The following is a 144,179-nucleotide window of genomic DNA, read 5'->3' on the forward strand; positions in this document are numbered from 1 at the left end:
TTATCAACAACAAACCTCCAGAACAAAGACAACAACTGAATTCCCTTCCACGATGGTCGTTTAAACCAAGACCACCACAAAGGAAACTTGACCCTTTGCCTGTGCCTTATAGCCATATATTTTCGTACTTACAGGAAGAAGGGCTGTTAACTTTAAGGTATTTAAGGCCAACCACTTTCCTTTTTCCTCCTGGGTATGATGCTAATGCCCATTGAGAATTTCACATGGGTGTACCTGGACATACCATATAAAAATTTTATGCTTTTCAGAATCGTGTGCAAGATCTGGTTGAGGCTAAAGCTGTTACTTTCTGTCTAAGAGGTCTAAATGTCAAGACTAACCCTATGCCTACTCACGGAGGAACATAAGTCAGTGTCATAGAGGAAGTCTATAAATAAGAATTAGTCAAGAAGGTGGAAGAAATTCAAACCCCTATTGCTACGATAGGGGCTTAATTGTCGAAGAATAGTTTGATCCTAATAAACCTTGTTGAAGGGTTGAAGGGTTGCATCCAGCAGTTGTTGGATCAAGGTGTAATTCAATGAAGCGTTGTAATGAAGATAAGAAAGGAAATGAGGTGGTTGTAATTGACATTACTTATGATGTAGTTAATGTGAAAATTCCCATCACCCCTTTGGTGATAGAGTTTCCAGCACCTTTTGCCTAAAAAGATGAAAAAGTTGTGCCGTGGATATATCAACCCAGAGCTTTTAAGCAGGGGTAGGAGGACCAACCTTTGGTTATTAATGAGCCAAATGTAATTTCCATTGTAGGTAAAGGTGGAATGACACGCAGTGGCTGAGTGTTTGCACCAAGAATTGTTGATATGTCTGCTAAAGCCAAGGGGAATGAAGTTGTCGGCCATGTTCAATTCCTACTCCAAACACTGAATCTCAAGAAGTGGACTTATCTCCAAAAGTCGCCATTACTCAAGAGGAAGCTGAAGAATTCCTAAGGATAATCAAGAAGAGTGACTACAAGGTAGTAAATTAACTAAATCAAACTCCTTCGAAGATATCCATGATGTCTCTGTTACTCTACTCTGAGGCACATATGGATTCACTAATGAGGGTTTTGAGTGCTGCTCACATTATAAAAGATATCACAGTCGAACAGTTTGATGACATGATAGTTTGTGTAACCACTAGTAATTTCCTTGGATTCAATGATGATGAGGTGTCTTCCGAAGGGAAAAGCCATAACAAATCTCAACATATCTCCCTAGGATGTGTAGATACCATGTTATTAAGAGTTTTAGTGGATATGAGTTCTTCCTTGAACGTTATCCCCAAAAATACTTTGGTAAAGTTGCCTTTGGAAGGACTAGATATGAAGCCTAACAATCTGATATTGAATGCTTTTGATGGCTCAAGACGAGCAGTGCTAGGGGAGGTTGACTTGCCAATCAAAATTAGCCCAACCATCTTCACTATCACATTCCAAGTCATGGATATACATCTGAGGTATAACTGCTTATTTGGAAGACCTTGGATCCATGTTGCATGCGCAGTAACCTCTACCCTGCATCAAAAATTGAAGTTCATTATGAAAGACAAGATGATCGTAAGTGGAGGTGAATAGGACATCATGGTCAGCCACCTGACATCTTTCAGGCATATTAATGTGGAGGGTGAAATTGCTGAAACACCTTTCCAATCCTTGGAAATGGTGAATGTGTTGACAGTCCAACAAATACCTGAACCATCAAAACCTGAGTTGTCAATGGTCTCCTGGCAAGGAGCTAAAGCTGTTATAGAGACTGGGAACACACAAGGTTGAGGCGAGTTGATAGAAGTACGTGAGAAGTGGGAGAAGTTTGGGATAGGATATGAACCATCTTCCGTTAGAGAAAGTGGTCAACCTGACAAGAAGAAAATTCCTCCTGTTGAAGAGACATTTACCAGTGTCAGTCATATCTTTGGTATTCAGATTACAATGATAAGTTATGAAGCCTACAATGAAGTGGTGTCCATCTGGATACGTCAGGCAGCGCCCGACGAGAAGTTGAAGAATTGGAAGACTGTGGAGACCTCTAGAGAGCTTTTGGGTCGTTCATATTCAAATTTTGTAGAAAGGAATGCGTTCGCACCCTGAGTCAGAAGCCCCCTACTTAAATATCACTAAAACAAACAACGATCTGACTTCTTCAACATTGTCTTAGGGTAACTCTTCTAGTGTAGACCAATTCCCAAAAGTGGATTAGCTTCATAGACCGCTAGATCCATCCAATGGTCTTATGAGACATTTAGAAACGTCTACATCCAAAAAATGATCCAAGGACTTACGATCAATATAATGGTCACATCTTAACATCTTATTAAATCAAGGCCGACTAAGCACCCAAGGAGTGTAGATCACGCAGACAACTCGACACACCAACGTCGAGTCTAAAAGACATATGATAACAAATAGGGTTATAATAATTTATAGTTGTGAGAGGGATATGTTATAGAAGTACACGTGCTAAGAGCTAACAAAATCCTGGAGACCATTAGATTGTACTTCTCATATTTTCTAACACTTGTTCTGTTAGACAACTATATGAAATAGAAGATTATAAGGTCATTGTAAATCTTAGGACCTCACTGTAAAAGACAAACAATAAATTATCCCCAGATACACATCATTCTAAGCTAAAAACTTCACACTTATGATCGATTTAAGTGTCATAGTATTTTCAAGTGCGTCCTTCATCGCCATTGTCAATTATCACTCGAACAAGAAAAAAGTCTTAATAGAGTTCTCTTTTTTATCTTCTTTCACTTCTAGCATGTGAATAAGAAAGATCTTGCCCATATCAATATACGATTCCAAAGTTGTAATCTCATTATTTCCGTCAAATCTTAAATGGGGCTGATGGTGAGATTCTGATAGACAATTCAAAAGGCTATAATCCCATGATTCTCGTCTACCTGTAGATATAATTAACCAACGCTAAGAGGAATAAGTCGATGAAGACTAAATAACATACCAATGATAATGAGCCCATTTGTTTTAACTTTAAAAGATGATTTTTTTTGTATTCTTAAAAATGGATTTTATAAAATCGTTTTTCCAAATATTACAAATTTTTATATATTCATTTTTCTAAATTGAAAGACTAATTTTGACATTGTATAACATAAATATGCATTATTGAAAATTAAAATATAGTCGAAATCGTAATTTTTTTAAAAGTTGTATCTAAAAAATAATTTTTATGAAAAACTATTTGAAATACCTTTAAAATTAAGCAATTTTTTGAAATCTTGATATTTAATTTTTTAAAATAAAATAATAAAATATCTAAAATAATATTTTAAGAATAACTATTCAAACTAAAATTTTATTTATAATTTTATAATTTTTTTTATATTTTTTATATAAAATTATGTTGCATTATAAAAAAAATCATTTTAAAAATAAATCAAAAGAAATGGGCTCTATGACATATACTTCTTTCTTCTCTCCCAACAACATTAAACGAGACTAATTTATTTTCTTATCGAATGTGCAATGCAAGAGTTTATTTCTACCTATATATAAAAGATTGAAAAAGCTATAATAAAAATATATTTTTTTCAAATCGTAATTGCATGCTGAATTCAAATGATCCCCACAAAGGAAGAGCTCCCTTGGAATCATTAAAAGGACGTACTAAGGTTAGACAAGTTTCGTTCTTCCTTTAAATATTATTATCTTCTATTTGGTACTAATTCAAGCTTGCATGGCATGTTTAACTACCTCACTATTGCACTTGAGTTGACAAACTAAAAAAGAGTACGTATCACACACACACACACACTTGTTCTTGACCAAATCAAAACCAAATTATCGTTACAAATCCACACTCAATATTATGGAAAGTAACCTACAAAAAAGCAGTAATCAACACCGTCTAAGATAATACGGGTGGTGGAAAAAAAATACTAATTAATGTGATTAGTATATCACACAAGTTGGTGGGAGTGTATGACCAATACCGATGAGAAACGCGTGAAAGTGGTTTATAAGTTGAAAGTGGGTCCAACATTAGGCCCACATAAGTTACCCACTTGGTTCAATGACTCCATGTGTTACAAAAGTGAAGACTTGGCCTTTGCATTGCTTTATCTGAAAATCAACTTAGCATAGTGATTAATTAGTGCTGATTCCACCATTGCGGAGTTGACTAAACCATTTGTTTCAGATTGTGGCTGGGATAGTAACAGATGGAAATCATGATCTGATGTTAATCCGCTCTTACATTAACTCATCACCTTTGCATATAATAATTAATTCAATTATATAATATGCTAGATTAAAATCATAATTAAGGGAACAATTTTTTTAGAGGTCTGAAGTTTTTTTATTTGGCAAACTCATTTGCATGTTGTGGATTTTTATTGATACTATTAATTATTGGAGTCTTCCATTTAACTTGCTCTATTTATTTCATTCCACCCCGTAAATTTGCAACACGTAACAAAAATAAATCCAATGAATATAATTAAAAGAATAAGATTAGAAAGTATTTTTTTTTAATTTAAATGTTGCATCCGGTTAATACAAGGTGTAATCGATTATAACAAGATAAAAGTAACTTTTGAATTGAAAGGGGGAAATTTTGTGGGTGTAATTGGTTACCATTAAAATGAGAATTAATTTTGTGTCAGATGTAATCGATTACAGATTTTGTGTAAAAGACTACCGATTCAGATTTTCTATTTTCTCAATTATGTAAATGTGTGAATTGCATCTCAATCACTTTTGTAATACTTGTATAAATACTTTGGAGAAATCCTCATCTTTGTTAACGTGAATGGAAATATTTTCATCCTCAATTATCTCTATCTCAATTTCCTCTCTCCATCTCCATAATCTGGATGCGAAAAATAAAAGTTGTTTTGAAATAATATGAAAGCAGTCAAGTTTTGTATATAATCCCTTATTTCTCCTATGTTGATGTCTAATGCATTACATGAATGATAAAGTCATTATATTTCCCCTGCAAATTAACATAACCTTATATTCAATTTCTTGGTGTATAGCTCACTAATTACTACTCGGGATCTTCTATCCATATTCAACCAGCGTAAGTGAAATTAGGCAATACAATAGAACGTTAATTCAAATACCACTACTCGGGGTCTCCCACCCCCATTCAACCAACGTAAGTACAACAATTTCTCTAGTTCTAACACATACACTAATGGTCAATATTCCTTATATGCCCAAGATCAGACTAAAAAAGTATCTCACATAAAAAACATTAAGCAAAAGAAGCATTTGAATAGAATTATAACTCCAATTATTCATGCAATGAAAAATTAAACATATGTCCCAACAAGTTCAAAATAAGTTCATAAAAGAAAAACTAACTTAGAGATGTTTAGCTACTTATAACGATACAATCAAATACCAAGCAATAAGATGTTGGTTGCATTTGAACATTCTTGAAGAGTTGACCTTCAATGACTTCCAATGCTCTCAAAATTTCCCTCTTGGGGCTCCTTACCGTCACTTTCAGTCAAAAATCGCAGAAACCTTAAAAAGATGCCAAAAACTCCCATTTATAGTTGTCAAATCAATCCAGAACACGACAGAATAGGCCCAGAAAAGAACGTATCGCACACGTGATAGCTTTCATCGCGCGCGCGATGCTGTCGAAACTTTTTTATCACGCATGCGATGTTGCGTGATGCTGCTCCTAATTATTTCAGTAGCTATACATTTTTTTGCTCATTTTCCATCAAATTTTCACTAAATCCTTATTTCTCCATACTTGATCATTTTTGCATCTTTCTTTGGCCTTTATTCTTAATTTTTGCTCCTCTTTGACTTACTTTTCTCCATTTCTTCAACCAAAAACATACAATGACAGAGTGTCATCAATCCACAAACACCTAATGTGCAACATGAATTATGTCTTCAATGAAAGAATCTCTGCAAACCTACCCATCCTTGATGCGGAGAATTACGATAAATAGTTCAAACAAATAAAAGTGTTGTTTGGCTACCAAGATGTTCTTGAAGTGATCAAGAACGGGGTGAATCCTCTTTTCGAAGGTGCAACAAATGCACATCGAACAACGTGTATGGAAGAGAAGAAGAAATATTTCAAGGTGTTGTTTTTGATCCCTCAATGTGTGGATTATGACAACCTTGAGAAAGTTGGTGATTACAAATCGACAAAGCAAGCGTGAGAAATCTTAGAGAAGACATATGCAGGGGATGACAAAGCGAAGGTGGCGAGGTTACAAACTCATAAACGTCAACTTGAATTGATTCAAATGGATGAGAAGGAGAAAATCAACGATTACACAACGAGAATCACTTGGTTGATGAATCAATTGAAGACATGTGGAGAAACAGTCATGGGGCAGTATATTGTCGCGAAAATCTTGTGTTCTTTAACACCAAGATTTGACAACGTGGTTGTAGCGATTAAGGAATCAAAGTATATTGCAAATATATCTTGAGGCTCGTGAGAAAGGGATGGAGGAGAGAAATAATGATAAGGAAAATGCGGAGATCGCTTTGCTAGCTTGCTTCAATAAGAAGGACAAGAGATCGAAAGGAAAATGGCTCATGAAGAGTAAAGGGAATTTTAAGAATTTTGGTGGAAGAGAATCTCAAAGTTTCAAGAATTAGACTTGTCAAAGGGGTGAAAGAAGTTGCAACAAAAATGGTGGTCAAGGTAAATTTATAGGTGAAAAGAAGAGGTTTCACAAAAGCAAATAACAGTGCTTTAAGTTTCAAAGATTCAATTATTTTGCGAGAGAGTGCAATGCGAATAAGAAGGAACCTCAAGAAGATGAAACCAAGGTTTCAAGAAAAGAGTTTGATGAAGAGAATAAACTATTGGTCATGATCATAGAAGGAGAATGCAGCAACAACAACAACATATCTAGGAATGTTGCAGAAACAAGTTGTAACGGTTACATGAAAGTGTTAACTAGTTACATGCAGAAGAAAATTTCCTGCTGACTGTGAGAGAGGGAGTCTAGTGCAGCGAGGAATGCTATTTGGACTCAGGATGCTCTACTCATATTATGGGGAGGAAAGATTGATTTGTTAAAATCAATCGTACCATGAAGAACAAAGTAAAGTCCACAGATGACACCACTCTAGTGGCCGATGGGATTGGTGATGTTTAGATCATGATAAGGGATGGTGGAAATTCATTGATCAAATATGTATTGTACATTCCAGGAATCAAATGTAACCTTCTAAGTGTTGATCAATTGCTTGAGAATGGTTACAATATTCACATGAAAAATAAAGGGATGTTCATTATAGATGCAAACAGGATTTTGGTCCTTAAAGCTCCTATGGATGCCAATAGAACCTTCAAGGTTATGAAGCATAGATGTCTTTCTATAGTGTTAAGTCGAGAAGAGTGGATATGGCACTATCGTCTTGTGTATCTCAATTTCTAAGATCTTAAAGACTTGCAAAAGAACGGAATGGTAACAGGGTTTCCATTAATCAACATACCGACTGAACTTTGTGAATAATGTGTACAAGCAAAGCAATATAAGGGTAAATTCAGCAAGGATGTAGGTTGTAGAACAAAGAATCACCTTGAGATTGTGTATTCGTATGTGTGTGGATCGATGCAAGTAGATTCCATTGGTGGCAATATATATTTTGTCACATTCATCGACGATCATAATAGAAAGCTATGGACATACCTAATCAAGATAAAAGACATGGTATTTAAAATGTTTAAGAAGTTCAAGTCCATGGTTGAGAGGCAAAACGGTCACAAACTCAAAGTGCTCAAAACAGATGGTAGAGACGAATATGTCTCAAAAAACGTTGATAGGTTTTGTGATAAAGAATTGATTGTACATGAGATTGTACCACCTCATACACCGCAATAAAACGATGTTTCCGAAAGGAAGAATAGACAAAATATGAATTTGAATTTTCAAAGCTATATCGGCAAAATCTGAATTTTCAAAGTTGTAACTGGTTACAACTTTTATGTAACTGGTTATAGGTTGATGCATCTCTATGATTTCGTCAACAACGATGTCTCGGCTGATTACAAACCTCTTGTTTGTTACATCAAGCAACGTGTAACCACTGCTAGACTGATACCCTATAAGTATCATCAACTCTCCCTTATCATCTAGCTTCTTTATAAGTTGCCTTGAAACATGTCGATATGCTACAGAACCAAAAACTCTTAAATGATTCAGATTCAGTTTGAATCCCGACCGTGCTTCCTCCGGTGTTACCTTCTAAAGCTTCTTTGTTGGACACATATTCAACAATAGGCATATATGGATACTGCTTCTCCCCATAACTCTTTGGGAAATTTCTTCCCCTTTAACATGCTTCTCACCATATTCATGATCGATCGATTCTTCCTTTTGGAAACATCGTTTTGCTACGGTGTATGAGGTGGTACAACCTCATGTACAATCCCTTCTTGATCACAAAACCTCTCAAAGTATTTTGAGACATGTTCGCCTCCATCATTTGTTTTGAGCACTTTGATCTTATGACCGCTTTGCCTCTCAACCATGGACTTGAACTTCTTAAACACTTCAAATACCTCATCATTTATCTTTATTAGGTATATACATAGCTTTCTACTATGATCATCGATGAATGTGACAAAGTATTTATTGCCACCAATGGTATTTACTTGCATCGGCCCACACACATCCGAATACACCACCTCAAGGTGATTCTTGGTTCTACAACTTGCATCCTTGTTGCATTTACCCATATGTTGTTTCGCTTGCACGCATACTTCATAAATTTCAATCGGTATGTTGATCAATGGCAATCATGTTACCATTATATTTTTTTGCAAGTCTTTGAGATCTCGAAAATTGAAATGCCCAAGACAATAGTTCCGTATCCAGTCTTTTAGACTTGTCGTTGTAGCAAGACTTTTGTGCTCCATAACCTTCATCTCAACCTTGAAGGTTCTATTGGCAGTCATAGGAGCTTTAAGGACCAAAGCCTCGTTTGCATCTATAATGCGCAACCCCTTATTTTCCATGTGAATCTTGTAACCCTTCCCAAGCAATTGGCTAATACTTGAAGGTTACATTTGATTCTTGGAATTTACAATACATCTTTGATCAAGGAATATACATCATCCATTCTCATGATAAAAACATCACCAATCCCATCGGCCGCTAGAGGGGTGTCATTCGTGAACTTCAATTTGTTCTTCATGGCACGATTAATTTTAACAAACCAATCCCTTATCCCCGTCATATGAATAGAGCAACCCGGGTCCAAATACCATTCTTTGATGCATTGGACTCCTTCTCTCATAGTCACCATGAAATTTTCTTATGCATGTAACCGGTTAACACTTTCATATAACCGTTTACAACCTATTTTTGTAGCATTCCCAAAATCGATGATGTTGTTGTCCAACAACTTGTTGCTGTTGCATTCGTCTTCTATAATCATGACCAAAAGTGTATGCTCCTCATCAAACTCTTGTCTTGCAACCTTATCTTAATCTCCTTGAGGTTCCTTCTTCTTCGCATTGCACTCTCTTTCAAAATGACCGAACCTTCGACACCTAAAGAACTTCTCTTTGCTTTTGTCAAACCTCTTATTTTCACCTCTAAAGTTGCCTTGACCACCATTTTTTTGCAGCTACTCTCACCCCTTTGACAAGTTGAATTCCTGGAACTTCGGGACCCTCTTCTACCAAAATTATGAAAGCTCCCTTTACTCTTCATGGGTCATTTTCCTATCGATCTCTTATCCTTCTCATTGAAGCGAGCTTGAAAAGCAATCTCCACATTTACCTTATCATTATTTATCTCATGCATCCTTTGCTCATGAGCCTCAAGAGAGTTATACAACTCCTTTTTACTCATCATCGCAAGATCCTTCGATTCCTCAATCGCTAAACCACGTTGTCAAATCTTGGTGTTAAAGAACACAAGATTTTTGCGACAACATACTGATTTGTGATTGTTTCTCCACATGCCTTCACTCGATTCACTAATCGAGTGATTCTTGATATGAAATCTTTGATTGTCTCCTTTTCTTCCATTTGAATCAATTCAAGTTGATGCTTGTGAGTTTGTAGTCTCACCACCTTCACCTTCTCAGCCCCTGCGTATGCCTTCTCCAAGGTTCCCACACTTGTTTTGACGATTTGCAATCACCAACTTTCTCAAACTTGTCACCATCCACACATTGATGGATAAAAAATAACACCTTGAAGTCTTTCTTCTTCTCTTCCTTATGTGTTGCTTGTTGTGCATCTGTTGCACCTTGGACAAAGGGATTCACCCCGTTCCTGATCACTTAAGGAACATTTTAGTAGCCAAACAACAATTTCATTTGTTTGCACCATTTGTTGTAATTCTTCATATCAAGGATGGGTAGGTTTGCACAGATTCTTTCATTGGAGATAGAATTCATGTTGCACACTAGGTGTTTGAGGATCAGAGTCAGACTCTTGATGCGAAATGTTGGAACTTGGAACCACAAGATTGGTAAATAATGGAGAAACTAGAGTATGGAGAGGGAGGGAGGAATTGAGAGTGAGATGATTGAGGGTGAGAAGTAAATATGCATTTTTCTATGATGAAGATGCCTCCAAGGCATTTATACAAATAATACAAAATGATTGGGACACAAGTGACACAATTACATGACTGAAAAAACCAAAATCTCAGGTATGTAACCAATTACACTAAACTTGTAACCAGTTACATTAATCAGTTTCAACCAGGATGCAGGTTCAGTTTCTTCAGCTCTGAAGTGATATTTGTCTTGCTGTAACCGGTTACACCCCTGTGTTAACCAGTTACAAAATTTGAGTTATAAAAAATACTTTTAACAAATACAAAATTTGTTGTGTTTCATATGTGTATTTATGACTCAATAAAAATCTTGTACTAAATCGAACTAACCGAATTAATTCAAATTGTTTTTGTTTGGTTTGATTTTATTTTTAAAAGTCAATTGAACCTTAGATTTTTTCTCTTGCAGTTCAGATGATTTTTAACGTCAAAACCATCCACACCGCAACGGGAACAACCTAACCCTTAAGTCATATTCTTTCTTGTTAGTAGGTTTATTTAACGCTTTCTTTTAAGTGGTTGATTATTGTACGGATGTTGATATGATATACACTTTTTGTATTGTACGTACTCTTTATACTTTGTTAATTTAGGTTTTTTTTAACAATTTAATTTGAATACCTTAATTTGCAATCTTTTCTTAATAAATCATTTTTAATAATAATAATAATAATAATAATAATAATAAAATAATAATAATAATAATTTTTCAAATCAATTTTATAAATAGCTCAAGTCACAATTATAAAAAAATAATGGCTTAAATATTCTATTGATCCCTATAAGTTATCGAATTTTTGAATTTGATCCGTAAAAAGTGACTGGACTAACGGTACACACGTGGAAATATTGAGTTGGTTAATATCGCTGATGTGGCAAACATTTTTTTCTTCATTTTTTTAATACCAATATTTCCACATCAGCTTTTTTTAATTATTATTTTTTGATTTGATGTTAAATCCTAAAATGTAAAGTTTAACAAATGGTGCCAAGAGAAAAATATTTTTCACTAGGCCAACCATTTTATTTTGTAAAAATATTGCAACAAAAATATATATTCTATAACAGATTCAATATTATTAAATTACTTAATATTTCAATTATTAATGACTAATTAATTTGTTTTAATACTTAATATTCCATTAAGTGCTTGAGTATTAGTATTTCATATTATTTAATAAACTAATTTTTATTTCATATTAATACTTATGGTTGAAATAATTGTTTAATTAACTAATTTTTGTTTCATATTAATACTTATGGTTGTTATAATTATTTAATTAACTAATTTTTATTTCAAACTATTTAGTAATTATTTGATATTTTATTTTTATTGATATATGAAATAATATTAATATTATTTAATAGTTTATTAAATATTTCAATTATTATACATTAAATAATTATGTTTTATTATTCAAACTATTTAATATTTCAACTATTAATATTCTAGCTATTAAGATATCAACTATTTAGTTTATTAAATATTTATTCTATTAAAAAATTAATTTATTAAATATTAAATATTAAATACATTAAATATTTAGTAAATTAATTATTAATATACTAAATATGTAATAGACTAAATATTTAATAGGCTAAATATTTAATATTTAATAAAATAATTATTAATAGATTAGTATTTTATAGACTAAATATTTAATATTTAATAAAGTAATTTTTATATAATACATAGTTAGTAAAAAATAGTTGAAATATTAATAGCTAAAAATTAATAGTTTAAATATTAAATAGTTGATATAATATGACATAATTATTTAGTATATAATAGTTGAAATATTTAATAAACTATTTAATAATATTAATATTTTTTCATAATATCAACAAAAATAAATAAAAATTTAATATCAAATATTTATTAAATAGTACGAAATAAAAATTAGTTAATTAAATCATTATTTCAACCATAATTATTCATATGAAATTAAAATTTATTTATTAAATAATATGAAATATTAGTACCGAAGCACTTAATGAAATATTAAGTAATTTATAGTTGAAATAGATTAATTAATCATTAATAGTTGAAATATTAAATAGTTTATTAAATAGTGAATCACTTATGAAATATATATTATTATAGCAATAATACTATCAAATTGATTGGTTGGCTTTGTGGAAAAGTAGTTGTTTGTAATTGCAAAGGTCATGAGTTTAATCCCTCATGAAATTAGGTTAAGAATTTTTGCCTTTTTTAAGATTTAAGCCCCATACAAAACAATGCTTACCTGTAATTATTGTAGATTAAAATAAATGGTAAATAAATAGAAAATTGTCACATCAGCAATGTTGACCACATCACCTTTTTTTAATGGAAGTTTAACGTCAGAGACTAATTCAAACACAAAAAGTGAGATATAGAGACTCGGACAAAAAAATGCAGGGACCAAATTCAAAAATTCACTAACTTATAGGGACCAAAAGACTATTTAAGTCAAAAATAATTATGCAATAATTAAAATACAAATAACTTTTAAAATTTCACATAAAATATAAATCAAATTTATTAAAAACTTTCAATTTTTTTTATAAGCAAGAAGAATATATTGAAGAGAGCACAAGGGATACTCAATCCAATACAAAAAGAAATCTTCATTTGTTCTTCTTGCGAAGTAAATGTAAAAGTTGAAAAAGTTATCCAAAACAAAAGAAGAATTCGGGAACCCCGCCAATCCTTACTAAATCCACACCTGTTTCCATAACCAAACAACAACTGGGCAAAAAATAAATAGGTGATTCTCACTTTTTTCATGAGTGAAATAGAGAGAGCAAACCGTTTCATGAGGCACATTGACAACTCCATAAATATTTTAGCTCAAAGCGAACTGACAATCTATCGAGGAGCAACCTCCAAGCGAAAAATTGGACATTAATGTGAGTGCAACTTTTCGTTAGATGTATTATGCAAGATGTCAAAACTAGGATACTTTAGCGTTAACATATATTGGACGGTATCCTCTGATTCTCAATGTGCATCTTAGCATTAGAAAGCATAAAATATTTGGAAAAAAGTTGGAAAAAGTTTCATACATAAAAAATGCATCAAAAACAAGTTTTATGGGAAAAATAACCTATGTGTCGACACATACATGTTTCAGGTCGACACATAGAAAGCACTTTTTTCTATGTGTCGACACATCCATTTTTCAGGTTGGCACATTACTGCATTTTTAAAGCATATATCTTCTGTTAGATGTGTCGCCTTTACAGATTGACACATGACCTATACAGGTCGACGCATGACCTATACAAGTCGGCACATGCTTCGAACAGATCGACTCATGACTTATACAGGTCAGCTCATACAACATATTTTTTTCTTCCAAAAATTCATAACTTTTCTAAATCTTTTTGCATCCCTTTTGCCTCCAAACATGCATGCATATAAATACTTCATACATGCATCATTTCTAGTAAGGTTCTAGAGTAAACCTACATGAAACCAGGATTTCAAAGTGTTCTCATCATCTTCAATCTCATTATATGCATACACACAAACAAACTACACATAATCATTCTTTGTTTTGGCGCCATCTAGAATTAGGGTTGATAACGTCCAATTTAGGATGATTGAATTATAAATTGGATTGAGATCTTTGATGGTTTCAAATAAGAAAACCAAGGTGGAGTTTTACTTCAAGATCAAATTAGGATTTGAAGGTTTTGGACAAGATTTTGCAATTTGGATTCGATCGAGTCAAGGCTTTGAAGAACGAAAGGTTCTTGCAAAGGAGTAGCGTGAGACAGTTTATCATATTGGTAAATCTTGGGTTACAACAAATCACGTTTTAGATTCAATCGAGTGAAAGCTTTAGAGAATAAGGGGTTCTTGCAAAGAAGTAGCGTGAGACGGTGAATCAAATTGATATTGTTCAGTTACTTGATCAAGCTTTGATCAAAGGAAGAGAAGGTATCAGAATCAACATCAAACTTAGGGTTTGTAGGGTTGGATTGCTACATATCTCTTGTATACGTACTTTTGCAAAGTAAGGTTAATTTCATTGTCTCAATTCGAGTTTGAATTAAGGGCAGGCGTACCCATAACGAGATCAATTGGGAAACTGCCTAAACAAATCCTTGTGTACTCTCTCTCCATCTCTATCTCTTTTATTTTCCATTTGAAAATTGTTGAATTCATCGATTGTGCGATCAATACGTTTGGATAATATTTTTGATTATCTTTTGAAAGAGGCTTTGTTGATTTGATCATAATCCTTTAGACTGTGATTGGATTTTAAGATCAATAAAACCATATAAATTTCCAAACAAATTCAATTGGACACAAGGTGTTTGATAATTTGTCACGATAGATTTTTTGTGTGATTGATAATTGGAAATAGACTATCCTTGTAGCTTAGCATTCAATTGGTAGTGATTAAAATCTTTGATCAATTTGTCTTCATTATCATACGTTGATAGAATTAACGCATATCCGAGCTTTTCGATAGAGGTTTGGTTAGACAATTTGATTTGGGTTACTTTCGCTTGCCATAAACTTTTCAAAACAACTTTTTGTCAAAGTTTTTTAACTAGTGGTCTATTCACCCCCCCCCCCCTCTAGATCTAAGCCTATCATCTAACAATTAGAAGGAACCTTCATTTTTCAATTAACTCTTAAAGCAAGAGCAAGAGTGTTAGAAATGGAAGACAGTGAGAAGAAATAATGATGCAATCTTGAATAAGCTGATTTCACATAATCCCTTGGGATCGCAATGCTAAGTGAAGGAATTGAACAATCGAGAGAAGGAGCTACCTCTGATAAAATGCGAGAGAGATATGAATAATAGACTTAGCTATCAAAGATAAAGAACCAAAATAAATATTGAGATTCCACGACCAAGCTTCTTCAAGCCAATCTCCCAAAGAGCTCATTTTTTGTCTTGAAGCAGCCATTGAACCTTCATCAAATAAGTGAGAATAAACATGTTGTAAAGGAGCTGACCCGAGCCAATAATTTCTCCAAAAGTCTATTTTTGAACCCGATCCAATCTTGCAAGAAATATTATTGTTCAAACAACCTTTAACCTCACATATGTCGTCCATTTCATTCTTGAGATCCCTCCACCAAATTGAAGCTTTCTGATTACTTGATAACTAATGAGGATCCAACGTTTGACTTTTGACATGTCTGTATCGAAATGATAGAAAAGAAATCCAAAGAGAGTTTTAATCATTTGAAATCCTTCAAGCCTATTTGCTTAGAAGAACTTTGTTAAATAACTCATAGTGAATGATTCCCAAACCTCCTTGATCTTTGGATTGACGAACTGAAGACCAAGACACCCAGTTGATTCTACGCTTATTCCCTCCCCCCTTTCCAAAGAAAAGCTCTTTGGGTCTTGATAATCTCATTGATAAAGGTCTTTGGAGCTTTATAAAAAGAGAATTAGAAAAGCGTAAGAAAATTTAAATTCGAATTCAAGAGAATAACTTTACCATCATGAGAAACAAATTTTCCGTTCCAATTGTTGATCATTTTCCTAAGATTGGAAAGAGTACGTTCCCAAGTTGCTTTTCTCCGGGGGTTGGCTCCGACGGGAGTACCTAATAAAGTAAAAGGAAGATGAGTGATGGTGCAAGAAAGAAAGGCGTAACAACTTCAATGAAATTTGAGTTCAAGTTAATGCCAACGATTCTGCTTTTGTTGAAGTTTACGCTCAAACCCGAGGCTAACTCAAAACCACGGAGAATGGTTTTGATAGACCACAAATTTTCCCAGTTATCTTCTCCCAAAATGATTGTATCGTAATAAAACTAGAGGATATCAATCTGCAAATCATCAGAGAGCTTTAGAGGATGAAATTTGTTTTAAGAAATTGCGAGTTTCATCAACCCTGTAAGGCCTTCCGAAGCAATGATGAATAAGAATGGCGATAAAGAATCCCCTTGTCAGAGACCCCGCTCAGCAGCGAAATTAATCGTTGGACTCCCGTTGACAAGAATGGAGAAGGAGTTGGAATAGACACAAGATCGTATCCAAATCAACAACTTAGAACCAAAATTCATCTTCTTAAGGGCAAACATGAGATAGCTCTAGGAAATCGAATCAAAAGCTTTTTCAAAATCGACTTTGAAGAGGATAAGCTTTTTATTGTGCCTACTAACATAATCGACCAACTCATTAACCATGAGGACACCCTCCAACATATTAAGATTTTAGATAAAAACAGATTGATTTGGCGAGATAATTTCTTCGATAACACCTTCCAGTCTTGAAGTTAGAATCTTTAAGATTATTCTATAGACGCTCCTAATCAAACAAATAGTTCGATAAGTTGAAAAATCTTAATATATATTGATATTTTTTAATTGTTTTTCTTCTAAAAATGTTGTGATTATAATAAAAGTAAAAATACATAACATTCTAACATTGACGAAATTATTAAATATCTAACATATATACATAACCGTTTTTTATTGAACCGTGTTGTAAAACAAATTTATATCGTTAGATATATCCATTAAACTCTTATAATAGTAATAATTTCTTTTTTTGGGAATTTCCCAATAAATTTATTTTTTGAAAAGGGAATTAATATAAGTGAAAAGTAAGACCACAATTATTTGGATTTAAAATATGAGGATTAATTTCATGTACATGGTAAATCAAAATCATACGTTTTTTTATATATTTTTTAATGTCTAAAAATAATATTTTCAAAGGATTGCATTTTAAATTGAATAAATCCAAAGACAAAAACTTTATGATGTTTTTATTTATAAAAAAATTGAATTTAAAGGCTATATAAATCAAAATTTCTCTTTAATAAGCTTTTGAATTAAATTTTATTTTAGAAATATCCAGTAAATTAAAAAGATGAAGTTCAAAGAACTTGTCTTAAGTGGGATCTCTATCAATGTCAAATTGAAAAATATATCTTTAATAGAGATAAATATTCAAGACGATTTCATGCATTTTGGTTCAAAATGTTGCTTTCATGGCTAGAGTATTCTCGACTAACGATGTTGTTTATTGTTTACTTTGTTATTTGTTCAATAAAAAATCAAGTGGACATTTCGGAGCCGATTCTTTAAAAGAAAAGAACTTAAGATATGAAAAATGTCAATGCCTTAAAGAATTGAGATTTTCTTAATCATATTGGAGAGAATCCTTGTTTCATTTCAAGAGCTTTATTAATTGCATTTGTTGAATTGCTTTTCAAGTTTGTTTTTTTAGAGACCATGACGAATCATTTGGATAAAAAAAATAGAGGTAACATCATAAAATAATGAACTTACAAAAGTAGCACTAAAAATTTCTCCACATAATTCAAAGTATACCTCTCATTCAATTCAAAAGTAAATTTTACATATCATATTTAGTAAAGTCAAAAGTTATATCTAAGAAGATATTAGGGATCCTGATTTTTTCATAATTGTTGATGAATCGCATGATGAATCTTTGAGGGAACAAATGAATATTATCTTTATATTTATAGATTAAAATGGTTGTATTCAAAAATATTTTTTTGAGCTTGTGCATGTTAACGATATTATATCTATCACTCTTAAAAATGTAATTTGGGATGTTTTTTTCCCAACATGGTCTTAATGACACATATATTTGTGGGAATGGGTATGATGGTGCTAGTAACAAGAGAGGGGAGTGAAATGAATTGCATACATTATTCTCAAAAATTATCTGTATGGTTATTACATACATTGTTTTGCATATAGAATAAAACTTGTTTTGGATGCTACTTCAAGAGAAGTCTTCTTTGTTCATGATTTCTTTTCACACTTGACTCTTATTGTTAATGTTGTATATACCTCTTGTAGCCGTCATGATAGATTTCAAAATGACACATTAGAGGAGATTTCACATTGTCTAGAGATTGGTGAGTTTTATAGTGGTAAATGATAAAATCAGATTGACACTTTGAAACGAGCCGAAGATACATGTTAAAGCTCATTTTTATATTGTTTGTAGTATGATATATTTGCATAACCCATCTTGTGTGGTTCTCAAAGATATTAGAAAAAATTGGAGAAGTTATGCTACATGTAAGGGTGCTGATACTCCTTATAAGTTTATGAAATCATTTGAGTTCACGTTAATTTTACATATGATGATAAAACTTATGTGAAGATATACTTAGAGTGTATTTTGGATTAAGCATCTTAATGAGGTAAAATAAATTTTTGAGAGAATTTAAAATGATTTCACCAAAATCCATTATTTGGATAAAAAATCTAGAGAATTATTAAAATGATGTAAATTTATGAAGTATTTTATTCAAATTAAATTTAAGAAATTTCAAACGACACCAAAAAATAAAGAATTTGAAATTGCTCATTCACTCTATATAATGCAAATGTTAAATTATTTATTATTTATTTTTAAAATTCTGCAACATAGTCCTCATATTTTATCAAAATTTCAAATTCATCCCTAAATTTTTTTTAAAAATTTGTAAATAAGTGATTTTTTCTTTAAAATAACCAACTTTTTCAAAAAAAATACGAAAATAACCATAAAAAAAATACCAAAATAATCAACTTTGGAGAGGAGGCGCCAATGTGTGTGGCACCTGCATGGCCCTCGAAGAGGAGGCGTCAATGCATCTAGCGCCTGAGTGTGTTTCTTGTGAAAAGAAAAATAATTTTACAACCAATAAGAATCAAACAGACAACCTTCTCATCAGGAGTCAAACATATTACCATTATACTACAAACACTTCACGTTAATTTGTTTCGAACAAACAACCTTCTCATCAGGAGTCAAACATATTACCATTACACTACAAACACTTCACGTTAATTTGTTTTATCATATATTTAATATACCGTGTATAATTACAGTAGATTAATAAATTGCCAAAACTTAATTGAAATTTTTTTCACTTAATTTTAAAATAATGTATAATTATATTAGATTAATTTGTTTCATCTCTATATATTTGTCTTAATTATTTTCACTTAGAACTTTTATACCTATTTTAAAATTTTAAATTAACTAAATATATATTAAATTTAATTTTATCATTGTTTTAAAATATATAAGTTAAGAATATTGTTTAATATTTGCATTTTAATTTCTTAAGAGTACAATCGCAATTTTATATTATTTAAAATATTTATATTTATTTAAAATTCATTATAATAAAATTAAATAAAATATATATTTTTTATTTTATAAAAATAATTGTTTAATAAAAAAGAGTATTGTATAAAAGAATATTTTAATTTTATAAAAATAAACATTAAATAAAATAATGGATGAAACATAATTATGAAAATATTAAATAAAATAATGGATGAAATATAGTGTAAAAACATAGTGTAAATAAAATTAACATTAATAAAAATAATGGATGAAACATAATTATTTTCATAATTATTTAAATAGTGTAAAATAAACATTAAATAAAATAATGGATGAAAGATAATTATGAAAATATTAAATAAAATAATGGATGAAACATAATTATGAAAATATTAAATAAAATAATGGATGAAACATAATTAATTAAAATATTTAGCTAAATATTAAATAAAATAATATGTTTCATCCATTATTTTATTTAATATTATAACATAATTATATTAAATATTTTACCTAATTATGTTTCATCCATTATTTTATTTAATATTTTCATAATTATGTTTCATCCATTATTTTATTTAATGTTTATTTTATACTATTTAAATAATTATGAAAATAATTATGTTTCATCCATTATTTTATTTAACGTTTAATTTTATTTTACACTATGTTTTTACACTATGTTTCATCCATTATTTTATTTAATATTTTCATAATTATGTTTCATCCATTATTTTATTTAATATTTATTTTTCCAAAATTAAAATATTCTTTTATACAATACTCTTTTTTATTAAACAATTATTTTTATAAAATAAAAAATATATATTTTATTTAATTTTATTATAATGAATTTTAAATAAACATAAATATTTTAACTATCTACGTTCATATTTGATATGTCGAATGAATATTATCTATATTTTATATTTAATGTTATAATATAAAATTGCGATTGTACTCTTAAGAAATTAAAATGCAAATATTAAATAATATTCTTAACTTATATATTTTAAAACAATAATAAAATAAAATTAAATATATATTTAGTTAGTTTAAAATTTTAAAATAGGTATAAAAATTCTAAGTGAAAATAATTAAGACAAATATATAGAGATGAAACAAATTAATCTAATGTGATTATACATTATTTTAAAACTAAGTGAAAAAAATTTCAACTAAATTTTAGTAATTTATTAATCTACTATAATTATACACGGTATATTAAATATATGATGAAACAAAGTAATATGAAGCGTTTGTGGTGTAATGGTAATGTGTTTAACTCTTGATGAGAAGGTTGTTTGTTCAATTGTTGTTGGCTACAAAATTAAATTTTCTTTTCACAAACAACACACACTCAGGCGCCTCCTCTTGGAATTTAGTTTTTTTTTTGAAAAAATTGGTTATTTTAAAAAAAAATTCTAAATAAGTCTCTAATAATTTTTAAACTTTAAAAATTAGTTTCTTCAAATTTTTAAATTCCTAATAATTTTTAAATTTTACAAACTAGTTCCTTTAAATTTTTAAATTTTGCAAATTGGTCACTATTTTCATATTTAAAGTTTGGTCTAAATTTTTTAAAATTTATGAAAATGACCCCAAAAATTTAACAATGTATCATTTTAATACTAAAAAAAAACTTAAAAATAAATGAATTTCAATTGAATTATTTAAATTGCTTAAAATTTTAAATTTCCGTCATCACTACAAATATTAATTTTAAAAAGTTGAGAGATGATGGATGTGATAGTTTATTGAAAGATATAATATTATATTGTGAAAAAAAAATATTTATTCCTCTGATTGTAATGGAGTTTATATAGAGTGTAAATGGATCAAATTATTGTGGGCCAAAACTTCATAATGAATCTCTTTTGTGTTATAATTAATTAACAATGGTTGGAATTGAATCATAAGTTATGTGAGCAAATAATAGAGCTTTTTAAGTCTAAACAACAATTTGGTTCCTAAATATATTTACAAAGCATTTAATATGAATTTTATATATATATATATTATATATATATATATATATAATTATATATAATATATATATATATATATATATATTGTTCCGGACTGGGCCATGACCCTAGGCACGGCACGGCCCAATGCTCGCCAAGCCCACGTCCAAACGGCCATGTCCACACGACCACGAGGACACGTCGGGTGGACGACAGTCCGCCCGACGAACGTCTCCCCGGCCCCTTAAACACGTGTCGGACAGCGAGCGGGTCCTCCTCATACGATCTCCATCCACTCACCGTCAACCCACGTCGCGGGCACCTCAGTTGTGTCGGGCAGAGCCCTAACGGCATCCCACTCACCACGTCACCCAACTCCCCTATATTGTCGCCTTAGGGATAGGGGCAGTTGGACCAGGGGGCAGACTTTGGTCTAGGTCTTAACGCTTCTTACGCGTCCCCTGGCAGCTCCTCCTTGGGCCTAGCTAATCCAGCCCATTAGGAGCCTTGGCCCAGCGCTGGGGGCTCACTATAAATACCCCTTTCATGGCAAAGGGGCAGGTATTCTAACTCACACTCTGATAACCTCATTCTGTACCTTTTCTGACTTAAGCATTGGAGCACCTTGCAGGTACACCCCCCTCTCATTTCATTATCCGGCCCATTCACCAAGACCTTGGAAGGCCCTCCTGATCAGGTGAGATCAGTGGCGCCGTCTGTGGGAACTAGCTATCCCCATCTTCGTCAAACGAGGATCAAAAGCTCATTTATTTCTGTCCTTCCAACATGGCCGGAGAACAACATAGCGATCACAGCCCTCCCCTCGTCAACTACAACATGGACGACGGCCCGCCATCCCATGAAGCGGACGTTCGGGACGGTCATCCATCCACCCCGTCTCCAGAGCCCCAAAACAACGGAGATGCCTCTCACGCCCACAATTTAGGGGCAGAGACATTTCATCCCATTCCCGTTCCCGTTGAAGGAGACGCCGTAATGATTGCCATGGTGAATGCCCTCAATCAGGCCGGTTCTATGCTCCACCAGCAGCACGAACGAATCGTGGCCCTCGAAGCCGAACGACAAGAGGCCCGGCCCCAGCCGGTGAGTAGGATACAACAACGTTCGGAGCCAACGAAGAAGCGAGAACGTCGCTCTCCCGAACCCCACGCCAGCAGGGCACGCGCCCGTCGTGACGGTGGTCGAGCGAGAACATCACCAAGGCGCGGGCACAGCCCCGACAACAACGAACTGTCTCCCTTAAGGAGCGACGAGGAAGATTTGCATTGCCCCCTATCTCGGGCAATAATGGAAGCCCCGTTCCCCAAAGGCATGGAGAAACCGCCAAACCTAGCTGTGTACGACGGGACGACAGATCCCGACGATCACGTCGACAACGTCAACGCGATGCTCGACTACCGCAATGATATAACCGGGCACCTCAAATGCCGACTGTTCTCAACGACCCTCAGGAAAGGGGCCATGGCCTGGTACAAAAGCTTGGCCCCTGAGTCCATTACGTCATGGAGAGTCATGAGGTCCATGTTCACCCGGCACTTTACAGCTTCCCGTCGTCACCCCAAGACTGAGGCGACCCTTGAAGCCATAGTGCAGAAGAAGAATGAAACACTGCGCTCATACATCGAGCGATTCAACCAGGAAGCTGTCGAGGTAGATACCACCGAGCACATGAAGAAGTATCTCCTCGAGATAGGTCTCTTGCCCGGCAGTGAACTTAGCAGGGCCGTAGGGATCGAGCCTCCCCGCACCTTAAACGAGCTCCTGCATAAAGCCCAAGCCTACATCAGATACGAGGAAAAGCAGGTGGCACACAATGCCCGCAGCGGACGTAACGCCGGGGAGACCGAGCACTCAAAACGCGAGGACACGAGCATTTCCCGTCGCAACGGGGACAAACGAAGAGAAGAAAGACCTCGCGAGCTCCGGGAAGGAAGAGGCCCCGCGGGCAGATATAGCGAGTACACCTTACTGACGGCTCCTCGAGAGCGCATCCTCGCAGAATGTATCAACTCTGAATTTAAGCAGGGCAGGGTCAGGTTCCCAAAACCGTCTGCACCAAAACCCCACACCGACAAATCAAAGTACTGCCGGTTCCACAGAAGTCACGGGCACGTGACCGAAGACTGCGTCCACCTGAAGGATGCGATAGAAATTTTAATCCAAGAGGGGCACCTGAAGCAGCATACGAGGAAGAACGAAGCTCCCAGACACGACGAGCCAGAGAAGAAGAGACCCCGGGAAAACACACCACCCGACAACTCCCCCTATCAAGTGGCCCTCTGCGTGTCACGACCGGAAGATTTCTTCCTCCCCGAACCATTGCCCGAGGGCAAGATCACTGCACTCAGCCCCTGGGAAGACTTCCCTACCACACTGGTGATATCAGGAGGAGGAACTAACGGGGAATCCGCGGCCCTCTCCGTCAAACGTAAGTTCGACGAACTCCTACTGACTGCCCCCGAGCAGAAAGCGACATTGACAAAATACCGGGGAAAATCCAACACAATATCCTTCTTCCTGGAGGAACTCCCGGGCGGATCCCCGAACTCGGCCATCCCACTATTGATAAGAGCAAAGATGGCCCGATTCGACGTACGACGCATCCTGGTCGACGAAGGCAGCTCAGTGGATATCATGTACGTCCACCTCTTCAAGACTCTGAAGCTAGACAAGACCAACTTAGCCCCCTACGTCGGATCAGATCTCCAAGGATTCAACGGAGCAACAACCAGACCGTGGGGATATGTTGAGCTCCTCGTCACCTTCGGCGAACAAGAAACGGCCAGGGAAGTCAAAATCCAATTCCTGGTCGTAGACTGTCCGTCTCTCTACAATTGCATCTTTGGACGCCCGACACTGGCCGAACTCACTGCGGTCCCATCCACCGTCCACCTGAAGATGAAATACTACACCAAATTGGGACGTGTGGTCACCATCCATGGTGACATCGAAGCAGCCCGGCGATGCTACGACGCCGCAGTAAAAGGACAGGCCGTAGTCAGCACGAAGAGCAACTGCAATAACAAAAAACTCAAGACCGAGGATCCCGCCCGAGGAGTCAACGCCATCGACCTCGACTGTCGCATCGGGCTGGACGAGACCAAAGAGGGGAGGTTCCCCAAGGAACGCTCTCTCGAACACCCGGTCCGACCAATCCCCGACGGGGAGTTCGAACTCATTCCTCTTGGGGACGATCCGGAAAGGACGGTGAAGATAGGTAAGGGACTACCCGAGGAGACAAGAGAAGAGCTAGTAGCATGCCTCAAAGAGAACTCCGACCTCTTCGCGTGGAATGCCGCAGAAATGCCCGGGCTGGACCCCGAGATCGCGTGTCATAAGCTAGCTGTAGACCGGGCAGCCAAGCCCATAGCACAACGTAGACGCAAGCAATCGCCCGAAAAGGCAGAGGCTGCCGAGCGAGCTGTAAAAGACCTCTTAGAGGCAAATTTTATTTCTGAAGCCCAGTACACAACCTGGCTCTCTAATGTAGTCCTCGTTAAGAAAAATAATGGAAAATGGCGTATGTGTGTTGATTATACTGATCTTAATAGGGCTTGCCCGAAAGATGCTTTCCCCCTCCCTAATATAGACTCGCTCGTTGACAACTCTGCAGGTTTTAAACTCTTGTCCTTCATGGACGCATATAGTGGATACAACCAGATCCCTATGTCGCCCGCAGACAAGAAACACACAGCGTTCATGACCCCAACGGGCAATTACTATTACAACGTGATGCCGTTCGGGCTCAAGAACGCTGGCGCTACATACCAACGCATGATGAACAAAGTCTTCAAGGACGAAATAGGGGACATGCTCGAAGTATACATGGACGACATGATCGTCAAATCACACGAAGAGATAACCCATGCTCGACACCTTACGAAGGTATTCGAGCAGGCGAGACAGTGTAAAATGAGGTTCAACCCCGAGAAATGCACGTTCGGAGTCCGGGCAGGCAAGTTCCTCGGTTTCTATCTCACCGAAAGAGGGATCGAGGCCAACCCCGACAAATGCCGGGCATTCTCGGAGTTTCCGACCCCGAAAACCAAAAAATCGATCCAGTCGCTCAATGGAGTGCTCGCCTCACTCTCCCGTTTCATCGCCAAGTCCGCCCAGCACGCATTGCCATTCTTCAGACTCCTTCGCAAAGAGGCTACCTTCGACTGGACCGATGAATGCGAGCAAGCGCTACTCCATCTAAAGAAAGTTCTGTCCCAACCCCCGGTCTTATCACGGCCATCAGAAAAGGAAACCCTATACTTATACCTATCCGTGGCGACCGAGGCCGTCAGCGCCGTTCTAATAAGAGAAACCGACGAAGGACAAAAGCCCATCTATTTTACGAGTAAAGCACTCCAAGGTCCCGAGCTCCGATATCAGCAAATCGAAAAGGTCGCCCTGGCCCTCATCAACACAGCGAGGAGACTACGATATTATTTCCTCGCACACACGATAAAGGTGAGGACCGACCAGCCAATCAAACAGCTGCTCGGGCGCCCGGATATGGCCGGGAGGATGCTCAAGTGGTCACTAGAACTCTCCGAATTCGACATACAATACGAAAGTAGGAAAGCCTTGAAAGCTCAGGCGCTGGCCGACTTCGTCGCGGAGATGACCCACTGCCCGACTCCAGCAGAAAGCGCCCACAAATGGACGATCTTCGTCGATGGCGCCTCTAGCACATCAGGCAGCGGGGCCGGGATCATCCTCGAAAATGAAGAAGGGATCCTGATAGAGGTATCGTTAGCGCTAGCGTTCCCAACATCAAACAACCAAGCCGAATACGAAGCCTTCCTCGCAGGCCTGAGGTTAGCCGAGGACCTGGGAGCAAAAGAGGTAAAAATATCCACCGACTCCCAGCTCGTGGCCTCACAAGTGCGGGGAGAATACCAAACCAAGAACGACAACCTCCTCGGGTACTTGTCCCTCGTCAAAGAAAAACTTGATAGATTTGAAAAATGGGAAGTTCAACACATACCCCGCGAACACAACACACGGGCAGACGTTCTCTCGAAACTAGCCAGCACGAGGAAAAAGGGTGGGAATAAATCAGTAATCCAAGAAATCCTCCCGCGGCCCAGCATCGACAAACTACCGCCTCCACTCGAGGTCAACGCTATTGGAGATGCCCACTGTTGGATGACGCCCATCTACAATTACCTCACACGAGACGAACTCCCGGCTGACCCGAAAGAGGCGACCACTGTCAAACGACGCGCATGCTCGTACGTACTCCTCGAAGGCAAACTCTACCGGAGAGGATTCTCCATCCCACTACTCAAATGCGTCGAGGAAGAGAAAGTCCCCGACATACTTGGAGAAATACACGGGGAATTAACGCTCAACACCTCGGCGGGCGATCGCTCGCACGAAAAGCCCTTCGAGCAGGCTACTACTGGCCGACCATGCAAAACGATTCGAAAGAGCACGTCAAAAGATGTGACAAATGCCAACGACATGCCGACATGCATCTCGCGCCCCCGAACGACCTCAAATCATTGTCTTCCCCATGGCCCTTCGCGTGGTGGGGCATGGACATCCTCGGACCCTTCGTCACCGGATCATATCAGAATAAATACCTCATCGTCGGGGTGGATTACTTCACCAAATGGATCGAGGCGGAGGCACTGGCTAAAATAACCGCGCAGAACATTCTCCGGTTCTTCAAACGCAACATCCTCGCTCGGTTCGGTATACCCCTGGCACTTGTCACAGACAACGGGACACAATTCACGGACGGAGGATTCCAGGACTTCGTCGCCAGCCTGGGCACCACACAGCATTTCACGTCTGTCGAGCATCCGCAGACGAACGGGCAAGCAGAGGCGGCCAACAGGGTAATCTTACGTGGCCTAAAACGCAGACTCGGTGAGGCAAAGAGGGCATGGGTCGAGGAGCTACATAGCGTGCTATGGGCCTACCGCACGACACCACATTCTACCACCGGGGAAACCCCGTTCCGACTAACTTACGGCACCGAAGCAGTCATCCCGGTGGAGATACGGGCGCCAACGAGGAGGACGGAGGAGCCCCTAGACGAGGAAATGAACGATGAAACCCTTAGAGCCGAGCTCGACCTAGTCGAGGAGATACGCTCCGAAGCAGCTCTCAGGGAAACGACCCTCAAACAAAAAATAGCACTACGCCATGACGCGAAAGTCATAAAAGAGAGTTCCAGGTCGGCACCCTGGTCCTCAGAAGAAACCAGAAAAACCCGAGAGAGGGCAAACTGGCGGCCAACTGGGAAGGTCCTTACCGCGTCCGCGACAAAACGAGCAACGGGGCCTATTACCTAGAAAACCTACAAGGAGAACAACTCGCTCGACCATGGAACGCAGAAAAACTTAGACAGTATTACAGCTAAATACACCACGGGGAGACGTGGAAGGTACGACCACGCTCTTCGTCCCCAAAACCCCAGGGAGGAACCACGAGACCCGGGAACGATCCGGGGTCACATAACACACACAACCCTCCCCGACGGTTGAGATCTTGACCAAGACTCAACGTCGAAGTACCAGGACTGGCAGGGCACCCAGCTCGCGATGGGAGGGCCCAAGCCTCGGGACCAGGGTTCGAACAACGGACCTGGGTTTCGATACCCACGGGCACAAAGCCCGACACTTCGTCGGTTCCCTAACCCGAGGAGATTAACAAAGTCGAGCAGAGCACGAATTCATACAAACAACTATCAAGCACAAACGAGCACAATGAATATTCATATATTAGAGCGGCCGAAGCCAAGTACACCCGAAGGCCATATTACAAACGCCCGAAGGCCAAAATACATGAGGCACGCAGGCCATGATAACTGAAATCAAAAAAAAAAAAAAAACAGATAAACTAAGACTCCGCTCGGAGCACCTCTTCATCCTCTTCTTCTTCTTCTTCTTCTCCCCCCAGCTCCTCCTCCACTTCAAACGGGCAGACAATCTCACCATCCCGGACGCAGTAGTTATAGGTCGACCCTGCTGTCACCAACCCAGGGTTCAGAAGCCCGAGCTGCTCGACAGCATTGTCGAAACCCTCTTTGAAGCAGACCACGAGATCTTGGTTGAGAGTCCGAATATGCCCTAGCAGCTCACCGCGCGAACCAAGGGCGCGTTCCTCCTCGGTCTCATCAGCCAGAGGACGGACCTTTCCCTCGAGGGACTCAACCTGAGCCCGTAGGCCAGCGTTGTCCTCGGTCAGCTTCTGATGGTCGACCACCTGCTCTTCCAAGCTCGCCACAGCAGCCTTCAACTGGTCCCTCTCCTTTTCCACCTCCTCCAGCTTCTGGCTCAGCCCTTCCTGCAGCTGATGCTCTTCTTTGTAGTCCGACAGATCTTTGGATAGTCTTTCCTTCTCTGCCCGAACCTGCAAAAGGGCATCCTCCAGCGAGGCGGTGGAGACCGAAGCGTCGGTCATAACCATGGCCGTCTCCATCACCCGGATGACAGCAGCAATATCCCTGGCCAGATCTTTTCTCCGGGCAGCAGCGTCCTGGTCCAGAATCGCCTTGGCCTCAGGCGCAGGCACAACAATCGACTCCTCGGCCTTGAAGAACGACCGCTCCACATAGCAGGGAGGTAGAAGATAGCTGCCCGGTCCATGCGGACTTCCTGGAGACGACCTGGTGAGAGGCCCAGCCGGACGCTTCCGTTTATGGAGGGGAGAAGCCGCTGGCGACGGGCTGCTGTCAGGAATGTTGATCGGGTTAGATCGAGGAGGAGAGGAAGGAATCACGCTCGCCGCCTGCGAGGGACCGACCCCGGCATCGCCAGCAGTCCCCGAGACACGGGCCACAGGTTTCTTCTTCTTCTTGGGCACCCGATCAGGAGCGCCGACCTGATTCGCTAGCTTCAGCACCCGATCACGAGCATTGGGCATGGCACCTGCAAATAAATTACACACAAACATTAGCGACCGAAACGGGCAAAAACAGAAATAAAAGGCTAAACAAAGTCTGCCTACTCAATAACGCCAGAGCTTCCTCCTCGGTATCACACTCGAGCAGAGCCTTCGTGTTGACATAACGCGTCTCGGTGATTAGCTCCCCGGCCTCATCCAGGTAGGGCACGCCCTGTCGATTCGCCCAGAACCCCAAGCTGAAGCTCTGCACGTAATCGACCAGCTTCTTGTACGCGAGCCTATCCTCCTCGCCGAGCATCGCGTACTTGACCCGGTAATGCGCCGTGGAGAGATCGAAATGATCACGCTGCCACCTCAGCGGTATCTTCGACATCAGCGTCTCCTCCCCGTTGGGTTCCCGTTGATAGTAGTATAGAGAGTGAAGGGCAGCCCGGGTAATCGGCATCACCACGTACCACCGGCTTTTGAAATGGCGAACAGAATCCTCGTACGTCTTGAACAGACGCACGGGCTGCTTGAAAGAAACCCAACTGTGGCGACCACGGGAACCGGACCTCTGGAGATGGAAAACGTGGAAGAAGAGAGCCCGGGTGCAACCAATGCCGAGGAACTGGCAAACTAACTCGAATGCCCGCATAAATGCGAGAGCATTAGGATGTAGTTGGGACGGCGCCAGCCGGAGCCACTTGAAGACCGACATCTGGAAGGAGTTGAAGGGCAGTCTAATCCCCGCCTCGCGAAAAGCAAATTCATACATGGTGAACTGCTTCCCCGGGAAATGATGACAAATGCGGTCTTCTTCCTTGGGGGCGCAGCAATACCAGTTTGGTGGATCCTCCAGGCTTATGGTCTCGACCATAGCGTGAGCAGTGATGGCCTCGTCACAGAAGTCTGATTCCTCCTCCAAGGGCTCGTCCGCAACCCAGGAGAAGTCGACCTGCCCGGAAGAGGAGGCGTGTTCGGTACCATCTCGGACACTCCCATCCCCGACAGGGAGACGAGCGATTGTCGCGTCGTCGGTGGAGGACCCAGAATCTTCCTTCCTCGGTCGTAAGCGCCCGGTAGCACCTGAAACGCAGACAGAAAGAGTGAATTCGACGTCGTATCAAATCCACCCTTCCACCGCAGGTCAAGTGAAAGGGCGTAGCGGCGACGGACACTAACCGTGCTCAACTCGGTGGCCCGCGCATTCTATGGAGACCGGGCATAAACTTCATACAACCTATGCAAGTGTTGCCCGGCATATGAAGTTTATGCCCGGTACAGTAGGATCCCAACCCTATTTTCTACCATCTAATATACACCTACAGTCCACTACACTGTCCCTAAGTTAAACCTAACCACATTTCTACGAAAATAGCATGCGTTTGACAGAAAACAACAAGGAAAAAGAATGGGTCACAGTGGAAATCATACCTGACATAGTTAAGTTGAAAAGGTACGGTGGTGTCCGAGCAGAAGACGGTGGTTCAGATAGGAGGACGGGCGGAGACGGCGGTCCAGACGGTTGAGAGAGCAAACGAGAGAGAATGTGGAGAACTCCGATGAACGCGTGAGCAAAAAGAAAAAGTGGAAATGAAGTTACTCAACCCCCTTTTATAGGGCTTGGCACGTGGACCAACACGCTAGGTCATCATTGCCTAGCCTGCCTACGCCGTCTTTGCACGCGAAACGAAGCGACCCCACTAATTCTGAGACACGTCTGTCAAAGATGAGAAGCTGAAACGACCCGAGCACCTATCCGTCTCCTCGACTCACCAAGACGCCACTCCCCGCGTCATACCCACGTTTACTACAAGGAAGGCGCAGATCAACCGATCACCTCCATCCCCGACATTCCCGAAGAAAGGGTCGGTCATGAATAGGTCTGGTACGACCTCGCCTGTCTAACGATCAAGCTTCCCCATCGTCTCGGGGAACCCTTAGTTGAAACATAAGTCATCCCTCTGGCTCAGAGACTCGACTTGGGGGGCTCCTGTTCCGGACTGAGCCATGACCCTAGGCACGGCACGGCCCAATGCTCGCCAAGCCCACGTCCAAACGGCCATGTCCACACGACCACGAGGACACGTCGGGTGGACGACAGTCCGCCCGACGAACGTCTCCCCGGCCCCTTAAAACACGTGTCGGACAGCGAGCGGGTCCTCCTCATACGATCTCCATCCACTCACCGTCAACCCACGTCGCGGGCACCTCAGTTGTGTCGGGCAGAGCCCTAACGGCATCCCACTCACCACGTCACCCAACTCCCCTATATTGTCGCCTTAGGGATAGGGGCAGTTGGACCAGGGGGCAGACTTTGGTCTAGGTCTTAACGCTTCTTACGCGTCCCCTGGCAGCTCCTCCTTGGGCCTAGCTAATCCAGCCCATTAGGAGCCTTGGCCCAGCGCTGGGGGCTCACTATAAATACCCCTTCATGGCAAAGGGGCAGGTATTCTAACTCACACTCTGATAACCTCATTCTGTACCTTTTCTGACTTAAGCATTGGAGCACCTTGCAGGTACACCCCCCTCTCATTTCATTATCCGGCCCATTCACCAAGACCTTGGAAGGCCCTCCTGATCAGGTGAGATCATATATATATATATATATATCTAGATATATAGATATATATATATATAATATATATATATATATATATATATATATATATATATATATATATATATATAGATATATATATATATATATATATATATATATATATATATATATATATATATATATAGATATATATATATATATATATATATATACTCTTGTAATAATTATATCATATGGATTTATGCGAGTATGAAAAATTAGTTTGAGATATGTGGTACATGTTTTGTATTGTACGTACTCTTTATATTTGGTTAATTTGAGCAATTTTTGACTATTTAATTTAAATACTTTTTTTTAATAATTTTTTTAATTATATAAAAACATGAAAATAAATACTTTATTTGTACTCGTTTCTTAAAAACATTTTAAAATATAAATACTAATATATATAATAATATTTTTCAATCTATTCTAGAAACTGTTCTAGTTACTATTATAAAAAAATAACTTTATAGTGATAAAAAAGTTAATGCAAAATACAAATGATTTTTAAAATTTTGTATAAAATATAAATCAAATTTGTTTTCATATTAGTAAAAAAACATCTTGTTCAACTATAATTGAATTCATAAAGTTGTAAAATTTTAATTCTGAATATAGATTGATATTTTTTATTGTTTGTTTTTCTTTTTAAAAAGTAAGTTTATATGTTATTGAATAATTGAAATTATAATAAAAGTAAAAATACTTAATATCTACCATTGATGATAGTATAAAACATTTTTTATTGGCAATTTAAATAAATTAAATAATTCCAAAATTTAGTTTCTTAAAATGATAATATTACTAAGTATAAAAAGAAAAAGAGACATTCTTGACAATGTATATAATTTTAGATTAAAATAATGCATTTGATAGTTTTTTCTTAAAAAATTATTATGAAATTAATATGATTTAAATATGTTCTTAAATAAAAAACTTTGACATACCCTTCAAATTATATATATATATATATATATATATATATTATATATATATATATATATATCTATATATATATATATATATATAGATATAATATATATATATTATATATATATATATATATATATATATATATATATATATCTATATATATATATATATCTATATATATATATATTATATAATATATATATATATATATATATATATATATATATTTCACTTATTATAAATCATATAAATGTATTTTACAAAGTATAACTGTTTTTAATGAACCACATTGTAAGATTAATTAATTTATACCGTTAGATATCTCCTTTAAACTATTATGATAGTAATGATTTCATTTTCTGTGAATTTTCCCAATAAATAATTTTTTGAAAAAGGAATTAATAATAATGACGTCCATTAACAAACTTCCCTAACCAATTGTATTAATACAAAAAGAAAAAGAAGAAAAGATTGAGTCAACCAAAATAACGTGGACTCATACTTTTACACCTATATATATCCTAACCTCCAATTTTTCAAATTTCACAAAGAGAAGACTTAGCCACGAAACCAACCCATCTCAAAACAGAAATGGTGAAAGTTACTTCGCCGGAGTCTCCCAAGCGCCAATCAAACGGCGGCTTCTTCGTCACCATATCGTCGATTCTGACTCTGCTCACAAGGCAAGCAGGCCGTTTAAGAGCAAAGGCGAAAGCATCTCCGATTAAAGACGAGGAGTGGAAAATCGATCTTAAGACGCCGAAATCGCCGATGACGCGACCGAAGGAACTGCTGAGCAGCATAAGCAACAAAGCTATGTTGCAGTTCGGGATGAAGAAGAAACAGGGAGAAGGAAGGGATGAGGAAGTAGATGGTTGGGGAAACGGCGGCGTTTGGCAGAAGGAGATATTGATGGGAGGAAAGTGTGAGCCGTTAGATTTCTCCGGCGTTATTTACTACGATATTAACGGTAAACAGACGCGCGAAGTTCCGCTCAGGTCTCCACGCGCTAGTCCTTTGCCTGGTTATCTCACTCGCCGTTGAATTCAATTTTCTTTTGTATCGCATGCATCACGAAATTATAAATCTCATTAATTTGCAAACTAGGTTTTGTTAGGGATGTGAATTTTCAGATAGGTAGTTATGCACGTGATCTGCGATCCATCGCACGTGTCCCTTATTTTTAGAACTTCTTTGTATTTTTTTGCTATTATTTAATTTTTAGTTATTAGATTTGAAAATTTAGATTTAATAGCGTGTTTGTTTGTTGTTGGTTGATGAAAAATTAAGTAGGTAACTTGTGCAATTGTGACGATCTTTTCTAGTGAAAATAATCCACGTCTTGTATTTTAATGCGGAAGATTGAGTGTAAATGTGTCCTTTATTGAGCTATATCTCATTTGCTTTTTGTTTTACTCAATTGTATAACATACGTTAAACAAAATTTTGTTGTAATTTCATTAATTTTTACGTAGTAGTTTAAACATAAATAATCGTAGTTGTGATCCCACAATTTCGAAAGATTGTGATTTTGAGAGTGCAAAGAAATTTAGACTTATTAGCACATGTTACATCAATCATTTTTTCATTTGAGATTTTTTTATGATAAAGGTTGGTTTAATTTTTTTAAATGTTAAATTAGATGCTCTAATAGTCTTTACTTAATTAAAATAATGTATAATTAGTTTTAGAGTTTATTAAATTAAAGATTCATCTGACATTATTTGGTATGACTCCGTAGAAATTGTTTGGTCCCGACGGATTTTCAACGGATTTTTACCAAAACTCTTGGAATAAGATAGATAATAAGGTTTGTAATTTTTTTTTCGAGATTGTGGAAGAATTCGCACATCATTAAAGAAGTGAATCTCACAAAAATTTGTCTTAACTTGAATGTCAAGAATCTCCGATTTGTAATGCAGTTCCATCCCATAGTCTTTGCAACACGATTTACAAGATTTGGATTCATTTCCGAGCGTAGTACTCAAGCAGTGGCGAAGCTAAAAATATTAATATGTGGAGGTAAATAAATTTTAATTAAATTATTGTATGATTAATTTATTTATAATGTTATTAAAAATATATATTTTTATGATGTGATCAAATTTTTATTTAATACTTTATATCTTATATTATTAGATATTTGATTTTTCATAAAATTATTATTGAAAAGACAAAAAAGAATATACATCGATAATTTAAAATAAAAATATACTGTCAATCAACAACTTATATTCCGCCAAATTACAAATATATTTTAAAATTACATCGATGAAATGATATATTAATGAATTTTTATTGAAGGATAATGTAAAACTATTTTATACTTTTAATGCACCATCTTTAATCTCTCTATTAAAAAATTATTTATATTGCTCATAATATTTATACACAAAATAAAAATTAATTTTAAAAATAAATACATCATTATTTTTTAAAAATTGTTGATTTATAATATTAAAAAATAAATATATCAATAAATACAAAATATTTGTACCAATATTTTTTTAAGAAAACATTAATTTAGTAGGAAAAATATTTTAAATTATACTTAAAATAAATATTAAATTATTATTACATAAATAGTATAAAAATGTTAGTATAATTAACTTTAAAAAAAATAAGTGGGGGCAGCAGCCCCCATTACACTATATGTGTCTCTATCCATGTACTCAAGACAATATCATAGTGGCTCAAGAAAGGGAGCTTTGGGGTGAAATTTGACTTATCTAAGGTGTACGACATGCTCAACTGGAAATTTGTGGATAAAACGTTAAAGGAAATTGGGCTTCCTAACAACATATCGAGGGTCATCATGTCAGCTATAACTTCGGTCAACATGGTCGTTTATGGAAGGTAAAAAAGGTAGGTATTTTGTTGTGCATAAAGCTCTGCGTCAAGGAGATCATATCTCCTTTATTCTCTTTGTGCTCTGTATGGAGAAACTCACTCACATGATTCAAGATGAAGTGGATCTAGGAAACTAGGATTGTATCAAGATAAGGAGGAATTACCCTAAGATTTCTCATATATTGTTTGTTGATGATTTATTAATATTTGGTAAAGCTATAATTAGGCTAATGTAAAAAATTCATGAGGTGTTGGACAAGTTTTGCTGGATATTTGGGCAAATGATCAACTATGATAAGTCCATCCTCTTGTTGGGGATTCCGTGAGAGTCATGAGCACTAATGGGACCCATGCTCCAGGACTACTAGAGAGGGAGACACCACATCTCAATCCAAAATCTTAAGGTGTTAGATAAATGGGTCATCTCTTTTAAATCCAAAATTCCACCAATTCATAGGTAAAGTAAAACTTTAATCACTCACACTTGCATCCAACATTCTCCCCCACAAGTGTGAGTCCCTCACATCCTATAACATGATACAACACTGAATCCAGCTTCCGCTTTCCCACAAAGCTGAACCACTTCTCTAATACCAGTTGTTTGGAAAAACAAATAAACAACACAAGAATATAACGTGGAAACTCCAAAATCGGATAAAAAATTACAATCGTTGTTAATAGACAACTAGAGAATAACATCAATTATTTCAGGCCCTCCAGTACACCCACATCCTCCAAAATAAATATTTAATTGCATCTCACAGCACTCTAATACAAGATATAAGAGAACAAAGAAAGTCAAATAGAAGCTTAAAGTGCTTTTGACTAGAGCATCTTGGAATGAAGAACTTGAATCCTATATATAACTTTGAACTCTATATTCTTTTACAAAACTAAACGATATGGGACTTCAAATAACTTGCGTCCTATATATAGCCTTGGACTCTTTCTTCTTTCATAAAACTAAGCAATGTGAGACTTATTTAACATGTATATTTTCAACCAACCCCAACAATCTTCACATTGATTAAAAATAATACATAAGATTTCATTGTCTTCATCGACAATCATACTCCACCATAAAGAGTATCAATATGTATAGTTTCAACCAACCTTAACAATCTCCACCTTGATTGAAAATAATACATCAACTTTCATTGTCTTTGTCAGCAATCATACTCCACCATAAAAAGTATAGTCACTTGAAGCTACAACCTCCAAATTTTTTTATATTGTCTTCACTGATAATCATAGTTTTTAAAAACTATCATACTCTCTCATAAAGAATATATTTACTTAAAGATAAACCACTACAAGAATTTCACATTGACATCACTGACAATCATATATTTTATCATGAAGAATAAATTTCACTTGAAGCTAAACCACTCCAAGAATTTCACATTATCTTCACCGACAATCATAGTTTTAAAAAACTATCATGCTCGACCTTAAGAAGAGTGTACTTCATTTGAAGCTAAAACACTTTAATAATTTTCACATGTCGAAAACCAGGTTGAAACGTTATGGTGCAACTTCCTTGTTGATAGGAAGATCTTCAACCACTTCGCCCATAAGATCCATCATGTACACTTTGACTTGTACTCGCCCAGATATTACGTATGCTTTGAATATATGCAGCAGATATCAATCAAACCCCGGAGAAGCACATTGGTGTGTAGCCAAAAACATTCTAAAGTACTTGAGAATGACTAAAAATGATGTCTTGGTGTATAGAGGTAATGATGAGCTAATCGTAAAGGGCTACATTGATGTGAGTTTTCACACATATAAAGATGATTTTGAATCCCAGTCTGGATACGTCTTCATTATGAATGGAAGAGCTGTTAGTTGGAAGAGCTCGGAGCAAGGAACAATAGCATATTCTACAACGGAAGTAGAATACATTGCTTCTAGTGAAACAACTAAAGAGGTGGTCTTGATTAGACAGTTAATAGTTGAGTTAGGTGTTGTTCCTAGCACTTCTAGAGAAATTGACATTTATTGTGACAATAATGACACTATTGCTCAAGCTAAGGAACATAACTCTAGATCCATATCCAGACGCGTCCAATGAAAGTACCACATGACCAGACATTATATTGATAGAAAAGACACAAGGATGTGCAAGGTGCACACTGACGTCAACATTGTAGATCCTTTGGCCAAGCTTATGCCTAGGCCCAAACATGATAGTCACACTCGGGAAAAGGGCTAAAACACATTGAAGAGTCGTTTTGAAACAATTTTTTGATAAAATTTGTTTATTGTTATTACAAACATTTATGCTTGATTTACATATATGAGTATCATATTATTATTTAATCACTGCTTGGGATTAGATAAAGTATCCAAATAATTTAATAATTATCAAATGGGCTCATCAAAACTGTTTTGATAAATGAAACCCCATTAAGTGAACTGATATTATAAAATTATTAGTTGTCTGTGGTCTGAGTCATTAACTTGGATACAAATTACTTAATTCAATACCATATTGTGATATTGATTGATAACACCAAGTTTCATGTGTTATAGGGAAATATAAATATCTAATTGGTTACATGGATATGTATGGTGATACATATCAGATAAACCTATCATAGAATTATTCGGGTTCTTTATGTAGATTTCTATGATTATTCATGATTAGTGAGTTCCTTAGACATGAGTATGATATAAATATCATTTGACTGTTGGTATGTCTTTGACGCTACCAAACGCTTATCGTAATAGACATTTATTAAAGTAGTGATTGTGATTTCCAAAAGTTGAGTGTGAGATATAGTCTTATAAGATTGAATATGTCCTATTATTTCATGTACACCATGGTATATTTGGAAAAGAATGGTGTCTCAGCCACTTAAAGAGTAAGAATTGTGAAAAACGCATGACCATGCTTAGATGAATTATTAGAAATCATTTGTACTGATAATTCAATCTTAAGATTTCAAGAAACATATTTGAAGATAAAGGTGAGTTTCATCATATAATCAAATAAGACACCAAACGACAATGAAATTTTAACATTGCACACTTGTTTCAAGAACAACGGGGAGATTGGAGGAATTGTGTCATGCAAATCTAATGTGCAATAACTAATTATAAAATGGGACACTTGATGAAGATTTACAATCTCATCTCATTATTTTAGGTACTCATAGTGCTTTGTTAGAAGTCAACTATGATTTATGAACTTTATCTTGTGAAATTCATTGCTATTATAATTGGATCCTAGGAGGTTACACCCTAGAAGTTTATGGATAGAATTGATTGGTAGAATTATTAATAATAAGGAGTTATTATTAATTAAAAGATAATTTTATTTGAAAATTTATTAACATTATTGAATTATAAATAGGAGTTAGTTTTCTTTTGAAAAAATGAATCCCATTCCATTTACTCAGAAATCAAATGTTACTCGTGTATTTAGCAATAAAGTGTTACTATAATCCAAATGTTACTATAATATTTAATTATAAAATTAAATATAATTTTAACTAGTGCATTATAGATAGGATTGAATTTCCTTTTAGAAATTACAACAAAATCTTATTCCAATTATTCTCCTAAAGCCTTTTTATCTTCAACCTAACATTTGATATAGAATGACCCAAATCTTTGCTCTGGTGCATTAATTAGAGGAGTTTCAGGTGAGGCTCGTAATCTCTTCAAGAAGAAGGCTTTGAACAGTAATCATTTTGTTTTTATTTTTAGCTCGGATCTTTTGGACTCACCTTGTTCTATTCCTCAACATCCAATCAATGGATATCATATCATTTTTATATGTAATTAATTTAAATTAGTTTAAAAAATCGGAACAAGTTGGTCTTCCAAAAGAAATACTCATTTTGCCATTAGATCTATCTAACGCGCACGCTAATATCATACACTTACTACACATTATCTTTTTCTCAACTCCAATAGATAACCGTTCCACCCTCAGCTCCGCCGCGAACGGCATTGTTCCCAACGCCGCTGTACAAAAGACACGCTATTGCTTCGAATAAATACCTTGCCTCAAATCTCTCTGCGTGTTTCCTCTCTTGCTGTCCACCTCAGTTCTCTCCGCCGCCGCCGCCGCCAAACCCCTTCCCCGACGACCTACTTTCATATAGTACCTCCTGCTACAGGTCCTTCTCAAATTCATGATAAGGGTAAATTGGTTAATTATCACACTATTTCAGAGCTTTTATATTAAACCATGAATTATGCATAAGCTTAAAAAAAATTGTTGATGATTTTTTGATGCAGAAACTCTTCTGCAGAACTTGTAAACATGATTATATGAGAAAGAGTTCTAAAAGTGCAAGTACCTACCAAGCACTAGAGTCATTAAGCAGAAAGAATGGATTAATGGAAAAGCCAACAGAGTATGTTCTTTGTAATTCACTTAGTTCTTGTGCAAAAACCATGAATTGGCATTTTGGCGTACAAATCCACGCATATACGATTCAATCAGGATATGAAGATAATCTGTTCCTTAGTACTGCGCTTGTTGATTTCTATGCAAAATGTTTTTGCATTGTGGATGCAAGGAAGATATTTAGAGCCATGAAAGTGCATGATCAAGTATCATGGACTTCACTTATTGTTGGATTTTCAGCAAATAAATTAGGAAAAGAGGCGTTCTTCTTATTCAAAGAGATGTTAGGAACTCGTATTATGCCTAATTGTTTTACCTTGACTAGTGTCGTTAATGCGTGCGTGGGGGAAAATGGAGTCGTTGATTGTTGTCCAAGTCTTCATGTTCATGTTGTCAAACGAGGATTTGATACTAGCAATTTTGTGATTAGTTCATTAGTTGATTGTTATGCGAGTTGTGGACGGATTGATGATGCTGTGTTGTTATTTAATGAAACTAGTGAGAAGGATACTGTTATATACAATACAATGATCTCTGGATACTGTCGGAATCTGTACAGCGAAGATGCACTGAAACTATTTGTGGAAATGCGGGGGAAAAATATGAGTCCTACTGATCATACTGTATCTTCGATTTTAAGTGCTTGCAGCCGTCTCGCAGTGCTTGTAGAAGGAAAACAAGTGCACTCTCTGGTTATTAAAATGGGTTTTGAGAATGTGTTTGTGGACAGTACTCTGATTAATATGTATTCAAAGGGTGGCGACATTGATGAGGCTCGACGTGTGTTGGATCAGACTTCTTGGAAGAACACTGTGTTGTTGACATCCATGATCATGGGTTATGCTCAATGTGGAAGAGGTTTAGAGGCTTTGGGATTTTTTGATTATTTATTAACCGAGCAGAAGTTAATTCCTGATCATGTCTGCTTTAGTGCTGTCTTATCAGCTTGTAGTCATGCAGGATTTATTGACAAAGGGGAGGAATATTTCAACAAAATGAGAACAGATTATGGGTTGTCTCCTGATATAGATCAATATACTTGCTTGATTGATCTTTATGCTAGAAATGGAGATTTAAGGAAGGCAAGGGATTTAATCGAAGAAATGCCTTATGATCCTAGTTGTATAGTATGGAGTTCCATTTTGAGTGCCTGTAAGATTTATGGAGATGTTGAGCTTGGAAGAGAGGCTGCTAATCAGCTCATTAAGATGGAACCGTGTAATGCAGCTCCATATTTAACTCTAGCACATATCTATGCAAGAAAAGGTTTATGGAACGAAGTCTCTGAAGTTAGAAGCCTTATGCAACAAAGGGTTAAGGGAAAGTATGCATGGAGTTGGGTATAGGTAGAGAGAGATGTTAGAATATTATAAAATATCTTAGGATCAGATTTTATGTTACTCACTTCCCGTGGAATGCATGTTCCAATTTATGATGAAAAAAGCTATTACTTTCATGCCACTAATCAGTGCATGACTGTTGATAATTAGTTGATTACAAACAATGGTTGAATTTCACTTCCTGGGCACCATAGAGATTGCCTAAAGCACACTCTTTGTGGATCTGTGTTATTTTACAGATCTCAGGGATTTGTTATGTCTACTGTTTGACTTGGAGATAATGTTTTCGAGGTGATTGGAAAGCTAGTAACAAAGCCTGTGAATGCTGTCGTGGTCAAAAAGTCCCAGCCTCAAGGAAAAGCGAACCAGATTGAGTATGATCATCTAAATTGGTTACTCGTTAGGTGGCTTGTTTTGGCTTCTCTCCCTCCTTCAACTCTAGAAGAGAAGTGGCTTGTGAATTCGTACAAGTTTTTAAATCCGTCTATACAAATTTGGCCTAGTGATAAGTACGGATCTGTACTTGATGAGGTTTTCAGAAGTATGAGGGAAGATGTAAGAGCGTTGTTAGAACAGGTTTCGTGTAAATTCTTTGTCACACTTGATTTCTGGACTTCCTTTGAACAGATTTTCTTTATGTGTATTAGGAATTAATTACTTGATATTTCCTTCTTATTTGCTAGCCTTAGGATTTAATTACCTATTATTTCTTTCCTTTTTCTAGCCTTATTCTCCTCCCTATTTAGGCCCTCCTAATATAGCTGTTGGAGAATATTCTATCATAATTCTCTATTGTAATCAGCTATAAGTTCATGTAATCATTCACCTTTTGATCAATAAGAAATATACAATTATTTCTCTAATATGGTATCAGTGATATCATAACAAATTAACACCCTTTTTTTTTCCCAATGGCCGATGAAGAAAATTCTTCATCTTCCTCGGATGAAAACAATGATTCAACTACTCATCACATCAAAGATTCCTCCCAATCACACTCATCACCTTATTACATTCATCCGGGTGAAAATCCAGGATTGGTTTTGGTCTCTCCACAATTAAACAACAACAACTACCATACTTGGAGTCGTGGAATGAAGCGAGCCCTCCTTGCCAAGAACAAACTACAATTCATCAATGGAAAGTTACCTCCTTTACCAGAACTTGATCCTCTTTTTGATGTCTGGGAACGGTGTAATGGTCTTGTTATCTCGTGGATAACTCGATCTCTCACACCTTCGATTGCTCAAAGTGTCGCTTACGTCGAAAACGCTAAGGTTCTTTGGGAAGAATTGAAAGAACGATTCACCAAAGGAAATCACTTCCGTTTCTCTGATCTTTTGCAAGAAATTCACTCCACAAAACAAGGTGAACGATCAATTTCAGAAATTTTCAATTTTATGAAAACTTCTTGGGAAGATCTTGAAGATCTTCGTCCCCTTCCTTCTTGTACCTGTCACACACCTTGCAATTGTGCCGCTTTCAAAATCATCAAACAACAACGTGATTCTGAATTGGTTATTTGTTTCTTAAAAGGATTAAGTGACAATTATAACACAGTTCGTTCTCAAATTCTTCTCATGGATCCACTGCCTTCCATTAACAAAGTTTTTTCTTTGGTTCTTCAACAAGAATCAAGTCCTGCAAATATTGCTATTCCAAGTTCAAAAATTCTTTACAATGCCTCTGATAATGGTAACCGCTTTCAAAGTCGCGGTTACAACAACGGAGGACGTGGTCGAGGTCGAAGTTCGTCTGGCGTTCGTGGTCCACCCAAACAATGCACCTTTTGCACACGTCTCGGCCATACCATTGACACTTGCTACTTCAAACACGGATTTCCACCTGGGTACCAGCCAAAAACTCAATCGACCGTCAATAACACTACTTCCTCTAATGACAGTTCCTTTCCAACTTCTTCCAATGTTGCTGCAAATGATTCATCCATTCCACAATTGAGTGCTGAGACAATTCAACAACTTCTCTCATTATTACCAAATTCTTCCAAATCTACTGCAACATCTGCTCACAATGTCAATACTGCACACACCGCTCCACTCCATTCCTCGATGAGTCATCAAAATACATCCATTGAGCCAGGTACAATTGATCCTGCAAAAGATTATTGGATTCTTGATAGTGGGGCAACTGATCATGTTACCCATTCCAAGAAATACTTTACTTCTTTTCGCAGAATCAATCCTATTAATGTTTCTTTACCCGATGGGTCGATTGTTGTAGCAAATTTTTCTGGCACAATTGAATTCTCTCCTTCTTTTAAATTATATAATGTTCTTTATTTACCTACATTCAAATTGAATATTGTCTCTGTTCATCTTCTTATTTTCAATTCTAATTGCAAATTAACCTTTCATGATTCTATTTGCAATATTCAGGAAGCTACAAGTTTGAAGATGATTGGTCTTGCTAGACTTCACAATGGACTTTACTATATTAAAGATCCTTTGCCCCAAGCTTCATCTGTTTTTCATGATATTACTATTAAAAGTATTATTTCATCTTTTGATACTTGGCATTTTCGTTTGGGACATCCCTCAAATAAGGTCCTTGAACAAGTGTGTACTGTTTTTCCTTATATCAAATATGATAATAAAAGAATTTGTGACTCGTGTCACTATGCTAAACAATGCAAATTACTTTTCCTTTAAGCTCTTCTGTTAGTTTACACGCCTTTGATTTATTACATGTTGATATTTGGGGACCACTCTCTATTCCATCTTTACATGGCCATAAGTATTTCTTAACTATCGTTGATGATCATACTAGGCATACTTGGATTTTTTTAATGACTGCTAAGTCTGAAACAAGAAGTCTATTGCAAAATTTTGTTATTTTTGTCAAAACTCAGTTTAACAAATCTGTCAAATCTATTAGGTCGGACAATGGATCGGAATTTCTCTATCAAGAATTTTATGATAAATTTGGCATCTTACACCAAACCTCTTGTGTTGCTACTCCTCAACAAAATTCTATTGTTGAAAGGAAGCATGGTCACATACTTAATGTCACTAGGAACCTTCTTTTTCACGCCAAACTTCCCAAATGTTTTTGGTCTTATGCTGTTCTTCATGCCGTTTATCTGATCAATAGATTGCCTAGTCCTATTCTGCAAAATAAGTCTCCCTTTGAATTACTTTATAATAAACCTCCTACTTTTCTTGACCTCAAAGTTTTCGGTTCATTATGCTATGTTTCTACCTTAGAACAACATCGCACCAAACTTGATCCACGAGCTAAAAAATGTATCTTCCTAGGTTTCAAAGTTGGCATCAAAGGTTATGTTGTTTTTGACCTCTCTACTAGAGAAATATTCGTTTCTCGCAATGCTGTTTTTATGAATCTACTTTTCCCTATGCTGAAATTACTGATTCTTCTCTTAGTATTGACTTTGTAGATCAAGATTATTCCATTTTTCTATTTGATGATCCTGATGACTCTACAAAGTATAACAGATCGCAACCTCATATCCAACCAACATCAATACAACCTATCTCCACTCCATCAACTCCATCCCCAAACTTGCCATGTGATTCTTCATCCTCCATTGTTCCTCCACCCAATCCACATCCATCTTTTGACACCACCAACCTAAGAAGATCAACTAGAACCACCAAAGCCCCTGGCTACCTCAGAGACTTTCATTGTAATGCTAAACTTCCACCTTCCTCATCTACCACTAACTCACTATATCCTTTGCATTCTGTATTATCTTATCACAAATTATCACCATCTCATCTTCATTACACACTTTCAATTACCAATGCTATTGAACCACAAACCTATAAACAAGCTATCAAATCCCAACAATGGATTGATGCCATGAACAATGAACTTCAAGCACTCGCAACTAACAATACTTGGTCCCTCACCACCTTACCCAAAGACAAGGTTGCTATTGGTTGCAGATGGGTGTACCGTATTAAACACAAAGCTGATGGCACTCTAGAACGCTACAAAGCCCGTCTTGTAGCCAAAGGCTACACTCAACAAGAAGGGGTAGATTTTCTTGATACTTTTTCCCCTGTTGCTAAACTAACTACTATTCGTCTTTTACTTTCTATTGCAGCAAGTGAAAAATGGATCATTCAACAATTGGATGTGGACAACGCATTCCTTCATGGTGATTTACATGAAGAAGTGTACATGGAGTTGCCATCCGGCATCATTCCTACCTCTCCTAATCAAGTGTGTCGTCTCAACAAATCCCTTTACGGTCTTCGTCAAGCTAGTAGGCAATGGTTCAGCAAACTGTCTTCCGCTCTCATTAGTCTCGGCTATCATCATTCAGAATATGATCACTCATTATTCATCAAGTCATCTCTCAACACTTTCACTGCTCTCCTAGTATACGTAGACGACATTGTCCTCACCGGAAATGCATCAACAGAAATAAATCACGTTAAAAGCTTTCTTCATTCTACTTTCCGCATCAAAGATTTAGGTAATCTCAAATATTTTCTTGGCCTTGAAGTTTCTCGCACCAACAAAGGAATTCACTTAAGCCAACGCAAATATGCATTAGATATTCTTGCTGATACAGGGATGCTTGCAGCCAAACCTTTTACCACTCCAATGATGAAAGACACAAAACCTCTCTACGATACTACTTCTCCTCCTCATGATCCAACTGCCTTCCGACGTCTCATTGGTCGTCTTCTCTACTTGACTAATACTCGCCCCGACATCAGTTTTGCCGTTCAACATTTAAGTCAATTTATGCAAAATCCAACCGCAAATCACTACGAAGCTGCTCTTAGAATTGTTCGTTACATTAAAAATGCCCCTGGACATGGTTTATATTTTTCTTCTGATTCACCGATTCATCTCAAGGCCTTCAGTGACTCAGATTGGGCAACTTGCCCTATGTCTCGCAGATCCACCACCGGTTTCTGCATTTTCATGGGTTCTTCACTAATTTCTTGGCGATCAAAGAAGCAAACAACGGTATCTCGTTCCTCATCTGAAGCTGAATACAGAGCTCTAGCTTCTACCACTTGTGAACTTCAATGGCTTACATACTTACTTCAAGACCTACACATCCCATTCACAAAACCGGCTCTTTTATATTGTGACAGCAACTCTGCTCGACATATTGCTATGAATCCAACCTTATTGCTATGATTGTCACGTTGTCCGTCAACAACTACAAGCCAACCTTTTTCATTTACTTCCAATTACTTCTAACAATCAACTGGCAGACTTGTTCACCAAACCGCTGGAACCGCAACCTTTTTCTGCTATTTTTGCTAAGCTGGGACTGTTAAACATACATTCTCCAGCTTAAAAGGGGGCTATTAGGAATTAATTACTTGATATTTCCTTCTTATTTGCTAGCCTTAGGATTTAATTACCTATTATTTCTTTCCTTTTTCTAGCCTTATTCTCCTCCCTATTTAGGCCCTCCTAATATAGCTGTTGGAGAATATTCTATCATAATTCTCTATTGTAATCAGCTATAAGTTCATGTAATCATTCACCTTTTGATCAATAAGAAATATACAATTATTTCTCTAATAATGTGTAACATGTCAGTGGATTGACGAAAACTGGTGTTTCCAGAAGTTGCTTCTTGACATCTGTCGCATACCCTATCCATGTGGTGGTGCAGAAATCTATCACTGCGTTGTGAAGGTTCTTAAATTTTATAATATTGAAAGCAGAGTCCTTTCGTGTACTCATGATAATAGCTCAAGTGCCATGCATGCCTGCCATACTTTGAAAGAGGACTTGGATGGTCAGAAAATTGGACCGTTCTGTTATATTCCATGCACTGCTCGAACTTTGAACTTGATAATAGATGATGGATTGAGATCTGGAAAACAAGTAATTTCGAAGATCAGGGAATTTGTAATAGAGTTGAATGCCTCACCAGTAATCTCTAAGGATTTTATTCAAATATCTACTGCTTATCAAGAAGGTACATGGAAATTTCCTCTTGATGTTTCAGCAAGGTGGAGTGGAAACTACCAAATGCTTGATCTTGTTCACAAGGTATCATTACACATGTACTCAAATTCAAAATTAGAAGCAATGGATAGTGTAAACTAATGTATATTTTTTTATGATGCAGGCTGGTAAATCCGTGGATGTGATTATTCGTAAACATGAAGATACACTAGGCAGTAGGATACTCCTGAGCTCTTCTGACAAAAGCGTCGTTAACATCATGCATCAATATCTCGAGCCATTCTACAAAACCACAAACGACATCTGCACGAGCAAGGTGCTAACGGTTGGGCTTGTCCTTTTCTTCATGGATCACATCTCAGAAACAATTGCTACCTGCAGAGAATCACGCCCAAGCCCAGAATGGCTAAAAAGTGCTGCAGAAGAAATGGCTAAAAAGGCTAGAAGTTATATTAGTCAAGTTTCCAACATATTTACATATATGACAGCTATTCTAGATCCTCGAATAAAGGGAGAGTTGATCCCTGATAGTTTAAACTCGCAAAGTTTTCTGGACGAAGCCAGAACGCATTTTATCAGGAATTATTCTGTTAACCATTTCTCCTCCATGAGTTCTGGTTACAATGCTCAAGAAATTGAAGATGGAGGAATTGTTTCCTTTGCCGAGGAAATAGCTCGCAAAAAACGTAGGACAAACCTGAGTTCTGCAACTGATGAGCTTACGCAGTACTTATCAGAAGCTCCAGCTCCTATAGTAACAGATGTTCTAGAGTGGTGGAAGATAAACAGTACACGCTACCCTCGACTTTCTCTGATGGCTAGAGATTTTTTGGCAGTGCAGGCAACGTCAATAGTGCCTGAAGAACTTTTCTGTGGCAAGGGTGATGAAATTGACAAGTAGCGATTCTGTATGCAGCATGATAGCACACAAGCTATTCTTTGTATCAAGTCATGGATTCAGGTTGGTGTCAAGTTTAAGTTTAATTCGACTGAGATAGATTATGAGAGGTTGATGGAACTAGCAGCTGCTTCTGCAACAGATAATAGCCCTTCAAGCTCTGAGAAGAAGCCAAAATAGTGATAGAAGAGGGTGACAGTACTTAATTAACATGCAACGTTACTGTCACTTTTAGGTATATCTTGACTTTGGCTCATTTTCACTTCATTAACTTAGATAAGTTAAATGGTTTTATTTTTGTTGTTTAAAAATACATTAATGTATTACATTGATAGTTTAATGTAATGTATCATGCTGTACAGAAGCCAAAGCCAAAGCCAGCGGGGCTTCTCAATTAGTTGTAAAGGACTTGCAGGAGGAATTTGTTAAAGATTACGTATTTCCTTGCCTGCGTGCTGGTGCCATTTATGAAAGGAAGTATTTGCTTGGGACCTCAATGACCCGTCCTGTAATTGCAAAGGTACTTTTGCTTGAAGTTTGATATTTCATTTCAATTGGTAAAACCTTTTCGCTTGTAAATATCAAATATCCTGCACCAACACTTCATATTAAAGGCACATGTCTGGTGTCCGACATGTATCAGTGTTGGACTTGCATTCTTTAAATAATTGTATGTGTCGTGTGTGTGTGTGTGTGTGTGTGTGCGCGTATGTGTCATTGCTTATTGATTAATGCGTGCTGACTGGTAGGCCATGGTGGATGTTGCCAAAGAAGTTGGAGCTGATGCTGTTGCCCATGGGTGTACAGGGAAAGGAAATGATCAGGCATGTCTCACCATTATAAGTACATTACTATGTCATGCAGATTATATTAATCTCACATTTTTTAAATCAACTTTTAGGTTCGATTTGAGCTCACTTTCTTTGCGCTGAACCCGAAGCTAAACATTGTGGCTCCATGGAGGGAGTGGGATATTACAGGGAGAGAAGATGCCATTGAGTATGCTAAAAAGCACAATGTTCCTGTTCCACTGACAAAGAAATCCATATATAGCAGGGATAGGAACCTATGGCATCTTAGCCACGAGGTATGCATTGTGTGAACCATATTTATAAGTATTTCAAGAAAGCCTATCATTTTTTTCCCAGTCTCTAGAGAGCATATGAATCATTAAAGGGAATGCACTGCATCATTTCTATGCTGCATTGTCAGAACTTGCTTATCTTTAGTTTGACCTAGGATTATGCATTATGAAGTGTAGCTCCCAAAAATATACTTTGGGAGTAACATGTTACTGTTTCTCTAACGTATGCTATCTGTGACTTGAAGGGTGATATTTTGGAAGACACGGCTAATGAGCCCCAAAAGGATATGTACATGATATCTGTAGACCCAGAGGATGCTCCAGATCAACCTGAGTAAGCTTTCTTGTAGTTTTACTAATTCACTCTATAAACAGCTTCAAGTTTCTGTTATGCCTTCTAGAAAGGCTGCACCCTGGAATTATTTTTTCGAAGTTGAACCTTACATTTTTCAAATCATGCACTATGTCTTGCAGGTATTTGGAAATTGGTATAGAGTCGGGACTTCCTGTTTCACTCAATGGGAAGACGCTTTCACCAGCAACTTTACTCACTGAGCTCAATGAGATAGGTGGAAGGCATGGAATTGGCTGTATTGACATGGTTGAGAATCGGCTTGTAGGCATGAAGAGCCGCGGAGTTTATGAAACTCCTGGTGGAACTATCCTTTTCGCTGCCGCACGGGAGTTGGAGTTTTTGACACTTGACCGAGAAACAATACAGGTCAAAGATTCATTAGCCCTTAAGTATGCAGAGTTGGTGTATGCTGGAAGATGGTTTGATCCACTCCGTGAGTCCATGGACGCCTTTATGCAGAAGATTACAGAGACCACAACAGGCTCTGTGACTTTGAAATTGTACAAAGGGTCTGTTACTGTAACAGGTAGGAAGAGTCCCTTCAGCCTTTATAGGCAAGATATCTCATCATTCGAGGACAGCGATGTATATGATCAAGCTGATGCTGCTGGTTTTATCCGACTTTACGGCCTTCCAATGAGAGTCAGAGCAATGCTTGAGCAGGGCATTTAATTTAAGTATTGATCTCATTCCAAAGCATGTATTTGATTGCAATAAGACGACATGCTTTGTTTCGCTAGAAGACATGATTGTCTTTTCTCTGTTATTTCCGATTTGGTTGTTTAGGAACTGGATTGTAATGATAGAGTAGTTTCAGTTGTTTGTGGACCGATCACGGAATGTTGGAATGTTATCAGTTAATTAAATGTTGTAACATTCAATAAATATTGTTGAGCTTTATATAATGTTCTAAGTCTCACAACTCGGCGAGATTTACAATTCTACAAGAGGTAATCCTATATCGTCAAAGACAAACAAATTCAATCGAAGGCGGTATTTTGTCCTTCAGTCGCAAAGCATGCTTTCTGTTTTCTTCACAATTCCAAGTTTTGAATTGCTCCTCGCCCAGTAGCCGCACTTTTGGTTTAGTTGGTAACCTTGTATCAATAGTTATTTTCATGAGTTCAACTGCATTCTCAAGAATGTGCATAACTAATTCAACTTGACATGCTGCACCACAAAATCCAACCAATTCCAACTCCTTAATACTGTATTGACATTCCTTTGGAAATTTGTGTTCTGTTCTAAAAGTAGGTTCTGTATTTAGCATCTGCAACATGTATAAAAATCAGTTTCAAATTCACAACTGTCCTAGCTTTTGCGCATAAATAATGCTTGATGCAAGCACAAAATATGATGCTAGAAGTTTTCAGAGAATGCTTGAATGCTTGACAGAAAAAAGCTAGAAGCACAAGGATATATATATTCACCTTGATTGTGAACCTACATAGTGAAGGTGATGCTTTCAATAAAATAACACAAGCACCAAGTATTATGCTATCATCACCACAAGCCACCAACTCCAAATCCTTGAGATTATTCAACATGGGAAGTTGACTTAACCAATAAATCTGAATATTCGAAAGTAAAAAAGTCATCTCGGACACGACACTGACACATCGACACCGTATCGTGTCGATACAAGCACACGCTTTTTACAGAGGTGTCTGAATATCACTAAGCAAACAAGCATGAGAAAAGAAGGGTATGCAGGAAATTTACCACTTCAGGTGAGTTTTGTGTAATATCCAATTTAAGCACTTTTATTTGCAACATAAAGCTTTCTCTAACAAACTCCACAAAGGATCCTCCAAAAGATGCTTCCATAAGGCTTGAAACACTCTTGAATTCTGTCTCCAAATTAGGCCCATAGTATTTGAATGACACTAATTTCTCAGTAAATATTTCAACTTTTGTCAATTCCAAACATCTTACCAGCTCTAAACATTTCAACTTCAATGATGAACCTGAACCTGAAACCTTCATAGTTTTCGGAACTTCTGAATCAATCAAACTCAATGTTTCAAGTAATGGGCAATCAGACAGTAAATACTCCAGCGTCTCTTCGGTCACAGTAACCGATTTCATACGCAAAACACACAATGAATCAAATCTTTCCACGTTAAATACTTGCAACGGAAGAACATAATCGATTGCACGACCGAAATACAGTTCGAGCTTTCGAACCTTTTTACGAACATCAAACATTGATAACGAAAACAATAATTTCATTTCCAGGTAAGGTGCCCTAAATCTCAAAATCTTAGTCTTTTATTGCTGAATCTTCAAAAACCCTAAATCCCCTTTGATTTTGCTGGCATAAATATTTCACAGGCTTTGTTACTAGCTTTCCAATCACCTCGAAAACATTATCTCCAAGTCAAACAGTAGACTTAACAAATCCCTGAGATCTGTAAAATAACACAGATCCACAAAGAGTGTGCTTTAGGCAATCTCTATGGTGCCCAGGAAGTGAAATTCAACCATTGTTTGTAATCAACTAATTATCAACAGTCATGCACTGATTAGTGGCATGAAAGTAATAGCTTTTTTCATCATAAATTGGAACATGCATTCCACGGGAAGTGAGTAACATAAAATCTGATCCTAAGATATTTTATAATATTCTAACATCTCTCTCTACCTATACCCAACTCCATGCATACTTTCCCTTAACCCTTTGTTGCATAAGGCTTCTAACTTCAGAGACTTCGTTCCATAAACCTTTTCTTGCATAGATATGTGCTAGAGTTAAATATGGAGCTGCATTACACGGTTCCATCTTAATGAGCTGATTAGCAGCCTCTCTTCCAAGCTCAACATCTCCATAAATCTTACAGGCACTCAAAATGGAACTCCATACTATACAACTAGGATCATAAGGCATTTCTTCGATTAAATCCCTTGCCTTCCTTAAATCTCCATTTCTAGCATAAAGATCAATCAAGCAAGTATATTGATCTATATCAGGAGACAACCCATAATCTGTTCTCATTTTGTTGAAATATTCCTCCCCCTTTGTCAATAAATCCTGCATGACTACAAGCTGATAAGACAGCACTAAAGCAGACATGATCAGGAATTAACTTCTGCTCGGTTAATAAATAATCAAAAATCCCAAAGCCTCTAAACCTCTTCCACATTGAGCATAACCCATGATCATGGATGTCAACAACACAGTGTTCTTCCAAGAAGTCTGATCCAACACACGTCGAGCCTCATCAATGTCGCCACCCTTTGAATAGATATTAATCAGAGTACTGTCCACAAACACATTCTCAAAACCCATTTTAATAACCAGAGAGTGCACTTGTTTTCCTTCTACAAGCACTGCGAGACGGCTGCAAGCACTTAAAATCGAAGATACAGTATGATCAGTAGGACTCATATTTTTCCCCCGCATTTCCACAAATAGTTTCAGTGCATCTTCGTTGTACAGATTCCGACAGTATCCAGAGATCATTGTATTGTATATAACAGTATCCTTCTCACTAGTTTCATTAAATAACAACACAGCATCATCAATCCGTCCACAACTCGCATAACAATCAACTAATGAACTAATCACAAAATTGCTAGTATCAAATCCTCGTTTGACAACATGAACATGAAGACTTGGACAACAATCAACGACTCCATTTTCCCCCACGCACGCATTAACGACACTAGTCAAGGTAAAACAATTAGGCATAATACGAGTTCCTAACATCTCTTTGAATAAGAAGAACGCCTATTTTCCTAATTTATTTGCTGAAAATCCAACAATAAGTGAAGTCCATGATACTTGATCATGCACTTTCATGGCTCTAAATATCTTCCTTGCATCCACAATGCAAAAACATTTTGCATAGAAATCAACAAGCGCAGTACTAAGGAACAGATTATCTTCATATCCTGATTGAATCGTATATGCGTGGATTTGTACGCCAAAATGCCAATTCATGGTTTTTGCACAAGAACTAAGTGAATTACAAAGAACATACTCTGTTGGCTTTTCCATTAATCCATTCTTTCTGCTTAATGACTCTAGTGCTTGGTAGGTACTTGCACTTTTAGAACTCTTTCTCATATAATCATGTTTACAAGTTCTGCAGAAGAGTTTCTGCATCAAAAAATCATCAACAATTTTTTTTAAGCTTATGCATAATTCATGGTTTAATATAAAAGCTCTGAAATAGTGTGATAATTAACCAATTTACCCTTATCATGAATTTGAGAAGGACCTGTAGCAGGAGGTACTATATGAAAGTAGGTCGTCGGGGAAGGGGTTTGGCGGCGGCGGCGGCGGCGGAGAGAACTGAGGTGGACAGCAAGAGAGGAAACACGCAAAGAGATTTGAGGCAAGATATTTATTCGAAGCAATAGCGTGTCTTTTGTACAGCGGCGGTGGGAACAATGCCGTTCCCGGCGGAGCTGAGAGTGGAACTGTTATCTATTGGAGTTGAGAAAAAGATAATGTGTAGTAAGTGTATGATATTAGCGTGCGCGTTAGATAGATCTAATGGCAAAATGAGTATTTCATTAGTTTAAAAAATCGGAACAAGTTGCAAATTGAAGGTTCCAAATTTATTAAAACTGATATTTGATCAAGTATAATCTACAATTTAAAAAATCGGAACAAGTTGCAAATAATAAGCTTCATCTAATTGTTCAATTATCAAGAGAACGAAGAAAACCTATTTTATTCTTTCTTTACTCAATTTTTTTAATAAACATGACTAACACTAAATAAATCATTGAAAATCATTTGACTTAAATAATAAAATACATTATCATGGTGTTAATGATTCTGGTCAAATGTAAGTCGATAGTTGACTTCAACGTATCCTGTGTAGTTGACACAGACCTTGAATCAATATCGAAGAACAAGTGTGTCGGACTCATTCAACATGCTGAAATTATCCTTTTTATTGATTTTTTTGTTGTTGTTGTCAAACTATGCTTTTAGTTTGAGCAATGAAGGAAGGAGTCAAATATGCAAAGATTTCATGTCTCCCTCACCTAGTCATGTACGATAAAGACAAAGCCATAAACATTAAGAAATTATTTTATTTGTCTACATCAGTGCCTAATCTAGAACCTTTTCTTTTACGCAACCTAATTCTGAACTTTCAAACTAGTTTATAATATCATATAATTTGATTGGCATTAGATTATAGTCTCATATAGAGAGAGGGAGAATCTGTTCTTATGAATTTCGTTGTTATTATCATTCCTTAATAAGAAATTGCTTCTCTTACACACAAACCATTTATGTATCTTGAAGTAATTAGACTCGTGTACATTGTGGTAAGGTGATTTAATAAAGATGATTACAGTCTCAACTCTCACCATTGATTTTTTACCACTAGTTATTAATATTTGTCATTCAAATAATATTAACTAGATTCATGTGGAAGTTTGTTATGAGTCATGAAGTTCTCATATGCAAGAAGAACCGAAGCAGAAAACGAAGAGAATGGAGAAGAGATAACAAACCTGATTAATGAAAGAATGAAATTTATTAATTTCTTAGTTAGTTACATGTAATTTCATTCCACACATTAATGGTGTTTTTGAGAAAAAATGCTTTGAGAAATGTAATATTCAACTGAGTTCATAATCCAAGAACAGATTGCCATATTCCATAGATTCCATGCCTTGAAATTTTGATCAAACTCGGTAGGAATATCGATAGATCCATCAATAAAATAAAATAAAAATTTACTTCCAAGAGATCTCCTTATAGATTGAGCCAAAGCATGGTAGTTAGAATGGCTAAGATTTGGTTTGAATGCACATAAAAAGATCCATCATATGTATGAACATAATACACCTTTCCAAGATTCTGTGAAGGATCTACAACCGAATGAGGATTAACTTTATTCAGAGTACCATAAACTATGATGAACAATCCTCAAAAGAGCTTTGATACCATCATGAATTTCTTCATCTACAAGAAGAACTGAAGCAAAAAATGAAGATAATGGATAACAAACTTGACCAATGAAAGAACAATTTTTTTAATTTCTTAGTTATTTACAATATATATATATATATATATATATATATATATATATATATATATATATATATAATTATATATATTATATATATATATATATTTCAACTACCTGATTAACTATAACAACCATTATGATAATCTTTACTAACATACAATAGCAAGTCTAGCTAATCACACAAAATGACTAGAGCTGACTTGTTGAGTAAGTTGCAGGTCATGACAGTTAGATTGATTTAGCTGGGCAGATTACTTGTAATGCAAGGTACAAGTTTAACAAAGAGATTGTGAGGTGTTTCCCTCTTTAATTATTAGCCTTTGTTTGGTAACCCGGTGGGCTAGTGTTGCCGCAATTTTAGAGTATTTTTTACTGTGATTTTGAGAAACTGATAGGTAGCTTTTGTGAAACATGATTTTCAAATTTCCCAAACACACACTCTGAGGTCATGTTGATCATATCGACTCTAGATGATATTTAAATTTTTTGAGGTGTTTCTCTCTTCGGTTCTTTGAGGTTATGCAAAACAGATTGATTTTGGATGATGTTGAGATTTTTGGATTAATTATCGTTGAGATTTTTGGATTAATTATCGTTGATATTTTGTCTTGAAGGCCTCTAATGAGCTTGTCGAGGTACAATCCGTGGTGATTAGCACAGAGGGTAATAATATTTTGAGCTTAAAAGATATTAATTTCTCTTTTATAAAGAGGTGTTGGTCCCTATTAAAGGCAAAGATTGGGATAATGTTCGATCAATTCTTCACCCATGCTGAATTGCCTCAGAGCTTCTTTCCGCATATCATAACCCTTGTCCTGAAAATGGAGTCTAGTTCAACTTATGGTGTTTAGGTTTATCTCATTTCTTGGGAAGTGGCAGAGAGAAGGTCATGGTTAGTAAACTAGATGTGGTCATGGATAAAATTATATGTGCCTTTATCAAAGGGATGCATTTGGTAGATAAGACACTTGTTTATATGCCTTTATCAAAGGGATGCATTTGGTGTATATATATATAAAAGAAAAGGAAAATAGTATAAAAAATGCTTATATATATAAAAGACACTTGTTTCATTACTTTTCTGTCTAAACACTTCAACTCATTTGACCTCGTGATCGGGGGGGGGGGGGGGGGGGGGGGGGGGGGGGGGGCTTATGTACATCCCGAAATTCCCAAGACCGAGTTGTTGAGGTCGAGTAGGAAGGAACAATCATGCCGAGTTGCATAAATATGAACAAGTCGGATCCCAATCAAGGGGAGTGTTGGTACACTACTACGGAAAAGGAATATAATGATGGTTGTGAAACACATATAATTATGGTTATATATCTGTTGTTAGGTAAGGTGTGATTGTATGTGTACTGATTTCCACAACGGGCGTGTGACCGTTTATATAAGTTAAGTAGCGCCTACTTATAACAACGGTTGAATTAAATAATTATTGTGACAACTTTTTTTTTATAATCTGAATATTTCTGAATCGTATCAGACCAGGAACAACAATACATCAATTTGTGAGTGAATAACCTTAGAAATGATATTATATTATTGTCTTAGTGTCTTGTCTTTTGGTGTCTTGACTCTAAACACCTATAATTCCAAATAAAAATAGTCGTGAGTGAATAACCTTAAAAATTATAACTTACAATAAATTATGAATGAAGAATATAAAATAATTACTTATTATTTTTCAAATATTCCCTCTTGATGTTCTTCATATGAAGTAAACACTTATGTTACGTAAGAACAAGAATCTACACACAAAAGATAAAAAAAAGAGATATGAGAGAATCTGAGTAAAAATATAAGTAAAATATTCACAAAATCTCAATGGTTGGAGAAAAACGTAAGCAATTATCCACAATATCGAAGATAGTCAAAGTTAGATTCTAAAAGACAAAGCTTCCCAATATGCATAGTCTTCAAGGAAGATTGCATGTTGTCCAAGATTTATTCTTATAAAAATAGATGTTTGCATAACCATCTAGATCACATTACTCTTCAGTTAAAATGGGTAAATTAAAGTAGTATAAGGCTCAAAAGAGGGATTATGAGAAGGAGATTAGGAAGCTTATGAAGAAAAAGGCAAAGGAAGAGAAGCAAAAGTCCGAGGAAGCTTCTGAGGTTCATAAGACCCTCAAAAGTGGGAATAATAGAGATAACAATAATAAAGCCTAAGAGGAAGGAGGATCCAATTGAAGAAGAATAAAATCATCTAATATTTTTAGGATCCAAAATGTAATGCCTTCTTAATGAATAAAAGAATTTCCTTCTCTTAGTGTTTATTGTCATTTACTTCCTTTAACAACATCAAACCTAATGTATATTCATAATTACAACTAGAATCAACAATCCAATAATGAGTTTGTAACTACACAAAGTTATAGTCACAAAATCTAAATAAAACATGAACAAGGCAACATGAACAATACACATCACAATGTCATTATGTTAAAAAAAGAAATCAAGAAATGAATGTACCCCTAGCGAAGAACATAAACTTTCAGAAAGCAATACCATTACCACAGCGAGAGAGAGAGAGAGAGAGAGAGAGAGAGAGAGAACAAACACATAATGGTAACATACCATAAGTCTAAGAGGATAAAGATTTTGTTTCCAAAAATAAATGAAGATTTTGATATCGATGTCATCTCATTTGCTAGGACGCACCCTTGTGTGTTATGAACGAAATAAATTTCCTATTATATTTATTAAGTGAAAAGAATTTCACAACAGTTGTAAGAAACAACCGTAGTGAAATATGAAACATATAACCACAGTTAAATGAAACTATCATAGTTGTTATACTTTCAATTTTTAAATAACAAAAAAATTTAAGGGTCACGCGCTTATTTTTATTGAAAAAATGAAGAAAAAAAATATATTGATGTTGGGAATCGAAACTTGTCACCCAAATTCTATGACCACAGTTGGATTTATGAACCGTGATTAAATGCTTCTTAATAAAATAAAATAAAAATAGTGCGCGTAAAAAATGTGATATTACTACGGTGAATAAATGGTCATGGTAATATATTTTCACCGTATGTATGTTTTGAGATAAATAAGTTTTTTTTGTTGATGTTGTATTTTTGTTGAGAGATTGTTTTTTTTAGTTGTTGTATAATGTTAGTTGTTGTTTAGATTGAGATAATGTTAATGTTATTGTCATTTATTGTTGTTTTTGAGTTGTTGATGTTGTTGTTTGTTGTTGTCTAGTTGATATCCTTAGCAAAGTTTTGAATATGCAAAGAAGACATTATAGTGACAAAAAATATAATTGAGTTTATTATATCTAATGTTGATGATTTGTTTCACTAATCCCTCTTTGAATATATAATCTATTAAATTGTTTTGGAAATAGTAATATGAACAATTATATTGTATTTGAAAAACATCTTACGTTAATCGATATTTTTCGGACATTTTGCAACTCATCGTTCATCTCACTTTATTTGATCGTTAAAATCTCTGAAATGCTTCTATTTTTCGTTTAACTTTATTCTAAACTTGTTGAATGCAAGTATGGGAAAAAATTGAACAAAAACTAGAAGCATTGTAGAGATTTTAATAATTAAAGAACGTGAGATGAATGATGAGTTGCAAGATGCCCGAAAAAAACATTAATTAGTGTAATTTTTTCTTCAAATATAATTGTTCATATAATTATTTTGTATTCGAAAAGTTATATGTTCAACTAGGGATAAATGATACAAGAAATCAACATTAGATATAATAAACTCAAGCTAGTTTTACCCGTCGGTTATATTTCAAAGCCGAGGAGATAGGTTTTTTCTCCATTTAAAAATTACTTATAGGATCTCATTGGGATCCAACTCATGAGCATTTCAAAACTGAGGGGTAAAGTGACAATTTTTTATGTCGCCCTTTATTACCTCGTCTGGATAACTGAGGTGCAATTCACTTCGTGTATGAGGTAAGATGTGCTTTTTGTTGTAGTGGATGCTTATGAAAAGTAAGAATAGGGATACATGCACTATTACTTCGCATCAACCAAATGGATTATAGTCTCATAGTTCAACCAAATGGATTAGTCCCATAAAAGACATGAACCTCAAAGTGGGTTAGAGTCTCATACTAGGAAAAAGTTCAAAATGGGCTTGAGTCTCATATGGAGCGACGATTGTTGAAGTGGATCCGAGTCCCATAGAGAATCTGAAATTCACAAGAAAGTCAAGGCATGATACAAGGATATGTGACTCGTGTCGATAATCCTAGATGTAGGGTTGGCCAGGGAAAGATGCCTTGATACGGTTTCATATTAGTGATTTATTTTAGTTGGTGAACTCAAGTGTACTTGTTTCTATACAATGCGATAATTCGTTATATACTTGAGTATTTCTCTATTGTGTAAGAGTACACATGTTAATGTTGAGAAGCATGAGTTAAGGAATCGATCAGACACTCTGTAGAGTCGAGTGGATCCATAAGATAGAGGAATTCACTGAGATTATCATCTCATCCCACTATTATTGTTGTTTTTCAGGTAGTTCTTTGCGGGTTAAAGACAAGGACAAGCTTGTGTGATGGTGTTTCAAAGACTTTTATTATCATGATCTTCCGCTGTGGATTATATGCAAATATGAATATTATATATATTATATATATATATTATATATATATATATATATATATATATATTATATATATATATATATATATATATATATATTAATTTTTGATTAGACACTATTGTATATCATATATCATTGTTATGTTTTTCTTTTAGACATGTATATATAGTGATGTTGTTAGACACTTATGTTATATAACTATGTGGGGTGTTATTATTCGGGGTGTTACAACTGCTAACTCGATATGTGGTTACTAACTAGAAATTAATTAGTTAGTATAATCATCCTATATAAAGAATGTTCCATTGGATGTCCCTTTTTCCTTGGTTCTCCGGGACCTCTTTATAATGGCCGCCCTTGTCAAATATGAACAATTATGATTAATAGGCTTTATAGTCAAATAGTTATGATTAATAGACTTTATAGTCAAACATTTAACCATTTGCGACAGATTCGATAAGTATATGTAACAATGAAAATTTCATGACTATGACTATTTGACTGACCTAAAATATACACAGGCACCGTTTTATCGATGGGCAAGACCGGCCTTTTCCGGATTAAGTAGAGTAGGGGAGCTTACTAACCTCAATTCTAGTATTAAGGCAACAACGGAAGCCACGATTGGAGTAGAAGCGGATACCTTAACCTCTAAAAATATGGAACTCAAGACAAACTCTAATCATTCACTAATTTGCCAATACACTGAACACCCCAATATTCAGATTATTTGTCAAAACAATAAACACCCCCAAATTCAGAACAAAACACATATCTTGTTAATACTTTCCTGCTACCAACGCCTATTGAAGCACAACATGTTATATAGTTTGCACAAATAAATCAAATTACATCCAATTCTTTCGGCACTAGTAGTTTATTTACTAAAAGTAGATTTTCTTTTGGATTCTATTTTCCTTGCAAATAAAGTGGTACTTAAAAACGAGCACTCTTTTAATCAATTTGCATATTCATTATTCCACATTTACAACAACAGAATGCGGAAGATTTTCGTGATTATTCTTCTCATACCCATATATCAAAATAGAATAAATATGAGAATAGCTTAATTCTACTACCATTGCTTAGACACACATAGTTTGGGGCCATATAATAACATTCAACAAAAAAACTCGGCTCAATGACATAACCGAACCGAACCGGTCCGGTTGATTCAAGCGCCGGGTGCTGCATCCTTGACCTTACTCTGCAAATACCCGCCGTATTCTTTCGCACAATCTTTAACATGTGAAGCCGTATCATAAATCTGGTGTCTAGCGTAATCAACCCGGTCCGAACCGGGCGGGTGAAGACCTCTAAAGTAACGGTACAACCAAGAGGAAGCAAGATGACGGCAAATCCTGTTGGAATAAATTTAAATGTGTATGGGGAGTTCAAAAGTTTATTCTCTTGGGTAATCAAACTATCCTAGGGACCTGATAGTATTCATTACTGCATTTTAATTGCTTGTCCTTTCTTGTCTGGCCTTATCTCTATATAAGGACCAGACCTCTTTGTAAAACATTAAGACATTTGAATATAAGTGAAGATTGTAGAGAAAAGTCTGTTCCTCCTCCCTCCGTCCAAAACCATATATCTTGTGTCTTCAAATTGGTATCAGAGCTCATGGCGAGCCTGACCAGTCAAATGCCGTTGCCACGGCTGACGAAGTCCAATTATGAGAATTGGAACATCCAGATGAAAGCGTTGCTGGGCTCATTGGATACGTGGGAAGTCACCAATGATGGCTTTGAAGATCCAGGTAACACAACAGGTCTCAATGCCGCCCAGACGAAGGCGTTGAAAGAGACGCGGTCGAAAGACAAAGCAGCATTATACATGCTGTTCAGAGCAGTGGATGAATCAGCATTCGAAAAGATTGTTGGTTCAACCACGTCGAAGGGGGCCTGGGACACTTTAGAGAAAGCGTACAGAGGAGCAGACAGAGTGAAGCAAGTTAGATTGCAAACTCTTCGAGGGGAGATGGAGAGGATGAAGATGAAGGAGACAGAGTCCGTAGCGGACTATATTACGCGCGTGCAGACAGTGGCGAATCAGATGAGTCGAAATGGAGAGGCAATGACAGAGGGCCGAATTGTCGAAAAGATTCTAAGATCTTTAACGGACAAGTTCGAAAACATTGTGTGCGCTATAGAGGAAGCAAAGGACCTTTCGACAATCACTGTCGAAGAGGTTGCTGGGTCGCTCGAAGCACATGAGCAGCGAAAAATGAAAAAGAAAGAAGAGGCAATTGAAGAGGCAGATTCGAGCAGAGATGAAAAGGCACTCTTCTCTCAAAACTGGAGAGGGAGAGGACGTGGTCATGGAGGACGTGATGGCGGTCGAAGCTACCAAAACTATAGTTTCGATAGAGGACAATCTAGCCAACAAAACTGGCATGGTAGAGGTCGAAATCAAAGAGGTGGAAGAATAAATTACAACAGTATCGAATGCTATAAGTGCAACAAACAGGGGCATTACGCGAAGGATTGCAATTCCTACAGTTGCCACAACTGTGGAAAGATGGGACATCTTGCAAGAGACTGTCGATCGAGGAGGAGAGTTGAAGAAACGTCTAACTTTGCCCTAGAATCAGAATCGAACTCGGGACCTCTCGCACCCAAATCGAATGAAGGATTCTTGTTAATGGCGCAGAAGGAAGAAGATGCAGAGAGTGACACAATGTGGTACCTCGACTCAGGTGCAAGCAATCACATGTGTGGTCACAAACACCTGTTCAAAGAATTAAAGACTGTCGAAGATGGACACGTCTCATTTGGAGATGCCTCGAAGGTGAAGGTCGAAGGAAAAGGAACTATATGTTTCTTACAGAAAAAAGGTGTAGTAGGATCAATCGAAGGAGTCTACTATGTACCAAATCTCAAAGCAAATATCTTGAGTTTGGGACAACTAACAGAGAAGGGGTATTCGATACTCATGGAGGATCGAAACCTGCAGCTGAAGGACAAGACAGGACGTCTAGTTGCCTTAGTCGAAATGGGGAAGAATCGAATGTATAAGCTGAACCTGAAGAGCATTCGAGAGAAATGCTTGCATGTTAATGTCGAAGACCAAGCATCCCTATGGCACTTGCGTTTTGGACACTTACATCAGGCTGGACTAAGAAGACTGTCGAAGAAGAATATGGTGCATGGACTACCAGACGTGGAGTTCGATGAAAAATTCTGTGAAGACTATGTTTTTGGCAAGCAAACCAGAACATCCTTTCAAAAGAAGGCAGAATATCAGGCAAAGCAAATTCTGGAACTAATCCACACTGACATATGTGGACCAATCACTCCAGAATCATTCAGTGGCAAGAAATACTTCATTTCTTTCATCGATGACTATTCGAGAAAGACTTGGGTGTATTTTCTGAAGGAGAAGTCTGAAGCATTCGAGACATTTAGAAAGTTTAAAGTGATGGTTGAAAATGCAACTGACAGACGCATCAAAGCGCTTCGATCAGACAGAGGAGGAGAATATACTTCGACAGCATTCATGAAGTACTGTGAGGAACAAGGCATAAGAAGATTTCTGACCACAGCATACTCACCTCAACAAAATGGAGTAGCTGAGAGGAAGAATCGAACAGTGCTTGATATGGTTCGATCAATGCTGAAGAGCAAGAACATGTCGAAGGAATTTTGGGCAGAAGCTGTACAATGTGCAGTTTATGTCCAGAATAGATGTCCTCACTCGAAGCTTGGAGACATAACACCTCAAGAAGCCTGGAGTGGACAGAAGCCAACTGTGTCTCACTTTAGAATTTTTGGAAGCGTGGCTTATGCACATGTGCCTGATCAAAGGAGAACGAAGCTGGAGGATAAGAGTCAGAAGTATATACTTATTGGGTATGATGAGAAATCGAAAGGCTATAGGCTTTTCGACCCAATAAACAAAAAGGTGATTGTAAGCAGGGACGTTCGAGTAAATGAAGCAAGCAGATGGGACTGGAGCAGTTCGATTGAAGCTCTCGTCGAAGAAGAAGAAGCAGCACCAGTTGTTGTGCCAACAGACACTTCGATAGAACCTGAAGATTCCGATGATGAAAATGAGCCTTCACAACCCAGATTAAGAAGTCTGCAAGATTTGTATGAAAACACAGAAGAGGTACACCTTGTATGCTTGCTGGCAGATACTGAAGATGTGAGTTTCGAAGAAGCTATGAGAAATCGAAACTGGAAGAATGCAATGGATGAAGAAATCAAAGCCATCGAAAAGAACAATACTTGGGAACTAGCAGAGTTACCAAAAGGAAGTCAAACTATTGGCGTGAAGTGGGTATTTAAGAAGAAGATGAATGCTGAAGGCGAGATCGAAAGATACAAAGCAAGGCTGGTAGCGAAAGGCTATAAGCAGAAAGCAGGAATTGATTATGATGAAGTGTTTGCGCCTGTTGCCAGAATGGAAACTATTCGATTACTCATTTCACATGCAGCTCAATACAAATGGCCAATACATCAGATGGATGTCAAGTCAGCGTTCCTGAATGGTGTGCTCGAAGAAGAAGTGTACGTCGAACAGCCACCAGGATATATGAAGATCGAAAGCGAAGGCAAAGTGCTGAGATTGAAGAAAGCACTCTATGGGCTGAAGCAAGCGCCAAGAGCGTGGAATACTCGAATAGACACGTACTTCAAAGAAAATGGCTTTCAGCAATGTCCTTATGAACATGCTGTATATGTAAAGAAGGCTGGAGAAAGATTGCTGCTTGTTGCCCTCTACGTCGATGACCTGATTTTTCTGGGCAACAACAAACAGTTAATTGAAGAATTCAAAAGAGAAATGACACAGGAATTCGAAATGACAGACTTAGGTCTGATGAAATATTTTCTTGGACTGGAGGTTCGACAAGAAGAAGATGGCATTTTTGTCTCTCAAGAAAAGTATGCCAAAGATATTCTGAAGAGGTTCAACATGGATAGCTGCAATCCAATCTCGACACCAATGGAACCTGGAGCAAAGCTTTCGAAATTTGATGGGGGAGAACGCGTCGAAGCGAACAAATTTCGAAGCTTGGTTGGAAGCCTCCGATACCTTACTTGCACAAGGCCTGACCTCTCACTAAGTGTGGGAATTGTGAGTCGATTCATGGAGGAACCAGTCTATGCTCACTGGAAAGCTTTAAAGAGAATTCTTCGATACGTCCAAGGAACTGTGTCACTTGGAATGTTTTATTCGAAGGCAGAAGAGTACAAGCTGACTGGATACTCAGATAGTGATTGGTGCGGAGATGTTGATGATCGAAAGAGCACCTCAGGCTATGTTTTCTTCATGGGAAACACTGCTTTCACATGGCTTTCGAGGAAGCAGCCAATTGTGACTCTCTCGACGTGTGAAGCTGAATACGTTGCAGCATCTTGGTGCGTGTGTCATGCAATTTGGCTGAGGAGATTGCTAAACAAAATAGAATCGAAGCAGGAAGACGCAACATTGATAAGAGTTGATAACAAATCTGCTATCGAACTAGCGAAGAATCCAGTAAATCACGAAAGGAGCAAGCACATTGACGTCCGCTTCCACTTCATTCGAGAACACGTGAAGGAAGGAAGTGTCGAACTAAAACATGTTGCAAGCAAGGACCAAGCAGCAGACATTTTGACCAAACCACTATCGAAGGAGCTGTTCGATAGAGGCAAGAAGATGTTGGGCATGATTGATCGGAAGAGCATTTAAATTTATGGGGGAGTTTTGTTGGAATAAATTTAAATGTGTATGGGGAGTTCAAAAGTTTATTCTCTTGGGTAATCAAACTATCCTAGGGACCTGATAGTATTCATTACTGCATTTTAATTGCTTGTCCTTTCTTGTCTGGCCTTATCTCTATATAAGGACCAGACCTCTTTGTAAAACATTAAGACATTTGAATATAAGTGAAGATTGTAGAGAAAAGTCTGTTCCTCCTCCCTCCGTCCAAAACCATATATCTTGTGTCTTCAAATCCACACATCGACAAGAATCCAGCGGTGAGGAGGAAGAAAAGAGTACCGGCCGGGACCCATATCGGGCTTGAAACGATGATCAAGGGAGAGAAGAAGATGAGAGAAAGAACGGTACCAGATACGGTTAAACTGGTGAGAAGGAGGAAAATGGAGCCGGTAACGAGAAGGGTTAAGATGCCAACGAGCTGGGTTGAGTTTGGTGCGTGAAGGTTGTTTTGAAGCTTTCTTGATGACGATGTGGTGGTGGGTCTGTATGGTTGGGGTGGGGTTTGGTTGAGATCAGCCATTGAGAATGTGATTTGTTAGAGAGAGAGAGAGAGGGGGGAATGAAAATAAAGGGGGGGTGTGGTGGTAGAGTGTATGTGAAATTAACAAAGGGACAAGTGTGGGGTTGTTTTGGTGACATGCAGGTGATATACGTGGATGGAATGGAGGTGGGGAATGGGGTTTTGCTTTTGGATGGGTTCCATCACTTCGGGTGGATCCTGCCATGAGATTGTTGACTTTTTCTGTCTTTCATTTGCAATTCATTATGGAACAGTGAAAAATATGCATTCTTTTTATTATTCATATAAATAAAAACCTATAATGTGTAATTAAAAGGAAAGATAAAATGCTACTACTACGGATAATGTTCACAAACATACTATAATGTGTAATTAAAAGGAAAGATAAAATGGTACTACTACCGATAATGTTCACAAACATATTTGTACTCATATGTATATATTGCCTTTGATATGTTCGATTTTATAAGTCTTGTATTTCTGAGATTGTGTACTAATATGATTATATTGTCTTCTATTATTCCATTTGTTATAGGTGATCTTCAAGATACATACATAGAGATTGGAAAGGGTTGGAAAAGGAAAGAACAAAATTGTCAAGAAATTGATGAAGGAGAAATTTGGCCGATCTCGTGGTTAGTACAAGGACATGATGGGGTACGAGTCTGACTTCAGTGACTTATCCATAGCCACAATTAGTAGTTACAATATGTATACAAAGACTTCATTGGTTGAAGTGCGCGCAAGAGAGAGCAATGAATAGACGCCATAGTTGTTATATAGGTTACCATCATATGAAAGAGCAATTGTATTGATTGGCTTATAGGAAATAAATGGTACCCATCGCTAGCTAGGGAGCTATAAAAGAGGGGGAGGAGATAAGGATGAAATGGTGAACGATTTTAGACACAAAGATTTAAAGTAAGGCTTGATTGATTATACGTTCAACTAAGTTACAAAGGAGCATTTTTTATCAGTACACTTGGCACCCTAGTAAAACTGACATTGATCACACTGTCTAAAATACATAACAAGAGTTTTATAATCCAATGGTGAGAAATATCACTAGTAACAACAATGATCGACGATAAAATGAAGCTTTGTAGGGAGATGTGCAAGATTTACAGCAAAGGCAACACTAACACATTTTAGAGGAGGAAGAGGAACAATTTCTTGATCTTCAACCGCTATCTGTTAATATCTAAGAGATGTCTATCCCTGAAGGGTTCAAACCACACCCAGTGACTTCCTTTGATGGAAAAAGAGATCCCTAACAACATGTCACAATCCTCAATATCCAAATGGCCATTATTGGGGTAGCATATTCAATAAAATGCAAATTATTGGTGTGTACACTCAAAGAGGACTCTCTGAGGTGGTACATGAACTTAATGAGATTCTATATAACCTTTTACTAGGATCTCACCAGGAAGTTGATTAATCAGTATTTCATTGAGCAGACATAAAAGAGTCTCGACCACTAGCTTATTTAATGTTCATCAGGGAAATGTTGAATCTCTGAGAGAATATTTGTCCAAGTTTAACAAAGAAACTATTAAGGTGATCCACCCTAATCAAGAAATGTTCGTCGAATCTTTCCAAAATGGTGTTAAGATGGGACAATTCAATGAGTCACTCACATAGAAGCCGACAGACTCAATATAGGAGATAATGGCAAGGGCATAATGTTATGTGAAAGGAGATGAGTGTAATGGTGAGACAAGAGTGAGAGATGCAAAATAATAGAATATCGGGAAACCCAAATCATCTTATTCTAAGAGTAATTCAGTCATTCATCCCGATCGAGCGAGATACGAATGCATTCAAATTACCACAGAGGCCAGTGGATAACTTCATGCCTTTAAACACTCAGAGAGGTTAAATACTACAAGAAGTATATCATACTAGATCCATTCCTCCCCTTCTATGCCAAGAAAAGAGGTGATAGGGAGTGACCTAGATAGATGATGTAAATATCTTAAGGTGAATGAGCATCATATAAATGATTATTAGCAATTGAAGAAAGTGATTGAACTTTTAATATAAGAAGATCGCCTAAGGAGATATGCGCAAGGAGTTGCACGAAACATAGATGAGAAACCACCATAGTTTAAAAGAACTCATTTGAGAATCCCTTATGCAAGAAGAAATAGAGACCCAAAAGATACTTAGAAAGTGTGTCACATACTTAATACTATTTTTGGAGATTGTGCAATGGGAAAAGTCATCCTCCTCTCGAAGGAGGTATGCCCAGGTCATGCACATTGGCAAGCCGTTATTAGAGTTAAATGTAGCATCTTGGTCTGAGATTTCCTTTTCACGGTGAGATATGATGGGAATATTACATCAAAAAGATGACCCATTTCCATTAGCATGCAAATATTCTGGTGGGATATCAATGTTGGAGTGAGCCCTAATAGCTAATCAATACTGGCTACATTTTCTTTTGTATGATATATATTATTTGTTAATATGTAATTACTAGGCAGCGTATTTATTGTGTTATTTTTACATGACATGATAAAGTCCTTAGAATAATAAGTTTGTCTAATGGTACATTAAGTGTTACTTAATCGTGAGACCTCATTAAACATAAGGATGTTATTATTAAAGTATATGTAGTTAAGCTTTATTGTCAAATAAGACAACAATGATGAATATAGACTATTATGCGAGTAGACTGGTGACCCTTTCTCACGATCATGAATAAGATATATAAAGTCTTCACATAGGTATAAATATTATAAGCAATATTTATACTAGAGTGACCCACCATGAGAATACTACATAGTGATGTATGTTGTAAGTTATTCACAAAATGATAGTGATGTATGTTGTAACACCCCAAATTTGATTAATTAATTGAATTGAATTATTTAGAATTTTATTTGATTATTTTATGTTTTAATTAAAATAAAATTATGTGGTTATGAGGGTGTAATGATATTAGTAGAGTCTGGTGAGAAATAGGGGATTGATAGATTGAATAAAAAATAATTAGAAGTAGTCATTTTATTTAATTTATTAAATTAAATAGAGAATGAGATTTTGATGAAAAAATAAGAAAATGAAAATAGTAAAAATAAGGGAGAATAATAGTAGTAATTTTTATTAAAATAAAATTAGAGATGAGAAAGGCATGTTTGTAAATAAGAGGATAAGTGAGGGTAGTGTTGGAAGTTTCTAATTAAGAAGATTAGGTTACTAATAAAAAGGTTAGTAAGAGGGTTTTGGGCTGATTTCTAAGTAAAACAGTTTTTGGTGAAAGAGGAAGAGGAAAGGGTTGGGGCAAAGAGAGAACAGCCATTGAAGGAGCTTTAATGAGTTTTGCTGGAAAAATCCAAGGTAAAGGGGGGGGGAGGATTTACTCCTAATAGGGTATATATTGTATGTTTGGGTAGAGGGACACCCTTAATCCCATTAGATTTTCTTTACTTTATTCCTTTGGATGAATGTTGGATGAATTGGTGTTGAGTTCTGTAATTATGTGGTATATGTGATGTGATATGTGAAATTCGTGCACTTTATACCATGAAAGTTAGATGTTCTTATTGATGAAATTGCTATGAAGGTGTGTTCATATGTTGTTGTAAAATTGAAGAATAAACCATTTCAAAATCATGATTAAATGAGTGGAATTGCATGTTAATTGATGAATAATTGATGTTTGGATGTTAGGTGTTATTCCTCATGTTGTTGTTCAATTTGGGGTGAGGGATTGTGAAATATGAGTTATGTTATGAAATCCATTACAGAAAATGCAGTTTCTGTTTTGGTTCAGGGTGACGGGTGTCACCCTGAAGATGCCTTGGTCGTCATCGATTTGGAGACGCTGACGGGCGTCATCTACTTGATGGGTAGACTGTCATGGTCCCCAAGTGTGTTTGGTGAGGACGGTTGTCTCATGTGTGATGTGTGATACGATGTGGAAGGTGACCGGCATCACCTTGGTGATGGGTAACCCGTCACGTAGCCAGAATGAGCGTTATTTTCTCAGTTGTGCAAAATTATTTTGTCGTTTTGATTTTTGGTGTTGTGTTGTGTTTCAGACTATTGTTTGGCCACTGTTTGGAGATAAATGGTGTTGTTATTATGTTGTTATGATTTAATCCATTTGTTTTGTGTGACGATTATGTTATGGTTATTATGGTGATTGCATGGTGAACATGTTTTGTGATATTACATGTTATGGTGAATCATGTATCATGGTGTACGAACTCCGGTCCAGTTTTGGTATGCTCTAGTCCTATGATGGGGATTCAGGAGAGAGTAGCTGGTTCTAGATGGAAATCGGTGAAGTTTTACCTATGTTGATGCTAGCGATCTGGTGTGCTCTGGTCCTATGATGGAGATTCAGGAGCAAGATGGACTAGTGTTATCCATAATGGTACCGCATGCATTGTTGAGTCTTGGTATCGAGTACATTTGCATTATTTATCTGCATATGTCTTGAATGATTATGTTGTTATCAATGAATGAGAATAAAAATGAAGTATGTGATTGATTTGTGCCGGATAATTGTTGTTGTATGTTTAGGCTACCTTGCATACTTTTGCACCGTTAATTATTATGAGTGCATTCCCACCCTTTGTTGTTTGTGTGATTATGTGCTCCTTCTTGGGATACAGTCGAGTAGGTAACTGAGTAGCTGCTTATAGGCTAAAGGATGACATAGAGATTGTTCTTCCTTTTCCTATTTTATGCGTTTATTTTAGTATCCCGTTGCTATGATTTGTAACACTGGGCGGGTGAACAATTTGTTTGATTTCGTTACTATTTGTGATATTGTTGATGTTGAAGGCATTTTGCCATGATCATGTTTTATGTTATGAGACTTATTATTTGTTGAATTGTTTCTATTAATTGATTTCGTTGTGATGAGTCTATGTTAAGGCAAACATGTGATGACGGGTGTTTAAATTGATGCATGTTTCTGATAACCCATGTTACGGAACAGGTTTTTGTTGTGTTTGAGTGACACTCTTGTTGTGTAATTATTTTATTTTCGCATTATTTTGCGATTCAGGATTTAGGGTGTTACATAGTGGTTTCAGAGCAGGTTGGTCCATCCATCCAGATTTTTGACATGTTAATTGTCTCTAGTATGCGAGTTGTGTATGTATATTGTCGATGCATTGTTTCTTCTATTGTCTGTTTGATGGTGTGTAGAATGGCTGGAAGAAACGATTGTGTTATTGCTGAAGCTTTGGAGTTATTGGCTCAAGCACTATAGGGTCAGCAGAATCAGGCAAGTGATGAGTTCTGTGGATTGGGGAAATTTCAGAGGAATAATCCGCCAACGTTCAAGGGTAGGTATGATCCGGAGGGTGCTCAAGTATGGCTCGGAGAAATCGAGAATACTTTCATAGTGGTGTCCAGTATTGAGGATCAGAAAGTATTGTTTGGGACTTATATGTTGTCTGAGGAAGCTGAAGACTGGTGGGACAATGCGCGCCAGAGACTAGAGGTTGTTGGTACTGAGGTCACTTGGGATGTGTTTAGAGCGTGATTCCTTGAGAGGTACTTACTTGAAGATGTGTGTAGCAAGAAAGAGATTGAATTCCTTGAGTTGAAGAAAGGAAACATGATTGTTGCTGAATATGCTGCCAAGTTTGAGGAACTTGTGAGGTTTTGTCCATACTACAATGGTGCAGCTGTGGAGTCAGATGAGAGAGTCGTATCCGACTTTGTTTCCTTCAGGTGATTTTTGAGGGCAAAATTCTCTAAGTGGGGGAGAGTTGTAACACCCCAAAATTTGATTAATCTATTTAATCATATTATTTATATTTTTATTTAATTATTTAGTATGTGGTGCACTTTTAATTAAATATATTATGAGTTGTATGTGTATGTGGGGCATATGGTGGAGTCTAGTGAGAATATTGGTGGATTGACAGAATGATTAAAATAATTAGAAATAATAGTTGTTTTTAATTAATTAAAATAAATAGAAATAGAAGTTTTTGGTGGAAAATAGAAATTAATAAGAAATGAGGGAAGTGGTTATAGTTGTAAGAGGAGTTGGACCAGAGTATAATTAGTAAAAGGTTAAATTAGGTTCTTAGAGATAAAAAGTGATTAGTTGATCTTTTGAGGAGAGAGTACGTAAAGTTAGAGTTTTTGAAGAAAAATAGGCTAGGGCTTGAAGAGGGAATAACTCAAACCATCGGCCTTAACCAAATTCAGAATTTGCAGCTAGGAATTTAAGGTAAGGAGGAAACTACTTCGTATATTGATGTAATTGATGAAGGGTAGTGAAAACTCCTTATTCCTCCTCTAGGTTTTCTCTTATTTTGTCATTGTTGATTATGTGTGAACTATTGATTATGAAGACATGTATATTCTATTATGATTGATGTTGTCGTGTGAAATTTATGTATTGATTTCATGTTAATTTCTTGTGAAACTATATGATTAAATTCTGAAATTTTGTGTTCTTATAAATTGAGTTGAAATTGTTTAAGGTGATGATGATTTTGAATCAAATCAACATAATATATGTTAATGTGTGCCTAATTGAGTGTTTTAATATTGTATTAATATGTACGGTTGAATTTCAGCATTTGGGATTAATTAGGGTCAAAATTTGAGTTTTGATAAGGCTCCAATGGTGGAAATCGTGTTTTTAGTGTTGTTGGTCTGAGCGATCTCGCCCAACGAGGACGAACTTCGCCTAGCGAGAGATGTCTGGCCCAACAAGATATTCAGAGTTAGGGTTTCTAGGTTCTGTGGTGTGCGTCCATTGAGGGAAGAGCTTGCCTAGCGAGTGCTCGCCCAGCGAGCTATAGGTCCCCTAGCGAGGGTGACAATGCAAAATTGAATCGTTTTGAGTTAATTTGTGCGACGATGTGTTGTTTTGGCGATTAATGGATGTTGTCCTGTACTATTTGGGATTATGTGAAGTGTTATAATTAATTGCATAATTATGAGTGGTAAATTACAATTATGTGTTGTTAACGTAATTGTATGTGTTATTTGGTGATGCGTAGTTCAGAGTGAGAACTATTGTTGATGCGTTTAAATGCATGATTGTTTACAATCAGATGTGGGGTTGTAATCATTGTTGTGTTGTTGTTGCATTGATTGCATTGTCATGCATCTTTGTGTTATGTCATTGAAAGAGACAGAAACGCTAGTTCAGAAGAGGGACTAGTGGCTTGTTCCAAGTTCAGAAGAGGGCTCATGGATTCAGAAGGGGGGGGGGGGGGTGGTCTGGTTCCTAAGAGAACAAAATGCTGAGTTGGTACTATATGCATAGTGTCACGTTGTGTCGTGAGTTGCATTGCATATATGTGTGTATTATTGTGGAATGGTGAGAGATTGTGATGATGTTAATTGGGTATTGAATGTATAATGTGTTGTGTGTTTATCTATCCTTGCATTCTTTACACTGTTTTATATCGAAGTTTATTTCTCACCCATTTTGCACAATGCTGTCCACCATGGATATTTTGCATATAATCAGAAGTAGAGTTGTTGTTGTGTGTGGAAGGTGGTTTGTTGGAGCTATTCTTCATTTACTTATCGTTTTATCGCAAAATAGTGGTTTTAGTGCTTTGATCTTATAACATCGGGAACGAGGCATTTTTACTATGTTTTGAGTCAATACTGAATTATGTGGTTTGAAGTCTAATACTTTATTTGTGAAGTTAATTTTGAAGTTGTTATGATATGATTTTCCGCTGCTTATTGTCAAATATAATGATGAGTTTTTGATGGTTGTCATAGCGACACCTTAAATTGTCGATTAAATCTTTATATATAAATTTTAGGATTTATGGTGTTATATGTGGGCCTCACTGAGATGCAGTTATCTTATTCATGTTGTTGTATATTTTCAGATAAGCCTTAGGAGAAGATCGAAGTTCGATGTCTGATGGATTTTGTTCCTGTTGTGTTTTTCTTATTAGTTGTATTAGACATTCATGTATTAGTTTTTATGTACTAGATTATGTATTTGAATTAATATATTCTCAAATGTCATTTAGATGGTGGATATTCTAGATACCAAATTTTAACGTTTTATTTAATACGAATTTAAATAAGTATTACGTAGGATATTATAAGTGGTGTATGGGACTGAACTATCAATCAACATTTGTTACACAATATTTCATTTAATTCTCTATTGTTTTAGATTTATTTTGGAAACCGCATTATTTTCATAATTGATAAAATAGCGAACTAAGCTTGTTTCAAGTAATTTGTGGTTGAAATATTTCAACAAACATATGTGATTGTATGACAGTGTATATCTTTTTAAACTCGGTAAGTAAATGTTCGTATTGTTGTGCAGACACAGAGGGAGAGTTCCATCATCAAGGTGCATATTTGATATTTCTCTGGGTTAGTAATTTCCAGAATTCAGAACTGTACAGCATGATACATTACATTAAACTATCAATGTAATACATTAATGTGTTTTTAAACAACAAAAATAAAACCATTTAACTTATCTAAGTTAATGAAGTGAAAATGAGCCAAAGTCAAGATATACCTAAAAGTGACAGTAACGTTGCATGTTAATTAAGTACTGTCACCCTCTTCTATCACTATTTTGGCTTCTTCTCAGAGCTTGAAGGGCTATTATCTGTTGCAGAAGCAGCTGCTAGTTCCATCAACCTCTCGTAATCTATCTCAGTCGAATTAAACTTAAACTTGACACCAACCTGAATCCATGACTTGATACAAAGAATAGCTTGTGTGCTATCATGCTGCATACAGAATCGCTGCTTGTCAATTTCATCACCCTTGCCACAGAAAAGTTCTTCAGGCACTATTGACGTTGCCTGCACTGCCAAAAAATCTCTAGCCATCAGAGAAAGTCGAGGGTAGCGTGTACTGTTTATCTTCCACCACTCTAGAACATCTGTTACTATAGGAGCTGGAGCTTCTGATAAGTACTGCGTAAGCTCATCAGCTGCAGAACTCAGGTTTGTCCTACGTTTTTTGCGAGCTATTTCCTCGGCAAAGGAAACAATTCCTCCATCTTCAATTCTTGAGCATTGTAACCAGAACTCATGGAGGAGAAATGGTTAACAGAATAATTCCTGATAAAATGCGTTCTGGCTTCGTCCAGAAAACTTTGCGAGTTTAAACTATCAGGGATCAACTCTCCCTTTATTCGAGGATCTAGAATAGCTGTCATATATGTAAATATGTTGGAAACTTGACTAATATAACTTCTAGCCTTTTTAGCCATTTCTTCTGCAGCACTTTTTAGCCATTCTGGGCTCGGGCGTGATTCTCTGCAGGTAGCAATTGTTTCTGAGATGTGATCCATGAAGAAAAGGACAAGCCCAACCGTTAGCACCTTGCTCGTGCAGATGTCGTTTGTGGTTTTGTAGAATGGCTCGAGATATTGATGCATGATGTTAACGACGCTTTTGTCAGAAGAGCTCAGGAGTATCCTACTGCCTAGTGTATCTTCATGTTTACGAATAATCACATCCACGGATTTACCAGCCTGCATCATAAAAAAATATACATTAGTTTCCACTATCCATTGCTTCTAATTTTGAATTTGAGTACATGTGTAATGATACCTTGTGAACAAGATCAAGCATTTGGTAGTTTCCACTCCACCTTGCTGAAACATCAAGACGAAATTTCCATGTACCTTCTTGATAAGCAGTAGATATTTGAATAAAATCCTTAGAGATTACTGGTGAGGCATTCAACTCTATTACAAATTCCCTGATCTTCGAAATTACTTGTTTTCCAGATCTCAATCCATCATCTATTATCAAGTTCAAAGTTCGAGCGGCGCATGGAATATAACAGAACGGTCCAATTTTCTGACCATCCAAGTCCTCTTTCAAAGTATGGCAGGCATGCATGGCACTTGAGCTATTATCGTGAGTACACGAAAGGACTCTGCTTTCAATATTATAAAATTTAAGAACCTTCACAACGCAGTGATAGATTTCTGCACCACCACATGGATAGGGTATGCGACAGATGTCAAGAAGCAACTTCTGGAAACACCAGTTTTCGTCAATCCACTGACATGTTACACTCATAAAGAAAATCTGTTCAAAGGAAGTCCAGAAATCAAGTGTGACGGAGAATTTACACGAAACCTGTTCTAACAACGCTCTTACATCTTCCCTCATACTTCTGAAAACCTCATCAAGTACAGATCCGTACTTATCACTAGGCCAAATTTGTATAGACGGATTTAAAAACTTGTACGAATTCACAAGCCACTTCTCTTCTAGAGTTGAAGGAGGGAGAGAAGCCAAAACAAGCCACCTAACGAGTAACCAATTTAGATGATCATACTCAATCTGGTTCGCTTTTCCTTGAGGCTGGGACTTTTTGACCACGACAGCGAGCCGACTCGCTGAATTGCTGACAGCTTCCCCAGTCTTATCATAGCCTGGGTGGCGATTAGCAAGATGCCTACCCAAATTGCCTACATAACAAGCAAGCACAATTTAAATAGCAGCTATAGTGTAAGAACAAATCGCTACGGTGCGCGCTAAGAAAAATAGTGCACCTGTGGCGGTTGCGATGGAATAGGTCTGTCCGCAAAACTTGCATTTTCTAGTTTTTCCATCAGCAGCAGTTTCGAAGAACTTTAAATAAACAGAAGTCATTGTTTTCTTTCTTGGCTTGAGTGGAGTAACAGGAATTGGCTTTTCTGAAGAAGCAAGGCCAATATTTACAGGATCCATATTTGAAACGAGTACCAAATTCATCATGGAGTTATTATTGTCTTCTAATCAAAGAAAAATACATGAGTCATGAAAATGAATGCTTCACACAAACTAAGATGAAAATTAACCAGCTAAATTAAGCTGTACTCACCTTTGTAATTTCTAAACTTGCACTTTACTTTACTTGATTATCACACCCCATTTCTTGATTATCACACCCGTTTATTTTCTCTCAACTTCACTAGTATTCTTGTAAAAAAACTTCACTAGTATTTATCTACTGGCCATGTATCGAAGCATGAATCAAATAATTAAATATCTATAACTTGTGTCTTACTACATTGGTAAAAAATTTATTGGTTTTTTAATATACAATTTTTAAATATGATTTGGTTGGAAAATTAAACCAGCTTATATCATTTAGTTAAAGGAAATAACTTGTCATTTCACAGATTTAAAAGACTAGTAGTCTGACTTGCTCTAATCTCTTTGGAGAGACAGTGACACACAACACATGACTTTTTTTTTATAGAGATGTGTTAGTGGTTAGTTTTACTGAAATGATCATCTTGCATAAATTGATTCCCCACCAACTTACACCAAGGTAACTTCACTATCTCAAAAACATGGGTGTGTGATGTGAGACTTGGACTTCAAATTTCAAATGTACATGCATTTTAAGAGCATAAAAGCTAGACTAATATGCATAGCAGCATATGAAAGAATTGCTACAATCCTATTCAGTTCAATTACATTGAAATAAATAAGATACCATTTGTTCATAAAAACGTTTAGCAAAGTAGCAAACTATTGGGGCAAAGAAGCATTACGTATTCATATAGCAATAACTTTTAAGAGTAGCTTCTAAGACTTTGGAGAAGAATGAAAGGTTGGTCCCCTAGCAGAAGTCCTTTTGTTAAACTGAAATACTTGCCCTGTCACAAGTTTGCCACCATACAAAAGCAAGAAGGTTGAGCTGTATATTCCTTGTATTGCACAGAGCAAGAGCAAGATCACTCAGATCAAGAGTTTGCAATATGGCAAATGTCACTAACAGTTCCAAATTTGAGATTAAAAATACAGAATATAGTTACAAAATAAAAAATTCTCCCCTGCCAACTGAATCCCACGTTCCCGTTCCCGTTCCCAGTTGAAGCATACACTTTAATAATAGCCAACAGCTCTCAGGTCATTTTGTTGTGCCTGTTGCTCGGAATCATCACCCGGACTTAAAAACACAACACGACCTGGGGAAGACAAGAAGTTGTATCTCATTAAGTTAAAGACTTCTTATTCTCAACAATCTTTTATCATATGTCAAATACTATTTTAAACATAAGCTACAAAAAATCTTCAACCTTAAATAATCCATACATGAAAGTACTGCATATATTATGCAAAGGAAAAGTGCTAGTATCACTTTTCCCCAACTCTTTTAAGTAGAATTCATGTCAATCCTACCATTTTAACTAGCACTCGTTTTCAGTGTGGTGAGGACTACATGAATTTTACTCAATCAAAGAGAGTGTGTTAGAGTGACTATCTCTAGCACTTCTATCTTCTTATGCCGACATTTTCTGTTGAATTTCAAATGCAACTTCCAAAAGAAATCCATGTTTCAACTGGGAAAAAAAGAGAGCAAAAATAGAGAATGGCTACAAATTTTAACTCCATTCACTAAATGAGCCAAGTTTGAGCTTTCTCAATGGCATGGGAACCAAACGGACATACACACTCTTCAATAGCTTATCTTCATTGACTCAACCTTTAATTTGCAACTAAATACATGAAAAGAACAAAACTTATCTTATTATAAACCTGAAAACTTTTTGAAACATGTGGGTCTTAAGGTAAGCAAAGACTAATTGGCCCAAGGACAGAAGGAAAGGTAATGAAAAAGAGATATCTCAAATTACTCAAAGAACTTATTATTATTGCTTGATTGCCAAAATGCTTGGCGACGAGCCCTATTTATATTATTTTTGTACGGCTTACAAAAAGATAAAGTTCTAGAGTAAAGACATTAAATGCAAAAGAAAAATCTAGTAAATAAGAACACTCTAGTTCATATGGCTAGAAATATTTAGAAATCTTAAAGTCTTCTAATTCTTATATCTTTAAAGTTCTACAATATTCTCTATCATCCTTTATCATTCTCGGTCACTAAGAGTCTGTTTGAATTAGCTTATTTGAGTTTATATAAAAGCACAAGTGCTTGTTTGATTACCAGTTAGTAGTGAGAGCTTAAAGAAACAACTTATATGACATGTTCATAAACTATTTTCAACTCATATACATAAACCTTTTGGGATAACTTGTGAGAACAGCATACACATAGGAAAACAATGTGACTTAATTATGTAATAACACACAATTGGGCTGTGTAAGAAATAACACCACCGTAACAGATTATAAATGAAATTGTAATGAACAGCACTAAGAAACCCTAAGAAGCAGTTGAAAACATCTTTTGATAATATCATCAGGAATTGAAAAGTTAGTTAATTTACCATGTCGACGAACAGCAACTTCTCTAATTCGGCGAACAAGTCCGGTAATGGGATCAGAGAAAACCTTAGTCTCAAGGTTTCCCTCAATATACAAAGTTGAACCAGGAAGAACGTTTTTCATGAGAAGATTCCCCAATCTCTCAGGATAAACTGTAACCCTATGCCACTGAACCGCGCAACGATTAGCATACTCCCTGGGGTTTTCATGATCCAGTGGTCTTCGATTGTTGCGAATACCACCGGTTCCGATTGACAGTACCGCTCTTGAGTTTCTTCTGCAAGGGTTTTTGTCCTGCTTTGCCTACCAATATTCTAACATCTCTCTCTACTTATACCCAACTCCATGCATACTTTCCCTTAACCCTTTGTTGCATAAGGCTTCTAACTTCAGATACTTTGTTCCATAAACCTTTTCTTGCATAGATATGTGCTAGAGTTAAATATGGAGCTGCATTACATGGTTCCATCTTAATGAGTTGATTAGCAGCCTCTCTTCCAAGCTCAACATCTCCATAAATCTTACAGGCACTCAAAATGGAACTCCATATTATACAACTAGGATCATAAGGCATTTCTTCCATTAAATCCCTCGCCTTCCTTAAATCTCCATTTCTAGCATAAAGATCAATCAAGCAAGTATATTGATCTATATCAGGAGACAACCCATAATCTGTTCTCATTTTGTTGAAATATTCCTTCCCTTTATCAATAAATCCTGCATGACTACAAGCTGATAAGACAACACTAAAGCAGACATGATCAGGAATTAACTTCTGCTCGGTTAATAAATAATCAAAAAATCCCAAAGCCTCTAAACCTCTTCCACATTGAGCATAACCCATGATCATGGATGTCAATAACACAGTGTTCTTCCAAGAAGTCTGATCCAACACACGTCGAGCCTCATCAATGTCGCCACCCTTTGAATACATATCAATCAGAGTACTGTCCACAAACACATTCTCAAAACCCATTTTAATAACCAGAGAGTGCACTTGTTTTCCTTCTACAAGCACTGCGAGACGGCTGCAAGCACTTAAAATCGAAGATACAGTATGATCAGTAGGACTCATATTTTTCCCCCGCATTTCCATAAATAGTTTCAGTGCATCTTCGCTGTACAGATTCCAACAGTATCCAGAGATCATTGTATTGTATATAACAGTATCCTTCTCACTAGTTTCATTAAATAACAACACAGCATCGTCAATCCGTCCACAACTCGCATAACAATTAACTAATGAACTAATCACAAAATTGCTAGTATCAAATCCTCGTTTGACAACATGAACATGAAGACTTGGACAACAATCAACGACTCCATTTTCCCCCACGCACGCATTAACGACACTAGTCAAGGTAAAACAATTAGGCATAATACGAGTTCCTAACATCTCTTTGAACAAGAAGAATGCCTCTTTTCCTAATTTATTTGCTGAAAATCCAACAATAAGTGAAGTCCATGATACTTGATCATGCACTTTCATGGCTCTAAATATCTTCCTTGCATCCACAATGCAAAAACATTTTGAATAGAAATCAACAAGCGCAGTACTAAGGAACAGATTATCTTCAAATCCTGATCGAATCGTATATGCGTGGATTTGTACGCCAAAATGCCAATTCATGGTTTTTGCACAAGAACTAAGTGAATTACAAAGAACATACTCGGTTGGCTTTTCCATTAATCCATTCTTTCTGCTTAGTTCATTCCCCAAACTCTCAGGATAAAATGTAACCATATGCCACTGAACCGCGCATCGATTAGCATACTCCCTAGGGTTTTCATGATCCAGTGGTCTTCGATTGTTGCGAATACCACCGCTCTTGAGTTTCTTCTGCAAGGGTTTTTGCCCTGCTTTGCCTACCAATATCGCCTACACTTCACATAACAGACAAATTCAGATAAATCAAAATGAAATCATGAATAATTAGTTAATTAATCGGTGGAGAAATTGGACTACTCTGTAAATGCCGGGATCGAGGCCATTTTCAAGGGGTCGATCGTAGAAGGTTTTTTCGGTGTGTTCGGGTGAGGGATAAGGAGTGGCTGAGTCGGCATCGTCGGAATGGAAGAGGGAGTTGGTGGTGGTGCAGAAGCGAAGTGGAATGTGGTGGTGGTGATGATGCAGAGTGGGTGTGGAAAGTAAAGAGCGAAAGAGCGTGGTTGTCTTTGAGATTGAGAATTTTCCGAATCCCATTCCAATGGAGTTGTGCATTCTTGTCACTGTTCTACTCTTAAACCCTACAAACCTTTTCCGCTTGAAAAAACCAAACCCGTATCTTAGGACGACAACAATGATTTTTACACTATAATATCAATCAATAACTATATTCTGTCATATTAAACTAATTTCTTGTCACAATTTTAAGTTAATGATATTACATAATAGATGGATAGATTCAAATTGGATGATTGTATAAAATTATTTTTTTAATTTTTATCAACCTCTAATTTAAACTTTAAAGTTCTAAACAATCTCTAATTTTACAAACTTCTTACCTAATCACTACCCTTGAAATTTCTATCTAAGACTCTTCTAGATATGATACCCCTCTCACTTCCCTTCAATCACACAACAACGATAACAACTGAAAACAATACCTAATCACTACCCTTGAAATTTCTATCTAAGACTCTTCTAGATATGATACCCCTCTCACTTCCCTTCAATCACACAACAACGATAACAACTGAAAACAATCAAATAACAGAAGGCGCACTTCCAATGAAACAGAATATACTCTTTCTTAAAAGCTCATGAGTGATTCACAATTACAACTAAATAAACTCAGTCCAATTCAAGTATCAAGGAGATACTAGAATGACTCACAAATAACAAAAACAACTAAAACCTTAATTTTCCAATGCCCAAGTGTAGCTCTTTCTTCTATCAATTAGGCTTAGTAACGTCCTCTTTAAATAGCCTTTGATAAGCATGGGCTTAGGCATAAAAATCAGCAGATCCAAAACAAATCAAATCAAATTAAATATGATCAAATCAAATATGATGTCTCCTTAAATGTTTTGACATCTGTTCTGTATAATATTTGATCAAATCAAATTAGATGTCTCCTTAAATATTTTGATATTTACTCTGCAGAATTAAATCTGATGTCTCCTTAAATGTTTTGACATCCATTCTGCAGAATCAAATCCGATGTCTCCTTAAATGTTTTGACATCCATTCTCCAGAATCAAATCTGATGTCTCCTTAAATGTTTCGACATCCAGTCTGCACAATCTTCTGCATAATTAAATCAAATATGATTTAATGTTTCCTTAAAATGTCTCAACACCCCTTTTTATGAAACAAGTGCACCGCTAAAAACGAAACAAGAGTTCCCAAAATAACCATTCTTGGACAGTCATATATGATAGCTGAATATTCAGAGAATCTTCAGATATCTCATAATAAAACAAGTCTTCCAAGAAGTAAAACAAAACCTGCAAAGATATTTGATCAACATGTCACGACATCTTGCTCAACGTCTTGTTGTGATACATATTTTAACAAAATTGTTGGCAATCATAAAAGCACAGACCTAACAATCTCCCATTTTGGAAAAATTTGGCTAAAACAATTTTTGAAGCATATAGCTGGATAAAAGATAAAACATAAGCAATAATCACAAGCACAAAAACAAAACAACCAAACACTTGGTATAACACCAAGACATATCAGAGGCACACGTAACATAAATAAGTAGTAGAAACCCAGTCTCACAAAAAAGACATAGAGAGAAATAAACTCTCACACTCCAAGCCTCCTTTAGAAATAAAATGTCAATACATTTTGTTTGATATTACAACAAGTATACAACAACCTGAGCACAAACAGAATTCTCTGAAACAAAATGTCAGACATTCTGTCTGACATCATAGCAAGTACGCAGCAACCTAAGCACAAACAAAATTCTATGAAACAAAATGTCAAGACATTTTATTTGACATGACAACCTAGGTACAAACAAATCAAACTCCCCCTGAATGTCATGATCAGCAACACATAAATAACTCCCCCTGTCACACAGGAAACGTATTATCCCTCAAAGAAACAACCTTCACATAAAGAATAAAATAAATCAATAGCACAACTAACACAACTCTACACTGTCTACTCCCTTTTTTAGCCAGAATATGACAAATCAAGCAGACATTCATCAATGGCAATAAAACGATAGAGCAAAGCAGTAGCAGAACATGTGAACTAGATGTACAGGCCATGGTACACATAGGTGCAATATTCAGGGAAAATACCCATAAAAACATACAAAATCAAATAGAAAAACAAATAACTCAGATGTCAGCAGAAGCATTTGATTCAATCCTTGTTGGCTCAATGTTTGACTCAATGTCTTCCATATTTTCTGAAGCATCAGTTTGCTGAGATGATGTTCCAACATCTTCATCGACATCAATTCCTTTTACAATAATTGAATCATCAACCACAACATTAATGGATTCCATCATGCCCTTGGTTCTATAGTTAAATACCATGTAAGCTCTACTATATGTAGAGTAACCAAGAGATGTCCCTTTGAGATTCAGATGTCCAAGTTTCTGGTGCCACAACTTGACTTCATCTTCCTTGGACATTAGGCATGTGGAAGAAAAAGTAGTTTCATGTGAAACAACCTTAGGTTTCCACTCCTTTCTAGTTTTAATCTACATGATTAGCCCTAGGATATGTTGGATGTTTTAGATAACCATACAGTTTACAACATAAAGGCTTTATATGTCCATATTTACCACATTAATGATATTTCCAAGGAAAAAACTTGACTTTAGTTTGAGTTTCCTGATGTTTGGCAAGATGTTGTATCATTTGGTCGAACATCATGGGCTCATACTTCCTTTCTGGAGGAATAAATTTTGCCACATGGGTTTTTCCTTGTTTATTTTGATATTGGTAATTAAAACTTATACCTTTTAAGTTTCCATCCCCTTTTCCAACTTGAAGAATTTCATCTAGCATATCATACCCATTGTTCAACATTCTTATGGATTTGGTCATGTTTTTAAGTTTAGAAGACAATAGAGTTACCTCATTTTCAAGATCAGTGACAGTATATAAAAGTTTCTCCTTATCAGCCTATAGTTGAGTTATGATTCTCTTTTGCTCTTCTCCTGTCTTACACACCTCTTCTCTTCTGACACAAATCTCTTTGTAGGAAGTGGCCAAATCTTCATAAGAGGCTTTCTCATCATAAGAATCTTCATCATATTCATATCTACCAGTGAAAGTTATAAGATGCTTAGCAGTTTCATCATCAGTTTCACCTTCATAATCATCAGACAAGCTCTTCTTTTGTTTCTTGAGATACGTAGGACATTATGATCTAATGTGGCCAAAACCCTCACATTCATGACATTGAATACTTTTTCCTTGATTGGTATTTTCTTCTATTATTGCTTATCTCTGAGAATTATTTTTCTTACTGATGTCGAATGACATGTTCTTGACACCAAGTCTTGACTTCTTATCCATTTCCTTTAACACCTTGTTGAATTGCCTTCCAAGAAGCACAATGGAATTAGAAATTCCTTCATTAGTCTCCAAGTTACACTGATCCTCTTCATCCTCATTATTGGAGATAAAAGTTATGCTCTTGCTCTTCTTTTCAGATTTATCACTGATAGCCAATTCAAAAGTTTGAAGTGACCCAATATGCTTATACACTCTCATGTTGCAAATGTCTTGAGCTTCTTCAATAGTTGTGACCTTCATGTTAAATTTCTTAGGTAAGGACCTGAGAATTTTTCTAACCAACTTTTCTTTTAACATCTTCTCCCCTAAGACACTAGATGAATTTTCTATTTCAAGAACATTCATGTGAAAATCATGAATAATCTCATCATATTCCATATTTAGATTCTCAAATATGGCAGTGAGAAGTTGAAGTCTAGACATTTTCACTTTATATGTGCCTTCATGGGTGGTTCTGAGAATTTCCCATGCATCTTTAGCCACGGTATATGTGTTTATTAACCTGAATATGTTTTTGTCAACTCCATTGAATAGAACATTCAAAGCTTTAAAATTTCTAAGAGCATGTTCATCTTCTTCCTTAGACTAGTTCTCTTCAGGTTTCAAGTAAGTAGCAACCTTCCTATCTTTGTCCTTCATAACAAGATGTTCCCAACCCTTAATGACAATGTTCCAAGCTTTGCTATCCATAGATTTTAGGAATGCCGCCATATGTGCCTTCCAATAGTCATAGTTGGTGCCATCTAAGATGGGTGGTATGATAACAAATACTCATTCCATGGTACCAGAAAGTATCTCCCTGGAGCTCACCCAAAATATAATAAGGTGCCTGCTCTGATGCCAATTGAAAATTTTGGTAAACAGATATCATATGTCGTATGTGATGTCACAACACTAATATCAGGACTTCACACAATAATAATAGTAAGCAGATAACAGATGTCGTATACGATGTCACGACACTAGGTTCAGGACATGTCACATCATAAACAATTAGAGTGTGAAAAGCAGGAAACAAGTAACACAAGTCAATTGTTAACCCAAATCAGTACAACGTCACTTACATCTGGGGGCATCCAAGCCAGGAAGGAAATCTAATATGATAGTATTAGTTTGAAGTTCTAAACAACCTTTGTTTTTACAAACTTATCACCTAATCACTACCTTTGGAATTTCTATCTAAGACTCTCCTAGATATGAAAACCCTCTCACTTCCCTTCAATCACACAACAATGATAACAACTGAAAACAATCAAATAACAGAAGACACACTTCCAATGAAACAGAATATACTATTTCTTAAAAGCTCATGAGTGATTCACAATTACAACTCAATAAACTCAGTCCAATTCAAGTGTCAAGGAGATACTATAATGACTCACAAATAACAAAAACGACTAAAACCTTAATTTTCCAATGCTCAAGTGTAGCTCTCTCTTCTGTCAATTAGGTTTAGTAACGTCCTCCTTAAATAGCCTTTGGTAAGCATGGGCTTAGGCATAAAAATCAACATATCCAAATCAAATCAAATCAAATTTGATGTCTCCTTAAATATTTTGACATCTGTTCTACATGATATTTGATCAAATCAAATTTGATGTCTCCTTAAATGTTTTGACATTTATTCCACAAAATTAAATCTGATGTCTCCTTAAATATTTTGACATCCATTATGCATAATCAATCTGATGTCTCCTAAAATGTTTTGACAACCAGTCTGCACAATCTTTTGCAGAATTAAATCAAATATGATCAAATGTTTCCTTAAAATGTCTCAATATCCCTTTTTATGAAACAAGTGCATAACTGGAAACGAAATAAGAGTTCCTAAAATAAACCTGCTTGGACAGTCAGATATGATAGTTGAATATTCAGAGAATCTTCAGATATCTCATAATAAAATAATTCTTCCAAGAAGTAAAACAAAACCTGCAAAGATGTTTGATCAACATGTCACAACATCTTGCTTAACACCTTGTTGTGATACATGTGTTTAACAAAATTGTTGACAATCATCAAAGCACAGACCTAACAAGATATGTTGAAGAAGGCATTTCGATGTCATGGGCCCTTAGGAACGTATGAATATGTGATAATGCCTTTTAGTATGAAGAATGTTGATGCAACATACCAGAGAGTAATGAACATTGTGTTCCGTGATTTCATTGAAACCTTTATGTAGATTTACATCGATGATATAGTTGTGAAATCCTCGTTGAAAAATGGTCATTTAGACCATCTTCGACAGTCCTTTAAGAGGATGAGGAAATATGGACTGAAAATGAATTCATTAAAATGTGGTTCACAAAAATGGCATAGAAATAAATCAAAACAAGACAAAGACGATATTCAATACAAGTTCACCGTCGAATAAGAAGTAACTTCAATATTTGTTGTGCAAGATCAATTTTCTAAAGAGGTTTGCCACAATTGCATTTGAAGAAAGATGAGGGATTCAAATGGAAACCATCACATCAACAAGCTTTTGATTAAATTAAAAGTTGCTTTAAGAGGGAGTATGTTAGCTCCAATAGAGAAATAGATATATGAAACTGTACATTTATGCATCTGAATTGACAATAGGGAGTATGTTAGCTCAATAGGACGATAATTGCGTCGAAAATAGCCCTTTATTACCTTAGTCGAGTTTTAAATGATGCAGAAACTAGGTATACTCCAATAGAGAAATTACGTATATGTTTGTATTTCTCGTGTACTGAATCGAAGTATTATATAAAGCCTAATCATGCTTTTGTCTACTCCCGTTTTGATGTTACTAAACATATGTTGCAAAAACCTATTTGACATAGTCAAATTGGCAAATGGATTTTAGCTTTGATTGAATATTCTTTAACATATGCACCTTTAAAGGTTGTAAAAGGCCAAGTTGTTGCTTATTGTTTTGTTGATCATGCAATAGTCGAAGTGACACAAGATTTTATCGGTCTAAAATCTTGGAAATTATACTTTGACGGTTCCAAACACAAGAATGGAACTGGTATTGAAATTCTGATCATATCTCCTACAGAAATTCCAACAAAGTTTAAAATTAAAATTAAAGAATTTTGCTCTAATAATGAGGCTGAGTATGAAGCCTTAATTGCGGACCTTGAGATTCTTTTAGACATGAGAGCAAAATGAGTCGAAATTAAAGGTTATTCAGAGTTAGTTGTGAAACAATTAACAAAAGAGAAAAATGTATTAAAGATAATCTACTGATGTACTTTGTCAAGGCCAATTTGTAATACCCTAAAACCCCAAAAATATTTTTATAAAAGATAAATTAACGATTATTTCTCCAAACTAGGTGTTACACATGCTCACAAACATACTCTTTCAAAATAAAACGTATAACGTGCAGCGAAACTCAACTTCAAACATACTTTAAAATTGTCTCGGTGAAGTAAAATGTTTGATTAAATAAATAATCCAAAACAACGACATCATAACAATAACGAAAACATCTCAAACCTAGTGTTACATATCATAACATCGACAAAAACTAAATAACACGGAAAACATCAATGTAAATGAAGAGACCTCAATGTCATCCTCCAAATCAACAGTAGTTACTCCTCTAACTGATTATTTATACTCGAGGAGAATACATAGCACCACAAACAAAGAAACGGGGGTGAGAATAACTTTACAGATATTAGCGGTGTATTAAACAACAAGGATAGTTTTCACATAACAAGTAATATCAAATATCATTCTCACATAATTATATACAACATAACCACAGTCACGATGCAAATGTATAATGCAATGTAATCCTCCTCCAAAAATACATGTGGTACCAAAAGTTTGAATGTTTGAGTTATTTTACGAAATTATCTACATCTCCAATTCCTCTATAAAAAAAATATTCTCTCTGAATAATGAGACTGTCACTAGCTCTCTCTGAGAACTTCACCTCGTTATTGGCTCTCTCTAAACATTGGACCTCGTTAGTGGCACCCTTTAAGCACTTGACCTCTTCATTGGATCTCTCTGAGCACTGGACCTCGTCACTAGCTCTCTCTAAGAACTTGACCTCTTTGGACTGAAGTTCTACCTCTCTCTGATATACATGAATGCATGAATATAAATTTGATAATCATAATTCATAATCAATCAACATAGAACATCTCGTATCTCACAAAAATGTTATCTTTGAAAAAAGAACTCCTCTATGGACAGAGTTCTCTCTGAAGGAGTCAGAGCTTATAGGTTGTGATGTCTAGAGCCAGGTCACAAGAGGTGTATCACAAGTCGAGATGTAGTTTTCAATGAAGTAGAGACAACTTTCAAGAAAATTGACGATGTTGGTTGAAATGCAAAGATCTTTGAATATGAGATGGAATAGGAAGAGATTCCCGTTGAGGTGGAGCATATTGATGTTGAATTGCATAACCCATATGAAGTCGAAGAAGATGCATTAGTTATTGATGAAGACGAGGAGACTGAAAATGACTACCTGTTGACAAGAGATGGGTCTAGAATAGTCATCAAGCTACCTCAGAGACTTGGTTATGCATACCTCATAGCTTTTTCCTTAATTTCCGCAAGTGAGGTCCTTGATGAAGAACCTAGAGATTAAAAGGAAGTTGTTAGGAGTCAAAACAATACTAAATGGCTAAAATATATGAATGATTAGATTAAATATCTTCATGATGATAACACTTGGGAGCTGATCGAGAAATCTGAAGGGACCAAGTTAGTCAGTTGTAAGTGGATCTTCAAGGTTAAGAAAGGAATCAAATGAGTGATGTTGAAGCGATTTAAGGTAAGGTTAGTTGCTAGGGGGTTCACTTGGAAAGAAGGTGTCGACTTCAATGATGTGTTCTCACCTATTGTAAAGCGTAAATCCATTAGAATATTGTTATCCATGGTAGAAAAGTTCAACATAAAACTTGAACAAATGGATGTGAAGGCAACCTTCATGTATGGTGATCTAGATAAAACAATATTGATGAGACAACCAGAAGGGTGTGCAGAAAAGGGAAAGGAAGATTATGTGTGCAAGATGAATATGTCGTTATGAGGCCTGAAACAATATCCTCGATAATGGAATAAGAGATTCAACAAGTTCATGGCACACACATGTTTCATTAGGAGCCAGTTCGACCATTGTGTTTACATTAGATTTCGACCTGAAAATTCATTTGTTATTTTGTTGCTTTATGTGGATGACATCCTCATTGCAAGCAACAATGTTGGAGATGTTATGAAGGTGAAGGTTGAACTCAATAAGGAGTTCGACATAAAGGATATGGGACCTTCCTTTAGGATTTTTGACATTGACATCCGGAGAGATAGAAAACGGTCGAGATTATGCTTATATTAAGAGACATACCTACTGAAGATTCTCTACAAGTTTGGTATGTCGAATTCAAATACTGTTGTAACACCGGCTAGTCCTCAATTCAAGGTGAGTACGAATTAAAGTCTTAGTACTAAAGTTGAAATAAGCTATATGAATAGCATTCCATATGCTAGTATAGTAGGTTCTGTGATGTATGTTATGGTCTGTACGAGGCTAGATATAGTGTACCGAGTGAGCCTTGTAAGCAGGTATATGGTCAATCCTAGAAAGACGCACTGACAAACATTGAAGTGGATTATAAGATACATAAATGGGTCTCTGAGGAGATTCCTGATTTATGGTGGAGCCCGTGATGGTGATAGCAAAGTCGAAATCAAAGTATTTGTCGACTCTGATTATGCAGGTTGTATCGATTCCAGAAAATATATTTTTGTATATGTGTTCACTATGTTTGACACAACAATCAGTTGGAAAGAAATATTCAGAAGGTTGTTGCCTTATCAACCATTGAAGCGGAGTATATTGTCCTCACTAAAGCTATGAAAGAAACATTATGGCTTGAAGGTTTTGTTAAGGAGGTAAACTTCAAGGTCGAGCCATCACTGTCAAATGTGATAGTCAAATTGAAATACACATGTCGAAGAATTCAACCTATCATGAGTGAATCAAGCACTTCAATGTGAGACTGCATTTCGTCAAAGAGATAATTGATAATGGAGAAGTCCATGTGATGAAGGTTTCGAATGATGATAATGTTGGTGATATGATCATCAAGATATTGTCAAGTTGCAAGTTTTCCCACTATATGCAGCTGATAGGACTGCATGATGACATCTAGTTAATTTTTGTGGTTCAAAGTTTGTTACAAGGTGGAAATTTATAGCTTATGGGTGATAAGATAGTGTTGTAGAAAACTTTGTCGAAGTTGAAGAGTTTTGTCGAAGTCGAAGAGCTATATAGCTGTCGAAATATGTTAGCTTAGTATATAAGTTAGCATGTCGAATTGAGTCAGTTTGTTGGGTCAGTGGTTTAGTATGTTAGTTGAAAATTAAGGTTTAGTTTTCTTACAAATAACATACTAGTTCTCACTTCTCCATCAATCTCTATGATAATCCTAATTAGAGTGAGAAAGTTGTGTGATTGAGATTCAATTACAAAACATTGTTCTTTAATGTGTAATTGGATCAATAATCTAGTTTCTTAACCACTTTGAATTGTTTTTCTCCTTTCTTCTCTTTTTTCCTTTACTTTGTAATTTTCTGGTTAATCAAAAAACCGATCATACTCTATTTTATGTACATCGTTATCACAGTAGATTCAATTCAATGGAAATGATTTGTTTAATTATAATTTACATTTAAAAAATCTTTAAAACAAAATTAATTTTTTAAAGCAATATAAACTTGGTTTGGTTGATACCTCTTCGAAGAAAATGTAACACAAACTCAAAATCTAAAGTTAACATTGGCTAAAAAAGACACAACTGAAATGACAACGGATTTCAACGTAGTTTCATTAGCGTTAGGGACTAATACAATGTCCTAGGAATCATAATTAACTGTTTGCTCCATTTTCAAATTTGAAACTACTAATGAGGTGTTAAATGCAAGCAAATTAGATGAATTTATTAGCCAAAAGAAAAAAATACACAACTGCGAACATGCTTAATATATAGATATAGGTATTGAAAAAGAGTAAAAATGCAACCACCGTTCATCTAGTTTCCATCAGCAAACTTCATCTCCTTTCCCGTTCAGTAACCACCGTTAGCACCGTCGTTAACCCCTTTACACCGCACTCCTCTCTTCTCCTTCGCAGATCTATTTTTCTTCAATTGAGGTACTCTTTTCTATCCATCTCTCTTTAGTAGTATTTAGTTGTCCCAAAATCGACATTGTCGCTACGCGAAAAATACAGAGTCGCCATCAGTTTTTATTTATTCCTAAGGAAAGGGAAAATATCGAGAAAACCCCAAAGTATGGTCGTCGCAACCACGAACAGGTTCGGAAGTCGGTTATGCAAGGGGAAGGTATTAGCACCCCTCACATCCATGGTTCTCCATGGGAACCATCTAGGATATTTACGCTTACGTGTGTATTGTTTATCGAATGTTTGCTTGCCAAAGGTTTGCGGAGTGGAGGTAGATTTTAAATTAGTGTGCTCGCCAAGGAATGGATCCTCGTGTCTACGTATGCCCACTTGTTGAAATGAGAAATCAGAGCGTTCGTAGTTCATGGTTTTGAAATTGTTTGTGTTTGTTTTGTTGATTTTATTACCTTGAAGAAGAGTTTTTGAGTGTGTCGCCCTAAGGCTCAAACAAAAGGTTTGAATGCGTTGAGTTGTTTTTATGTTTTGAAGAAAGTGTTATTGATTTTGGATTGCACTAAAGACTATGGATAAAGGTGAATACCTCAAACTACCAAGCCAAACGTCTCATCCCTTCTTTATCGCTTAAGGCTCGTGACGTACGATCCTAATCGCCATTTATTATGTTTTTTGATTTGATTTGGAAAAGACCGCTTGACGTTGGATCAAGGGTTTGTTTATTGAGTTTGATCTGAAAAAGAGACCTCTTGACGTTGGATGAAGGGTTTGATTATTGGTTGCGAAATGGTGAGCGTTCCTAATGCCTAAGGAGTAGCTAACAAGCAATAAAAGAAAGCGAGTAAATGCGTACATGAGAAAGAGGAGGGGGTACATGTAAAGTACAAGGGAGTCCGGAAATAAAAGGTCTCATTGTCAGGTAGCCCAAGAGAAAGCCATGTGTGTGCAATTGTGTTCTAAATGGGAAAGCAAGTAAAAGATTACAATTGATATTATAAATTCTTCTTGATTCTTGCACGCTTCTTCCATGTTAGATCACATTTGTCCAAGGTCTCTTTTGCAAAGGGTCCTAATGAGTCTCTAAGTCCATTGTCCAAAGTTCTCTCCATGCTTGGGAAATTATTATCCTTTTTCCTTTTTTAAAAATCTTAACCATTTTTATATTCATTTTAGAATGAGATGAATGATGTACAATATGATAACAAAACAAAATAAAATTGCATAAGGTAAATGACAAAAAAATAAATGTTAGAAGCGGGATTAAAAATGCGGAAATTAAAGGTTAGATGTTAGATGCGGAATTGTAAAGAATTAGAAATTAGAATGCGAAATTTAAATGTTAGGGATAATTGTTAGAAGGTTAATCAAAGTTAATCAACATAAGAGAATTAAATCCAACTATCAAATTCTAAAATGTTAACAAAATAAAATCTCCACAAGTATCAACCAATGAAAATCCAACAACTCACACAAGTTCCAATTATTAAAATAAATCCTAAACAATTACAAAGCAATTCTAAACATTACCAAATAAACTTCCACACAATTAATCAACTCATTCTAAAACAAATTTAAATCACTTTAAAATTCTAATTAATTAATCTAAACTATCCTAAGATTAATCTAATGACTCTAAAATTGTTTTAAGCTTATCTAATTGGTATATTAAACTAATCCTAACTCACCTAATTAATCCTAAGATTACTTAAGCCTAAGCCTAATCCAAGAAGCAAACTTGGAACGGACAGAGATTGTGTGGGCCAAGCAGCAGGGAGTGTGGATAGTGAAGTGCCTTGGGCCTTAGGTCCTATCAACTCCAATGCCTAAACGTATCTACTGGAAACAGGAAAAAGTGCTTATTCACATAAGCGAAAAAGCACTTCCCAGCGACAGTCATCGCTTCTCCACTGCTAGCACACCAGGTCTCATACGGAGACTCTACGTGACGCTCCCAAACAAAAACGCAACTGTGACAAAACAACGCCCTCAAGTTATGGTTTCTACCTCTACAATTCGATACATCACTGTGGCAAGCGAATCAGAGCATGAGCATATGGATTAAGAGAGCTACCTGTCGAAGATGACGACGGAGACGGCGACGATGATGACGAAGATCACAAGTATACTTCCGATCCACTTCTGAGCGCCTCTCTTCTTTTTCTCTTAATGCCGAGATGTTCCTTCCGTATCCAAAGCGAGTGAGTGATCGAGACTGTCGAACTGTGAAGCTTCCGGTGGTGGTTTTAGCTCTGCCGTGTAGAGCTTCGAGTGATGAAGCTCTCACAACAATGGAAGATGAGCGTGTACTAAAGGTGGGAATTGAGTGCAAAATGCTTTTTGAATGAGGGAAAAAAATCTGAACCCCAATGATTGGCAATGATTGCCTCTTATATAGCCTGATCCAAGAGGGCAATTTGGAGAATTGGATCTGAAGTTAAATCTGATTCGTCCAGCTGGCATCTAAGTGAAGGTGAGTCTTAAGTCATGAATTAAGTCACGTGGGTTTTGACACAACTTTAACTATCTAATCCATCTTCTCCCAATTCCTCGATCCACCGTGGATACCTGTATTGAACTAGTTTGTATTCAATAACTGGATTATTGCTTGGATAATCACTGGTTTGAATTTTGCAGGACATGGTTGCTGAGTTGGTGCTGCTCACTCCATCCACCGTGAACTACCTCAATGCATTACAAAGCTTGTGATTTCCATAACTTCGAGTGAGCTAGTTACGGGGCTATGCTTTAGTGAGTTTCTGATAAACCAACTGTGTAATCATTTCCTCAGGGCCTGCACTGGTTGCATTGCTGACTTGGTATTCATGCTACTGGTTTAAGAACCATGATGGTGGTGGAAGGGTTAGGTCTGCAACAGGTATAAATTTCTGTCATTTTGCAACTGACTGCAGCCTTATGTTCATAATCAATGCATATCATATGTTGACTGATAGTATGGATTCATGATCTGATTGGCCCACTGCATTGCAGTATGGATTCATGCCCTTTTGTTTCGCGACATTCCAAGGCACATTTAGTATGGTTTTGCAGGAATACTAGATTGGGTTTGTGAGAAAGATGTGTCGTTAAACATTGTGGAAGTGCCTTCATTGGCTTTCCATCTTTGCAGAGCTTGAGGGAGGCTCATGTGAAGGTCAATACCATAACCATCTTCTTCTTCATGACTGGTAGGCTTCCATTGCTCAACTAGAGGAACTAGGACATTCACTGCATGCCCCATATCTGGCCTCTGGTATGGTTCGTGAGCAGTGCAATGGCCTGCTAGCTCAGCCACTTTATATATGCTCTTTATGGTTTCTTCGTCGGGGTTCAATGTTTGATCGATTGCTTTAGGGATGTTCTCCTTGTTGACTTGTACTCGGCGGAACCATGAAACAAATGAGATCGTTCATCAGGCATAGTATCATCCAATGCCCTTCTACCAGTAATCAATTCCATCAGAACTACTCCAAATGCATAAACATCTACTTTGGTTGTCACTCTTCCAGTGGCTGCATATTCATGTGCCAAATATCCAAATGTTCCTGCTAGCCTCGTCTCAACGGAATATTTCCCATCAGGTGCATTTTTAACCAAACCAAAATCTGCAACCTTTGCTCTCATGTCATCACCCAATAGTATGTTGGAGGGTTTTAAGTCCCTGTGAATGAAGCTTTGCTGAGCTAAGCTGTGCAAGTATTCAACTCCCCGCGCTACATCCAAAGCTATTGCTACCCTTTGTTTCCAAGTCAAAGGAGCACATCCGTTTTCACCCCAATCAAATAGATGTTGTGTTAATGTTCCTTGAGGCATATACTCATACACTAAAAGCCTTTCATTTCCATTAATACAGAATCCTAAAAGAGCAACCAAATGCATATGCCTAACTTTAGTTAGAACTCAATCTCTTCTTGGAACTCATTCAATTGATTCAAGGATTATGATGGTGTGTGAAGGGTCGAGTAGTGATTGAAGCAAACGGCATAGTAGGTCTGCAGCAGGTAACAATTCATGTCATTCTACAACTAACTGCAGTCTGGTCTTGCACAATATGTTAGTTCCATTTCTCGACTAGCCTTGCCAACTGTCATGAATGGTGTAGCCATTGGAATCACATTGGTTTCCTTTTGAAGGTGGGTATTCTATGATAAAAATGCATATTCATTCACGGTCTGATTTGTTAGAATGAATTGCAACAAAGTGTTGCAAACTTCTGCAATATTTCATGACAGGCTGGATATGATGAGTGACCCCTGCTAATTTGTTGTAACTCTACGCATTAATTCCTTTATATCATGACCATGGTTCTGTTATGATTTTGACTTGTGGTTCAATGTTTTTGCTAGGTATGAGGTCAAGTACAGGTCTTGATCAAGACAATATACCACGCACGACTTATCGAAGCAACCAATCCTTCCTGTAACGGATGACGACACCTCACTGCGGCTTATATGCATATTGCATAAGGTGTTGCAATATTTTGCAACATTTCATGATAGGATGAAAGTGACTCTGCAGGTGAGATTCAACCGTTGATTGGTTGCAAATGATCAAATGCAGGTTGAGTTTACTGGTTACAGTTGCAGAATGCCGATGGTTTTACATTGATGCAGGAAACTTGATTTTTAATCAACTGATTTTGGTTACAGGGATGTTTCTTGTAGCATGGCATTAATGTGGACTTGTGCAATGGTGTTGCAGCATTTATGCCCATCCTACAGGTCTATTTTTGGAAATGGCTTGGCATAATTATTGTCGCTGTTATGATTGAGATTAATCATGAGGGCACAAAGGACAAAATAATAGAATTAGAGGCAAATCACACTAATGGACAGGTGGCAATTGATCCACCTTTGGTGCAAATAAGGAGAAGCGTACGAGAGAGAAAGGAAAACAGAAAATATTCTGATTGAGTGGGCATAAAAGGGAACAACAAAGAGAGTAGTGGGTGTGGAAAATTTGGTAATCAAATCTCTCTCTCCCTTGTAATTCTGTTGGTGGAGTAGTACTCACCATTATCTTTTCCTTCTGTCCTTTCCTATAATTCCTTCAAATGGCATGTTAGCCATATTTGCTGAATATAGCAGAGAGATTTTTTCTAAGTTGTAACCTCTTTAATACAATTTAGTGAAACCATATTCTGCTTCTCTATTATTCTGTTACGTTAAATTTTCTGACCATACCATTTGGTGCTTTCATCGACCACCTCTCTGATGGCAGAAAACACTCGTATGAAGACCATGGAAACAGCGATCGCAACACTCACTGCCACGCTCCAAGCCATTCGCGAAGAAGCAGCTCGTGATCGCAGTGACGATCGAGCACGAATGGAACGCATCGAAGCACAGTTGAGTTCGCTGCAACAGGGTAATGCCTCGCCAGGTGGAAGGAACTCGTCGGGATTTTCGACGTTGACGTCGTCGTCGAACCCACCGTTTCAGGTCAGAAATGTCAAATTAGATTTTCCCCGTTTTGATGGCTCCGATGTTTTGAACTGGATCTTTAGATCGGAACAATTTTTCGAGTATTATGCAACACCAGATCCTCAACGTCTCACTATTGTTGCGATTCACATGGAGAAGGATGTTGTGCCTTGGTTCCAGATGATGGCACGAAACAATCCTTTCCAATCTTGGGCTGCTTTCACTAGGGCTTTAGAACTGGAATTCGGACCATCCCCATATGAATCTCCTAGCCAAGCCCTGTTCAAATTAACCCAATCCACCTCTGTTGCTGCTTATTACACCTCCTTTACTGCTTTAGCTAACCGTGTCCAGGGCCTCAGTCCAACTGCCATTTTGGATTGTTTCCTTAGTGGACTCAAACCAGACATCAAAAGAGATGTTATAGCTCAAACACCTCATTCCATTTCCAAAGCCCTTGCCCTAGCCAAATTATTTGAGGAAAAATACACTACACAGACAAAAAACACTTACCCTAACCAACACACCAAACCTTACCCTTCATCCAACTCCAAAAACTCGACCCTACCCCCTTTGCTTCCAACACCACCGGCCAAACCACCATTTAACCCACCAAAAAACCCCCAATGTCAAACAAATCACGCCTACAGAAATCCTCCTCCGCCGGGAGAAAGGTTTATGTTACTATTGTGATGCCAAATTCACCATGTCCCACAAATGTCCCAATAAACACCTTTACTTACTACAAGTAGACGACGATGATCGTAATGACCACATTTCTGACCATATCGACCAACCTCTTACCATTGACGAGCTAAGTTCATCCATGGAACATCATCTCTCATTCAATGCTCTACATGGATCTATTGGGGCAGGTACCATGCGATTCAAAGGGAATATTCAGGGTGTTAAGATTCAAATTTTATTGGATAGTGGAAGTTCTGACAATTTCCTGCAACCAAGGATTGCTCACTGTCTAAAACTTCCAATTCATTCTGCAGGTAAATTTCCAGTCCTTGTGGGTAATGGTAGTAAATTGAATTCAGAGGGATATATTCCAGACTTACCAATTTCTATCCAAGGCCATGTGTTACATGTTCCGGTATACTTACTATCTTTTACCGGTGCCGATTTGGTTTTGGGTGCACCGTGGTTGAAAACACTAGGTCCACACATCGCTGATTATGATGCATTATCTATTAGATTTTATTTGCAGAATGCCTTCATCACACTCCATGGTGATAAGTCACCCTTTGTAAGTCAAGCTCAGTTTCATCACATTCGCCGTCTTCATAACACTCACTCCATCGATACTTCATTCATGTTGCAGTTTAATACTGTTGCTCATCACGAAGCAACTACCATATCCTTGCCCTCTGATATGTCATCAGACTTGCAGAGTTTACTTGCATCTTTTATGGATGTGTTTGGAGAACCTAAGGGCTTGCCACCACCCCGCGAACAAGACCACACTATACCCCTTTTGGAGGGCAGTAACCCAGTTAAGGTACGTCCGTATCGATACTCGCACTGTCAAAAGGAACAAATAGAGAAAATGGTTAAGGACATGTTGGACCAGGGTATTATTCAACCCAGCTCGAGCCCCTTTTCTTCACCTGTTTTACTCGTAAAAAAAAAGACGGTACATGGCGTTTTTGCACCGATTACCGTGCTTTGAATGCTATCACGGTTAAAGACAGCTTTCCCATCCCTACTGTGGATGAATTGCTAGATGAATTGTTTGGTGCCACTTACTTCTCTAAGTTGGATCTACGTTCTGGATACCATCAGATTTTAGTCAAATCCGAGGATCGATTTAAAACAGCTTTCCGTACTCATCAAGGATTGTATGAATGGTTAGTTATGCCGTTCGGTTTGTCTAATGCGCCGGCATCATTTCAGAGCTTAATGAATCAAGTTTTCAAAGAGCAACTCAGAAAATCCGTATTGGTGTTCTTCGATGACATACTCATTTACAGTCCCTCTTGGGCAACCCACCTTGAACACTTGGAAGTGGTCCTCACCTTGCTGAGACATCATACCTTATTCGCTAAACTGTCTAAATGTTGTTTTGGGTTGACAAAGGTAAATTACTTGGGTCACACAATATCTAGTCAAGGCGTCGAAATGGATATTTCCAAGATCAAAGCGGTTTTAGATTGGCCTGTTCCCAAAAGTATTAAACAATTACGTGGTTTTCTAGGGTTATCCGGTTACTACCGTCGCTTTATTAAAGGATATGCCTCTATTGCAGCACCATTGACATCATTATTGAAAAAGGATGCTTTTCAATGGAATAACCAAGCAACCATTGCTTTCAAGCAGCTCAAGACAGCAATGACAGTAGCTCCAGTACTTGCTCTTCCAAATTTTCATCAACAATTTATTCTTGAAACCGATGCTTCGGGTTCTGGTATTGGTGCAGTGCTAAGCCAAGATAAACACCCAATTGTGTACTTCTCTAAAAAGTTGTCCACACGGATGCAGAAACAGTCCGCTTATGTGCGCGAACTCTATGCTATCACCGAAGCTATGGCGAAGTTTCGTCATTATCTTATCGTCACAAGTTCACAATCAAGACAGATCAAAAAAGTTTGAAGGCTTTGACGGATCAAACCATCCAAACATCGGAACAACAACATTGGTTGCACAAATTTCTCGGGTATGATTTTACTATTGAATATAAACCGGGCTGTGAAAACCTTGTTGCCGATGCCCTGTCTCGCTCATTCTTCATGGCTTTCTCTACCCCACACGCTGTTGTGCTAACTGTAATTCATGATGCTATCAATCACGATCCCCATTTGGCTAACATACGAAATCAGTGTCTCTCAGGGCATTGTCTGGATGCTAATTACCAAGTACGTCACAACATGCTGTTTTGGAATTCTAGGTTGGTCATTCCTGCGGATAGACAGATTATTGAATTGTTACTCCAAGAGTTTCATGCTTCCCCTCTTGGTGGACATGCTGGTATCAGCCGTACCAAGGCCAGATTAGCCTCTCAATTTTATTGGCCAACCATGAACCGTGACATCAAGGATTTTGTATCTCAGTGCTTGGTTTGTCAGCAAGCTAAAGCATCCACTACACGTCCAGCAGGCCTGCTACACCCTCTTCCTATTCCAGCTCAAATTTGGGAGGATATTTCTATGGATTTCATAACAGGTTTGCCTAATTCAAATGCATACTCGGCTATTCTTGTTGTTGTTGATCGTCTGTCCAAGTATAGTCATTTTACTGCTCTGAAAAGTGATTACACGGCTGCCAAAGTTGCTGAGATTTTTATCAATACAATGGTTAAACTCCATGGGTTCCCTAAATCAATTGTATCGGATAGGGACAAAGTTTTTACTAGTCAATTTTGGCAACAACTCTTCAAGTTAAGTGGTACTACTCTTGCCATGAGTACAGCATATCATCCCCAAAGAGACGGACAATCTGAAGTTGTCAACAAATGCCTGGAAATGTACTTACGTTGCTTTACGAGTCAAAACCCTAAGGCTTGGTCTAAATTGCTTCCATGGGCCGAATTATGGTACAATACAGCTTTTCACACCAGCATCGGTATGTGTCCGTTCAGAGCAGTATACGGCAGAGATCCTCCTATGCTAATTAAGTATGACAGCAGCCCGTTAGATCCCCCTTCACTCCAAACGTTACTACAAGAACGTGATAAGGTCTTGGCTTTACTCAAAGAAAATTTGTCCAAAGCTCAGCAAACAATGAAGAAGTTTGCAGACTCCAAGAGAAGGGTCTTGGAATTCCAAGTGGGTGACCACGTATTGGTTAAGCTCCAACCTTACCGTCAATATTCCATTGCCTTACAACGGAATCAAAAACTGGGGTTACGCTATTTTGGTCCTTTCCAAATCATTGCCAAGATTGGTCCTGTTGCCTATAAGTTACTACTGCCCCCTACCGCAAAGATTCACCCGGTTTTCCACGTGTCGGCTTTGAAACCTTGCAAGGGTGAGCACAATGTCCATTATCTGCCTCTACCCTTGACTACGAATGAGTTGGGTCCTATTTTGATGCCTCAGACTATCATTCAGTCTCGTGTGATTCTGCAGCAACAACAACAAATCCCACAGGTGCTGGTACAGTGGGAGGGTCTGCCTAGGTCAGCTGCAACATGGGAAAATTGGTCTGAATTTCAGGACAATTATCCAAATCTTAACCTTGAGGACAAGGTTAGTTTTAATGGAGGGAGTAATGTTATGATTGAGATTAATCATGAGGGCACAAAGGACAAAATAATAGAATTAGAGGCAAATCACACTAATGGACAGGTGGCAATTGATCCACCTTTGGTGCAAATAAGGAGAAGCGTACGAGAGAGAAAGGAAAACAGAAAATATTCTGATTGAGTGGGCATAAAAGGGAACAACAAAGAGAGTAGTGGGTGTGGAAAATTTGGTAATCAAATCTCTCTCTCCCTTGTAATTCTGTTGGTGGAGTAGTACTCACCATTATCTTTTCCTTCTGTCCTTTCCTATAATTCCTTCAAATGGCATGTTAGCCATATTTGCTGAATATAGCAGAGAGATTTTTTCTAAGTTGTAACCTCTTTAATACAATTTAGTGAAACCATATTCTGCTTCTCTATTATTCTGTTACGTTAAATTTTCTGACCATACCAGTCGCCTTGTACTGAGATAGACGCACCGGGAGGACCGATAATGCATCCATTTTCCAATGTCCATACATCCTGCTGCACCAAACAGGTCTAGATGGCTTTCTTACTCGCTCCATATCCTGAGGACCACTCTTGGAATTATTGATTTTCCGGCTGCGAGGAGGTATGTTAAGGTATGACGACAATTGTGCTGAATGAGACTTGATCGATTTTCGTTAGCATTTTGTAACTCCCTCCATTACCAAATGTAACTGAGTGGAACACGATTAACAATGGTAGACCCTGTTAATATTGGCTAATGTTTATTTTCACCTCCCACCAATCTAAACAGGATTCAAGTAACTCTTTATTATTCTCATACTTCAAGTTTAGTCCATTAGGCACACTCTGCAACTTGCCAACAGCCACCCTATCAATATTCTTGGATTCTGTAGTGATTATGACTTGGCTTGCTCATGCTTTGTATTTTGCAGGTTTTGGAGGTGAAATGACTAGCCAAGAACACATGAAGTGGGTTGGACAAAACACACAAACAAATGGCCAAATTGGATTTTTGAAGCATCATGGACAAATGGCAAACTTCAGGATCAAGATTGAATTTTAGATTAGAAATAGGATCGGGACCTATGGATTTTAGGAGTTTGGGGATTGGGTTGACTTTGGTCAACTTTGACCGAAAAGTAAACTGTTGACCAAAGTCAACATGTGGTCAAACTTCCATATTTTTTTTTGTAATTTTCTCAATGCTTGGACATTTGTGATGAATATGTAATGGCAATTGAAGTTACATGAATGAAATGAACGATTTACATATAGAAGTGATCCTTGTATGACCTTGGGTGAACTGAATTTGAAATGAATGAATTTGATGACCATGATTATGACAATACCTTGACTTGAAATGCATGATGAATTTGAAATGAATGAATCATTAACATGTACCAAGGGACATAACCATATCTTGAATGACCAATGACAAACGTGAAGCAAAGATCTTGACCAGGACCAAAAGGCACAATGAACTAGGACTTATGGGTCGAGCACTAATGGAAATGACAAAGGCACGGAGTGGACTTGAGTAACATTGACCAAATGAAGCCAAGCAAAGTATGAACCATGGTTTGAAGATACTCGATGAAATAGCACAACATGCACTTAGGACCAAACCAAGGGATGCAATCACATGATGCATATGTGGGGAGTGAGAAGTCTAATGGAATCAGGAGTAATATGATCCACATGCCTGAACTACGCACAAGAGGTTGGGTGAAACCTTGGTCAAGTAAGGATCCTCAAAATAGGGTTTTACTTCCTTGAGGAGCCATAGTTAACACCAGGTCCAAGCACAATACCCAAGCATCAAGGGACATCTCCATATTAAGGTTTGATTGGGGCCACCCCAAGTTTGCTGAGAAATCCTAGTTTCCACTAGGTGTAAGCATAAAGCTCTGAATTCAAGTCACTGCTTTCTTGTGTTGAACCTTGCTAATGCAGATGAAATGCATGCTCATGATGATATGCAAATGTTTAAGTTAGTGACCTAGATGAACATTGTGAAGGTGTAGGGTGACTTTTGGGGTATGACAGTTGCCCCTATTTAATCTTCTCGAACCTGAATGTACGGATAGCAACGACGTCCAAACAATCGAGGTGGGAAGGGATTAAATACTATAATATCGGAAAATTTGCCCACGCGGAACAAATGGAAAGCTATGCGAAGATAGGTCACAATGAGGGTCTTCTTCACTGGGATATGTGAGATGAACAAGCTAGTCTTTGTGCAGGGCAGCTGCTGGGAATCAGAATGTTATGTGGTAGATGGGTATATCGGTGGTTGGGTATGCATGACATACGCCATATGCTAATGCAATATGATCGATTATTTAAGTCTTTCTCTAAGTTTTTTCTTTTTCTCTTATTCTTTCCTTTCTTACCTCCCTTATCATGTTTTGGCACATAACAGGTGATTGAGGTATTCCCGCAGGATTTCGTGACGGTAAAAGAATCAGGTGTTTGCAAAAGGCAAGTACCGGTGGATAAAAGAATTGAAATAATATCTCTTGCAAAAGGCAAAGAGTCATCTTGCTAAAGGCAAACATTTCAACTAAGAAGTGTCATTTTCTCGCGACAGATAGCAACGGCTCCATAGCAAGAGAAAATGAATCTCCCCAAATACAGTCAAGATAACAAGGATAGACAGATTTCTCTCACAAAAGGTGATGAGAACTTCTTAACAAAAGGTTAAGAAGTAAATGGGAATGATACGATCTTGCTGGGGAAATGGTTTTCGCACACAATAGGTAGCAACAACTCCTTTGCACAAGAAAGAGGTCTTCCAAACAAAAGTTTAAGAAGAAAGGTGATTAAATTTCTCACACAAAAGGTAGTGAGAACTCCTTAACAAAAGGTTAAGAAGAAAATGGGGTATGAGATTCTCGTACAAAAGGTAACGGGAACTCCTAGACACAAGGTCTGCTGGGGATTCTCACACAAAAGGTAGTGAGAACTTCTTAACAAAAGGTTAAGAAGGCGCATGAAGATGGACGTGATCCCTCACACAAAAGGTAATGAGAGCTTCTTAACAAAAGGTTAAAAAGAAAGGTGAAAGGATTTCTCATACAAAAGGTAATGAGAACTCCTTAACAAAAGGTTAAGAAGAAAATGGGGTATGAGATTCTCGTACAAAAGGTAACGGGAACTCCTAGACACAAGGTCTGTTGGGGATTCTCACACAAAAGGTAGTGAGAACTTCTTAACAAAAGGTTAAGAAGGCGCATGAAGATGGACATGATTCCTCACACAAAAGGTAATGAGAGCTTCTTAACAAAAGGTTAAGAAGAAAGGTAAAAGGATTTCTTATACAAAAGGTAATGAGAAACTTCTTAACAGAGGGTTAAGAAGAAAATTGGAAGGGATTTCTCATACAAAAGGTAGTGAGAAACTTCTTAACAGAGGGTTAAGAAGAAAAATGGAAGGTATTTCTCATACAAAAGGTAATGAGAAACTTCTTAACAAAAGGTTAAGAAGAAAATTGGAAGGGATTTCTCATACAAAAGGTAATGAGAAACTTCTTAACAAAAGGTTAAGAAGAAATCGAAAAGGAAAATCTTCCCATACAAGAGATAGTACCGACTTCTTTGTAGGGGGATATTTCCAGGCCAAAAGCAGGGATCACTTACAAAAGGTAAGCAAGTTCAAGAATAACATTGCTCGAGCGAAAGACTGAGGAGACTTACAAAAGGTAAGCAGCTGGGGATAATAATCTTTATGCAAAAGGCACAAAGGAGACTCCCGAAAGGTAAGCTAGAAGCGGAAGACCTCCCATGCAAAAGGCATGGAATACTTATGAAAGGTAAGTAAAGGACGAAAGGTCACAAATATTTGCACGAGGCAAAACAAAGAGTGGGACAAGACCTGCTAGGTAAAACCTAGACTAAAGGGGATCTGCCAAACAAATCTGGGCTTTGGCATACTCTGACATGTGGGGAACTTTGCAAATAGGTATGAAAATCTCATGTTGTCCCTCAGGCACAACGACGGGGATGAAGTTCTCAAACAATGGCTACCCAAACCCCGAGACTCACCAAACCTACATCAAGTGTTTAAACAAACAGGATGCAAAGATCTGACAAAGGTACCCTACTCGTGCGAAAGGCATCGAGGGGGAGACGTGATTTCATGCACAAAGCAACGAAATAAACTCACGAAAGGTAAGTTGTCTCAATAATCTTCTCCAAGCAAAAGGCAAGGAGGACTGGCACGCGGACGAAAAAGACTTACAAAAGGTAAGTGATTGATGAAAGACACCAAAGGGTACTTGCAAAAGGCAACAAGAAGAAGAAATATCTTGGGAAAACCTATGGGGAATACCAATCCAAGGATCCTTGATGATGTTCTCGTTGGGGAGGAAGAACGTATCAACAACTGATTTTTTCTTTTCCTTTTTTATGCTTTCGAGAAAGACTTTTATGCAGTTATGCATGCTTATTTTATATGGCGTAATGCTCCATCCTGATGGAATATGCTACGTCCTTTTGGGGATGCAATGTTATGTAACGCATGATTATTTATGCAATGCTGATGTGTGGTCAGGCCTTTGGTTAGACAGTATGGCAGGAAATGTCTGGAGATTGAGAACATTGGGGTACCAGTAACCACTGGGTTTATCAATTAAGATCAGTGTTCTTTGCTGAAGGATTAGGGGATGTGTTTAGCGTGACTCCCCGACATTCATCTCGAACTTAGCAGTCTCTTATGCACCGTGGATCTTGCTCTGAACAACCTCAAAAGTACATACATGATCTTCCTTCTCTAGTTAGCCATGCCCCAGTCTGTTGGGAATTTTCATGTATTGCCCCACTCACTAATTATGAAGCCGCTTTGTCATGATAGCCATCTCGATCGGACCTGCCTCAGTACCTTGGAACTGTATACCTCTGATCAACTATCTCTGAGAGATTGATTTCTTGGATTCCTGAGGTATCTTTCCCCAATGTAGGTCTTGGAATAAGCTTCTACCTCTGCTCAGCGGAGTCTTAGGTGCTTGGTCTTCTGACGCGATCAACTGGAGTGATTTACCCCCTTGACTATCTGATCTTTGGAGAGATTCGCCGAATCTCGACCTAACTGTTTCAGACTGACTGAATCTTGCTGAAATTTCTTGGCATAACTGTCTCAGGTTGATTGAAATATGAAACATCTTGTCCTTCTGCTCAATGGAGCTCTTGGACATTCTGCTCCTTGATGTAATCACATGAGGTAGCTGGTTGCTGCTCAACGGAGTCTCAGGCTCTCAGCACTCATTGTGTTCGATCAAAAAATTGGCGCTGCTCAACGGAGACTTAGGCGTTTTATCTCTCTGAGTACGATCAAATCAAGGCGACCTATTTCTGCTCGACGGAGTTCTCAAGTGTTCTTCTTATGATTCAATCAGTTGAAGTAATTGGCCTCTGCTTAACAAAGTCTTTGGGCATCATTCTCTTCTGGGGTCATCAAGATTTCCAATGCACGTTCATTATGGGAAGTCTCTTGACATCAAATGCTCACTCATGAGTAATGCAGGTTCATTTTTAGAAATGTTAACAACAATGTCATGTTTATGCTAGTTTTGAAATCCAAGCATGCTCACTGAAATTATGACATATATGAATGCATCAATGATTGAGAATGTCATATCAATATCAACACATATGAGTAAATTGATGAGGAGTCAGTTTTAACCCGATTGTTCTGACTATAGTACGCCTTCGAAATAAACCTTTGCTTCAATTAGGTCTTTTGAGGGTTGTAACGTGGTCTGGTTCACGGTTTAAGAAAGAAAGGATATAAGGCTCGAACCTATCCTAACCCACCCACTCTTCGTGATGTTCTCCAGTCCTACGTTCAGCTAGTTTGATACAAGCGTTCTTCTTCCGAAGGGATTTGAAGTGAAAAGGTTAATGGACCCACGAGGTTTTTAGTGTGACAATCATCTTTCTCTTGTTTGGCTTGTAGCCACACGATTTTGCTCTTGCTGAGGATTTTCTTTTGATTCTTCTTATGCAGATTTGTTTTTTTTCGATTTCCCTACTTTGGTTGGATTGGTTCAGATTTACAATCCACAGGGATGCCCTAATTTTTGCCTAAGTCACTCGTTTTCGAGTTTTCGAGTTTTCGACTTAGCGGGCTTTCTTTCTTTTGATTTTTGATTTTTTGTTTTCTTTCCTTGTTTCTTTTTATCGAGACAAATCGTGTGGCGTCTGGCCGTTTGATTGGAAGGGTTGTGACCGCCTCGTGCCTCTGTGGGTGAGGGATAACTATTTCGAATTTGGTGTTTTCCGACCCCTTGTGAGGGATAAGATATGGTTGGTCCTCAGATGGGACACTCCTCTTTTGAAGTTTGAACGTTTGGTCAAACTGACTGACGACTACCCTGCCCCGGTTTGAGATTTAGGGTTTTATATTTAAGAAAGAAACTCCTACTTCTTGGCTCGAAGGGGTTAACTAGGGATTATCTTCCTTATGTCTGCGGTGTTTGGAATTTGAAGCAATGCCTTACATCATCAGCAAGGTTTTATTCGAAAGCGTACAAGCAGCGAATTCGTTTCGTGTTTTTAATTTCATCATCTTCCTCCCAAAACCAAAATTTGACAAGATAAAGTATGAGTGGACACGAATGGATTTATCCAAAAACATGCATATTCATTTCAATGTCATTATTATTCAAAACAAACAAGTTTATTACAAATGAAAGTTACAAATGACAATCAAGAAAATCACACATGAACATGTTTTAACCAAACTAATGACTACGGGCACAATTGGCCTTATTCAGATCCTCATACTTGAATTATTAGGCTGGCAGCAGATATCATGACCATCTTCAAGGAGACCCTTCTCAGACTTTTCTCATAGGCGTAGACTCTTCAAATCTCCCCAAGCTTCCATTTGCACTGATCATGGCATTGCAGATGTGCCCTCTTGTGGAGGCATGGGAATGCTTACTATGTTCAGGCCTTGCGGTGTGAACATAATAGCCCTTGAATCAATTAAGTCTTGTACCTTGTGTTTGAAGGCTCTGCAGTTCTCAACGGAATGCCCCTGTGCCCCAGCATGGAAATCACATCGGGCGTTGACGTCAAAGCCGGGTGGATATGGAGGAATCACTTGGAGCAGTTCCTTTGGCACTATCAATCCATCTTTGATCAAATACGGTAGTACTTGACTGTACGACATTGGAAGTAGATCAATATGCCTTACTGGCTTTCTTGGTCTTTGTCGAGTGGGTTGTCGCAACTGATTTGGGTACTGGTTCGGCACAGGGTTCCTTTGCCTTGGTCGGGGAATGGGGAATGGCCGCTGATATGGAGCCCTTGGAGGCATAGGATGTGGATGAAATCCACGAGGCTGATCCTGAGATGGAAGGGGGTCAGGCACGCTTATTGGAGTGACCACTTCTGGTTTAACAGTTGGCACATGATTGCCTTCCTTCCTCATCATCGACTGCAGGATCTCCATGATCAGACTCATCTGAGTCTTCAGCTGGTTGATTTCAACCTTCATTGCCTCTTGATTTCTTCGTAACTCTTCCATGGTGATCTGCGACATGCTTCTAGTTCAAGACAGATATCAGGCAATCAGCTTTGTGGGAAGTAATTTGTCTGTCAAAAGGCCAAGTGATAGTGAGATTGGTCTCATGAAATGTAGGATGTTTATGTGAACGATGCATGAGTATTGTATCTTCTTGTATTATTTATGATGCATGAATGCATGAATGCATGGATGTACGGTTCATAAGCATGGCTTCACAACTTGCACAACTATGTAGGATCATAGGTTCGAGATATGGATGGAGGATAACATTCTGATTGTTTTTCATAATGGGGGATCTCACCGGTCGTAGTCTAAGGTTAGATAGGGACCCCAAAATCATCGATTCATTTTTGGCAGTTTGTCGCTTACGGCAAAAGCTTGCCGGTCGTCAACTCCCTCAAATGAGCCTCTTCTGGGTGAGATCTTCGTACCGACCCATACGAGAAAAGCTTCTCGGGGGGCCGAACTACGCGACCATCGACATCGGGTTCTAGACAAGGGTCTCAAAGTCATGGACTTCCTTGACTGTTTGGCGCTTACGGAAAAAGCTTGCCGATCGTCAACTCCATCAAGAAAATCTCTTTTGAGTGAGATCTTCGTACCGACCCACACGAGAAAAGCTTCTCGGGGACCCGTACTACACGACCATCAACCTTAATAGGCCATAAGTTTAATGTTCTACAAAGGTCCTTAGAGTCATGGATCCTAATGAAGACATTGATCGCTTACGCCAAAAGCTTGACGGTCATCAACATCTCCAAGAGAATCTACTCTAAGCGAGGTTCTCGTATCGAACCTTACGAGAAAAGCTTCTCGGTGGCCCATACTACTCAACCTCTCCTATCTTAAGTTTACACTCTAGACTCGGGTAGAGAGTCTTTCCCACAAGGTTGCTTGCAATCAAAGTGACATCCCTTTGATATTATAGAACCATGGAACCATACGTTAGATCATAAAACTTAATGCGAAAGGCAATAAATAAAACAAGCAATCAAAAGGATAAGCATACACACATGCGAGGAAGCAACCTAGATTAGGCTTGACTTGCTTAGGGAGGTATCCCCATCAGAGTCGCCAGCTGTCTGTAGCGGGGTATTCGTTACCATTAGAGATATTGACTAAATCCAAGGTAAACCATACAAGTCGAGTCGCCACCGCACTTCTATTTATCCAAAGGAATGGTTAGAAAGCGAACAAAAACCTAAAAGTTTTATCGAATCAAAAACTAGTAAAAATGTCAGAGATCTAGGTAAGGGGGTTGGTTATGCAATGGGAAGGTTTTAAGCACCCCAAAACATCCTAGGTACTCCTAGGGAGCCCTTTTCATAAGTGTTGTTCTAGTCTAAAGGGTGTAGGTATATCTAAAGTACTATTTACTAAAAGGAAGGTTAAAAGAAAATGACTCGCAAGGATGTCGCATCCACTGCCTACGTATCTCATCTGAGTATGAGAATCAGAGTCTTCGTAGCTTGGCTAACTACGGGAACAAGGGTCTCGATTGCAATTAGGGCAAGGGAAAGGGACGGTCTCGATCGCAACGAGGGCGAGAGAAAAGAATCGCAGCAAGGGCGAAAGCAAGCAAGGATTAGTTGTTAGTCGTCAGCCAAACTCGGTAAGACATCGTGTCTCGTGCCTACGTATCTCATCTGAACATGAGAATCAAAGTTGTCGTAGTTCGGCTAATTAGGGGTTAAAGATTGCCATCTGATCGTGGACTTACAAAAGAGGACACCAGATGTGTCAAAGGAGGGTGGGCAGTGTGTTCAACATCCTAACAGTAGGTGTCGCAGCTCGCTGAATCGAGTCTTAGGCAGTTACCTCTTTGCAATAGAACGGACTGACATGCCACAATATCGAAGACGCACGGAAGGTCTAAAAGTGGGGAAGCTCTGCTCTAGAGTTGTCATGCAATATGGACCTATGTGTTAGGATTTATAAAGGGGAACATCTACCTAATGTTAGCATACAAAGAATAAGGGAATTCTACCCATGTTATCATACAAAGGGTTCTACCTAAAGGGTGCTACTTAAACGGAACAAGAGTCGACGGATGGAGCAAAAAGAGGAGTTACGGATAAGGGTAGATGGCGATGCCGGAGGCAATCGACTTACAGGTAGATGGCGATGCCTGAGGCAATCGACTTATAAGAGGAATGGCGATGCATGAAGCAATCGACTTACAAAAAGATGGATGAATACGTGCTGGTTCTGTTAAGTTTTGAAAATGATTACTCGACGTTGGATCGAGCTTTTGATCTTGTTTTGAAATGATTATCGGATGTTCGTTTTAATTCTTGTATTAACATATGAATAAAGAATGAAAGAATAAATATTATACACTTTATGGGAGAGGGATACATTTGTTATGAATGGGGATGGTTCATGGTATTTAAACAATAAGAATATATGCCTCATACATCATACAAGTAGGCAACAGTTAATCAAACAATAAGAATAAGTAAACAGGTATATAATAAAATCAAAGAATCAAAGAATGAAATAATGGAACATTAAACAATTCATGGGAAGTATGAACATGTTAAACAATCAAGCAATGGTAAGTATGGATGAAAGAAACAAGTATAACAAATGACAGATGGACCAGACAAATGAAAAGATGCACACAAAGGGTCCACCGAATAATTTAATCAGGAAATAAGGTAAGGACCAAATAAAATCAAGGTAAAAGGCCTCTAATACATGGCATATGAGATGAACAAGGGAGGATCAAAAGATCTCTTCAATTGCCATAAGCAATCCCTAAGTCAAACATCGATCATAAAGAAGTCAACTGAAAATTCAAGTCAACTTAAAAAATAACAAATAAATAGCAAATTAATCAAGAAAATTATGAAAAATTAAACTAAATAAGGTGGGGTCAGGACATCATCATCCCCCAAAAAGATTTTAAAAATAACGAAAATTGGTACATAAATTAATTAAAATAAAACAGAGGTCAAACCAAAAGTCAATTAATGAGACTAGGTTAGAAATAAATCAAGAATAAATAGTAAATTAATCAAGAAAATTATGAAAAATTAAAATAAATAAGGTGGGGTCAGGACATCATCATCCCTCAAAAATATTTTAAAAATAATGAAAATTGGTACGCGAATCAAATAAAATAAAACAGAAGTCAAATTAAAAGTCAACCAACCAAACTAGGTCAAAAATAAATCTAAAATAAATTGAAAATGTGAAATAAAATTCCAAGAAAAGGTCAGGTTGACCATGAGACAGTGGTCAACCTCCATCCCAAAAATCAAATGCTAACAATAATTTTAAGTCATAAAAATAAAATCAATAAAAAAAGTGTGTTAAAATGGACCATTTAGAATAAATAATTAAAATAAAATATTAATATTAAAAAGATACGAAAATAAAAATTATATAAAATTAAATAAAACATTAAGAAAAGTGAAAAATATTTTTGGGTAATTTTATGGACGAAGAAAATATTTTAAATAAGAAAAAGAAATATGAAGATGGAAGGATTAATGGTGATGAGCATGGTAAGCAAGCGTAGATGTATCAAAACATGGCCATGGAAGAAATGATTACCTAATGGAAAATAGAAGTGGAATGGAATCTGATATGTGATGAAGCTTTGCCTCGTTGCCACGAAATTCCAATGCTCCTTTAGGGTTAGGGTTTCAGCTTCTTAAATAGGGTGGATTAGGTGTTCTCATGGGCTTTTTAATAAGTGATTTATCCATAAGAATAAAGTATGTACAAGAGATGATTCCAAAATGAGATGATTCCAACCATGTAAAATGAATGTATCTCTCAAACCATGGATCCAAATGAGATGATTCCAAAAGGATGTAAAAGAGGACATGGCAAGATACAATTGTTGTGAATAAAGTATTTTCAAATAATGCCTTGAAGTGCAAGAAAACTGGCCAAGAAGTCTTGACAAATTTTGAAGATTTTGGACTTAGAAATTTTTCTAAGTGTCCTAAAAAAATGTCTCACTTTGACTAAGCATAACTTTCTCAATTCTAATCCAAATGGAGCAAACTTTATATCTCTAGAAAGCTTGGAACAATAGGAATAACTTTCATGTTGGAGAAATTTTCAAATGGAGCTTTTATCTTGATGCAAAATGGGCTTAAAGTGAGTGCAGCGATCATGAAAACTTGCCCTAAATGGAAAGTCAACCATTTCCAAATTAAGTAACTTTTACAATTCCTGATTAAATGATGAATCCATGATCCAAACTTGATCAAATTTCACATGTAGGATCCCCTAGGCATGGATTTTGAGATTCCACTCTCAAAATGTCAGGAGTTGACTTTTCTAGCCCCACATATGACTTTTCCTGAACTGTTTGATTCCTGATTCCACTGATCAATTGAAGCACTTCTAGCTCAAATAAAGAGCTGATTTTTTGTATGTAGACCCTTGTGGACATATGGAGGGCCATGGAAAAGAGTTTCACCCAAAGAATTAGAAATAAACTGATTTTATACTAAACCCTAGTTTTAGGGCAAAATGATCAGGAACTGATTGCACTGATTGCCACTGGATCTTTCTGAGATAATTGTGAATCTTCGTAGGCCAAGATGCATCTCTAATCATGACATGGATGAGCTCATCTACTTCCAACCAAACATTGCCTGTTGCAGGTAGCCATGAAACCCTAATTTCTGATTAAATCCAGATGAACACTCTGATAGCTTTGAATCCTTCACTGATGAACTGAGGACCATAATAAGATACTTGGACCCCCCTGAGACCCTTTAGACTTGTATACTTAGAAAATGAAGTCCAATTCTCAATCTTGCTTTGTGTGGGCTCCTTCTGTTAAGGAGTGAACGATCAAAACCTGATCTCCATGTCACTAATGCAGTATGCAATGAGTATGACCTAATATGATGCTAATGAAGTGTAAAACATAATCCCATGCTTCCAGGAAAAATGAAGGGTAAATTTTAGGGTATTACAGCTGCCCCTATTCAATCAACTTGAAACCCGAAAGGAAGATAACGACTTTTGCACTTTCGAGGTATCAAGTAATTGAATACGATAAAAGCCCGAAAATTTACACTGAAGTGAAAAAATGAAGTAACAATGCCTATAAGAATCGGCCAAGAGGTGGTCTTGAAAAAGAATCCCTCTGGTACGGTGAGAGTCGGTCTGAACACCGAAACAAGGAATGTTAGCTTGAATACCAAAATAAATGGTAACACAGAAATACCCATGGCCTGAATGTCGCTCACCAATCTAAGTACTAGAAATGACTTCGATCTGAGCATCGGACGATACTTGATTATCAAACATCGGTCTGAACACCGGGAAACTGGCCTGAATGCCACTTCAGTCTGAATACCGAAAAACTGGTCTGAATGCCACAAGTTGCATCAACCTGAATGTCGGAAACTTCTTCGATCTGAACGTCGGAATACTGGCCTGAATGCCACTTCGGTCTGAATACCGGGAACTTGGCCTGAATGCCACTTCGGTCTGAATACCGGAAAACTGGCCTGAATGCCACAAGTTGCATCGGCCTGAATGTCGGAAACTTCTTTGATCTGAACATCGGAAATCTGGCCTGAATGCCATTTCGGTCTGAATACCGGAAACTTGGCCTGAATGCCACAAGTTGCGTCGACCTGAGCGTCGGAAACTTCTTCGATCTGAACATCGGAAAACTGGCCTGAATACCACTTCAGTCTGAATACCGGAAACTTTCATGCCTGTCAGCATCGACAGAAATAGGGAAAATGATAATTGAGGCCAGTTTTAGTAATTATTTCTTATGTTAGTATTACTAAATTTTATTTTATTTATTTGGAGTGTTAATTAATTAATTGGTTGTTAGGTAGTATAATAACCGGTTATATTAATTAATTTGGTGTGTTAATTAATTATTTAGTTGATATGAGATATAATGAATAATGGAATTAATTAACTTGGTGTGTATATTGAGTTGGTTTGATTTATTTGAATTAAATAGAGATATTTAAATATTAGGTCTTATTGGGCCTATTAATTAAATTAGAGGTATCACTCTTTAAGCCCAAATATAATACTATAAATAAGAGGCGAGGAGAGTGAGAATTAGGATTCATTTGATCATTTGACAACAATAGAGAAAGAGAAGAGGAAAAGTAAGGAGAAGAGGGGAAGAACAAGAGAGAAGCTAGGGTTTTCAGAAAATTGAAGAGGTAAGGGGGAACCCTTATTATTATGGGTTAGTATGATTGGGTCAATGGGTAGAAGTATGTTTAGGTTAAAATCCCTAATTTTGTATGATTGTTTGAAATTATTAGGTTTTGATGAGTATTAGTGATTTGTGGTGATTTGATTGTGTTAAAACTGTAAATTAATGTTATATACTGTATTGTATGAGTCATAATTTTCTGAACGTTTGGCTTTTTAGGGAATCGAAATCGGAGGTCCGAAAGTCCTCCAACGATGAAAAATGCAGAAAATTCTGCATGCTGTTTTTGTGTTAATCGGTTACCCACCGAGCGTTAACCGGTTACTTGCTTAAAAATTTGTTGATTCTGTTTTTGTGTTAACCGGTTACCCACCGAGCGTTAACCGGTTACTTGCTTAAAATTTTGTGATTCTGTTTCTATGTTAACCGGTTACCCACCGAGCGTTAACCGGTTACTTGCTTGAAAATCTGCGCAGGAAAAACGATGAAAAACGCAGAAAATTCTGCATATTCTGCATGTTGTTTTTGTGTTAACCAGTTACCCACCAGCGTTAACCGGTTACTTGCTTAAAAATCTGTTGATTCCGTTTTTATGTTAACCGGTTACCCACCGAGCGTTAACCGGTTACTTGCTGTGAAAAATGAAAATTTGAGATTTTAAAAGTTATAATCATCTTGGAATGAAATCTAATTGTGCGTACTTGATAATTAGTTTATATATGGTGATATGTGGAATGTTAAGATAGTAGAGATGATCTTAATTGCATATTTATGAATGATATATTGTTATGAATGTGTATATGTACCATTGGTGGATAATTCATAGAGTTGAATTATGGTGATATGTGGAATATTAAGATGGTAGAGATGATCTTAATTGCATATGTGTTGGTATTTGTACATTCATTCATGGCATGGTCGGCTTCATGGTGGAAGTGGTGAAACTGTGGGTTCACATGGTATTAGACGTTGATCCTTGAATGGAAATAGGCGTAGCAGACGTTGATCCTTAATTGGAAATAGACGTAGTGGCTTGGATTCTAGATATTGAATCGGAAAGCGGTGGAACGTTGGATCCATATAGACGTTGATCCTTAATTGGAAATAGGCGTAGTGGCTTTGATCTTGTCCGGATCGGAAGCGTGGCTTGGATTCTAGTGAATCGGAAATCGGTGAAACGTTGGGTTCACATTGAGGTACCGCATGCATAGAGTCACATGTCTTGCATTGAGTCACATTAGAGTTATGTGATGATTGAGTGTATGCATTGTTGTGATTGTGATGTGTGTATGAGATATGGTAATTGAATTTGGTGATGTTTGAGTACATAACTTGGAAAAATATGTGATTATGTGATAATTGTAGTTATATGTATTTTTGGGAATATAGTATTGGATGTTAATATTGTACTCCGTGAGTTTTGATGGATGTTTGAAACATGTGAAATAAATGTTGACGAATATTATTTACATGGTTATACGAAGTGTGATGAATTCCTTTAATTGTTGATTTAATCATTGTGCCTTATTATACTTCTTCATAATGATTTGAATTCTCACCCTTTATGTTTGAATGTTACCTTTACATGGGTATCGTGCAGATACTCCAGAGTAGTATTGCTGAAGTAAGTGGACGGTAGCTCGCTCGAGATTAGCCGGAGAGTTTCCGTATTTTAGTTTGAAGACTAGGTAATGAGTGAATGCTCTGGTCATGTAACATCGGGTAGATTAGTAGTATTGAACTCATATCTTATTTGGATATGCATTATGTTATTACTTGATTTATTTTATCTTGAGGTGATTATTGAGAGATGATCATGGTATGTGACATGGATCATGTTATGAAATACATGAGTATTCATTATTTTCCACTGCGAACGCATATGCTTGAATATTCATGATAAGTGAGATGCGTTATTTTAAATGACCAGGTGTATTATATATTGATGATGAATGATGTTGGTTTTTGAAAGCTTTTAGTTTTTGAAAACGTCGATGTGACGCCCTTTTGTTTATATGCGTGCTTATTTACTCTAATTATATGTTAAATATTTTGGGGTAGAAAAAGGGGTGTTACATTAGTGGTATCAAAGCAGGTCGGTCCGTCCGGCCAGGTTGTTTAATTATGTTTGTTCCCTATTAGGCGACAGGTGCGTGAGAACACTGTCGATGCTTGTTTTATTCTCCATTGCAGGTTGGGAATGAAATAAGTGGGGGAGGAGCGTTTGCTTATCTTGGATGTTCCAATTGTATCGAGCTTGGACATTATGTTGTTGCATGCAAGAGTGCAGTGTTGGCTAGTTAACCTGTTTTGAGAATGTTGTGTTTTTCCTAAACCCGAAGAGAGGTCGGATTCGAGGATGGTGTTGGTTAGAATTTAATCGGGTGTATATCAACTATTTTGAGAAGATGATTATTTTTCCTGAGGTTGGTGCTAAGGAAGATTGGTTTGTGTCTGCTAAGCAAGTTGATGAATCGGTGCAAGATGGTGCCGAGTTGTTTATGTTGTTGGCAACTTTGGGATATTCATGAGAAGAGGACGATTGAAGAATTGCCAATAGTTTGTGAGTTTGCGGAGGTATTTCCGGAAGATATAAGTGATTTACCGCCGGAACGTGAGGTTGACTTTTCGATTGATTTAGTTCTTGGAACTAGTCCTGTATCGATGACTCCCTATCGAATGTCTGCTTCGGAGTTGAAAGAGTTGAAGAGCCAACTTGAAGACTTGCTTGAGAAGAGGTTTATTCGTCCTAGTGTGTCGACGTGGGGTGCACCTGTTCTGTTGGTCAAGAAGAAAGAAGGTTCTATGAGATTATGTGTTGATTATAGACAACTGAATAAGTGAAGATTAAGAACAAGTATCCACTTCCGAGGATTGACGATCTGATGGATCAACTGGTTGGAGCTTGTATGTTTAGCAAAATTGATTTGAGGTCTGGGTATCATCAAATTCATGTAAAGGCCGAGGATATTCAAAAGACTGCTTTTCGGACAAGGTACGGTCACTACGAGTACTCCGTGATGCCTTTTGGTGTGACTAATGCACCTGGTGTATTTATGGAGTATATGAATAGAATTTTTCATGATTATCTGGATAAGTTTGTGGTTGTGTTCATCGATCATATATTGATTTATTCCAAGAGTAAAGAGGATCATGCCGAGCATTTGAAGGTTGTGTTATCGGTGTTGAAAGAGAGGAAGTTGTTTGCTAAACTCTCTAAATGTGAGTTTTGGTTGAGTGAAGTAAGTTTTCTTGGACATGTGATTTCGAGTGGTGGTATTTCTGTGGGTCTTACGAAGATTGAAGTTGTATCTCAATGGGAAGCTCCTAAGTTTGTTGCTGAGATTAGAAATTTCCTTGGTTTGGCTGGTTATTATAGGAAGTTCATTGAAGGATTTTTAAGTGGTTGTTACCATTGACGTAGTTGACTAGGAAAGGTCAAGCTTTCATTTGGACTTCGCAGTGTGAAGTGAATTTTCAAGAGCTTAAGAGAAGATTGACTACGACTCCTATTTTGATTTTACCGGATCCGTTAGAAACTTTGGTTGTGTATTGTGATGCTTCTTTGTTCGGTTTGGGAGGTGTTCTGATGCAAAAAGGGCAAGTGGTAGCTTATGCTTCAAGGCAACTTAAAGTTCATGAGAGGAATTATCCGACGCATGATTTAGAGTTGGTCGCCGTTGTGTTTGTGTTGAAGCTTTGGAGACATTATTTGTTTGGATTGCGATTTGATGTGTTTAGTGATCACAAGAGTTTGAAGTACTTGTTCGATCAGAAAGAATTGAATATGAGGCAAAGGAGATGGATGGAATTCTTGAAAGATTATGATTTTGGTTTGAATTATCATCCTGGAAAGGCAAATGTTGTAGCCGATGCATTGAGTAGGAAGTCATTGCACATGTCTATGTTAATGATTCGAGAGTTTGAATTGTTGGAGCAATTTAGAGATTTGAGTTTGGTTTGTGAAGCGACGCCTTCGTGTGTTAAGCTTGGTATGTTGAAGCTTACGTGTGGCATTCTTGACGAGATTAGAGAAGGTCAAAAGTCAGATTTAAAATTAGTCGATGTTATGACATTGATTAATCAAGGCAAAGGTGGTGACTTTCGAATTGATAAGAATGGTATCATGAGGTGTCGTGATCGAGTTTGTGTTCCGGATGTTGCGGATTTGAGAAAGAGGATTCTTGAGGAAGGGCATAGAAGTGGTCTGAGTATTCATCCCGGTGCTACTAAAATGTATCAAGACTTGAGAAAGATGTTTTGGTGGCAAGGTATGAAGAAGGATGTAGCGGAATTTGTGTATTCATGTTTGACTTGTCAAAAGTCGAAGATTGAACATCAAAAGTCGTCTAGTTTGATGCAACCGTTATCTATTCCCGAGTGGAAGTGGGATAGTATCTCTATGGATTTTGTTTCGGGTTTGCCGAGAACATCGAGTAATTGTGAGGCGATTTGGGTCGTTGTGAACAGGTTGACGAAATATGCTCATTTTATTCCGATGAGGATGGATTATTCGATGGAGAGACTTGCTAAGTTGTACATCCGGAGGATTGTGTGTTTGCATGGTATTGTAACACCTCAAAATTTGCCCTCCTCTCTTGGGACTAGCATAACATATTACATATCATTTTTAGGTCATTAGGCATTGCATATTGCATATCATGTGGTTACATTGTGCAAGTTATCCTCACAAGTCTTGATCAGAAGATGGGAGGTCATGTGCAAGCTAGGGTTTCATTGGACTGGTCATTAATCATCTGAGGATGTGGAGGTCCAAATTAGGGTTTCATGGTTCTCAAAGGATATTGGTCTTCATCTTGATTACAATGATTCATCATCATCATGGTTTGATATCATCAGAGTGTTGAAGCACTTTCCTTGAGATTAGGGTTTTGACCACTGGTCAACCCTAATCAGTTGCATTGGGCCAATCAGGGCATGATCAGGAGATGGGGTTTATGATGGATATGAGGATCATTTTATGATTATATTGAGATAATTGAGGCTAGGATTTCATCCTTGAGCCATTTCATCAGAGGATTGGAGCTCAGATTGATCTAGGCATTGCCAAATTCATCTATCAGTTGGGAAAGTCAACTGTGGTCAACTGTACATGATTTAATGGATTTGGAGGTGAAAATGAGTTGGATACACTTCAATCATGTTGAAATAAGTGTTATTTGACATTGCAAAGCTTAAGAATGGAGAAAATCAAGTCAGAACAAAAACTGCCAAAAATAGAAAGTGACTTGTAATGGAAGTTTCCAAAAATGGAAAGTTTTTGACCTCAAAATTACATGTCCAAGGAAGCTTCAAATGAAAATTTGTTCAACATGAAAGTTGTAGATCTTGTTCTAACCTTTCCAAAAAGTCCAAGAACTTGAAAATCCCATGTATGGTTGGCAAGTTATGGTCCAGTCAATTTCAAAAATGACCCATAATCAGGGGGGAATAACTTCCACATGGAGTGTCCAAATTGAATGATCTTTTTATGCACAAACTCCATTTGACATGTACTTTCATGGTGCATAATTGGATTTCATCAAAAATGGTCAATGCAAAAAGTCAAATTTCAACTGTACAGTTAAAAGTCCAGGGGCAAAATTGTCCAACTTGAGAAATAATGAGAATTTTGGAATGGGGATTTTTGCAACACCTCACAAATGACATTTGAAAATTGTTGGAATCATCATAACATGCCAAGGCCTCATGGTTTGATATTTCACTTTTGGAATGAACTTGAAAATGCATAACATAGCCATGACATAGTGAAATTCTAAAATACATATCCAATCAACATGAAACAAGTGGCAACAGCTCATGACAGATGTTTAGGACATGTGTGAGCTGGCAATGAGCTGTCATTGGCTGGCATATGAAAGTACTATTTTGCCCTTGGCTTGAAAATGACACATTTGCTAATCACTTTCCATTTGGTTAATTAAGGTGATTAAGGCTTGGTTAATTGGAGATATAAGTTCTTAATCCTAACAAACTTGTAACAGATTTCACAATTCCCAAAATCACAATCTCTTTTCCCTCCAAATTCACCAAAACCTCTCAAGAACACATCAAGCAAAACTCCATCAATCTCTCTCAATTCTTGATCATTTGGCGAGATTCTTTTTGATTTGATCCTCATTCACCTTCCTCTAGCACTGTTTTGGTAATTTTGTGCAAGAAAACCTCTCATTCGTGACTGTCCACGGCATGTGCATTCATGGAGTTTTTGTGATTTTTTGCAATTGAAGCATTGATGAGCTACCACGACTGTTCCAATCACCTTCCAGGACGATAATCTTCACCTGTTTTACATGAACTAAGGCTGGAACGCGTGCAATCTTGACTGTCTTCAACTTGAGGTTAGTTTTCGAAACTCACGGTTTCTTGAATTGTTATATGCTTATTATAGATCGTTGCGTGTAGATCAACATGATAGGCTTGGTTTTTGATTTGATTAACTGTAGAGAGAGATATCATGCTTTGAATGTTTGAATGTGAACCTTTAATCGCTCGATCCCGATGATACAGTTAGATTTAGGTTGATTAGGTTACATATTCGTGATCCTGACATTGAGACCTTTCCAACGGATGTCTATTTGTTGATTTTGGTTGAAGTTTGAGTCGAAACCGGTTTTGAGGTGTTGAAGAACAAGCGCGGGGAAGACGATGAAAGTTTCTGGTTTTTCACTGTTTGATTCATGAATTGCCTTTCCAATTTCAAATTTGTGTTTAGCGCGAAATCTAGCCAATCACAACATTCCATTGCTACGACGCCGTTTTGGCCATGTTCAAGATAATTACAAGTTTGCCACTCGGTCCAAATTAATTAATTAAAACATTCAATAAATTATTAAAAAATCATACAAACATTAGAAAATTCATAAAAAAATAATTAATGATCAGAAAAATATGAGGATTTTTTCTATAGCTTCCAAATTGTCTCTAGAATTTTATGAACATAATTTCCAAAGTTGTGCATGATGGATTGTTGACTTTGCTTAGGGAAGTTTGACCTATGTCATTTTTGTGCACATTTTACCATTTCCATTGTGAAATTCTCATGCCTTAAAAGAAATTCTTGAAAATTTTTTTGGTGATTCTAGACATGTTTCTGGTGATTTACATGTAAATTTTGTGAATTTTGGATACCTGATGATTGAGTTATGAATTTTTGAATCTAGGTGTGACAATTTGTGTCACACCTAGCTAGGTCAAATTTCTGGATTTATTTTCATGACTTAGAGATGTTGAAATAAATTGAAATTTTGCATGCATGTTTATGAATATGTTGAGATGCTATGTGAATTTTTCTGGATTTTTATGTGGCATTTTCAATTTGATTGATATTTTTCATCTCTGTTGGTCAATTATGCAAGTTCATAGGACACATGTTTGTATATTTAATGTGAAATGCTAATATGGTTTTAGATGAACATGAAATTTGGTATGCTGGTTGTAGACACATTTTAGGACATCCCTGTTTTGGTCCCATTCATTTCTTAATTGATTTCACTGATTTATGAATTTTTGAAGTGAATGCTTGTGTTGATGCTATGGTTTGGCTTGAATAATTGTGTCTGTTTTTCTTGATTTTCATTGACATAGTTCCTTTTGTCCAATTGAGCTGAAAATTGACATGCTATACCTTGAATATGTCCTGTTTAGGTGTGATTTATTTGAGGATTTTTGGAATTGTTTTGGTATGCTTTTGAGTGAATTCATTCTGTTTGGACATTGGATGTTGCATTTGGCCTAGTTTGACTTGTTTTGGTCATGAAATGAATATAATGAATGATATGAGCATGGGATCAATTGCACTTGCTTTCTAATTGCATTAATTTGGTTTTGGTTGAGAATCCCTTGCTGTTTAGAATTTTTTTCTCCCTTTTGGACCCTAGGCTTGGCCTAGTGGTCCAGTTTCTCACATTTGATTTTACTTTTCAGGATGAAATGCACAAAGCTTAAGGAGAATGATTCAAGTCAATAAAATTGAATTTGTTTGGTGTGGAGAACTAACATAACTTTGTTTTGTAGGTTGTGAAGCTTGTAGCTTGCATTTATGTGCTTGTGTTGTTTGTATAGTCTGACTGATTAACATTTGCTGTTTATTGTTGTCTGGCTGAGTACTGATGATACTTGATTGATTTCAGGTACATTTAGTCGCTTACAGTTCTTTAAGAACTTGCTTGCTGCTGCTTGGTTTTTAAACCACTTGAGGTAGGACTTCTATTCTTCATGTAGTCTGGAGACCCGGTCTGTTATTTGGCCGGGCAAACTGTCTGAAGTCCTCCTTAAGAGGCGATGTTTGTGATTGTTTAAAATTGTGCCTAAGCAGGTAAAGTCCTTAATCAAGGCAATTGGTGGATCAAAGGGATATGCAATCTATCCCCCACTATTCTGTGAGTCGTCCCTCTGCTCACACGGCTGTGTGTTGATGCATTGGGACACAAACCCAAGATCTCGTGCTGTTGCACAATCGAGTCAGAGTCTTTGAGCGTAGAAGGGTCCCTCCATTCTGGACCCACGCTCCTTTGTCTAAAAGCTCTCCCTGGTCAGGGATAAGAGCTGTGAGGTCTCATCCTCACTTCACCTTTTCATCTGCTTCACCTTAGCCTCGTAATGGCAAGGTTAAGAGCGACCAATACCCATGTACAGATGACTTGCTTCGGCAGTCAAACCCATTGTGTGAGCCTCACTTGATTGGTTATAGTGTGTGCTATGTGAATATTTGTTTGAAATGCTTGGGTTGTTCTGTTTGTATGCTTGTATGCTTGCTTCCTGGATAGGAGTAGCTTGCAGTTGCGCAAGTAGGTAGAAACCTCAACGTAGGGTAATGATGCATGACAACACTAGGCTCGAGTCCAGCTCCCTGGTAGTGTGTCTTCCCTCGGTTTCTGGCTAGTTTTTCTTTCCCTTGAGGGGGAACTACATCGCCCTGATCCTTGTTCCAGACGAGGTATGTAGGCAGGTGGTCGTGCGAGACCACTCCGGGCAACCTTTTTTTTCTTTTTGTGTGTGTTTGTTTGTTATCTGATTGTGTGTTTTGGTTCGGATGCCGACGTAAGTCCAGTGATTGGCAGTCGGGCTCCACGTTTGCCGTTTTGTGCGTGTTTTGGTTCGGATGCTGACGTAATTCCATCGAGTGGTTGTCGGGCTCCATGTTTGCCATCTGTTTGGGTGTGTGTGTTGTTTGGCGTGCGTAAGCCGAACTACAGTGGCTCTGATTCTCGTTCCAGACGAGATATGTAGGCATAGGATGCGATGTCCTATCGAGCTCCCTTCTCTTAACCCCACCTGCGTTCCCTGTGTGTGTGTGATGTTTTAGCAACCTTTTCTTTATTTTAGAACGTGGATCCCGTCGAGTACGACGGACGTGAGGGGTGCTAATACCTTCCCCTTGCGTAACCGACTCCCTTACCCTTTCTCTTTGGTCGCAAGACCAGTTCCTTTCCAGGTTTCTCTGAGCGTTTCCTTTCCCTATCTTGGGATAAATAACGCGCAGTGGCGGCTCTGTGTTGTGTTTTTATTTGAGTCTCGCCGGTTGTTTTTTCGCGGATGCGACAGCTGGCGACTCTGCTGGGGAGGTATAAGATGTTGACCTGTGCTGGTCCATCTTCCCCGAGCGAGTCCTTCCTAGCGTTCTAGGATAGTTTAGGTTGCTTGTTTTGTTTTATTTATTGCATTTATTATTCTAACCTGTGTATATATTTGCATAAATATTTGCATGCATCATACTATCATGTTGCTATCCTCTGCAGGTGGTTCCTCTGTTTTGGGGTGGGTGTTCTGAGTGGGGCTAAAACCCAGGCCCGAGTATACACCTAGGATTAGCGTGGTCTCACGTTCCTCAATTGCTAAATCAGCATATTGTTGCAACGTGACATGCCACAAGCAGGACGAGGTTCATCTGATAGTGCTTTCCATTGTGGAATATTCCACTTTGGTTGAGTTACTTCATTTGAGCTGTTGACTCTGGTGACCGATCATTTCCCGGATCTTTGGTTTAGACGATCTCAGGAGAGCTACAATGGCACACCCGAAAGGGCAAACCCATTGAGTATCTTTGCCCGATTGTCGAGACTATTATCCGCCTTAGGATGACCTGATTAGAATTTACCTGTGAGGGGAGGGTGTTTCTTTCAGATGCATGTTCAGATGGTGACTCAGATGGTGACTAATGGTTCAGTTGATCAGAGTCCTATTTATAAGTCGGATTTATGGTCATTTATTGCGGTGACGCCGGAGTGCTGTCCGTGATATTTATCAGTGGGGATCCGTTTATTTCAGGATTCCCCGGGCCGATGTTATCAGTGGGGATCCGTTTATTTCAGGATTCCCCGGGCCGATTCAGATGGGTGTCTGCTCAGAGATTGTGGTTTGGTGATGATGATGGTGTATCTGTCAGTTCCGTTTATTTCGGAACCCTTGAGTCGGATTTGTGGTTGCATATTCCTCAGATGATTATGATCGGTCCAGAGACCAGGTTTCAGTGCAGATGATCAGATGACTTGGAGGATGGCACAATGCATTGCATTCATTCATCAGCATCATTTTGCATTCATCTGCACCAAACTCACGTCTAGCCATATGGGGAGTATTATGGATTGAGAATTTGGTTGAGAGACATCTGGATGTCAAAATGTTATTGGTGAAATATTATCTGTCTCGATGAAACCAGAATCAAAGGACAAAATCTTCCTCATATGGATAGACGTGCATTCATGCATATTAACCTGTGTGCTGTTTTGCAGGAATCATTGCTCGTGCTCGTAGAGTTGTACCTTTGCACTCAACCCGTCCTCACAGATACTTTACTAGACGCAATACTCCCAGACTGATGAATCCGTCCAACACCGACATTCTCGAGCTGAAAGAGAAGATGGGAGAGCTGATCAGTGTCACGCAAGAGTTCGCCTTAGGGCAGAAAGTGATTGCCGAGAAGGTGGGGAGGATTGAAGACTGGCTGAAGATGGGGAACATGCAAGGAAACGCTTCGTCATCTGGACCGAAGAAATCCTTTGGTAATGACCAGCACAAGGATGAGGGTGAATCGAGTGCTGTGTACGCCCAGAGAGGACACGGTAGGGGTCGTTACTACCAGCACACTGCTGCAGTAACCCTCCCTGCTGGTAAACAGTCAGTCCGACAGCCACCTCAACAGAGAGCTGGGTATCAGGTGAAAGGAAAAGGGGTTGATCGCCATTTTGACAAGCCGCCTGTGACATATGCTGTTTTGTTCAAGAAGCTGATGGATCTTGGGCTGGTCCAGCCGAGGGCGATAGCTCCATTGAGATCAGATCAGAGGCCACCTAACTATAATGAGAACGCCAGGTGTGAATTCCATTCTGGTGCGCCTGGGCATAACATTGAGGGTTGTAGAGCCTTCAAGCATACTGTCCAAGATCTGGTGGATTCCAAGACCCTCAATTTTACATTGTCATTGAGTGCCAATGTCAATCCCATGCCGGCGCATGGACAGGCGATGGTGGGTGCAATTGCTGAAAATTCAGATCGCGTCTGTACAGTGGGTAAAGAAACTGACAGTGACTGCAAGTTTGATGGTTGGATAACGCCGTGCGTACCAGGAAGCTGGAAGGCCTAAAAAGATCATCACTGTCACTCGTCCGGAAGAGTAATAATTTCTTGTTTTCAGTTCTTATTTGCATGAAAGCCATACGTGTTGCCCGACACGTAATGGTTCATTGTAAGGGCCACCTCATGTTATAATTTGCATTTTCTGCATCATTAATAAATGGATGTTTTTCAGTCAAAAAGCGGTGTTCCCTGTTTTTCATTTATTTTTGCAGTTTAAAAACAAATAAAAATGGCAATGTTTATTTTCATTTTTCTCTTTTTTTGATTTGTCTCGTTCCGAATTCAAAAATAATTCTCCGGATCTCGTTGATAACAATTTGGTTACACCTCATATGACTTCGACAAACCGAGCTATCATGCCGAAGAATAAGGCGAAGAAGACTGTGATCTGCTGGAAATTAGCCAGGTTGTCAAAACAAGAGGAGAAGGTGATTCAGCCGCATGAGGAGCGGATTGAGATTGTTATTCCAGGCACCGCCGAGGTCAGAAAGGAAGGAAAATAGGAAAATGAGGTCGCTTCAGAGGCGAATCGAGAGCAGAATGGTAGCCTTGTTAAAAGAGCGTGTGGATGCCTTCACCTGGTCGTGTCAGGATATGCCAGGGGCGAATACCAATGTCGTTGTGCACAAGCTGCCATGGAGAGAAGATTGTCCTCTAAAGAAGCAGAACGCCAGTGCCTGTATCAGAGAGCCATGGTGACTTTGTTTCGTGATATGATTCATCATGAAATCGAATGCTATGTTGATGACATGATAGCAAAGTCCCAAACAGAAGAGGGGCATCTGGCAGACCGGGGCAGGTCGTTTGACCAGTGGGGATAATTCAGACTGAGGTTGAATTCGAATGAGTGCACTATCAGAGTGCGGTCCGGTAAGATGATTGGGGTTCATTGTAAGAGAGGAATCGAGGTTGATCCTGCTAAAAAAAAAAAAAAAAAAAAGAACAATAAGAGAAACGCCTGAACCGAGAAAGAAAAAGAGAGGTTCGTGGTTTCTTAGAAAGATTGAACTACCTGTCATGGTTCACATCTCATCTAACAGCCACGTGTGAACCTATACTCAAGCTGTTGGAAAGGAAAAGATCAAACGGTCAGGTGAAATAATGATTGCCAAGGGGCATTGAAAGAATGAAAGAATAAGTTGCAGGAACCTCTGATTCTGATACCTCCTATGGAGAGAGACTGTTAATCTGGTACTTGACAGCCTTCGAGGGGTCTACGAGGTGTATGGGGTCAGCATGACGAGTCTGGTCGAAAAGAGCATGCAATTTACCTTAGCAAAAAGTTTACCGACTGTGAAACAATACATTCACTGTTCGAGAAAACTTGATGTACTTTGGCATAGGCTGCTCGCCGACTGAGACAGTATATGCTGATTCATACCACTTTGTGGATTTCGAGATGGATGCGAGCAAGTATGGGTTTGAGAATCCAGCATCGACCGGACGGGTTGCGAGAAGAGCAAAAGAATGTTGATTGATTTGTGATACTCTCAGAAAGCAATAAAGGGGTGTATTGCCTGATTACATCGCTCCGTAACCCATTGAGGATCATCAACCGATGAAGTTTGAGTTCCCTGATGAGGACATCTCGAGGTGCTCTGATCGAAAGATTGAGAGTAATCGATCCCGGAGGAGGGGCCTGACCCTGAATCCGAACGGATTCTGATGTCTGATGGGGAGGTTAAGGTGAATGAGTTTTGTTGCCCGGATAACGTTTGAAGGCACCGACGGTGCGATTGTGCAGAAAATGGTGGTAACCTACAGAGACTGGCATGAGATGTTGCCGTTTGCGTTGCATGGGTATCGAACGTCGGTGCGTACATCTACTGGGGCAACTCCTTTCTCATTGGCGTAGGGAATGGAAGCCGTGCTACCGGTTGAGGTCCAAATTCCCTCTTTGAGAGTCCTGATGGATGTCAAGTTGCAAGAGGCTGAATGGATAAGGACCCGCTATGAAGAGTTGAGCCTGATAGAGGAAAAAAGGCTAGTAGCCATCTGTCATGGGCAGTTATACCAGCAAATGATGAAGCGTGCTTTTGGCAGAAAAGTACAATCTCGGGTATATCACGTGGGTGATGTGGTGCTGAAAAGGATCCTTCCTCCTCAAAACGATCGTAGGGGCAAATGGACACCGAATTATGAAGGTCCATTCGTGGTCAAGAAGGTTTTCTCTGGCGGAGCCTTGTTGCTAACGACCATGGATGGCGAGGATTTTCCATCCCCTGTGAATGCGGACGCGGTTAAAAAATACTTCGTATAATTGACCCGCTGGACGAAAAGAATAAAATAGTCCAGGCAAAAATGGGCATCCCGGCGAACCAAAAACAAAAAGAAAAGGTTCGGGCAAAAATTAGGGATAAAAAGAAAAATGTACACCCGGCAAGTCGAAAACCTGAAAAGGCGACTTGGGCAAAAATGGGTATCCCGGTGGACTGAAAACCCGAAAGGGCGGTCCAGGCAAAAGAGGGATTGAAACGAACAACTGCGTCTGGCATGATCGTTTGTGCTTTGGTTAAAGCATCCTGGATAATACCCGGTAGGGATCAGTCGGAATTGTCTTATTCAGAAGGCAGAAAGCATGGAGAGTCTGAGGACATATGGGGTGTAACCGAGTTGGAACTCGATGAGATCACGGGTTTCACATTGCCATTAGGATAGATTTTTCCTTTTGTGCAGTTACCTCTTTTCAGGAATTGCTTCCTTTGTATTGCTCGATTTGAGCCACACACTTTTCCAACCAATAAAATGCATGTTCAGTCAAATAATTTTGTTTTTGTTTTTCATTACCGCTTTGATTGCAAAAACATCCAGATATTTTTGATAAAGAATTTTGCATTTTAAGACATACAGGTCCCTTCCAATGCATGTTTATAAGATTGAAAGCTTGAAATCTTATTCGGAAGGTTGAGTGACCCAAGTGTTGAAATCTTGACACGCCTGGGGCAGGGTTTTATCTGACGATCTGTTTTGCAGGAACTGTTAGGTATTCGTCACTCACTTGCAGGTTGTGATGTGGAAGCTGTTGATGAAATAAATCCCCAGAGAGTTCGCTCAGGGACGAATGAATATGAAGGAATGACGAAGTGACGTTGAGACGTGCGACGATCCTTGATGATAATCAAGAAGACTCTTCAAAGTCTGAAAATTGAAAAGTATGTATAATCCCAGGAGTTCGATCTTCGTCGAGCGCGGAGCGATTGGGAATACAAGATGATGGAGCAGAAAAGGTCCAGACGAGTCTGGGAATTCTCAAAAGTGGAAAGCTGATATGAGATTGGGAGGTGGATACCATGGTTCGACGAGTCGACGGGTGTTCTGTACCAACTTTTCTCATTTCCCCAGCTAGGTCCCCAAGCAGAATTAGAGGACTAACTCCCCAGCAGATCCAAGGTCTGTGGTTCCCAGCCGAGTCAAGGTGGTTATCCCCGGTAGGTTTAAAACGGTGTTTCCTCAGCAGCCAGGCCAGAAGGTTGCTATTCCCCGAGTGGAGCGGGTTTCAATGAAATATATCTCCAGCAGTGTTCATCCTACCAGTGGATTGGACGAGTTTCCGTAGCAGACTGATATCTGCATCCCCAGCTGAGTGTATCCTACGTGTGGATTGCATGGGTTGTCCCCAGCGGAGTAGCATTCGTTTTCCCTAGCAGGGTTTGGATGGTTATCCCCAGCAGGTGTTAGATCGATGCTTCCCCAGTTGCCAGGCCTGGAGGTGGTTGTTTCCCAGTAGAGTATCTGTGAGCATTTTCCCAGCGAAGTCGTCAGGTATCTGTGAGGGTTTCTCAAAGCAGTGTCGGGATTGATATCCCCAGCAAATCAAAGACAGTGGTATCCCCACAGAGCGTTGGTGGTGCTTATCCCCAGCATTTCCTCGAGCGGATTGGGTGCAAAGGAGGTTCTTCCCAGCAAGGGTTGCCTTTTCCCAGCAGCAGTGCTATTCCCCAGCAGGGTGGAGTTGGAGCAATGGCGAGTTCCTCAGCAGAGTGTCTCGTGCTTCCCAGAAGAGTCCCTTGAGGGGGATATTTTTTATGCATTCATCATGTAGAAATAGCATAGCATATTGCATAGAAAAAATAATAAATCGCGTAGCATTTCCATAATTATGGAGCATTACGCAGAAAAATCAATCATGCATCATTGTTGCAAGCATAGAGCTAGTCTCAAGCCGTGGTTACCGTTTGAGAGGTGGTTGTGCCAGAAAGCGAAGATGTTACTCTGTGGAGTTTAGCATCATGACGTCAGATCAAGGATGTTCCCCAGTAGTGCGATATTGGAGGAAATGTTTCCGTCGGGCAGAGATGGAAATAATATCAGAAGACGTTACGCGATCAGTGCGATTCAAGCCGTGGTTACCGCTTGAGGGTGGTTTTATCAGACAGTGAAGGTGTTACTCCGAGGAGTCTAGCATCATGGTTTTAATCAAGGATATTCCCCAGTAGTACGATACTGGAGGGTAAGTTTCTGTCGAGCAGAAATGGGAATGTTAATCAAGAAAGTTTCGGGGTTCAAGAAAAACAAGAAAGAAGATAATCCCCAGCTAAACGCGAAGTGTTTGTCTGCCAGGGTTGAATAGAGAGCAGTCGGCTCAGGGCTTGTCATCCTCAGCATGGGTCGTTGTGGCATTCTGGCCAGTTTCCGATTTCCAGATCGAAGAGGTTCTCAACAGTCAGGACGAAGAACTTGTGGCATTCCGGCCAGTTTCCGATTTCCAGATCGAAGAGGTTCTCAACAGTCAGGACGAAGAACTTGTGGCATTCCGGCCAGTTTCCGATTTCCAGATCGAAGAGGTTCTCAACAGTCAGGACGAAGAACTTGTGGCATTCCGGCCAGTTTCCGATTTCCAGATCGAAGAGGTTCTCAACAGTCAGGACGAAGAACTTGTGGCATTCCGACCAGTTTCCGATTTCCAGATCGAAGAGGTTCTCAACAGTCAGGACGAAGAACTTGTGGCAATCCGGCCAGTTTCCGATTTCCAGATCGAAGAAGTTCTCAACAGTCAGGACGAAGAACTTGTGGCACTCCGACCAGTTTCCGATTTCCAGATCGAAGAGGTTCTCAACAGTCAGGACGAAGAACTTGTGGCACTCCGGCCAGTTCCGATTTCCAGATCGAAGAAGCTCACGATGATTAGATCGATGCAGCTTGCGGCAATCCGGCCAGTTTCCCGGTATCCAGACCGAAGTGGTATCCAGACCGAAGAGGTGTTCAGACCAAAGTGGTGTTCAGGCCAAGAAAATGAAAAAAGAAGAGAAAATTCCGGGGTCCAAGAAAAAAAAAAGGGAGAGAAGAGAATAATAATCCCGAGCGAGTGGTGTTCAGGCCATGGGTTATCCCTGCGTTACCATTTATTTTGGTATCCGGGTCGACGTTTATGTTTTGGGGTTCAAGCCGAGCTTTCTCCGTACCAGACGGATTTTTCTTCAAGATTGTGTTCTTCGCCGATTCTGACAGGCGTTGTTAATTATTTCCCATCAGAGTGCAAATTGTTCGTCTGTTCTTGGTATTCAATCACTCTTCATCCTGATCATCTGAAAGCCGAGGCTATTCATATCGACAGGTTCACAGTGGATTGAATAGGGGCAGCTGTAACACCTCAAAATTTGCCCTCCTCTCTTGGGACTAGCATAACATATTACATATCATTTTTAGGTCATTAGGCATTGCATATTGCATATCATGTGGTTACATTGTGCAAGTTATCCTCACAAGTCTTGATCAGAAGATGGGAGGTCATGTGCAAGCTAGGGTTTCATTGGACTGGTCATTAATCATCTGAGGATGTGGAGGTCCAAATTAGGGTTTCATGGTTCTCAAAGGATATTGGTCTTAATCTTGATTACAATGATTCATCATCATCATGGTTTGATATCATCAGAGTGTTGAAGCACTTTCCTTGAGATTAGGGTTTTGACCACTGGTCAACCCTAATCAGTTGCATTGGGCCAATCAGGGCATGATCAGGAGATGGGGTTTATGATGGATATGAGGATAATTTTATGATTATATTGAGATAATTGAGGCTAGGATTTCATCCTTGAGCCATTTCATCAGAGGATTGGAGCTCAGATTGATCTAGGCATTGCCAAATTCATCTATCAGTTGGGAAAGTCAACTGTGGTCAACTGTACATGATTTAATGGATTTGGAGGTGAAAATAAGTTGGATACACTTCAATCATGTTGAAATAAGTGTTATTTGACATTGCAAAGCTTAAGAATGGAGAAAATCAAGTCAGAACAAAAACTGCCAAAAATAGAAAGTGACTTGTAATGGAAGTTTCCAAAAATGGAAAGTTTTTGACCTCAAAATTACATGTCCAAGGAAGCTTCAAATGAAAATTTGTTCAACATGAAAGTTGTAGATCTTGTTCTAACCTTTCCAAAAAGTCCAAGAACTTGAAAATCCCATGTATGGTTGGCAAGTTATGGTCCAGTCAATTTCAAAAATGACCCATAATCAGGGGGGCATAACTTCCACATGGAGTGTCCAAATTGAATGATCTTTTTATGCACAAACTCCATTTGACATGTAATTTCATGGTGCATAATTGGATTTCATCAAAAATGGTCAATGCAAAAAATCAAATTTCAATTGTACAGTTAAAAGTCCAGGGGCAAAATTGTCCAACTTGAGAAATAATGAGAATTTTGGAATGGGGATTTTTGCAACACCTCACAAATGACATTTGAAAATTGTTGGAATCATCATAACATGCCAAGGCCTCATGGTTTGATATTTCACTTTTGGAATGAACTTGAAAATGCATAACATAGCCATGACATAGTGAAATTCTAAAATACATATCCAATCAACATGAAACAAGTGGCAACAGCTCATGACAGATGTTTAGGACATGTGTGAGCTGGCAATGAGCTGTCATTGGCTGGCATATGAAAGTACTATTTTGCCCTTGGCTTGAAAATGACACATTTGCTAATCACTTTCCATTTGGTTAATTAAGGTGATTAAGGCTTGGTTAATTGGAGATATAAGTTCTTAATCCTAACAAACTTGTAACAGATTTCACAATTCCCAAAATCACAATCTCTTTTTCCCTCCAAATTCACCAAAACCTCTCAAGAACACATCAAGCAAAACTCCATCAATCTCTCTCAATTCTTGATCATTTGGCGAGATTCTTTTTGATTTGATCCTCATTCACCTTCCTCTAGCACTGTTTTGGTAATTTTGTGCAAGAAAACCTCTCATTCGTGACTGTCCACGGCATGTGCATTCATGGAGTTTTTGTGATTTTTTGCAATTGAAGCATTGATGAGCTACCACGACTGTTCCAATCACCTTCCAGGACGATAATCTTCACCTGTTTTACATGAACTAAGGCTGGAACGCGTGCAATCTCGACTGTCTTCAACTTGAGGTTAGTTTTCGAAACTCACGGTTTCTTGAATTGTTATATGCTTATTATAGATCGTTGCGTGTAGATCAACATGATAGGCTTGGTTTTTGATTTGATTAACTGTAGAGAGAGATATCATGCTTTGAATGTTTGAATGTGAACCTTTAATCGCTCGATCCCGATGATACAGTTAGATTTAGGTTGATTAGGTTACATATTCGTGATCCTGACATTGAAACCTTTCCAACGGATGTCTATTTGTTGATTTTGGTTGAAGTTTGAGTCGAAACCGGTTTTGAGGTGTTGAAGAACAAGCGCGGGGAAGACGATGAAAGTTTCTGGTTTTTCACTGTTTGATTCATGAATTGCCTTTCCAATTTCAAATTTGTGTTTAGCGCGAAATCTAGCCAATCACAACATTCCATTGCTACGACGCCGTTTTGGCCATGTTCAAGATAATTACAAGTTTGCCACTCGGTCCAAATTAATTAATTAAAACATTCAATAAATTATTAAAAAATCATACAAACATTAGAAAATTCATAAAAAAATAATTAATGATCAGAAAAATATGAGGATTTTTTCTATAGCTTCCAAATTGTCTCTAGAATTTTATGGACATAATTTCCAAAGTTGTGCATGATGGATTGTTGACTTTGCTTAGGGAAGTTTGACCTATGTCATTTTTGTGCACATTTTACCATTTCCATTGTGAAATTCTCATGCCTTAAAAGAAATTCTTGAAAATTTTTGTGGTGATTCTAGACATGTTTCTAGTGATTTACATGTAAATTTTGTGAATTTTGGATACCTGATGATTGAGTTATGAATTTTTGAATCTAGGTGTGACAATTTGTGTCACACCTAGCTAGGTCAACTTTCTGGATTTATTTTCATGACTTAGAGATGTTGAAATAAATTGAAATTTTGCATGGATGTTTATGAATATGTTGAGATGCTATGTGAATTTTTCTGGATTTTTATGTGGCATTTTCAATTTGATTGATATTTTTCATCTCTGTTGGTCAATTATGCAAGTTCATAGGACACATGTTTGTATATTTAATGTGAAATGCTAATATGGTTTTAGATGAACATGAAATTTGGTATGCTGGTTGTAGACACATTGTAGGACATCCCTGTTTTGGTCCCATTCATTTCTTAATTGATTTCACTGATTTATGAATTTTTGAAGTGAATGCTTGTGTTGATGCTATGGTTTGGCTTGAATAATTGTGTCTGTTTTTCTTGATTTTCATTGACATAGTTCCTTTTGTCCAATTGAGCTGAAAATTGACATGCTATACCTTGAATATGTCCTGTTTAGGTGTGATTTATTTGAGGATTTTTGGAATTGTTTTGGTATGCTTTTGAGTGAATTCATTCTGTTTGGACATTGGATGTTGCATTTGGCCTAGTTTGACTTGTTTTGGTCATGAAATGAATATAATGAATGATATGAGCATGGGATCAATTGCATTTGCTTTCTAATTGCATTAATTTGGTTTTGGTTGAGAATCCCTTGCTGTTTAGAATTTTTTCTCCCTTTTGGACCCTAGGCTTGGCCTAGTGGTCCAGTTTCTCACATTTGATTTGACTTTTCAGGATGAAATGCACAAAGCTTAAGGAGAATGATTCAAGTCAATAAAATTGAATTTGTTTGGTGTGGAGAACTAACATAACTTTGTTTTGTAGGTTGTGAAGCTTGAGCTTGAGCTTGTAGCTTGCATTTATGTGCTTGTGTTGTTTGTATAGTCTGACTGATTAACATTTGCTGTTTATTGTTGTCTGGCTGAGTACTGATGATACTTGATTGATTTCAGGTACATTTAGTCGCTTACAGTTCTTTAAGAACTTGCTTGCTGCTGCTTGGTTTTTAAACCACTTGAGGTAGGACTTCTATTCTTCATGTAGTCTGGAGACCCGGTCTGTTATTTGACCGGGCAAACTGTCTGAAGTCCTCCTTAAGAGGCGATGTTTGTGATTGTTTAAAATTGTGCCTAAGCAGGTAAAGTCCTTAATCAAGGCAATTGGTGGATCAAAGGGATATGCAATCTATCCCCCACTATTCTGTGAGTCGTCCCTCTGCTCACACGGCTGTGTGTTGATGCATTGGGACACAAACCCAAGATCTCGTGCTGTTGCACAATCGAGTCAGAGTCTTTGAGCGTAGAAGGGTCCCTCCATTCTGGACCCACGCTCCTTTGTCTAAAAGCTCTCCCTGGTCAGGGATAAGAGCTGTGAGGTCTCATCCTCACTTCACCTTTTCATCTGCTTCACCTTAGCCTCGTAATGGCAAGGTTAAGAGCGAGCAATATCCATGTACAGATGACTTGCTTCGGCAGTCAAACCCATTGTGTGAGCCTCACTTGATTGGTTATAGTGTGTGCTATGTGAATATTTGTTTGAAATGCTTGGGTTGTTCTGTTTGTATGCTTGTACGCTTGCTTCCTGGATAGGAGTAGCTTGCAGTTGCGCAAGTAGGTAGAAACCTCAACGTAGGGTAATGATGCATGACAACACTAGGCTCGAGTCCAGCTCCCTGGTAGTGTGTCTTCCCTCGGTTTCTGGCTAGTTTTTCTTTCCCTTGAGGGGGAACTACATCGCCCTGATCCTTGTTCCAGACGAGGTATGTAGGCAGGTGGTCGTGCGAGACCACTCCGGGCAACCTTTTTTTTCTTTTTGTGTGTGTTTGTTTGTTATCTGATTGTGTGTTTTGGTTCGGATGCCGACGTAAGTCCAGTGATTGGCAGTCGGGCTCCACGTTTGCCGTTTTGTGCGTGTTTTGGTTCGGATGCTGACGTAATTCCATCGAGTGGTTGTCGGGCTCCATGTTTGCCATCTGTTTGGGTGTGTGTGTTGTTTGGCGTGCGTAAGCCGAACTACAGTGGCTCTGATTCTCGTTCCAGACGAGATATGTAGGCATAGGATGCGATGTCCTATCGAGCTCCCTTCTCTTAACCCCACCTGCGTTCCCTGTGTGTGTGTGATGTTTTAGCAACCTTTTCTTTATTTTAGAACGTGGATCCCGTCGAGTACGACGGACGTGAGGGGTGCTAATACCTTCCCCTTGCGTAACCGACTCCCTTACCCTTTCTCTTTGGTCGCAAGACCAGTTCCTTTCCAGGTTTCTCTGAGCGTTTCCTTTCCCTATCTTGGGATAAATAACGCGCAGTGGCGGCTCTGTGTTGTGTTTTTATTTGAGTCTCGCCGGTTGTTTTTTCGCGGATGCGACAGGTATTCCGTCGAGCATTGTTTCGGATAGAGATCTGAGGTTCACTTCGAGATTTTGGGAAGGTTTGCAAAGTGCTTTGGGTACGAAGTTGCGTTTGAGTTCGGCGTATCATCCGCAAACTGATGGTCAAACGGAGAGGACTATTCAGTCACTTGAAGATCTTTTGAGGTCTTGTGTTTTGGAACAAGGAGGAAATTGAGATAGTTTCTTGCCTTTGGTCGAGTTTACGTATAACAACAGTTTCCATTCGAGTATTGGAATGACACCTTTTAAAGCTCTTTATGGCAGAAGGTGTAGAACTCCTTTGTGTTGGTACGAATCGGGGGAGAGTGTTGTGGTTGGACCCGAGTTGATTCAAGAGACTACAGATAAGATTAAGATGATTCAAGAGAAGATGAAGGCTTCTCAGAGTCGTCAAAAGAGTTATCATGATAAGAGGAGGAAAGCTCTTGAGTTTGAGAAAGATGAGCATGTGTTCCTTCGAGTTATGCCAATAACGGGTGTTGGTAGAGCTTTGAAGTCGCGTAAGTTGACACCGCGTTTCATTGGTCCTTATCAAATTTCTGAGAGGGTAGGTGAAGTGGCATATCTGATTGCATTACCACCGTCGCTTTCTAATCTTCATGATGTGTTCCATGTGTCTTAATTGAGGAGGTACATTGCGGATCCATCGCATGTTGTTCCATTAGATGATGTTCAAGTGAGGGATAATTTGACGGTCGATACATCACCTATGCGAATTGAAGATCGAGAAGTGAAGAAGCTTCGTGGTAAGGAGATTGCTTTGGTGAAAGTGATATGGGGCGGAGTCGCCAATGGCAATATTACTTGGGAACTCGAGGATAAGATGAAGGAATCGTATCCGGAGTTGTTCGTTTGAGGTAAATTTTCGAGGCCGAAAATCTTTTAAGTGGGGGAGAGTTGTAACAACCCAATTTTAGTAATTATTTCTTATGTTAGTATTTCTATATTTTATTTTATTTATTTGGAGTGTTAATTAATTAATTGGTTGTTAGGTAGTATAATAACCGGTTATATTAATTAATTGGTGTGTTAATTAATTATTTAGTTAATATGAGATATAATGAATAATGGAATTAATTAACTTGGTGTGTATATTGAGTTGGTTTGATTTATTTGAATTAAATAGAGATATTTAAATATTAGGTCTTATTGGGCCTATTAGTTAAATTAGAGGTATCACTCTTTAAGCCCAAATATAATACTATAAATAAGAGGTGAGGAGAGTGAGAATTAGGATTCATTTGATCATTTGACAACAATAGAGAAAGAGAAGAGGAAAAGTAAGGAGAAGAGGAGAAGAACAAGAGAGAAGCTAGGGTTTCCAGAAAATTGAAGAGGTAAGGGGGGAATCCTTATTATTATGGGTTAGTATGATTGGGTCAATGGGTAGAAGTATGTTTAGGTTAAAATCCCTAATTTTGTATGGTTGTTTGAAATTGTTAGGTTTTGATGAGTATTAGTGATTTGTGGTGATTTGATTGTGTTAAAATTGTAAATTAATGTTATATACTTAGAGTATTATATGAGTCATAATTTTTTGAACGTTTGGCTTTTTACGGAATCGAAATCGGAGGTCCGAAAGTCCTCCAACGATGAAAAACGCAGAAAATTCTGCATGCTGTTTTTGTGTTAATCGGTTACCCACCGAGCATTAACCGGTTACTTGCTTAAAAATCTGTTGATTCTGTTTTTGTGTTAACCGGTTACCCACCGAGCGTTAACCGGTTACTTGCTTTAAAATCTGTGATTCTATTTTTATGTTAACCGGTTACCCACCGAGTGTTAACCGGTTACTTGCTTGAAAATCTGCGCAGGAAATTAATTTTGTTTTATGTTAACCGGTTACCCACCGAGCGTTAACCGGTTACTTGCTGTGAAAAATGAAAATTTGAGATTTTAAAAGTTATAATCATCTTGGAATGAAATCTAATTGTGCCTACTTGATAATTAGTTTATATATGGTGATATGTGGAATGTTAAGATAGTAGAGATGATCTTAATTGCATATTTATGAATGATATATTGTTATGAATGTGTATATGTACCATTGGTGGATAATTCATAGAGTTGAATTATGGTGATATGTGGAATGTTAAGATGGTAGAGATGATCTTAATTGCATATGTGTTGGTATTTGTACATTCATTCATGGCATGGTCGGCTTCATGGTGGAAGCGGTGAAACTGTGGGTTCACATGGTATTAGACGTTGATCCTTGAATGGAAATAGGCGTAGCAGACGTTGATCCTTAATTGGAAATAGACGTAGTGGCTTGGATTCTAGATATTGAATCGGAAAGCGGTGGAACATTGGGTCCATATAGACGTTGATCCTTAATTGGAAATAGGCGTAGTGGCTTTGATCTTGTCCGAATCGGAAGAGTGACTTGGATTCTAGATATTGAATCGGAAAGTGGTGAAACGTTGGGTTCACATTGAGGTACCGCATGCATAGAGTCACATGTCTTGCATTGAGTCACATTAGAGTTATGTGATGATTGAGTGTATGCATTGTTGTGATTGTGATGTGTGTATGAGATATGGTAGTTGAATTTGGTGATGTTTGAGTATATAACTTGGCAAAATATGTGATTATGTGATAATTGTAGTTATATGTATTTTTGGGAATATAGTATTGGATGTTAATATTGTACTCCTTGAGTTTTGATGGATGTTTGAAACATGTGAAATAAATGTTGACGAATATTATTTACATGGTTATACGAAGTGTGATGAATTCCTTTAATTGTTGATTTAATCATTGTGCCTTTATACTTCTTCATAATGATTTGAATTCTCACCCTTTCTGTTTGAATGTTACCTTTACATGGGTATCGTGCAGATACTCCAGAGTAGTATTGCTGAAGTAAGTGGACGGTAACTCGCTTGAGATTAGCCGGAGAGTTTCCGTATTTTAGTTTGAAGACTAGGTAAGAGTGAATGCTCTGGTCATGTAACACTGGGTAGATTAGTAGTATTGAACTCATATCTTATTTGGATATGCATTATGTTATTACTTGAGTTATTTTATCTTGAGGTGATTATTGAGATGATCATGGTATGGGACATGGATCATGTTATGAAATACATGAGTATTCATTATTTTCCGCTGCGAACGCATATGCTTGAATATTCATGATAAGTGAGATGTGTTATTTTAAATGATCAGGTGTATTATATATTGATGATGAATGATGTTGGTTTTTGAAAGCTTTTAGTTTTTAAAAACGTCGATGTGACGCCCTTTTGTTTATATGCATGCTTATTTACTCTGATTATATGTTAAATATTTTGGGGTAGAAAAAAGGGTGTTACACCGCGTGGGCCAACGACCCCTGTTGGGAATAATAAAGATAAGTCATGAACAATCTTCAGTCTGAGTACTGGAAACAACTTCTGGCTTATCACTTGGGATACCGAGAATGCCTTATGCTTTACATGCGTATATTTGAATTTTTCAATGGCGTAATGCTCCATGAAAATGGAAATGCTACACAATTTGGGAGGATGCAATGCAATATGATTCTACATGCAGGGATGCGAAATGCTTGATTAGAGAGAACGCCAAGCTGAGGCAAGGAATTCTGTTGGGGAAATGATCACCATCTTCTGGACCCTGGCAAGGCTGTTGGAGATGCACAGCACAAAGAACTCTGTGGGAAAATGACCCGCCACACGGTGTTCTAACAAAATATCGAGGCTCTGACTGGGGAGAGAATGACACTGAAAACTTGTTGTTGAGGAAAGCGACAGTGGTTCTGGCAACCATAATCTGCGAGAGAGACGACTCAGTAGGGGAAGCAAACACCGATACGGTACCGAGATTCTGCTTCAAGGAAAGAGACCATGGGTCTAGCGTCGAGATCATCGATCTAGCATCGAACTCTGAGGATCATCCGTTTCTGCTAGGAAGATACAGTCTGGCACTGTCAACTCCGTTGGGGATATACAGTCTGACACTGTCAACTCCGCAGGGGATATACAGTCTGACACTGTTGACTCTACTGGGGATATACAGTCTGACACTGTCGACTCTACTGGTGAATGTATAATCTGAAACAAATGCTTGGGGAAGTACAGCAGTGAGAGCCTGCTGAGGATTGAAGAATCCAACGCTCGGACCAGCTCTGCAAGGATAAGATACCAAATTCCAACTGTTGAGGAAAACCATCCGCGATCATTTGATGGGGACCTTAAGGAAATGCCCCGAGTGTACCTGTTCTGAATAGACGATCCAAAGCACTTAAAATTTACAGCAATTTTCAATGTTTATTAAGCACGTACTTGTAAAGCTCTTATGTTTCATGATGCAATGTTTATCAAAAATTCGGACGTCATTTTTGCAAACAAAATAGTAAAATGAAAATGAACACAGAGATGTACTGAATAACATGATTTTATTGATTGAGCGGCCTCTCAATAGGTATTTACATCAGGAAGCAATCCCTGGAAAAAGGTAATTGCACAACAGATAAAAACAGAAATTAATCTAATGGCAATGTGAAATGGATTTCTATCGGGTTCCAATTCTGCTATGATTCGCTCGTCTTCAAGATCCTCCATATGACCAGCTTTCCGAAAAAGGTGATTGGACTGTTTCCTATCCTTCGGAAGTTTCCGGTTATCGACATGAGATGATATTCAGAACTACTCAGAACGCAGTCATTCGCTTAATCCCTAACTTTTGCCTGGATCGCCCTTTCGGGTTTTCAATCCACCGGAATACCCATTTTTGCTTAAGTTGCCTTTTTCAGGTTTTCAACTTACCGGGTGTACAATCTTTTCATTTTTTAATCCCTAACTTTTTCCCGAACCTTTTTCATTTTCTTGGTTCGCCGGGATGCCCATTTTGTTGCCTGGACTATTCTTTTTATCGTCCAGCGGGTCTATTTTATGCGAAGTATTTTTTAACTGCGTTTGAGTTCACAGGGGAAGTGAAGTTTTTACCATCCATAGTTGCAAGCATTAAGGCTCCACCATCAAAAACCTTGGTGACAATATACGGTCCATCATAGTTAGGAATCCACTTGCCCCTGTGATCTGTCTGAGGAGGAAGGATCCTTTTCAACACCAAATCTCCGACTTGGAAGCATCGAGGACGCACTTTCTGATCAAAGGCTCTCTTCATCCGACTTTGATACAACTGTGTCGCAGCCTGAAAAAATACAGAGGTGCGAAAAAACAACCGGCGAGAAAGAAAAAATGACAGAAGAGTCGCCACCGTGCGTTATTTATCCCAAATGAGGGAAAGGAAACGCTCGAAGTAAACCTGAAGAGAAGGAAAGGAAAAGACAAGGTCTCGCAACCAAATCTTGGGTTCGGGAGTCGATTATGCGAAGGGAAGGTATTAGCACCCCTACGCATCCGTAGTACTCTACGGGATCCACTCTTGTTGTTCTTGTCTAAAGGGTGTATGTTTATCTAATGTACTATTTACTAAAAGGGGGGGTCAAAGAAAATGACTCGCACGGATGTCGCATCCACTGCATACGTATCTCATCTGGAATGAGAATCAGAGTCTTCGTAGCTCGGCTACCTAGGGGTGAAAGAGATGTGTGCTCGCTAAGACATCGCGTCTTATGCCTACGTATCTCATCGGGAATGAGGATCAGAGCAAAACGTACTTCAAACTAACTACGGGAATAAGAGTCTCGATTGCAACTAGGGCAAGAGAAGGGGAAAGTCTCGATCGCAACGAGGGCGAGAGAAAGGATCGCAACAAGGGCGAAAGAAAACAAGGATTAGTTGTTAGTCGTTAGTCAAACTCGGCAAGACATCGCGTCTTGTGCCTACGTATCTCATCTGAACATGAGAATCAGAGTTGCCGTAGTTCGGCTAACACGCACACAAACAAACACAGGCAAAGGCAAACGTGGAGCCTGAATGCCAATCACTGGACTTACATCAGCATCCGAACCAAAACACACACAAAAGGGCAAACGTGGAGCCCGACTGCCAATCACTGGACTTACATCAGCATCCGAACCAAAACACACACAAAAAGAAAAAAGAAAGGTGCCCGGAGTGGTCTCGCACGACCACCTGCCTACATACCTCGTCTGGAACAAGGATCAGGGCGATGTAGTTCCCCTTCATAGGGGAAAGGATGAACACAAACTAAAAGAGACGCTGAGACGTCAAAAGAAACAAAAAGGTTACCCGCAGAGATCTCGCTCGATCTCCTGCCTACGTATCTCATCTGGTATGAGAATCAGGGCGACGTAGTTCCCCTACGGAGGGAAAAAGGATTAGCCTAACCAGATA

The 144,179-nt window shown here is 37.9% G+C and overlaps 6 protein-coding genes and 2 pseudogenes across 7 annotated transcripts; 4 read left to right on the plus strand and 4 right to left on the minus strand.

Moving 5' to 3' along the window:
* Positions 1 to 22,361: 22,361 nt before the first annotated feature.
* On the plus strand, positions 22,362 to 27,892 carry LOC127123576 (uncharacterized). Its single transcript, XM_051053782.1, has 2 exons — positions 22,362 to 25,116; positions 27,312 to 27,892. The coding sequence occupies exons 1-2, from the start codon at positions 22,362 to 22,364 to the stop codon at positions 27,890 to 27,892; spliced, it is 3,336 nt and encodes a 1,111-aa protein (XP_050909739.1).
* Positions 27,893 to 33,504: 5,612 nt separating this feature from the next.
* On the plus strand, positions 33,505 to 34,327 carry LOC127120021 (uncharacterized). Its single transcript, XM_051050405.1, has one exon. It carries the CDS (start codon positions 33,559 to 33,561, stop codon positions 34,009 to 34,011), a length of 453 nt encoding a protein of 150 aa, XP_050906362.1. The 5' UTR covers positions 33,505 to 33,558; the 3' UTR covers positions 34,012 to 34,327.
* A 5,317-nt stretch (positions 34,328 to 39,644) lies between these two features.
* On the plus strand, positions 39,645 to 42,194 carry LOC127120024 (pentatricopeptide repeat-containing protein At2g13600). 2 transcript variants are annotated; one of them, XM_051050406.1, is made up of 2 exons: positions 39,645 to 39,974; positions 40,072 to 42,194. In XM_051050406.1, the coding sequence occupies exons 1-2, from the start codon at positions 39,966 to 39,968 to the stop codon at positions 41,527 to 41,529; spliced, it is 1,467 nt and encodes a 488-aa protein (XP_050906363.1). In that variant the 5' UTR covers positions 39,645 to 39,965; the 3' UTR covers positions 41,530 to 42,194. The 2 variants fall into 2 exon arrangements, with proteins under 2 accessions (XP_050906363.1, XP_050906364.1); XM_051050407.1 differs by having other exon boundaries at positions 39,645 to 39,950.
* A 6,365-nt stretch (positions 42,195 to 48,559) lies between these two features.
* Positions 48,560 to 50,791, plus strand: LOC127123578 (argininosuccinate synthase, chloroplastic; the record flags this gene model as incomplete). Its single annotated transcript, XM_051053783.1, has 6 exons — positions 48,560 to 48,584; positions 48,712 to 48,869; positions 49,099 to 49,173; positions 49,251 to 49,436; positions 49,679 to 49,767; positions 49,908 to 50,791. Coding segments are annotated over 6 exons (1,086 nt in total), but the record flags the coding sequence as incomplete, so codon positions are not given.
* LOC127120025 (uncharacterized) lies at positions 50,665 to 52,020 on the minus strand. Its single transcript, XM_051050408.1, has 3 exons — positions 51,511 to 52,020; positions 51,219 to 51,359; positions 50,665 to 51,058 (listed from the first exon to the last, which is right to left on the minus strand). Exons 1-3 carry the CDS (start codon positions 52,018 to 52,020, stop codon positions 50,753 to 50,755), a joined length of 957 nt encoding a protein of 318 aa, XP_050906365.1. The 3' UTR covers positions 50,665 to 50,752.
* A 387-nt stretch (positions 52,021 to 52,407) lies between these two features.
* LOC127120022 (pentatricopeptide repeat-containing protein At2g13600-like) lies at positions 52,408 to 82,134 on the minus strand (annotated as a pseudogene).
* LOC127120026 (oleosin G) lies at positions 61,313 to 66,811 on the minus strand. The gene is made up of 2 exons (XM_051050410.1): positions 66,323 to 66,811; positions 61,313 to 61,744 (listed from the first exon to the last, which is right to left on the minus strand). Exons 1-2 carry the CDS (start codon positions 66,612 to 66,614, stop codon positions 61,557 to 61,559), a joined length of 480 nt encoding a protein of 159 aa, XP_050906367.1. The 5' UTR covers positions 66,615 to 66,811; the 3' UTR covers positions 61,313 to 61,556.
* A 13,306-nt stretch (positions 82,135 to 95,440) lies between the features above and the next one.
* On the minus strand, positions 95,441 to 96,300 carry LOC127123579 (receptor-like kinase TMK4; annotated as a pseudogene).
* Between the last annotated feature and the right edge of the window lie 47,879 nt (positions 96,301 to 144,179).

Source organism: Lathyrus oleraceus, chromosome 2 (genome assembly GCF_024323335.1).
Source record: "Lathyrus oleraceus cultivar Zhongwan6 chromosome 2, CAAS_Psat_ZW6_1.0, whole genome shotgun sequence".
In the NCBI taxonomy this organism is placed as follows: Eukaryota; Viridiplantae; Streptophyta; class Magnoliopsida; order Fabales; family Fabaceae; genus Lathyrus; species Lathyrus oleraceus.

Coding starts and splice junctions, on each gene's coding strand:
- LOC127120021 (XM_051050405.1), top strand. CDS start 33,559: ATGGTGAAAGTTACTTCGCCGGAGTCTCCCAAGCGCCAATCAAACGGC.
- LOC127123576 (XM_051053782.1), top strand. CDS start 22,362: ATGGCCGGAGAACAACATAGCGATCACAGCCCTCCCCTCGTCAACTAC. Junction 25,117..27,311: donor GAAAAATAATGGAAAATGGC/GTATGTGTGTTG, acceptor CACTTGTCACAG/ACAACGGGACACAATTCACG.
- LOC127120026 (XM_051050410.1), bottom strand. CDS start 66,614: ATGGCTGATCTCAACCAAACCCCACCCCAACCATACAGACCCACCACC. Junction 61,745..66,322: donor CTTGTCGATGTGTGGATTTG/AAGACACAAGAT, acceptor TTTATTCCAACA/GGATTTGCCGTCATCTTGCT.
- LOC127120025 (XM_051050408.1), bottom strand. CDS start 52,020: ATGAAATTATTGTTTTCGTTATCAATGTTTGATGTTCGTAAAAAGGTT. Junction 51,360..51,510: donor CACAAAACTCACCTGAAGTG/GTAAATTTCCTG, acceptor TCGAATATTCAG/ATTTATTGGTTAAGTCAACT. Junction 51,059..51,218: donor TATGTAGGTTCACAATCAAG/GTGAATATATAT, acceptor TACATGTTGCAG/ATGCTAAATACAGAACCTAC.